Source organism: Chiloscyllium plagiosum, unplaced genomic scaffold, assembly GCF_037043375.1.
Source record: "Chiloscyllium plagiosum isolate Xiang-an unplaced genomic scaffold, Cpla_swu_hap1 HiC_scaffold_45, whole genome shotgun sequence".
Taxonomy (NCBI): Eukaryota; Metazoa; Chordata; class Chondrichthyes; order Orectolobiformes; family Hemiscylliidae; genus Chiloscyllium; species Chiloscyllium plagiosum.
This window is the reverse complement of record NW_028270183.1, coordinates 10,441,850-10,563,745: the sequence shown is the minus strand read 5'-3', so window position 1 is coordinate 10,563,745 and position 121,896 is coordinate 10,441,850. Positions and strand designations below refer to the sequence as shown.

At 42.6% G+C, this 121,896-nt stretch overlaps 3 protein-coding genes across 3 annotated transcripts; 2 read left to right on the top strand and 1 right to left on the bottom strand.

Moving 5' to 3' along the window:
* Window positions 1-871: 871 nt before the first annotated feature.
* Window positions 872-84,216, bottom strand: LOC122552236 (uncharacterized). The gene is made up of 24 exons (XM_087983505.1): window positions 84,132-84,216; window positions 74,216-74,861; window positions 67,044-69,134; window positions 61,107-61,318; window positions 59,505-59,593; window positions 58,355-58,494; window positions 56,532-56,725; window positions 56,260-56,308; window positions 54,673-54,854; window positions 53,471-53,625; window positions 50,932-51,209; window positions 46,147-46,254; window positions 43,128-43,322; window positions 40,940-41,068; window positions 37,060-37,197; window positions 34,143-34,267; window positions 29,643-29,868; window positions 27,521-27,668; window positions 24,036-24,205; window positions 22,906-23,086; window positions 13,993-14,101; window positions 10,428-10,548; window positions 7,677-7,764; window positions 872-4,234 (listed from the first exon to the last, which is right to left on the bottom strand). The coding sequence occupies exons 3-24, from the start codon at window positions 67,224-67,226 to the stop codon at window positions 3,840-3,842; spliced, it is 3,615 nt and encodes a 1,204-aa protein (XP_087839631.1). The 5' UTR covers window positions 67,227-69,134; window positions 74,216-74,861; window positions 84,132-84,216; the 3' UTR covers window positions 872-3,839.
* On the top strand, window positions 73,045-79,824 carry LOC122552238 (cyclin-dependent kinase 4 inhibitor D-like). Its single transcript, XM_043694895.2, has 2 exons — window positions 73,045-73,357; window positions 76,024-79,824. Exons 1-2 carry the CDS (start codon window positions 73,220-73,222, stop codon window positions 76,396-76,398), a joined length of 513 nt encoding a protein of 170 aa, XP_043550830.1. The 5' UTR covers window positions 73,045-73,219; the 3' UTR covers window positions 76,399-79,824.
* Window positions 84,217-84,245: 29 nt separating the features above from the next.
* Window positions 84,246-116,876, top strand: kri1 (KRI1 homolog). Its single transcript, XM_043694892.2, has 19 exons — window positions 84,246-84,389; window positions 85,024-85,097; window positions 88,119-88,224; window positions 89,314-89,410; window positions 90,760-90,811; window positions 91,684-91,733; window positions 92,746-92,845; window positions 93,959-94,036; window positions 97,560-97,672; window positions 104,805-104,937; window positions 106,698-106,793; window positions 107,283-107,453; window positions 107,563-107,638; window positions 109,970-110,085; window positions 110,292-110,433; window positions 111,858-111,988; window positions 114,678-114,742; window positions 115,243-115,338; window positions 116,306-116,876. Exons 1-19 carry the CDS (start codon window positions 84,293-84,295, stop codon window positions 116,811-116,813), a joined length of 2,301 nt encoding a protein of 766 aa, XP_043550827.2. The 5' UTR covers window positions 84,246-84,292; the 3' UTR covers window positions 116,814-116,876.
* The last annotated feature ends 5,020 nt before the right edge of the window (window positions 116,877-121,896 follow it).

Below are 121,896 nucleotides of genomic sequence, written 5' to 3'. Positions count from 1 at the left end.
GAGTTTCTCCAGCGTTCTCTGTATTTTGCCTTTATTCACTTATGAATTGTCTACTTCTCTTCTGGGGTTTATGGTCATAGGGAATAGAATCGTTACAGCGCAGAAAGTAGCCGCTGGACCCTTTGTGCTGATTAAGAAACAATTCATGTACTGCCGCTACTCATCACTCCTCTTAAAATAGATATTTTCAGTAACCTGTTCAGGGATGTTCGGGCGCTCCTCTAGAGCAGCAAAGAGTTGAACCCACTAATTCACTGCTAGCATTATACCCCTCGACTAACAAGCAGGCAAAAGGAGCTGATTGGTCTCAACATCGAGTTGTTTCATTAAAAATTTGCAAAGCACAATTTTATTTCAAAAATGCAGTTACACGAATTCGTTAGACGGTGATAGCCGAGAAATGCTCACTTTAGTTTTACAGGTGGAGAGTGGGAGCTGGCCTTGAGCACGTTTAACATCTCCTGAGACTTACTCGTCTGTCGGTGAAGGTGGATGGGTGACTGTCTCATCATTCTCACACACCGAGTTCTGATGCACAAACTGGTTCATGGATTTGTCTTGCTGCACTTGGGCTGAGAATGAATCTGGGAGTATCTCTGAGTTGGGGAAATAACATTTTGGAATTTGGAATTCACTGTAACTTAATCTGTACCAAAATGTTGAGTGTTATAGATACTTTTTGTTCATCTTGTTCGGAGATTGACAGTGGCAGACACTATAAACGTCGTCTTCAATCCATAAAAATTGTCCCCTATGATATATACGAGTAATTCTATACAAATTAATATGTCCATCACTTGTTCATTTGTTCCATTGGGTCTCGGGCATCCCTTCAGACCATTTTAGAAAATAACAGGTTGTACTGCAATGGGCCGTTTCCTTGACATTGAGGAGATACAAAAACTTACAGATCTTTCCTCCTCCTGAATGGTTGTTTTTAAGTGTGCAAGGGGCTTTGGAAAGTCTTTATTACTCAAGTGAGTGTAACAGACTGAAACAATGTCTCTCAGTCCTGCAGACCCTGTCCCAAACTCTGACAGGGGGAGGGAAAATTGCTGCATACTCCTCCATTGCCCCCTGCCGTGCTCCAAAGTAATAGATGTGTGTGTGTGTGTGCGCGCGCCTATGTGAGAGTGTGTATGCATGAAAATATTGTGCTTCTATCCATATGAATCATTTACATGTGGTCACTTAGGTCCAGTACTGAGGAGAAACTGATGCTTAACGAGCCGTATCCCAGCAAACAGGTTAGCGGAAACATCGAATTATGTGCATCCCTCTTTAAATACAAAATGTTAAGAAAAAGCAAAACGTGCCAGTCATTTCCTGCTGGTTATTTCCTGCTGGGTTCAGAGAAATTCTTGTGGTGGCAGTCAATCCACTCAGTCTCCTTTTATCCTGGAAATGTATCCTATAGCCTAATCATCTTCCAAAATGTCTATTTCTAGCAGTCTGATACTGTGGCGAAAAGAAGGTTCCCCCCAAATTGCACTTAAGGCACCCTTTAAGCTTTAGAATGTTGCATTGTGTTAACTAATACAACATTCCTCTCACTATAGGTTTGGGTTGAGCTGTAGTTCAGTTGGTTGTGTTCAGGTCCCACACTTGGGACTGAGGGAAGTGCTGCACTGTCCAAGGTGCCACCTTTGAGAAGAAATCTTAAAACAAGAGCCCCCAACTGGTCTCTCAGCTCGATGTAAAGGATCCCTGTTTTTGAAGAACTGCTGGGGAGTGCTCTCAGGACCCTTGTCGAGTAGTTACTCTTCAATTTATATAACTACAAAAACTGACAATGTGATTGTTACTGCATTGCTGTTTGTGGGAGCTTGCTGCTTGTAGAATTTCCTGTGTTATCATTACATCCTTTTCTAATGAGGTGACCAGAGCAGTGAAAAGTGCATAGTGCTCAGACTGAGGCCTAATTAATGATTTATGGAGTGTCAACATAACACCCCTGTTCTTATATTCTATATTTCGGCTAAAACTATATGCCTTTCTAACCACTATATCAACCCGTCATGCTACTTTCAGGGATCTGTGGTGATTCACTTCAAGATTCCTAACTTCCTCCTCAACTATCTGTATTCTGTATCTAATTGTGTATGCTTTTGCCTTGTTTAACTTCCCCAAATGCAGCACCATACAGTTCTCCAAGTTGGATTCCATTTGTCACCTCTCTACCGACCTGACCAATCCAATGAAATTTTTTTAAACCTTTTATTAGTTCGTGGGATATGGGTGTCACTGGCTGCACCACTAATTATTGCCTGTCTCTAGTTACCCTTGAGAAAGTGGCGGTGAGCTGCGTTCTTGAACTGCCAGTCTGTTTGCTGTAGGTTGACCCACAATGCTGTTAGGGAGGGAATTCCAGGGTTTTGAGCTAGTGACAGTAAGGAAATGGCGATATATTTCCAAGTCAAGATGGTGAGTGGTTTGGAGGGGAATTTGCAGCTGGTGGTGTTCCCATGTATCTGCTCTACTTCCTACAGTCCACAGCTATCTTCCTCACTATCAACCTCATGTTTTGTGTGTCATCTGCAAACTTCTGGATCATGCTGTGTTATATTTACTTCCAAATCCACCACACAAAAAAATGGGGGCTGGTACTGAACACTGTGGAACCCCACTGGAAACAGCCTCCCAGTGGCAAAAACACCCACCAACCATTACTGTTTTCTCCTAACACCCAAGCCTGCTCTGTATCCAGCTTCTGCGTTCCCCTCTGTTCTTTTGTCTGCCGCAAAGGACATTGTCAAAAAACCCAATCATTATTGAAATATATTTTTTCGAGAGCCTGCAGTTTGTAGGCTTCAGGCTATTGACTAAGATGCAATTCTTTGGACAAAGGTGAACAGGATATTACAAAGATCATCCTTTGCAAGATTTTGGAATTCCTGTTGACCGTTCATAAAGAAGTTTCAGATACTTTATTAAGAAGCATCAGTTTAGACATGATCCATTAGTTGATTCGACACAAATAAGTATAGGAGCCATGACAAGTGAAGTTGCTTCACTGGTAACAGATAGGGGTCCAGTCAGTTGGCATGGAATGCGTTGTTTTTATAAAGTCGTGAAGAAATCACCCTCCAGCCAGTGTTAGGGAACCCACACCTGGAACTTAGCTCCTCTTTTGGTCCGTCATCCCCCTGAAGAAGATCATGCTTAGTAAACACTCCTCCCCTCCCGCCCCCGGATGAGGGCATTGCTGGCTAGGCCTGCATTTACTGCCCATCCCAGAAGACATTTAAGAGTCAGCCACGTTGCTGTGGGTCTGGAATCACATGTAGGCCAGACCAGGTAAGGGAGGCGATTTCCTTCCCTCAATGGCATTAGTGAACCAGATAGGTATTTCTGACAATCAATTCATGGTCATTAATTTTCTTTGAGATCAGATTTTTAAAAAGTTGAATTCAAATTCCACCATTTGTCGAGCTGGGTTTCATACCCAGGTCCCCAGAACATTACCTGGGTCTCTGGATAAACAACAATTCACCTAACCTGCACATCTTTGTGGGAGGAAACCCACACAGACACTGGGAGAATGTGCAAACTCCACACAGACAATTGCCTGAGGCAGGAATTGAACCCAAGTCTCTGGCGCTGTGAGGGAGCAGTGCTAACCACTGTACCAGATATATTTGGATGTGTAGAGGCTCAAAGTTGTCCAAGCTAAGTTCACTAAAATGTTCAAACTTGGCTCAAGAAAAATAGGAAAAGGAAGGCCCAATTTTCTACCCCTCTATGGACTCAGTTCAGTGGTGCTACAGAGGAATTCAAGACAGAAATTCCTGGCATCGATGCTCCTTTAAGAAATGTTACACCATGTGCATTTTCAATTGTCACCAGCCTTCTAGAGCTTTCTTGTTAGTAATGGCACCTGTTGCAGATTCATTGCTTGCCCAGGTTTCTGGTGTTGCTGAACCGTGTGCTATCCCTGACCTCAGTGGAGCTGGTGAAGTGACGGGCACTGACAACGTCCAGGCCTGCTTGTCCAGTGACCGGAGCAGCTGTTCCATATCCGGGCACAAAGCGTGAAGCTCCCACATGACAACATCAGACACAGCCTGACACATCACGGCAACCTCTTTCAGCAGGTTGCAGCCACTGACGCTGTTTCTGACATTGACCATCCGGATCCTGGTAAGAGCGATCTCTGACAGGTTATGGGGTGCCGGGCAGCTTTGGCTTTTGAGTGTAACTTGTAGCAGTGTCTGATACCTCAGCAGTGCCTCCTCTGTAATGAAAAAGAACCAAGGCTTCAGCAAAGGACAGAAATTGCTTTTGCTTTTCCTCAGTCTTTACAGACCCCGACAGCTAACCTGCAATTGTCCTTTGGCTTAAATTTTAGCAGCTGAATATGGATCAACAACAGTTGAAAGTCAAGAAAAAAATACTCTTCACACTAATATTCTTTAATCAAAGTTTGGGCAGCATGGTGGCTCAGTGGTTAGCACTGCTGCCTCAGAGTTCCAAGAACCCAGGTTCGATTCCAGCCTCGGGCGACTGTCTGTGTGGAGTTTACACATTCTCCATGTGTTTGCGTGGGTTCCCTCTGGGTGCTCCAGCTTCCTCCCATAATCCAAAGATGTGCAGGTTAGGTGAATTGGTCATGCTAAATTGCCTATAGTGTTCAGAAATGTGTAGGTTAGGGGCATTAGTCAGGGGTAAAGGTAGTGTAGTAGGGGAGTAGGGGAATGGGTCTGGGTGGGTTACTCTTTGGAGGGTCGGTGTGGACTTGTTGGGCTGAAGGGCCTGTTTCCACACTGTAGGGATTCTATGAAAGTAAGGTTATGGGGTGATAGTCAAATCCTGTCAGAGATTCAGTAGGATGGGCCTATATCTCCTGGAGATTATAAGGCCAAGATGTGATCTTAGGATCAAATTACAGCAGATGCTGGAATCTGTACTGAAAACAAAAAAACACTGGAGATCATAGCGGCTCAGGCAGCATCCATGGAGAGAGAGAGAGCAAGCTAATATTTCAATGACTCTTCATTAAGATGTAACTTTATTGAAGTGTGTAATATTTCTGAAGGGCTTGACAGGGTAAGTGCTAAGAGATGTTTCCCTGGTTGGACAGAATAGGGGGGGAAACTCCAAGGGAAGGGGATCACCAGTCAGGTCGAAGATAAGAAATTTTTCAATCAGAGATCTATGAATTTTTGGAATTCTAGTGCATTGAGTGTAGAGGTTAGGAGGTCATATTGCAGCTGTACAGGAAATTGCTTAGGCCCCTCCCAGCCTCATTCCTGATGACGGGCTCCTGCCCGAAACGTCAATTTTCCTGCTCCTCAGATGCTGCCTGGCCTGCTGTGCTTTTCCAGCACCACTCTAATCTTGACTCTGATCTCCAGCATCTACAGTCCTCACTTTCGCCTAGTTGATTATAACATTTAAAAGGCATCTGGATGGACATATGAATAGGAATAATTTAGATGGATATGGGCCAAGTACTGGCAAATGGGACTAGATTAATTTAGGATATCTAGTTGGCTGGTTGGCCTGGATGAGTTGGACCGAATGGTCTGTTTCCGTGCTGTATATCTCTATGATTCTCTGTAGGCAATTAATCATTGCATATTTATAAGGTGGAGGTTTTGACATTAAGAGATATAGAAACAGGGTGGAAATGTGAAGTTAATTTAAAAATAAGCTTACAAATAGTAGAGAAGACTTGAGTTTTATATTTCCTTTCCTCAATTTCAAGATATGTGCAACTAGGGGTGATACAGTAGAGGAAAAGAAATAGCATTTTGTAAGAGTGTGACATATATCTGTTTTAAAATTTGTGAATGTAAGGATTGTTAATAATACAAAGTATTTCCTTTTCAAAAGAAAGCAGACATGAGAAACTGGCTGTGCCACATGGTGTATTGCAGTGTACAATAACTCAGGAAAGCTGACTGCAAAGAAACACCAAATATTCACGACAATTACTGTTGAACACAAGCATAGAGCCACTACTAGTGATGGACATGGGCCAGCCTCAGCCTGGGGCAGAGTTCTTTGCATTATATTGTTGAATCAACCTGTTCAGAGATGTTAGTCCACACCTTTGAAGCAGGTGGGACCTGAATCAAGCCTCCTAGTTCAGAGGAAGGGACACTACAAGTGCACCACAACAGCCCCCAGCTCTACTGTATTGTTATTTTCTTTACCTTTTATTTTATCCAGAAATGTCATCATACACAATTGAATGTTTATTTTTCCCCGGCATCAAATCACCCTGGTACTTTCTTCAGTCTAGTAACCATCACCAGTGAATCACCCATGTTTCCAACCCAATAATTTACATGCAAAGCTCATTAAGGCCAAAGATGAGGGGGAGAGCAGAGTAGGGAGAGATGGAAGGAACTAAATCAAAATATAGTCAGAGGGGGAAATAAGGCACTGTATCTCCTGTCACTCCCACCTCTCTCTAATAGCATGGAGAGTATTGATGGTTACTGCATGCTCTCTTCCCAATGACACCTGGGCACAAATGTAAGAGAGGCAGGCGGAGATGGCAGAGATGACCCCTGCCACATGGACTTGTTTATAATGAACCTGGCCAGGTCTAGGAGCAGACCCACGAGGAGGTCCTCCGAGCTGCCCACCCCTCTCCGCACCAGCTGCCCAAAGAACAGCATTGGTCTGCTTCCATTTTTTTTCTTTTTATTCAACTCAGAAGTGTTGTCACACACAACTGAGTGACTTTCCCATCACCGAAATCCCTGTGACCTTTTTTTTGTGTTTTCTTTAAACAACTAACCACCAGCAGTTAAAACAGTTGTGTAGCTGCCTTCATATTTAAATGCAAAGCCCATTATGAGTATGGCAAATCATGAGTCTGCTTTACAAAGGGCGTAGGTGGTGAGTTCCAGGTGGAAGGCCATTGCCTGTTACCAAGGGGACACATTCTCAATGAGCCTCATAAGGAGATTAATTAGTGATTTCCTCATGGGCTTAACCATCAACATTATTTAAATAGATTTCCTGCTTGTGGGACCTCCATCTGTGCTGAGAAGCTGCTGTGATTTCTTCTTTGCAGCATTAGTACATTTGCAAAGAAACGCACTGAGGAAAGGTACTATATAAATGTAAACCATTCCATTAAAGTCGATGATAAGTAAATGGGGTTGCTCTCGTGCTTATCTTGCTGATCAGGATATCAGGACTGAGAGAGTGGGTTTGCAAAGTAGGTCAACTCTCAGCCCTCCTGGTCAGGGTTACAATTAGGAATTATTTATTGCTACGTATATCTTGAAGGATACAGAGAAAAGTGCCACAATCCAGTGCCATTTTGAGTTTCAGAGTAGAAAATGACATGAAAAAAGTTCATCTTCTGTACGAGAAGTCTTCAAACACAGCTCCAGGGCTTCTGCAAGGTCTCTGCAAGGTACCCTGGGCCTGAAGGAGTCCCTGTGCTTCAGGCCTACCACAGCCAGGCGTCTCAGCTCTGGGCACTACCTCCCCCACAGCCGACGATCCGCCGAGTCAACCCTTCAGCTTCCTCATAATGTCAGAAGATGAAGAAAAGTAAAAAGAGAAAGCAAAAGGCAAGAGAAGAGAAGGATGCGGCTTGTCTGGAGTGGACGGGCTCAGGAGGCCGAACACTGCTTAAAGTGTCAACATTGCCATCTTGGAGAAAAAGCAGGGTGCAGACAACACATTAACAGAATGAGGAAAATACCTACCTGAAAGGTTGGGCTGTGAGGAATTGAGCATGTCAGCAGACACCTTCCTTGATTTAATGCCATTCCTTGCTTCAAGTGATAGGAGTTCCTGAACGTAAAATAAAAATCCTGTTAATCAGACAACTCATCTCTCAATGGAATTCAAAATAGAATTGCTGACTCATATGGCATTCCCATCTTCACTAAATATTTGCTTCAACATTTGTCAGTAAGTACCACAATTAACACAAATAAATAGAGTCATAGAGATGTACAGCATGGAAACAGACCCTTCGGTCCAACCCGTCCATGCCAACCAGATATCCTAACCCAATCTAGTCCCACCTGCCAGCACCCGGCCCATATCCCTCCAAACCCTTCCTATTCATATACCCATCCAAATGCCTCTTAAATGTTGCAATTGATTGAGCCTCCATCACTTCCTCTGGCAGCTCATTCCATACATGTACCAACCTCTGTATATCTTTCCCCTCTCACCCTAACCCTATGCCCTCTAGTTCTGGAGTCCCTATCCCAGGGAAAAGACTTTATCTATTTATCCTATTAATCCCCCTCATGATTTTATAAACTTGTCCTGCAAAGTATCCCATGGAACTATTTGATGATGAACTCTCCTACGACTTTACTGTTGACAAAACATTACCTTTAAGCCAAGTTTATTTTATCACAATTTATTACTTTGCTTTATTAAAAACATTATTGTTCCAAACTTGATTTGAAGATTCTGAACTTTCATCTGACCCTCTTTGGTCACCATTTTTAACCAGGAGGACACTCAGTTTTACATGAGGAACAAATAGTTCCCTGCCCGCAGAGATTTTACAATGATCATGTCTAGACTTTCAAGAGTCATAGAGTGACTCAGCATGGAAACAGACCCTTCGGTCCATCCAGTCCATGTTGAACATAATCTCAAACTAAACTAGTCTCACCTGCCTGCTCCTGGCCCACATACCTCCAAAACCTTCCTATTCATGAACTTATCTCAGTGCCTTTAAAATGTTGTAACTCTGCCCACATCCACCACTTACTCAGGAAGGCCATTCCACACAGTGTAAATAATTTGCACCTTATGCCTTTTTAAAATCTCTCTCCTCTCACCTTAAAAACATGCCCCCTAATCTTGAAATCCCCCATCCTAGGGAAAAGGCACTTATCTTATCTGGGCCCTTCATGATTTTATAAACCTCTATCAGGTGACCTCTCAATCTCCTTCATTCCAGTGAAAAAATGTCCCAGCCTATCTAGCCTTTCTAGGATCCAGGCTCAGTCTGGTATATCTGAGAGTATCTTTTGGAACTAAGCACAAACTTGGGCTGCGATCTGAAGGTTAATTACCCAACAGCAATTTGCAATGATTGATTGGTGCCCTGCTGAGCCCTAAAGAACAGGAAGCCGAGTCACATTGATCAAAGTCCCCCTGTAGATTTGGAAGATCTGAGACTCAACCCTGATGTGTACTGGCTCACCCTGTACGTGCTGATCTCAGGATACTCCAGTCGGCCTTCTGCCTGTGGGCTGGGGAGTTGGAAGGTTGATCCAGGATTCCCGTTGCCAGGCAGAGTCCAGTTAATTTTGCAGGAAGTGTGTGAATAACCACGGGGATGGTCAGTTTTACATGTACCAAATGTCCAGAGCACACCGTTCACACTTACACTTGCTAGGGTACCTCATAAGCAGGGGCTGAAGAGCTAAAATTGTTGATGATATTCGATAGCAGTATGAGTCTGGTGAACATTCCTGTATGTGCGGCAGAATCTGTGCTTGTTTTTTCTGTACTTGCTGTTTGTTACACTGTGTAAGGCCAAGGGTTTTATCCCAAATTGTTGGAGTTCACCTCGTCCCGGGATCGCGAACGGTGTCTGGAACAAACCTCAGCCTCCAGACCAACCGTCAATCGAGGGGTCCCTGACATGCAGGAGGGTTTGAGGCTCATTGCTTTCTTTTCCTTCCTTTCTCACCTTCATTTATTACTTAATAAATGTTCACAGTTCAGTGTTTCATTTTTCCTTCCTTTATTATATTCAATAAATGTTCATATTTAAGCAAATTGCTGTTGTTGTAACTGCATTTAACTGAATCCGACAGGAACTACTTGGATACATCCTGTGATCCAAGGCAGTACGTTTGTCTTCAGCTCAGTCTGGTGGGTCTGGTTAATAGAGGTCGGATGCTGCCCTGGTGGAGGAGGCCTGTTGATACTAGAACATAGAACAGTACAGCACAGTACAGGCCCTTCAGCCCCCGATGTTATGCCAGCCTTTTATCCTACTCTAAGATCGCAATAACCTACATACCCTTCATTGTACTATCTTCCATGTGCCTACCCAAGAGTTGCTTAAATGTCCCTAACGTATCTGAATCTCCTTCCACGGCTGGCAGTGCATTCCACACACCCACCACTCTCTGTGTAACGAACCTACCTGACACGTTCCCTAAACCTTCCTCCAATTACCTTAAAGTTATGCCCCCTCATGATAGACATTTCCGCCCTGGGAAATGGTCTCTGGCTATCCACTCCAACTATGCCTCACAACATCTTGTACACCTCTATCAATTATACAGAATGACTACTTGGTTTTGGCACAACATGCTCCAGTATCACAACCACAGTCATCTTCAGGAAACTGGGCAAACCAATCGAAAGGAATTAACTCATTTGTCAAATGTAAGATTATACGCTTGTCAATGCCTTTGGATCTCCCTTGCAGAAAAAGAAAGGTTGCTTCTCAGGGAGGGAACAAGGCTGACCTGAATGGTTTCGTTGAGTCTATTGAGATGCTGAAGTTGAGCTGCTACACTGTGCATCATACGCCAGCATGCTGGGATAGTGTCCAAGCGCTGAGCAATCAGACCCTTCACCGCTGCTAACCTAAGCAAACAAAAAAGTTTATTATTGACCTGCACAGGTACAGTAACAGAGAATTAAATCCTATAAAAATGTGTGTGGAAGTTTCAGAAATGGACTGATAGTATTGAGTAACAACATTTCAATACATTGGCCAACATGGACTGAAATGGAGAGAGACCCTGGTAAAATCTCCAGTCTAAGGAGAAAGAGCAGTGTAAGTGAACTGATTGGATAGCTCTACCAAAGAGCTAGCAGAGCTGTGGTGGGCTGAATAGCCTCCCGTACTGTAAGATTCAGTGACTCTATGAAATGCTGGCGTTGCTATGTCCTGAGCATGAATTCTAAAAAGTGACTAGCAATGCTGTTTACCCAAATTATGTGGGAAAAACAAGACGCTGTATGCTTTGCAAGTAAAAGCAGGGACATGGTATTTTTGATGAAACAGTTCACTCAGAGACAAACTCACACTTTAAATTCAGGCTGTAGTTACTGATAATGATGGCAGGGTAGCAAAACGGGAATGGTACATCAGGGGCCAAAACACCATCGTGTACCTGGATCAAGGGTGAGACCACTATGTTCAGGCCGGGTGACCAGACCAGGGCCCATGATTTTTGTCCCTGCCCCATCCATGGTAGAGGCTCCCATGTTCTCCCCATCACACGGTTAGCCAGGAATCTCTCCTGCTCTTACCAAGTGCCCATTCGCATGTTTTGGAAAGATTTACAGGTTGACACATAACCTGTTTCACCCTATTAAAAATGTACCTTCCTTGGCCATCAAGTTCTAGGATGGGACTCGAACCCAGAGCTTCTGGCTCAGAGTCAGGGACACTGCTGTTGATCCACAGGACCTCCTGCTTAGAGTAACTAGGAGAAACTGATCCACTTGCCAGAAAGGTTGGAACTGGAGGACACTGCAGCACAGATGCTTACTGATTAGCATTGCTGCCTCACAGCATCAGGGACCTGGGTTCAATTCCAGCCTTGCACGCCTGTCCATGTGGAGTTTGCACATTCTCCCCGTGTGTGCGTGGGTTCCCACTAAATGCTCTGGTTTGCTTCCACAGCCCAAGGCCGTGCAGGTTAGGGGGACTGGCCTGTAAATTACCCTGTAGTGTGCAGGCTAGGTGGGATTATGGGGATGGCATGGTCTTCTGAGGGCCGGTGCAGTCTTAATGGGCCCAATGGCCTCTATCTGCACTGTAGGGATTTGATGACACTAATTTAAGACAACTGACATAAGAAGCAGGGGTGACACGAGGAAAAATAGTTTTGTGTAACAAATGGCCAGGATCTGGAATGCACTGCCTGGGATTATGGTGGAGGCAATTCAGTTTTGGCTTTTCAAAGAGGGAACTGGATTGGTATCTGAGGAGCAAAAAAAGTCCAGAGCTGCAGTGAAGTCTGGGAATGGACCAGCTAAGCAGCTGTGATATAATGCCAGTATGCACATGGCAGGCTGAATGGCCACTTTCCATGCTGTTACCGTTTCATGTAAAGAAATCTTTGCTCACTTCCTACAAGACAAATATAAGGTGTTTGTACAGAACCTTGTGCAGATGTAAACTTGGTTAATGACTGATATACACATGACTGAAGCAAATAGAAATGTCATTCGTTTGCTTAAAGTATTAAAAGAACACAATTTAAATTACTAGCTTTCAACATGACTGTGACATCTTAGTTAATACAATGTCCAATCCAATTTTCCAACTCATTTGTAAATATTCTTCCATTTTGAATGTGTAATTTTAGAAGCATTAACATGGCGTCAACATTATAAACGCTTAATGTTAAATTAATTATTTCATATTCCATCTACAGTTCTGTTTTTATCATGTGTGTAAAGTTATTGAAATATACAAGTTGCACAGGGAGCTCACCAACATGCTTTATAATTGGGGCTTGTAATTGTAGGAGGGACTCTAAACTCTGAAGGTTTCTGCTTAAACTGATTCCATCATGGCTGAGTGTGGTTCTGAAGAAGAGTCTAGATTAGAGTGGTGCTGGAAATGCACAGCAGGTCAGACAGCATCCGAGGAGTAGGAAAATCAATGTTTTGGGCAAAAGCCCTTCAGCAGGACTGAAGGCGGGGAGGCTCCAGGGTGGAGAGATAAATGGGAGGGGGGTGGGGCTGGGGAGAAGGTGGCTAATAGTACAATAGGTGGATAGAGATGGGCATGAAGGTGATAGGTCAGAGAGGAAGGGTGGAGCGGATAAGTGGGGAGGAAGATTGGCAGGTAGGACAGGTCATGAGGATGGTACTGAGCTGGAAGGATGGAACTGGGGTAAGGTAGGGAGGGGGAAATGAGGAAACTGGTGAAGTCCACATTGATGCCCTGGGGTTGAAGTGTTCCGAGGCGGAAGATGAGGCGTTCTTCCTACAGGCGTCGGGTGAGGGAGCGGCGGTTGATGAGGCTCAGGACCTGCATGTCCTCAGCTGAGTGGGAGGGGGAGTTGAAATGTTGGGCCACAGCGCAGTGTGGTTGATTGGTTCGAGTGTCCCGGAGACGTTCCCTAAAGCGCTCTGCGAGGAGGCATCCAGTCTCCCCAATGTAGAGGAAACCGCCTTGGGAGCAATGGATACAATAAATGACATTGGTGGATGTGCAGGTCAAACCTTAATGGATGTGGAAGACTCCTTTGGGGCCTTGGATGGAGGTGAGGGAGGAGGTGTGGGTGGAGGTTTTGCAATTACTGCGGTGGCAGGGGAAGGTGCCAGGAGGGGAGAGTGGGTTGTTGGGGAACATGGACCTGACCAGGTAGTCACGGAGGGAACAGTCTTTGCAGAAAGCAGAAAGGGGAGGGGAGGAGAAGGAAATATATCCCTGGTGGTGGGGTCGTTTGGAGGTGGCGGAAAATGTGGTTTATGTGAAGGTTGGTAGGGTAAAAGGTGAGGACCGGGGGGTTCTGTCCTTGTTACGGTTGGAGGGGTGGGGTTTGAGGGCGGAGGTTGGAGGGCATCTTCAACCACGTGAGAGGGGAAATTGCAGTCTTTAAAGAAGAAGGCTATCTGGTGTGTTCTGTGGTGGAACTGCTCCTCCTGGGAGCAGATACGGCGGAGGCAGAAGAATTGCGAATACGGGATGGCATTTTTGCAGGAGGTAGGGTGGGAAGAGGTGTAATCCAGGTAGCTGTGGGAATTGGTTTGTAAAAAATGTCGGTGTCAATTCAGTCGGCGCACTCTTGGACAGAATTCAACTGCCTCACATCCTCCTAGAATCTAAAGGCAACCAAAGCTCTGATCCTCCTAGAATCTAAAGGCAACCAGACTCCAAACGCTAGCTTGCTCTCTCTCCATGGATGCTGACTGACTTGCTGGGATTTCCAGCAGTTTTGTTTTCTGTACGGTTTCCAGCAATTTGCTCCTACAGGGCTACATTTAGCTGCCCGGTTGAACCAATGAACCAACTGTCCGCTGCCCACCTCTTACCAGGAAAGGCACAAGGGAGATGATACAGACCTATAGGTCATTAGAAGATCTTCTTTCACGAAACTCATGTGAATTTGAGGATCCAATCCTGCCATCACTTCTTGCTGGTTAGTAGTGTTGAAAGGATCTCCAACTGGGCCTAGGATATAGCAAATTCTGAGCTAGTAAATTCATTGAAGAAAATATTTTGTCTCGATGGGGTTTCATGAATACGTAGCTGAGCCTGAGGTCACTGTGACCTCCATAGTCATGTGTTAGTATTCCACTAAGACAATAGACCCTGTCCAGTTCAGAGTATCTCTAGCCTTACCATCATGTCCAGTGAACATCAAACAACAGTTTAACACTTATTAAAAAATCTGGCCTGAGACTGTATCAAGACCCTAAGAACTCAATTATCTGCAAATGAAATCTACCAAAGATATTTTAAGGTCATTCAGCCCATTGTATCTATGCTGATTCATGGGAAGATCTCTTCATTTCATTCCAAGCCTCTTGACCCATGGACTTCAAGGTACTGCTTTGTCAAATATTTCAATTCTTCCCTGTTTCTAGCTGGGCCTTTTTACGTGCTGGTATCCTTCTGCTTGGAAAATCACTCCTTATTTCAACTTAAGATAATACTGTAGCCCATTTATCTGCAGCTCTACGGTCTTCCCATTCAAAGATCTAGTTGCTTCATAAAATAGGTCCCAGTAACCTGACCTCAAATATCCTCTTTATATTACACTCCTACTCAGTCTAGCATTTGGGTGAGTGCATAATTTTCCAAATATTATTCTCACTCAGCATGACATGTCACACAAAAGTGATTGGATAATCATGGGTAAAGTTAATTTTGCCTCTTCTTCCAATATCATAGATATCGTAGAAACTCTACAGTGTAGAAACAGAACATTTGGCCCAACAAATCCATACTGACTCTCCGAAGAGTAACCAAAGAAGATTGATGAGGGCAGAGCAGTAGATGTGATCTATATGGACTTCTGTAAGGCGTTCGACAAGGTTCCCCATGGGAGACTGATCTCATGGAATACAGGGAGAACTAGACATTTGGATACAGAACTGGCTCAAAGGTAGAAGACAGAGGGTGGTGGTGGAGTGTTGTTTTTCAGACTGGAGGCCTGTGACCAGTGTAGTGCCACAAGGATTTTTGTCATTTACATAAATGATTTGGATGCGAGCATAAGGGATACAGTTAGTAAGTTTGCAGATGACACCAAAATTGGAGGTGTAGTGGACAGCGAAGAGGGTTACCTCAGATTACAACAGGATCTGGACCAGATGGGCCAATGGGCTGAGAAGTGGTAGATGGAGTTTAATTCAGATAAATGCGAGGTGCTGCATTTTGGGAAAGTAAATCTTAGCAGGACTTATACATTTAATGGTAAGGTCCTAGGGAGTGTTGCTGAACAAAGAGACCTTGGAATGCAAGTTCATGTCTCCTTGAAAGTGGAGTTGCAGGTAGATAGGATAGTGAATGCGGCGTTTAGTATGCTTTCCTTTATTGGTCAGAGTATTGAGTACAGGAGTTGGGAGGTCATGTTGCAGCTGTACAGGACAGTGGTTAGGCCACTGTTGGAATATTGCGTGCAATTCTGGTCTCCTTCCTATTGGAAAGATGTTGTGAAACTTGAAAGGGTTCAGAAAAGATTTACAAGGATGTTGCCAGGGTTGGAGGATCTGAGCTACAGGGAGAGGCTGACCAGGCTGGGGCTGTTTTCCCTGGAGCGTTAGAGGCTGAGGGGTGACTTTATAGAGGTTTACAAAATTATGAGGGGCATGGATAGGATAAATAGGCAAAGTATTTTCCCTGGGGTCGGGGAGTCCAGAACTAGAGGGCATAGGTTTAGGGTGAGAGGGAAAAGATATAAAAGAGACCGAAGGGGCAACTATTTCATGCAGAGGGTGGTACGTGTATGGAATGAGCTGCCAGAGGATGTGGTGGAGGCTGATACAATTACAACATTTAAAAGGCATTTGGATGGGTATATGAATAGGAAGGGTTTGGAGGGATATGGGCCAGGTGCTGGCAGGTGGGACTAGATTGGGTTGGGATATCTGGTCAGCATGGACGGGTTGGACCGAAGGGTCTGTTTCCATGCTGTACATCTCTATGACTCTATGACACCCAGACCCATTCCCCTACTCTATTGCTCTAGATTTACCTATAGAAGGGAAGATGTACCTCACCTATACAATGTTGCCATTTGTTAATTGTTTTAATCCTGGTTGTTAGGGTTTGCATATCGTTCTGTACTCCAGACTTTCTTCACATGACATCTGTGCACAAGGAAGTTGAAAAAGTTGGGACAGAGCATCAAAAGTCTTAGAAGTTTTGATTGTTAGTCTGAGTTGCATGTCAGTTGGAGTGTTAATGTCAGGTTAATCACCCTAACAAACTTTTAACAGTGTTGCCGTTACGGTTAAGAGACACAATTGATGTTACTTGTCTTTGAGCACACATTGCACTGTGGAAATCAACAACTGCTCTCCACAAAGGAAAAGCTTGTGTCTTGATCTGTATCTCCCTGACCAGCTTGGCCTGTATTAACAAGGAGAAAATGCAACTAGGATTAGCATTTCAGGGCACCTAAGGGGAAGGATAACTCCATTAGAGTTCCCTTGATTGCTACTGGATAAAACTTGGTGGAAAAGACTAGCTGTGCAAGTGACAGGATTAGACTTGGCAATAGAGCCAAGTCTTTTCCATGCTCAACTGACCAGTGGAAACCTGGAGTGTAAAACTGGAGGAAGATCCAGCATCGCTAAATCTTTGAGAGAGTTAAAAACTGAAAGAGCCCTGCGTAGGCTGTCCTGAGGAAGGGTCACCAGACCTGAAACATTAACTCTGACGTCTCTTCACAGATGCTGCCAGATCTGCTGAGGTTTTGTTTTCGAGAGAGTTAATTTGGCACTTGCAGGAGGGAGAGAGAAAATAGAGACAAGAGACACACAGCCCTTTTCTCTCACTTTACTAGATAAGTTGGATCACTTAGTAATCTGTTGAACAGCAGTTGGTCATTCAGGTAAAGGAATTGCACATTTTAAAGCTGTGAAAATCGTTCATCATTCAAAAGGAGTTAGGAAAACTGGCTTGAGGTGGCAGTATTAACATTGGTCGAGTGTCTTTCTTTATGCATCTTGAAAAAGCTTATCGACAGGATTCATTATGGAAGATAGCCCTTCTGCATTCTTGCTCAATTCTCTCCAACTTGATGGCGATATCACTCGGTACCTCAGGGATGGCCAGGCGAACAAACTTCTGCATACCCAAGAAGCCGTGCTCTATTGCCACAGCGAGTAAGAAATAGTGGAGGTCGGGGAGGTCAGAAAATAATTGCCTGAATTCTGGTGACAGGCTTATGAGTCCGCAGTTGGTTATGATCGCCAGTGTGGTGAGATACTCAAATGCCATCTGCCAGGCCCCTATATTAGCAGACGGGACTGGGAACTGCCTCTGTAAAACCTTGCTAAACTTCATGCTTTCCAACTTAATTCCCAAGACATTGTTCAGGAAGCTGAAGGAGCCAGCGAGTGGGTAGGCACTGGAAAAGAGGGTGACGTAGCCAAACTTTATGAAGAGCTCCAGGTATTCCTCCAGCAGGCCATCTGATGAATCCCTGAGGTTGGCTTCCTTTTCAATCAACTGGAGACCAACATTAGCCGCAGACGAAAGCATTTTGTCCACTTTTATTAACTTGAGCTGGGTCAACCAGTATGGGACGATGGTGTCGAAAAACTGCCCCATGATCTGGTGAACCAGCAGCTGAGCAGAAAGGGTGTCTGCTAATCGCTTCATATCTCTCAGGTAGAAGGCGAAGTAATAGTGAATGGCAAAGTTGTTGATTAGGTAGAAGATAAGGACCTTGGCCAACAAGTAGCTTTCATGGGTGGAAGCTAAGCGATGGTTCTCCCTTTCTGTCAAGGCTTTGGCTAAAATAAGGTACACCTTGTTTAACGCCTCCACAATGGCACTGTATGCAAGTATAGGGACGTAGCTCAACAGCAAGCTCTGGACTGATTGCTCCTGCAGGTCATGTTCTTGAGCCTTTCGGTCCATGTCTAGGTATGTTGTTATGAGTAAGGAAGTGATGGTCAAGCAGCCAATTAAGAATGGCATCGACTTGATCAATATGTTCATGTTGCGTTGCTGACTGAGTATCGAAGTTTCCTTGACAACAGTGGCCTGGTGCAGGCCTAGCTTCTCCTCGAAGCCAGCCCTGACCTGCTCGAAGCCTTCCATCTGCCGGAGGGTCCCCCACTTAAACGTCAGCTCTGCACTACGACGTTTCCATCCCTCGAGGAACACGGTGGACCAAATGATATTGTAGAGGGCACAAATAACACACCCACCAGACTCCTTCAGGTTGGTCACATAGAAGAAGAGCTCCAAAAGAGTCCGAAACGCGAGGCCCCACGTGAAGTAGCCGAGGAAACCAAAGTACAAGGCGACCGATTCGCCAAAGTAGTTTCTCAGAGCTTGAACCGGCTGGCTGATGAGGTAAGAATGCTTCTTCCACTGTTCTTTCAGGTTCTCCAGTTCTTCTCGATTGTGCATTGGGTACATTTTGGTGAGAATTTTGGCACCCCACAGCTCCGGGATGATGGGTTTACCGGGGGAGAGTTTGGTGTTGGGCTGGCCAGGTACGTACTGCTCGTCATTTGTCCGCAGGTTGTCCAGCATGAACTTGATGATGTACAGCATCTCTGCTGTGGTGAGCAGCTGGGCCTCTGGTTCCCGGAAGTTCTGCCTGTCGCTGTACTTGAACGGCTTGAAGTTCCCGTCGCCGTAGACCTTCATCAACGCTGCCTCCTCTGCTCCACGCAGCAGCCTGTCCAAGGTGGCTCCAATCAGCAAGACCACACCTTTGCTATCCGACTGATCGACCATCTTGACCTTCAGCTCGGCCCCACCTGTCGATTTTAGCCCCTCGATACGAGACATCAGCCATTCGACAGTCTCCTTCTTTACCCATGGGGCAAGATCCAGAACAACCAGGGCCAGTGGAAAAGGATCATTGCTTTTTGAAGCATTCTCCATCAATTGACTTGATTATCACCGTTATTGACCCAATCGCTATCACTAAGTACTCGGACGTCTCTTTTTTTCCCCAAAATGAAAAATCACCTCTGTGCAAAAAAGCAAGCTACATTATTCTATACGTTTAGTGGAGTAGGAAAGTTTTTATACCTAGCTTTAGTGTACATTGCAGTTCAGTTGAATTGCATCTTGTTTAAGTTTGAGGTTATTGAAAGGGAGGGCTGTGCAAACACAGCTTTGTGATGTCACGAGCTATGTCACGGGGTGACAGGAGAGTTGCTTTCCATCTGAAGCAACTTTGATGTAAATACAGCAATATCTCCACAACCCTCACTGTCCACCTTATCTTCACTGGGCTATTTGCTTTATCTGTGACAGGATGGGGATGAGACAGAGATTGGGCAGACGGAATGGTACAGAAAAGAGGTCTCCACCAAACAGTTTAAATGGCTGCCTTAAATGGTGGCATGATGGCTCAGTGGTTAGCACTGCTGCCTCATAGCGCCAGGGACCCAGGTTCGAATCCAGCCTTGGGCGACTGTCTGTGTGGAGTTTGCACATTCTCCCCGGGTCTGCGTGGGTTTCCTCCAGGTGCTCCAGTTTTCCTCCCACAGTCCAAAGATGTGCAGGCTAGCTGAATTGGCCATGCTAAATTGTTTCGGGATGTGTAGGCAGGTACATTAGTTAGGGAAAATGTAGAGTAATAGGGTAGGGGAATGGAGACCCTCTTCAGAGGGTCAGTGTGGATTTGTTGGGCCAAATGGCCTGTTTCCACACTGCAGGGATTCTATGATCTAAATCTAAGATGGTCTACGTGTCGCCATTGCTTCTTTTGATAATGACCTGAAATCGGTGCCTCCTGCAGCTGGGAGCAGTTGTTTTCCTATCTAGTCTGCCCAGACCCCTTTTTGAATAGCTCTAAAAAAAACTTCTCTCAGCCTTCACCTCTCCCAGGAAAAACAGACCTAACTCCTCCGATACACCTTCTCAACTGAAGCTCCCCGTCCCTGGAACAACTCTCGTGAACCTTTTCTGCAGCCTCCCACCTCCAACCAAAAGGTTCTTTACCCAGGGACTGGTTAGAATGTAGAACTCCCTGCTGCAGGCACCAGATGAAGTGAACAGCATAGACACAAGTAAGGAGAATATAGGGAAAATAATAAAGTGTCCTTCAGGTAGGGTGAGGAAGGAGAAGGCTTGTGTGGGACAGTCACACAGATAGAGAATAGTTGAGCCAAATAGCTTGTTTCTGTGCTGCACACATCATGTGAAATTGCAGAACTTATATCTATATATAATAATAATTGTACCTATATGTAAATCCATCGATGAGCAAAATTGTGTCTGTACCAGGGTGGCATGTCAGTGACTCTGGGGATACCACAAAGCTCCTTCACTTTTATCTTCCAGTTCTGGACAAATTTACCTTTAATTTGTTTGAAAATAGAACTTAAATGCTGCAGACAGAATAGATGTTTTCCTTAGTTTAATCTTTTACGGGATGTAGATGTTACTGGCAAGGCCACCAAAATGTTGCCCATCCCTAATTGCCCTTGAACTGAGTGACTTGTTCAACTATTTTGTTTTTATTCACTCACAGGACATGGACATCTCTGGCTGGTCAGAACATAGAAACTTACAGCGCAGTACAGGCCCTTTGGCCCTCGATGTTGCGCCGACCTGTGGAACCAATCTGAAGCCCATCTAACCGCCACTATTCCATTCTCATCCATATGCGTATCCAATGACCTTAAAATTGGCGAGTCTATTACTGTTGCAGGCAGTGCGTTTCACATCCCTGCTACTCTTGAGTAAAGAAACTACCTCTGGTATCTCTCCTATATCTATCACCCCTCAATTTAAAGCTATGTCCCCTCGTGGTAGCCATTGCCATTCAAGGAAATAGACTCTCACAGTCCAATCTATCTAACTCTCTGATTATCTTATACATCTCAATTAAGTCACCTCTCAACCTTCTTCTCTCTAACAGAAACAGCATAAAGTCCCTCAACCTTTCCTCATAAGATCTTCCCTCCATACCAGGCAACATCCTAGTAAATCCCCTCTGAACTATTTCCAAAGCTTCCAAATCCTTCCTATAATGCAGTGACCAGAACTGTACGCAATACTCCAAATGTGGCCGCACCAGAGATTTTTACAGCTGCAGCATGATCTCATGGTTCTGAAACTCAATCCCTCTACCATTGCCCGTCCCCAGCTGCCCTTGAACCAAGTGGCTTGCTGGCCATTTCAGAGAGCAGCTGAGACTCAACCATGTTGCTGTGAGTCTGGAGTCACATGTGGGCTAGACCAGGTAAGGATGGCGGTTTTAAGTGAATCATATGGGTCTTACTAACAACTGGCAATGGTTTCATAGTCATCAGTAGATTCCTAATTTCAGATTTTCTTCTTTTGAATTCAAATTCCACCATCTGCTATGGCGGGATTTGAATCCAGGTCCCCAGAACATTAGCTGCGTTTCTGGATAATAACCTAACGATAATACCACTAAGCCATCACTTCCTTACAAGGGGTGGTTGAGAGCCACCACATTGTTGTAGCTGTGGAGTCACCTGTAGGCCAGATTGGGTAGGGATAGCAGATTTCCATCCCTAAAGGACACGAGTGAGCCTTGAGATCTTTAACAAGGAGATGACTTAGATTTACAAGATTTTTCCCATGTGTAGACACACTTGAGACAGATAAAGCACATGCTTAATTCTGTTTCCATGGCTGGTTTCTCCTGGAACACAGTCTGAAACTTCAGGGTATAGCATTAGGGGTGCGACTCCACACCAAAAGTGTGGGTGACCATGTGATTCTCACAGTGTGGTGCTGAAAACGCACAGCAGGTCAGGCAGCATCCAAGGGGCAGAAGAATCGATGTTTCGGGCTTAAGCCCCTCATCAGGAATGATGATGAAAGGCTTATGCCCGAAACGTTGATTCTCCTGCCTGACCTGCTGTGCTTTTACAGCACCACACTCTCAACTCTGATCTCCAGCATTTGCAGTCCTAACTTTCTCCTATGGGATTCTCTCACTCTTACCACCTGCTGCTGGTGTGTGTTGGAAAGATTTGCAAATTGGACGTCAATACGTTTGGTCATGTTATGAATATTCTTTCTGTGTCCAATAAGAGCAACACCCCAAAATCAGACCTTCCGAACTCTGAGGTAAGGACGCCATTCCCTTTGCCTCAAGACCTCCTGCGTGGGACCTCAGTTTAATATTTCATCCCAGGACAGCACCTCCACAAGTGCAGCACACCAGCACTGCTGGGAAGTATCAGATTGGATTTCTTTGTTCAATAAATGTTGCAGAATTTGAGCTACAGGGAGAGGCTGAACAGGCTGGGGCTGTTTTCCCTGGAGCGTCGGAGGCTGAGGGGTGACCTTATAGAGGTTTACAAAATTATGAGGGGCATGGATAGGGTAAATAGGCAAAGTCTTTTCCCTGGGGTCAAGGAGTCCAGAACTAGAGGGCATAGGTTTAGGGTGAGAAGGGAAAGATATAAAAGAGACCTAAGGGGCAACTATTTCACACAGAGGGTGGTGCGTGTATGGAATGAGCTGCCAGAGGCTGGTACAATTGCAATATTTAAGAGGCATTTGGATGAGTATATGAATAGGAAGGGTTTGGAGGGATATGGGCCGGGTGCTGGCAGGTGCGACTAGATTAGGTTGGGATATCTGGTCGGCATGGATGGGTTGGACTCAAGGGTCTGTTTCCATGCTGTACATCTCTATGACTCTAAGCCCTGGAACGGGGCTTGAACTCAGGATCTTGTGACGCAGAGCAAAGTGCGCTGTCAACCCAAGCTACAGTTCACACTTACTTAATTCTCTGCTTTTCTCAGCCTTAGTGAGAGACAGGTTAGTGGCTTTTCCCAGTGACTCACCGACTCTCTGGCAGTGAAATGCTGCAGCATCCCTGGAAAGGAAAACGTTTTGGTAAATGGCAACAGGCTCGTGCTGGGGATAAGACCTCCAGCTTTCCTCTTGATCCTCAAAATAGTACAGCACAAAATATTTCACGATGGGGAGGTAACACCACGATAAGCCAGCAGTGGACAGAAGCACCTTCAAAAGGAAACAAAAAGGAATGACAATACCATACAAGCCAAGGCCTCACTTGCTTAGAGTGAGACTCACCTCACTTCTTCCTTTTGACCCACTTCACCAATGAGCGTTCCCAGCACAGACATGGGAAGGTGCATCTCAAGAGTTCAGGAGCAAAAATCAGTCACCCCCACAAATCCTCATTAAAATTAACAGACGGAGAAATGGGCAGGCCATTCTGATCTCTGCACCAAAGATGAGGTGGAATACACAAAGGTACTTAAATGTAAAATATTTTCATTCCTATAGCACCATTCACGACTTTAGGTGATCCCAGAGCATTTTGCAGGCAATTAAATACATCTCATTGAATTATATAGTATTAATGAGGCCCTTCGGCCCATCGAGCCTACATGGCCAAAAACTATGCTAAGTCTACACTTGTTCCCCTTTCCAGCACTTGGCCCACAGCCCTGAATGTTAGGGCATTTTAAGCACTCATCCAAGTATTTTTCTAAAGGTTGTGAGGTTTCCTGCCTCAATGACCCTCCCAGGCAGCTTCCTTAAAGGAAATTTCCTCAAATCCCCTTGTAACCTCCTGCTTTTCATCCTAAAATTATGCCTCCTTGTTACTGACTAAGGGGGACAGTTGGTTCCTATGCACCCTGTCCATGCTCCTCATCATCTTATACACTTTAAGCAGGTCCCCTCTCAGCCTTCACTGCTTTAAAGAATACAGTGTGAGCCTATCTAGTCTCTCTTCATCGCTAAACTGCTCCAACCCAGACAAACGGCTGGTGAATCTCCTCTGCACACCCTCCCTAGCAATCACATTCTTCCTATTGCGTGGTAACCAGAACTGCACATATTTGAAATGTAGCACTTGTTGTAAAAGCAACAGCCAATTTAAGTCCTTTTTCTTATCTTCTGGAAGAAGCCTGTGTTACTCAGCCCGTTTTTACCCGTTTACCTTCAAGTACGTTGGGCGCCCATTCTCGGCACTTCCCACAAAAGCCTCTATGAATGCTGATGGGTAGGTCAGGATGTCCGAAGCACTCCAGCTCTGACTCTCTGAAAGCCACATTGTAAACGTCAGTGCTCCCTTCAACTGCTGCTGCAATTCCTCCAGGTGACTCTGCACTGGGAATAAATGGTGACATCAAGCCAAATTCAAGGAATCTCCGAACACTAGTGATGGTGATCACCACATCCTGGACTTCCCACCGTGGGCTGGGGGGGAGGGGAGGGGGGGGGGGGGAATCTCCTCCATAGCTTCCATGGAAGATTAATAGAAATTCACAAAGAATTAATTGGGAAAAGTTTCAGCTGCAGCAAGATCTGGGATACCCAGTGAGAAATAAAACCCATTAAAAATTTAAATCAGGGCTTGGCTGAACATCTTTCTTTGCCGCCAGTCATGATTTGGAGATGCCGGAATTGGACTGGGGTCTACAAAGTTAAAAATCACACAACACCAGGTTATGATTTACATATGAAAGAACTGAATCCAACACGGTCATTCGAACAGATGAGAGACTTAACAAACAGTCAAGGTATCTTTCAATACATAGTTTCAGTTACATGACATTGTAAACTTTTGCTATAAATTCTGTGTCTTACAATCTTATACTCCACAACTACCTGATGAAGGAGCAGTCCTCAGAAAGCTAGTGCTTCCAATTAAACCTGTTGGACTACCACCTGGTGTTGTGTGATTTTTAACTTTGCTGCCAGAGTGTGACTTCTATGAAACTGAAAAATAAACATGTTGTGGAACCCATTTTCAGTTTACACTTTTTATTATCGAAATTCATAGAGGGATTCACTAATGATTGTCAGAGCTGGTGATTATCATTGTATCATATGACTAGAATTTCCAAATCAATTTTCCATGGCATTGTTGGAAATATGTCATAAAATACTATGTTTTATAAGGAGAAAGCTTTGCAAAATTGGGCAGGTAATAAAATGAAGGTGAATGCCATCAATCCTAATTGTATTGAAGTAGATATTGTTTATTAAGGTCATGTGGGTACCCTTCCTGTTTCTAGGCCAATATGTTCAGGTTCAAGGTCTACTCCACAATTTGGAGGTTTACAAAATTATGAGGGGCATAGATAGGATAAATAGACAAAGTCTTCTCCCTGGGATGGGGGAGTCCAGAACTAGAGGGCATAGGTTTAGGGTGAGAGGGAAAAGGTATAAAAGAGACTGAAGGGGCAACTTTTTCACACAGAGGGCGGGACGTGTATGGGATGAGCTGCCAGAGGAAGTGGTGGAGGCTGGTACAATTGCAACATTTAAGAGGCATTTGGATGGGTATATGAATAGGAAGGGTTTGGAGGGATATGGGCTGGGTGCTGGCAGGTGGGACTAGATTGGGTTGGGATATCTGGTCGGCATGGACGGGTTGGACTGAAGGGTCTGTTTCCATGCTGTACGTCTCTATGACTCTAAGTAAGGTGTTCATAACCTGGTAACCAGGCTGAAGTGTTAACTTGTAAATCTGTCCAGCACACACCAATGACAGATATTGAGAGCAAGAGTGATTTTAGGCTAACCTTCAGACCATAAGGGATAGGAACAGGAGTGGGCCTTTGAGCCCCTCGAGCCTCCTTCGCTATTCAATAGGATCACGGCTGATCCAACATTCCTTACATCCACTTTCCTGACCTTTCCCCATAGCCAGTGATTGACTAAGAATCTATCTATAGTTCATGTGTAATCCTTCATCAGGACCTGAAGAAACATCGACTTCTCCACCTCCTGATGCTGCCTGGCTTGCTGTGTTCTTCCAGCCTCCTGCCTGTCTACCTCGGATTTCAGCATCTGCAGTTTTTTTGTTTTTAAGAATCTATCTTTGTCAGCCTCAAATATACACAAGGCCTCCGACCCCTACAGCTCTCTATGACAAGGAGTTCCAAAGACTCACAACCCTCTGAGAGAAGAAATTCATCCTCATCTCAGTCTTGAGATGGCATTAATGTTGGAGCCTCTACCAAAACTTTCCAAAGCTCCAGACTACAAATGCAGTTAAAAATGCATGTTGCCACATTTTTTGGACTCTTAGTGTATCGTAACACACCACCCCAGGCCACTGGTCAGTTCGTAGGATGTGACTGGAACGTTTATGGGTGACTAGTGATTTCCATTTACTTCTTCATTCTTTCAGAAGCCTTGAGAGTGTCAGTTGAAATGTGATAGACAGAAATAAAGTGATGAATGGGAAATGCATCCTGGGTATACAGTTTTTGTAAAGTGTGATTAGAGGATAGCAGCTGCTGTTAATAATCTCATTGTAAGGCAAGCTTACAAAATTTTACTCCCTGCTATTTTAAGTGAGGAAGCGGGGGCTGTTACACAGAATTAACTTTGTTAAAATGGTTGAGAGAAACTTGATTCAAATCCTGGTACAGTTACGTTGTCTATAATCATTTCTCTTTATTTCAGCATCGAGGGGTGTAAGGTAAAATCACCATTGTCCTACCAGACCATAGTATGCTCTCTTATTAGAGAGAAGTGATTGGTGGAGGTTTAACATGAGGATCACCAGACCTGTGGTGAAGGGAGAGATTGAGAAAGAAACCTTTTCATGGTAACCTTGGCTGATGCGGGAATTGAACCCACACCATTGGTGTCACTCTGCATTGCAAACTGGCAGGAGAAAGTGAGGACTGCAGATGCTGGAGATCAGAGCTGAAAATGTGTTGCTGGAAAAGCGCAGCAGGTCAGGCAGCAGCCAAAGAGCAGGAGAATCGACGTTTCGGGCATGAGCCCTTCTTCAGGAATGAGGAAGGTGTGCCAAGCAGGCTAAGATAAAAGGTAGGGAGGAGGGACTTGGAGGAGGGGCATTGGAAAGGAGGTGAAAGGAGGTAAAGGTGAGGGTGATAGGCCGGAGTGGGGGTGGGGACGGAGAGGTCAGGAAGAAGGTTGCGGGTTAGGAAGGTGGTGCTGAGTTCGAGGGTGGGACTGAGACAAAGTGGGGGGAGGGGAAATGAGGAAACTGGAGACTGGCAGCCAGGCTAACTGAGTGAACTGATCCTGCATCATGAGATTTACATGGATAAGGAAGGCCATTCAACTCTTCTTGAATTGTGTCTCCCATCACAGTATTCAATCCTTAAAGGACTGTGAGTTGTAACCTGCTCTTTAACGAGGTGCCTGTTATATAATTCAAGTCACTATAGTCCCAAGGGACCATGGAACTGTCCTCTCATTACAGAGAGATGACTGGTAGTGAAAGCCACCATATCTCAGGTGAGAGGTGAGATCCAGAAAGTAGGACCTTCATGGTAACCTCAGTTGGTCCTTGCCCATGGATACTTAAGGACACTATTATCAATGCTACAGCACAGATGATGTATGACCATCATGGTCTAACACATAAATGGGACATTCGTCTGCTAAATCATCAGATGGCCATCAAGTTCTCATCTGTCAGTGTAAGTTCCTTACCTATTTTAGCACACGCCTGAAGTGCTTCTCTGTCACAGCCTGTAGGACCTTTTAAGTAGTAGAATTCAGTCAGTTCCAAAATGTCAAGGAATGGACTTAATGACCCAAACCAGGTTGCTGAAGAGTTCACCCCTAGGCTGGCTGCTACCTGGGAGATTGGACATAAGGAAGCTTCAGTAAAGGACAAATTATAGCAAAATACGACAATGCGGGAAATATGAAACAAAATTTTGAATTCCATAACACAAGAGCCCAACCTCATGATGTAAGTCCCCCATTTTTCTTACATTCCCCACTCCATAATGGCCTTCTCTCTTTTCTAGGTCTTTTGTTTTCGCTCTCTGCAGAGGGAATCCATTTTCTCCCTTTCATATTGTAATTGGCATCCATTTTACATCTCTATTTCTGTTTCACTGCAATTAACAATGGCTTTGACTTTTGAAACAAAAGCAGAAATTGCTGGAGAAACTCTGCAGGTCTGGCAACATCTGTGGAGAGAGAAAAACGCTTCGAGTCCAGTGACCCTTCATCAGAACTTCTTCAGTTGCCTCCAGATTGCAATTTTTTTTTGTTTCAGAATTCTAGCATCCAGCAGTTATTAATTTTATTTTAGATTTTGCCTTTTGCTCTGGGCCTCCATACCATTTGTACCCCTCACTCTTCTTTCAACTCTTCTTCAGAACTTTGTCAGTTGCTTCCAGACCTGCTGAGTTCCTCCAGCAATTTCTGTTTTGGTTTCAGTCTTCCAGCATCCGCAGTTATTTGTTTTATTTTAAACTTTGCCTTTTGCACTGGGCCTCCACACCACCTGTTCCCCTCACACCTCCTCTGAAAACCACCATTTTCTAACCTTCTTCAGTTCCGAAGAAGAAACATTTTGAATTTGAAATGTTAACTCTGTTTCTCTTGCCACAGATGCTGCCAGACCTACTGAGTTTCCTCAGTATTTTCTGTATTTGTATCAGTAAAGCGCAGAAGGACTTTTTGGATGATCAGATGCCATAGAAAAATTCAAGTTGTCTCACAGGCCTTAGCAGCTTATTCACAGCTAAGGTTAAGAGCAACGATGCCACATCATGTTGCCCAGAGGAGGTTTGCTTTAGTTCATCAGCAAACTTTGTCAATGCGCTATCAACGTCAACAAAGCTTGCATTTATGTAATACCTTCAACATGAGAAAATGGCCTAAGACACTTCATGGGACTGTTATCAAACTATATTTCACATCGAGACACATAAGGAGATATGAAGATGAGATATTAAGATAGATGACCAAAAGTATGGTTGATATATTTAGGGAGCATCTTAAAGGAGGTCAGCAAGATGAGTTGGTTTACGTACAGTGGTAGAACAGGAGAAAAATACTCAGGTCCATACAGGTTAGGTGGACTGGCTATGGGTAAATTGCCCATAGTGTCCAGGAATGTGCAGGCTCGGTGGATTAGCCATGGGTAGTGCAGGGTTGCAGCCATGGGGGGTGGGTGGGTCTGGGTGGGAAGATCTTCAGAGGGGTGGTGTGTATCAATGGGCCAAATGTCCTTGTTGTAGGGATTGTATGATTTGACAATCCAATGAGTCCACAAAATTGCAATGCCGAGTGAACAGCAATATATAGATATCAGATCCAACCCCAAAACCATGTGGTCAACCAGATGAGGTGAATAAACTGAATAAAACCCAAGTTGATTAAAGGAGACACAAATCTGGGGGAAAAAAAACTACTGCAGTTCATGTAACTGTGTTTGCAGAAACCACCTAGCCATGGCGCAAGAAAAGATGTATTGTTCTGATTCTTCAGATAATTGGAAGTGAAGTGTGAGATTCTCTGGGATTACTTCATTGAAGGTTTAAGGAAGTCAGTTTAGCTGATTTGAAAGCACATATACCTTTGGGTTCAAGGCCCAATGCACTAACATTTGACTCATCAATTTGAGACTATATTCTCTGGAGTTTGGGAAAAGGAAACGTATATGATTCTGAAGAGGTTTTATAGCGTATAAGCTAACAGGATGTTTCTGCTGGTTAAGGAATCTGAAACATGGATTCACAGTGTCAGGAGAAGAAGCCAATCATTTAGGAGTACAATAAAGAGAGGTTTCTCCTTCTGATGGAATAACTTGTACCTTGAAGCTTTGATACTGATGCGGGATGTCCTTATTTCCCATCAAAGTAATGAGCCCGAGCACAGTCTCAAATGTGTTTGGATTTAATGGGCATAGAGCACTTTTCAAACCAAACACTTCTAAACCTGGGACCTGAAAGATGTAGTTTCCACAATCAATAAATTTAGACGTTAACTGAAGTGTCTGATGGATAATTTCCTCATCTTTCTTTTGCCAGAGGTCCATCCTGTTAGGAGAAGAGTTGATAATAAAGTGTTAGAAAAATAAACAATACTGTGGCTTCTCTTTTATTCACAGGATCTTTGCATCATTGGTTGGTTCAGCATTTATGAATCATTTGGTGGCACAGTGGTTAACACTGCTGCCTCACAGCACCAAGGACTTGGGTTACTATCGGAGTTTGCATGTTCTCCCTGTGTCTGCGGGGGTTTCCTCTGGGTGCTCCGGTTTCCTCCCAACGCCCAGAAGTGTGCAGGTTAGATGGATTGGCCATGCTAAATTGTCCATAGTGTCCAGGGATGTGCAGACTAAGTGGACTAGGGTTACAGGGATAGGGTAAGGGGTTATGTCTGGGTGGGATGGTCTTTGGATGGTCTGAATGGGCTGAATGGCCTGCTTCCACACTGTAGGGATTCTAAGATTCCTAATTGCCCTGGAATTGAGTGACTTCCAGGGCCATTGCAGAGGACAGTTGAAAGCTAACCACATTAATGTGGTCTGAAGTCACATGTAGGCCAGCCCAGGTAAGGATGACAAATTCTCTTCTCTACAAGTCATGAGTGAACCAGATAGAATTTACTTTTAGTGGCAGTTGGTACAGTTGCCATTAAGCTCACTTTCACAGTTCCCAATTTTTACTGAGTTCAAATTGCACCATCAAATTTCACTAGGGGATTTAAATCCCTACCCCCCATAACATTAATCTGGTTCTCTAGATTACAACTCACATTACCACTACATAACTGTCTCCTCTCAAAAATGTTTGGAAAATCTTCAGTTATAAATTCTTCACTATAAATTTGTTTAGAAATTTTGGATCAGTCATGTTTCTGAGGGTGCACTGTACTGTCTTCAGAATGAAACTCTAAACCAAGATCTGTTGCCTCTCAAGTCTATGTAAGGGTCCTGTGGAAAGATACAGAGGCTTTGGAGAGGGTGCAAAGAAGGTTTGCCAGGATGCTGCCTGGACTGGAGGGCTTGCCTTATGAAGAAAGGTTGAATAAGTTTGGACTTTTCTCTCTGGAGAGAAGGAGGAAGAGAGAAGACCTGATTGAGGTGTACAAAATAATGAGAGGAATAAATAGAGTTAATAGCCAGAGACTTTTCCCCAGGGCAGGACTGACTGGTACGAGAAGTCATAGTTTGAAGATATAAGGAGAAAGGTATAAAGGAAACGTCAGAGGTAGGTTCTTTACACAGAGAGTTGTGAATGCATGAATGCGTTGCCAGCTGTGGTGGTAGAAGCAGAGTCACTGGGGACATTTAAGCGACTGCTGGACATGCACATGGATAGCAGTGAGTTGAGGAGTGTGTAGGTTCAGTTACTATATTTTACATTAGGATTAAATCTTGGCACAGCATCGTGGGCCAAAGGGCCTGTTCTGTGCTGTACTTTTCTATGTTCTATGTTTTCAATGGAGAGGAGAAGGCTCAGGGAAGACTTGATCACAGATTTTAAGATCATGAGACCTTGAGGCAAAGTAGACTGTTCCCATCCTAAAGAGGGTGAGAACCAGACAGCATCATTTTAAGGTGTTTTGCAATAGAAGAAAGTGTGAGGTGAGAGAAAGCTTTTCCACACAGAAAGTGTTTTTGCATTGAAATGGACTTGCCTGGAAATATGATGGATGTAAGTTGAGTCGATGCATTGAAGTTGGAAATGGATGTTTATTTAGATGGGACCATCATGCAGGGTTATAGAGAAAGGCAGGAGCACAAAGTTAAAATGCTCGGAGAATTGGTTTAGGCGCGATGAGTCGAACCGCCTCCTTCGGCATCTTAACAATTGAATGATTTCAGGGCTGTTAAGTCCTAGGGAGTCTTGGAACTGGACTGTAGTGGTTGACACTCACATTATCAGTGACCCTTAGAAATGGAACAGGGGAGACCCGACTGGATTTCAACACTAGGTAACAGGTTAAAAAGTACTGAGCCATGACAGAGTTATTCCAAACACCAAACTTTTCACACATGCCATAAGTGACCTAAAATTAGAAAAGTAAATTCTACTGTTTTTCCCGCTCTTTATAATGCCTGATGTACCTCCTTAATTTTAACATGCTAATGTTTAATTTCTACAGGGCATCCAAATGGGTTTCTTCAAGAATTTTGCCAGCCGAAAATTAAATACACAGAATTAAACGCATGTGTAAAGGTTGCCCATCAGGTTCCTTTTAAATCTTTCCCCTCTCACCTTAAAACATATGCCCCTTAGTTTTGAACTCCCCTACCCTAGGGAAAAGACCTTTGCTATTCATCTTATCCATGCCCCTCATGATTTTATAAACCTCTCCAAGGTTATCAACCTCTTATGCACATGTGATAAAAGGCCCAGCCTATCTAGCCTCTCCTTATAAGTCAAACTCTCCAGTCCTGGTCACATTCTGGTAAATGTTTCTGAACTCTCTCCAATTTAACAATATCCTTCCTATAGAAGGGCGACCAGAACTGTACACGGTACTCCAAAAGTGGCCTCACTAACATCATGTACAACTTCAACATGACATCCCAAATCCTATAGGAGAAAGTGATGACTGCAGATGCTGGGGATCAGAGTCGAGAGTGTGGTGTTGGAGAAGCACAGCAGGTCAGGCAGCGTCTGAGGAGCAGGACAATTGATGTTTCGGGCATAAGCCCTTCATCAGGAATGGGGCTAGTGGGCCGGGGGGGGGGGGGGGGGGGGGGGCTGAGAGATATATGGGAGGGGGTGTGGGACTGGGGGAGAAGGTAGCTGGGAATGTGATAGGTAAATGAAGGGTAGGGTTGAAAGGGTCCCGAGGCGTTGGGTGATTAGAGTTTGGCGATGGAGGAGGCCCAGGACCTGCATGTCCTTGGTGGAGTGGGAGGAGGAGTTCAAGTGTTCCCCTACCCCCACCTTATCCCAGTCCCAAGCCTCCAACACGGCGCTGCCCTCATGACCTGTCCTACCTGTCCATCTTCCTTCCCACCTATCTGCTCCACCCTCCTTTCCACCCTATCACTTCCACCCCCACCTTCCTGAAAGTCTCATTCCTGATAAAGGGCTTGTGCCGAAATGTAGATTCTTCTGCTCCTTGGATTACAACTCCTATACTCAATGGTCTGAGAATGAAGACAAACGTGCTAAATGCCTTCTTAACAATCCTGTCTATCTGTGATGCACCTTTCAAAGAACTATGTATCTGAAACGAAGAGAAAGTGAGAATTGCAGATGCTGGCGATCAGAGTCCAAAGGTGTGGTGCTGGAAAAGCTCAGCTGGTCAGGCCCCATCCAAGGAGCAGGAGAGTCGACGTTTCGAGGATAAGCATTTTTGATGAAGAGCTTTTCCTCAAAATGTCGACTGTCCTGCTCCTCAGATACTGCCTGACCGGCTGTGCTTTTCCAGCACCACATTTCTTTTTACTCTGTATCTGAAACCACAGGTCTCTCTGTTCAACAACTCTCCCCAGGTCCAATCATTAACTGTGTAAGTCCTAAACTTGCTTGTTTTACCGAAATGCAATATCTTGCATTTATCCAAATTAAACTCCATCTGCCACTTTTCTTTTAGATTACATTACAGTGTGGAAACAGGCCCTTCGGCCCAACAAGTCCACACCGACCCGCCGAAGCGAAACCCACCCATACCCCTACATTTACCCCTTACCTAACACTACGGGCAATTTAGCATGGCCAATTCACCTGGCCCTGCACATCTTTGGACTGTGGGAGGAAACCGGAGAACCCGGAGGAAACCCACGCAGTCACGGGGAGAACGTGCAAACTCCAGTTAGTCGCCTGAGGCGGGAAGTGAACCCGGGTCTCAGGCGCTGTAAGGCAGCAGTGCTAACCACTGTGCCACCGTGCCGCCCACTTCTCAGCCCAATGGCCCAACGATCAGGATCCCTTTGTAATCTTAGATAACCTTCTTCACTGTCAACTATACCACCAATTCTGGTGTCGTCTGCAAATTTACTAACCATGCCTCCTAAATTCTCATCCAAATCGTTTATATAAATCACAAACAAAAGTGGACCTAGTACTGATCCCTGTAGAACACAACTGATCATAGGCTTCCAGACCAAAAAACAACCCTCCACAACTCTCTGTCTCCTCCCTTCAAGCTAATTTTGTATCCAATAGGCAAGCTCTCCCTGCACCCCCTGTGACCTAAATTTGCTAATTAGTCTGTCATGCGGAACTTTGTCAAAAGTTTTACTGAAGTCCATATGAACAACATCTTTGGTTCTGCCCTCATCATTCTATTTGGATATGTCCTCAAAAAGAGAAGTTCCAGCTTTTGTTTCCAGTTCATGTCTTACCTTAGGGAAGCCTTTATGAATTCGGAAGCTACTACTGGATAAGGATTTGGGGGGAGAGTTGATTCTGACAAGATTCCTTGTAAACACTGCTCCCAGTGCCAGTCCAGCCGGCAGTCAACACAGTACTGCAAAGAACAGGGAAGATAGCTCATGGTGTAATATGTTTCTCTGTATCTTACACACACACTAAATAACGAAACAGTACACAGGCTTCAAATTGAGAAGTTGGCTCTTCTCCTCTGCCTTCCATCGCAGCTCAGTGATCTAACTCAGAGTGTTGTATTGAGTTCGAAATCCACTTTGGAAACATGAAATCTAAGAAGAAACCAGCGCAGTGCTGGTGGAGTGCTGCAATGTCAGGGGATCCCCACATTCCTTCTCGTGTTAAAGATCACACGGCAGTATATCAAAGAAAAGCTGGAGCATTCTCTTGTGTCCTGGCCAGCCTTCATCTTTCAACCAAAATCATCATAAAGGAATATCTGTTTGCTATATGTGTGTGTGGGAGCTTGCTGTGCAGAAAATAACTGCAATGTTTGCTACATTACTACGGTATCTTTTTTATTCATTCATAGAATGTGGATGTCACTAGCTAGGCCAGCATTTATTGCTCATAGGGCAGTTAAGAGTCAACCGCATTGCTGTGGGTCTGGAGTCACATGTAGGCCAGACCAGGTAAGGATGGCAGATTTCTTTCCCTAAACCAGATAGGTTTCATGGGTAGACTATAGTCCCCTGATTGTTATTGAATTCAAATTCCACCATCCGCTGTAGCATGATTTGAATCCAGGTCCCCAGATATCACCTGGGTCTCTGCTTGAACAGTCTAGCAATAATACCAAGAGGCCATTGCCTCCAACTACATACAGTCATACAGCATGGAAACAGACCTTTGGTCCCAACAGTCCACGCTGAACACAATCCCAAACTAAACCAGTCCCATCTGCCTGCTCCTGGCACAATCCCTCCAATTCCTTTCCTATTTGTGCACTTATCCAAATGTCTTTTAAACATTGTAATTGTGCCTACACCCACCACTTCCTCAGGAAGTTGATTCTACACATGAACCACCCTCTGTGGAAAAGATCTGCCCCTCTTCATTTGTTGTAAAGTGATTTGAGATTTTAACTCTATAAGGTTGCAGTTGTGAAATTTACTTTATTAGTGCATGATTCTTTTCTCCCCACTGTGCGACTGATTTTGGCTTTCCCATGGTGAGTTAGAAAAACCATAAACATTTCTACCTATCTGACATAGGAAAGGATGTAACTATTAACGTTCCCAAACCAATGCAAAATTCGGAATTTCTTGTGTTTTTTAAAGGTTGCCGAAGTGCCCAGGGACCATAGGGCTGCTCTCTCATTAGAGAGAGATGACTATGGTAACTTACCCTGAGGGTCACAGTTCCTCAGAAGTGAGTCATTTAGAAGGAGAGTCAAGATAACCTCAGAAGCTGTGTGTGTGTATGTGCGGGTGTGATGTGTGTCTGTGTGTGTGAGGGTGTGTTTGTATGGGTGTAATGTGTGTGAGTTTGTGGGTATGATGTGTTTGTGTGATATGTGTGTGATGTGTGTATGTGTTTGTGTGTGCGTGTGTTTGTGTGGGTGTGATGTGTGTGTGATTGTGGGTGTGTTTGTGTGTGTGTGAGGGTGTGTTTGTTTGTGTGTGTGGGTGTGATGTGTGTGTGTTTGTGGGTTTGGGTGTGTGTGTGGGTGTTTGTGGGTGTGATGTGGGTGTGTGTGTGGGTGTGTGTGTTTGTGTGTGTGTGTGTGTGTGTGTAATGTGTGGTGTGTGGGTGTTGTTTGTGTGTGAGGGTGTGTTTGTGTGGGTGTGATGTGTGTGTGTTTGTGGGTGTGTGTTTGTGTGTGTGAGGGTGTGTTTGTGTGGGTGTGTGATGTGTGTGTGTTTGTGTGTGTGAGGGTGTGTTTGTGTGGGTGTGATGTGTGTGTGTATTTATGGGTGTGTTTGTGTGTGTGTGTGTGTGTGTGTGAGGGTGTGTTTGTGTGCATGTGTGGGTGTGGTGTGTGTGATGTGTGTGAGGGTGTGTTTGTGTGGGTGTGATATGTGTATGTGTTTGTGTGTTTGTATGTGCGCATGTGTGATGTGTGTGTGGGGGCGTGTTGTGTGTGTTTGTGGGTGTGTTGTGTGTGTGTTTGTGGGAGTGTGCGTGTGTGATGTGTGTGTGCATGTATATGCATGTGTGCGTGTTGCATATTATCGATTCAATTTGTGCATGTTCTTAAACTTGTGGGAGCTTTCAAAATTGGAGGAATCCCCATTTGGACCCGTTGGCTTTTCTAGTAGATCATGTCTAGTGGGTATCTCAACCGTATTTCTCAGCGTTTGTTCCATATCCTGTGCTATGCTTTCTTGACCAAAAGAAAATCTTAGTCTTAAAAGCCTAATTTAACTCAGCCACAGCCACAGGTGATAATTTAGGGTTTGACTTGCCTCTGATTTCTACCCCCAATGAGAATTTGTTGTCAGGTTCACCCAGTGTTTTAAGCAACTGTTGCTGCAGTGCCGCAAGACTGGGGTTAATGGGGCTGTCTTTTCCATAGAGTGGGAGGTTTCATGACTAGGGAGCATATTTTTAAAGTGAGAGGAGGGAGATTTAAAAAAGACATGAGGGGAAAATTGTTTTACACAGAGGGTGGTTCGTGTTTGGAATGAACTTCCTGAGGAAGTGGTGAAAGGGACACACTTACAAGGTTTAAAAGACTTTTGGATAAGTACATGAATAGGAAAAGGTTGGAGGGACATGGGCTAGGAGCAGGCAGGTGGGGCTAGTTTCATTTGGGATTCTATTTGGCATGGACTGGTTGGGCCGAAGGGTCTGTTTCTGTGCTATATGACTCTGACTCTGGCAGGTGCATCATTGAAACATCTTGTAAACAGCGCTGGAGGGGTCACCTACCTTTGTGAGGACAGCATCCAGATGACTGAGTCCAGGAGCTTTTACATTCGAAGCACTTTCAGACACATTAATGTAGCAGTCTTTATTGTATAGAAGCCCCGCTGTGTCATGGGGAGAATATTTACTGTTGCCAGTCACCTGCAGTTTAAAACAGAAAGGACCAGTCTTGCTGTAGTGGTCATAATAGTGCTATAAAATAGCTATCAGCACTGGAAAAACAGGAGGAGTTATGGCTAACTTTATATGAACATTTAACAAGCGAAGTAGAATGTATACAAGCATAGGAGTAGGCCATTCAGCCCCTTGAATTAGCTCTGCTACTCTAGATCATGGCTGACCATCTACATCAAAGCCATATTCCTTAATGTTATTAGTATCTACAAATCTGTCTTGGAAATACTGAATGAATAGGTTTCCAAGACCCTCTGTGGTAGAGAATTTCAAATTTTACCACCCTCTAAGAGAAGAAATTCCTCCTCAACTCTGCTGTAAATAGTCTGAGACCTTGCCTCCTAGCTCTTGAGAAATATCCTTTCTGCATTGAAGTTTCTTCAATGTATCCTCAAAAGTCAGTCTATCTAACCCCAGGATTAGTCTGGTGAAGCTCCATCATACCTGCACCATGCGCAGATATCCTTTCTCAGATAAAAGAACAAAAACTTCAGGAATTCTTCAGGAGCAAGATTGAAGCATCACATCTTCACTCCTGAACTCAAATCCTCTGGTGATAGAGGTTAATGTACCATTTGCCTTCCTAATTGGTGCCAGGGCAACTGGAGGCTGGGTGCCAGTGTGTTCTGGGTTGGAAGACCTGCTGTTCTGGACTTTTATTTCTGCAACGCTGGACATTTTATTTCTCTATTTTTTTAAGATCTTGTAACTAAAGAAGCTGTGCTTAAGTTGGTGTTGTAAATTGTGATGTATAAACTTTTCATTCAGTGTATGTGACAATAAAGCTAATTCAATTCAATAATTGTCTTAATTGCTTCCTGTTCCTGTGTTAGCTTTCAGTGACTTATATACAAGGACGCACCTGTCTGTCTGCACTTAAATACTTCCCAATCTCTCACAATTAAGAAATACTGTCTACCTCCATTCTTCTGATCAACGTGGATAATCTCACACTTATCCACATTATATTCTGTTTGCCTTGTTCTTGCCCACTCAGTCAGCTTGTCTAAACCCCTTTGAAGCCAGTTTGCAGACTCCTCACAACTCACATCACTACCTAGTCTTATATTCCTGGCAAACTTGGAAATATTACATTTGGTCTTCATATCCAAAACATTGATATATGGCCCTTTTACAGACCCCTGCTGGTCACAGCCTGCCAATCTGGGATTGACTATTTATTCCTGCACTGTTTCCTTTCTGTTAACTATTCTCTAATCCCAGCCTCCCTTGTATTTTAACTTTGTTTACAGACCTCCTCTAAGTGACCTAATAGAAAGCCACTTGAAAGTCCAAATACACCACAAACATTATTTTCACTTTACCTACTCTGTAAGAATAACATGAAGCAACATCTTCAAAACAAAACTCCTACATTTTTGTAAAATGTGATTTCCCCTTCATGAATCATGTTGACTTTGCCTAATCAGACCATTATTTCCTGCTATCCAGTTTCACATCCTTTCTAATAGACTGTGGTACTTTCTCTACTACTGTTGGCAGGCTCACAGATCTCGAGCTCCCATATTGTTCTTTGAAACAAAGGGGTTACATTTACAATGCTTCAATCTGCAGACAATGTTCCAGAATCTACAGACTTTTGAAAAATGATTACCAGTGCACCCACTATCTCTATTGGCACCACTCTCAACAAAATGGGCAGTAAATCATCTGGGAAATTGTCCATTTTCACATGAGTCCCTTGTACAATTTTTTAATATTCTCAGGATGCAGTGTTGGTGACTGGGCCAACATTTATTCCCATCCCTAATTTCCCTTGGGAAGATGATAGTGAGCTGCCTTCTTGAACTACCGCAGCCCATGCGAGTAGACACTCCCACTTTGGTGTTGGAAAGGAAGGTCTAGGATTTTAACCCAGCAACAATGAGGGAATGGCAATAAATTGGATTTGGGATGGTCAGTATGGCTTTGTGTGAGGAAAATCATGTCTCACAAACTTGATTGAATTTTTTAATGAAGCAATCAAAAAGATTGATAAGGGCAGAGCAGTAGACGTTGTTTGATTGGACTTTTGTAAAGCTTTGGCAAGTTCTGCAGGCTAGACTAATTAGTAAAGTTAGATCACATGGGTGAGCTTGTCATTTGGATACAAAATTGACTTTATGGTAGGAGAGTGATGGTGGAGGGTTGTTTTTCGGACTGGAGGCCTAGTCCAGCAGTATTCCACAGGGATCGGTATTGGGTCCACTTTCATTTGTCATTTATATAAATGATTTGAATGAGGCATGGTTAGTAATTTGTAGATAGCACTAAAACTGGTGATGTAGAGGACAGTGAAAAAGGCTATCTAACATTACAAAAAAATCTTAATCAATTGGGTCAATGAGGTGAAGAGTGGCAGATGGCATTTAATTTGGATAAATGTGAGGTATTATATTTTGGTAAAACAAACAAGGGCAGGACTTAAACAGTCAATGGTAGGGGAGTAGTTTTGTAGAACAGAGAGACCTAGGAGTCCAGTTGCATAGTTCTTTGAAATTTGCATCACAGGTAGACAGGGTGGTTAAGAAGGTGTTTGGCATGCTTGCCTTCATTACTCAGATATTTGAGTAGAGGAGTTGGGACATCATGTTGAGGTTGTGCAGGATGTTGGTGAGGCTTCTTCTGGAGTACTGTGTGCAGTTCTGGTCACCCAGTCATAGGAAGGATATTATTAAACTGGAGAGAGTTCAGAAAAGATTTACCAGGATGTTGCCAGGAATGTATGGTTTTAGATATAAAAATAGCCTGGAAGGACTGGGACTCTTTTCACTGGAGAATGGGAGGTTGAGGGGTGATCTTGAGGTTTACAAAATCATGAGGGGCATAGATAAGGTGAATGACAAGGGTCTTTTCCCGAGAGTGGGGGAGTTCAAAACTAGGGGGCGTAATTTTTAAGCTCAGAAAGGTAAGATTTTAAAAGGACATGAGGGGCAACTTTTTCACATAGAGACTAATTCGTGTGTGGAATGAACTTCCAGAGAAAGTGGTGAATGCAAGTACAGTTACAATATTTAAAAGACATTTGGATAGCTTCATGAATAGGAGAAGTTTGGAAGGGATGTGGGCTAAGTGGAGGCAGGTGGGGACTAGTTCAGATTGGGGACATGATTAACGTGGACTGGTTGGACTGAATGATCTGTTTCCATGTTATATGATTCTACATTTCTAAACCAGGATGGTGTGTAGCTTGGAGGGGAATGTGCAAGTGGTCTGTTGCCACTCTGTCCTTGTCCCTCTAGGTAGTGGAGATTGTAGTTTTTAAGCTACTATTGAAGGACGCTTGGTGGGTTGTTACAATGCATTTTGTACATGGTACACACACTGTGCCACTGTGCCACATGGGCTTCCAAACCAACTGGGCTACTTTGTCCTGGATGATATGAAACCTCTTCCATTCCCTCATTTTTCTGACTTGTGCCGTGTAGATACTGGACAGCTTTGAGGAGTCAAGAAGTGAGTCAATTTCCGCAGAATTTGTTGCTTCTGGCCTACTAACTTAGCCACAGAATTTATATGGCTAGTCCAGGTCAGTTCCTGGTCAATGGTAACCCCCAGGATGTTGATAAAGAGGGTTTCAGTAATGGTAATGCCATTCAATGTCATGGAGTGATGGTTAGATACTTTCTTGTTGGAGATGTCATTGCCTGACGCTTGTGGTATGAATGTTACTTGTCACCTATCAGAAGTTAGCTCAATCCTTCCTTACCTGATTGTTCTCTGGGCTTGTTGTCGGGAAGGTAGTATCTGCTTGTCTCTTCATATCAGTTAGCACTGGAACCCAGGGTAGTGAGTCCTCCACTGATTGAATTAGTGACACCATTCCATACCACAACACCTGAAAGGGAGACATGTGAGAAGACTTTTTTTTTAAAACAGAACACATTTTCATGCATGCAACTTGAACAGAATTCACCCTCACAAAGGCTCAGCTTGACAAAGTACCAGCACAAGTGGTAGCGACGGGATTCAAAACCACACCTCCATATAGACTTGAGCCCCAATCCAGCACCTTAGACTGCCAGGTTACCTGGGCTGAGAAACAATCATACAGAAGGAGAAATCCTGAGAGGTTGCCAATTGCTCCCTACTGCACACATTTACTACTACAAAATGTTGCCAACAAGTATGCAGGGCATATTCTGAATTGCAGAAGTTCAGCATGGCAAGAGACCATTCAGTTCACTGCATAGATGCCGCAGGTAGCTCTTCAACCAGATCTGACTGTGTTAATTCCATTTTCTCATGTCTTTGATATATGCTCACTTCTCAAGCACTTATCCAATTCTCCTCTAAGTGGAAGTGTCTCACTCAATAGCCAGTTGTGGTGAAGGGTTTCCTGTCCAAATAACTCATTGCGCACAAACTTCCCCATTTGTTCTACTGAATAACTTGACACTATTACTGATTCTTTAACCAGTGGAAACAGCTTCTCACCACTTACCCTCACTATTTATCATTATGCAAAGTCTCTCTATTCAGACAACGCCGGGCCTTTTCTTTTCCACCAGGGGAAACAATCCACAAATCCAGTTTTGGGATTGCTCACGTTTTATTCCGTGCCTCACAACACACATACTGACCAAAGTATTTCAATATTCACTCTTAAGCTAGATACAGGAAGTCAGAGTATTGCCATTTTAATGGCATATCAAAGAGACAACAGCTTTGACAATGTGGCACTCCCTCAGTACTTCAGTGAAATGCCAACCTGCAGCCAGAGTTATTTTGTGAGCAGTTTGGGGGAGATGGTGGTCTTCATGTGTTGGACTAGTCACCCAGAGGCTCTGCTGAATGCTTTGGAGACATAGGTTAAAATTCAACTACTGTAGCTAATGGACTTCAAATCAATTACAGTAATAAAATATGCAATTGAAAACTAGTCTTACTAATGGTGACCATGAACCTATCATCGATCCTTGTAAAAGCTCATTTTGTTCCTTCGTGGAAGGAGACCCGGCATCCTCACCCAGTCTGGCCTAGACGTGACTCCAGATCCACTGTAACATGGTTGACTTGGCTTGGGAAACTGTCAGTTTAAGAGCAATTAGGGATGGTAAACAAATGCCAGTCTTACTAATGGTGCCCATGCCCCATTAAAGAATAATGTCAATCTTGGTTTATGGACTCCTATTTTAAAGTGGACCTGAAGTGCCTGACAGAGGCATGATGGGCCTAACAGTCTCATGTGCTGTCCCACTTTACAAGATTGATTAGAGAAAGGAAGACTGGATTGATGTGAACCAAATTACAAGAATGTAAGATTTTATTTAGTTTCCATTACAGGCTGTGAGGCTGGGCCAGTATTTATTACCTATCCCTAATTGTCCAGAGGGCATTTAAGAGTCAGCCACATTGCTGTAGGCCAGACCAGGTAAATACTGCAGATTGCCCTCCCTAAAGGACATTCGTGAACCAGATATTTTATTAAATGACAATTGATAGTGTATATATTATAACCATTGTGTTAGCTTTTTTTTATTGTTAAATTCAAATGTCACCATCTGCCATGGTGGGATTGTGAACATTAACTTAACTACCAGCACTGTGATATTATCAATACACCACTCTCCTTGCCAGCTGTAACTTTCAGGAAGTCCCCACTAAACATATAACAGAGATGTCTGTTTTTTGCTTCTCATGATGAACAGTAATACCCTCACAGCAAATAAAAACTCCCATGGTTGCTCACATATGAACATCTGATTAAAGATGCTTGAAGACATGCCTATGCCTGAAGTCAGTGAATATTTTAAATCAGAGAGCGATGAAATTGCATATAGAAGCCTCCGTGCTTAATATTATTTATAAGGGGCCTATGGTAATGACAAGCGGTTGATGTCCTGTGGCCTGAGTTGAACTGCCATCATAGACAAGAATTGTTTAGCACTGCCTACCATTTTGAAGCTGTCCAGCAGTTTGCTGTGGGGTGTTTCAGATAAACTGTCCAAAGCTGACTCCAATCCCTTCTTCAAAGCTTTACTGAGAATTTTGAAATTGGACGAGACACTTCTGTAATCAAATCTCAGAAAGTCCAAGAGCAGTTTTCTAATTTTCCCTGCCAAGCTTGAGTAGATCTTCCCACGTTTGACCTGGAACAGTGCAAAGGGTGGATTACACACTGTGTTTGGAAAAGATGCTTAAAGCAGTATCAAGCTACGATAAGGCAGTTTTGTCTGCCATGAAATTAATTGTGTTTTCTGTCTCTCAACACAGACCATTTGCGCATGTATAATGTCCTTAACACAATAAAACATCCCAAGGTGATTCACAGGAGCAATGCAAGAGAAACATCAACACTGACCCACATAAAAAGATATTAGAACAGGTGACCCTGTGTTTGGTCAATGAGATAGGTTTATGAAAACCTCTTAAAGAAGGAATGAGTGGGAAAGAGAGGGAGAGGTTTAGGGAGAGAATTCCAGAGCTTAAGGACCAAGTTTCTGAAGGCATAGCTGCAAATGTTAAAATGATGAAAATTGGGAATGCCTGAGAACTGGAGGAATACAGACATCATGGAGGGCTAGAGGAGGTAGGGAGGGACTGTGTAATGGAGGCGTTTGAAAACAAGGGCAAGAATTTTTAAATCAAAATGCTTGTTCAGTGATTGCAGGAATAACGAGTGAAAGAGATTTGGTGTGAGTTAGGATACAGTTTGCAGAATTCAGATGAGACCAACTCTATTGAAATCCATGGTGGGAAGCCAGCCAGGAGAATTCTACACTCTGTTTTTAGAATATTCAGCCTAAGTCACCTTTTCAACTGATACTTAAGGATTTAATGAGTTAATTCATTCTTTTCTTGTTCTAATTTTCTCCCTGACTTCTGAGGCATTGGCTGCAGCACAGTTCTGCAGAACTGTGGGTGGATTTCTGGTAAAAATGAGCCATAATTGACGCTTGATGTGCCCTTGTACTTGGCAACACCCAATGTCAAAGTTCCAAATGGAAATATGAGTGAAATAGTAAACACACTCTTATGGATACTGAAAGGATGTTTCGCCTTGTGGGGGAGACCAGAACTAAGAGACAGAATTTTAAAATATAGGGTCTCCTATTCAAGATGAAATGAAGAGAATATTTTTCTCTTGGAGGGTCCTGAGTTTGCGGAACCCTTTTCCTTAGAGAGTGGTGGAGGATGGATCACTGAATATTTTTAAGGCTGTAATGTTAGGAAGACATAGCTATTTTATGGATAATGGTGAAAACTTTAAGATATTGAACTATTTGGATACTTTATTGATTAAAAAGATGCGTTAACCAAGGTTTTAATGGAAACCAATTAATCTCTTGAAAATGTGGGCTGTGATTCACCTAGGTGAAAGTGAGGACTGCAGACGCTGGAGATTAGAGTCGAGAGCGTGGTGCTGGAAAAGCACATCAGGTCAGGCAGCATCTGAGGAGCAGGAAAATTGACGTTTCGGGCAAAAGCCCTTCATCAGGAATGAGCTGCTGACTACAGGGAGTCAAGTGACTTTGCAGAAAAAGCCAAATAAAGCTTTTGGGGAGATAAGATATGGGGGTAATAAGCATTAATTGCTGGAAAACCTGGCTTTGAAAGGGGGAGGGAGAGTGTTGTGCTAATGGTTGCCTAGTAACCTTTCTGAACTTGGTTTTTGGTTTATGAACCTGGAGGGTTTTAGCAGAAGAGGGAAAATAAACTTCTAAAGCAGCAGTACTGCTGCAAGACTATCTCTCTCTCTTTCTTGGTTGAAGTATTTGGGAACCTGATAAAGTTTCCAAACCTCAGTAGCTTGACTACTTAATAAACTCTGAAAAGCTGAAATGTGACTACAATCCAAAAGACTTTGATCTAGCTTGCTTTGCATTTAAACTGAAACCTTGTTTTAAAGATCTCCCATTGGTCTACAGCTGTCAGCAATTCGACTTTGTCTGCAAGAAACCCGGTGCACTGTGATAGCGTCTCAAATTCTATCCTTTGTTTTCAGACCACTGGCCGACCACTGCTTATCTTTTGTCCTTTGTAAAATACGATCTCTGTAGAGTTTATGTTGTCTTTTGAGTCATGACAGTGTGTCTGTTTTGGGATTAAAAGAGAATAAGGTTCTATTTACTGATTATGGTTTAGATGCTATCCAGTCTTAGCATAATGAGAAAGTAGCTTGGCCTGGCATGAAATTAATTCTGTTTTCTGTTCTCTGAACACTGACCACATGCACATATATAATGTCCTTAACACAATAAAACATACCAAGGTGATTCTCAGGAGCAATGCCAGAGAAACATCAACACTGAACCCCTTGAAGAGATATTAGAACAGATGACCAAATGCTTAGTCAAAGAGGTAAGTTTTTGAAAAGCTTCTTAAGGAAAGAGTGAGCGGGAAAGAGGTGGAGATAGCATGGAAATTAATTTTATTTCAAAATAAACAGATTATTTTTGAATTAGGAAAAGAAGCCTGGTGAAAGTCTCTTTTATTCTGGATAGCAGTGGAAGCTGGAAACAATTGGCCATTTTAGAGATGGAATCAAACCATTGACACCAATAGTGCAATAGTGGGGCTTGATTACTATAACATCCGCCCCCACCGCATCATAGTCATTATAAAAGATAAAGTCTTGACTAATAATTTAGTCAATGGGTATCAAGGACAGGTGAGAAAGTGGAGTTGAGGCTGCAATCAGAACAGCTATAGTCTTCTTGAATGCTGAAGTAGAACCGAAGGGTGAGTTGGTATGTTTCTGTTCCTAATTCATATGTTTGCATTTTCTGAAGCGCAGGCAGGGAGTTGTCAGGCATTCAGCAACTGCAACACAGCAACAACCAATGCTTTAAAGGGGAGAAGTCTGAGGAGGAGCCAAAACCAATTGCATTACACCAATTCCATCAGTGCAAATGTACATTTTTTGTTATGTTTCCTGAAGTTCTGTTAAAGGAATATTTAAAGTGCCTTTACCTCCACATTGTCCGATTCCAGTAGAATGCAGATTGTCTGGATTAGGTTCAGGATGGTCCACATTTGAGAGGCTGAACCATGTAAGAACCTGTCAAGCTGTATCAATGCCTGGAGAATATAGGAAAGGTGATATCCTCATTAACTGGTTCAATCTGGTGTCTAACTCTTTACAGTAAAAATGCAAGGCTTTTTTTGCTATTTCTTTTGGAGGGGGTGGATGTTGGAGGAAGCTTAAAAAGTTAATTAGACCAGACAGTATATGTCCCTATCATACTCCCAGAGCAAATAAAGCACAGGGTTACATACAGAGTAGAGCTCCCTCTATTCCCTTAAACTGAAATCAAAGCTTCCTCTACTCTTTGAAACTGAAAGTAGAGCTCCATCTTCTCTTTTGAACTTGAATTAATGGTCCCTCCACACTATGCCATAGAGGACTCCCAGGAATAGCATAGAGTTGGATCAGTAAAGATTTACAAGGATGTTGCCAGGGTTGGAGGATTTGAGCTGTAGGGAGAGACTGAACAGGCTAGGGCTGTTTTCCCTGGAACGTCGGAGGCTGAGGGGTGACCTTAATGAGATTTACAAAACTATGAGGGGCATGGATAGCGTAAATAGGCAAAGTCTTTTCCCTGGGGTCAGGAGTTCAGAACTAGAGGGCATAGGTTTAGGGTGAGAGGGGAAAGATATAAAAGATACCTACGGGGCAACTTTTTCACACAGAGGGTGGTATGTTTATGGAATGAGCTGCCAGAGGAAGTGGTGGAGGCTGGTACAATTGCAACATTTAAGAGGCATTTGGATGGGTATATGAATAGGAAGGGTTTGGAGGGATATGGGTCGGGTGCTGGCAGGTGGGACTAGATTGGGTTGGGACATCTGGTTGGCATGGACGGGTTGGACTGAAGAGTCTGTTTCAATGCTGTACATCTCTCTGACTCTAAATCTCCTTCTACTCTTCTAAACTGAACGTAAAACTCTCTCTACTCTTTTAACCAGAAAATAAAACTCCCTCTACTTGTTTAAATTGAAAGTAAAACTCTCACTGCACTATTGCTATCATATACTCACAGGGCAGGTACAACTTGCTGACAGATACAAAACAAAGATTCCTCTCCTATGAACTGAAAGTAACACTTCCTTTGAAAATAAAGTAAAGCTTTTCTATTCTTTTAAACAGAAAGTATATGTCCTCAACACTGTCACTATCAGAGTCAAAAGGTGTGGTGCTGGAAAAAGCACAGTCAGTCGGGCAGCATCCAAGGAGCAGGAGGGTCGACATTTCGAGCATAAGCTCTCCATCAGGTACTACTAAGACAGGAACAACATTGGTTAGATGCAGAATCAAGCTCTCTCTGGGCTTTTGAACTGAGAGTAAAGTCTCCTTGATACTGTACTTATCAAATACTTCAAGGATAGGGTCACCAAGGGGTGAGACACAGAGTAAAAGTCCCCTCACTCGTTTAAACTAAAAGTAAAGCTCCTTCGACACTGTACCCATCAAAAACTCCCAGGACATGTACAACACTGTGTTAGATATAGAGTAATGCTTCCAAAAAGTGTGGCGCTGGATCGATCCTGATCTCCAGCATCTGCAGTCCTCACTTTCTCATAGAGTATTGCTTTCTCTACACTGTCCCCATCAAACATTCCCATGACAGGTAATTAATACTTGGAAAGATAGGAATTGATCAGGGATATTCAGCATGGATTTTTTTTGGGGGGGGGGGAGATTCTGACTGAGGAATTCAACTGAGTTTTTTTTTGAAAGGTAATTAAGTATATTGAGGATGATAGTGCAGTTGATGTGGTTTATATGCACTTCAGTAAATCTTTTGACAAGGTCCTACATGGAAGCCTGGTCCAAAAAGTAATGAACACATGGGATCCAAGGAAGGTTGGCAAATTGGATCCAAAACTGCCTTACAAATAGGAGGCAAAGGGTGATGGTGGAGTGCTGTTTTTGTGATTGAAAGTCTGTGACCAGCAGTATATCACAGGGATCGATGCTGGGACCCTTGCTGTTCATGCATATTAATGACTTTGACGTGACTGTAGGAGGTATAATTAGTAAGTTTGAGAATGACACAAAAATTAGTGATGTTGTTAATAGTGAAGAGGATGGTCTCAGGCTACAGTCTGATACTGATCAGCTGATAAATTGGGCAGAGCAGTGGCAGATGGAATTTAATCCTGATAAGTGTGAGGTGATGCATTTTGGGAAGTCTAATAATGGAAGAACATGTGCAATGAATGGTAAGCCCCTCGGGAGTACTGAGGAACAAAGGGACGTGGGTGTACAAGTCCATAGACCCCGAGGTGTCAATACAGGTAGACACAGTGGTAAAGAAGGCATACAGGATGCTTTTGTTAGTCAGGGCGTAGAACATTAGAGCAAGAAAGACTTGTTACAACTATATAAAATATTGATTAGGCTACAGTTGGATATGGCAGAAGTGGGTACTGCAGATGCCAAAGATTAGAGTCAAGATTAGAGTGGTGCTGGAAAAGCACAGCAGATCAGACAGCATACGAGGAGCAGGATGATGGGCTTTTGCCTGAAACGTTGCCTGAAGGGCTTTTGCCTGAAACGTTGATTTTCCTGCTCCTCAGCACCACTCTAATCTTGACTCTACAGTTGGACATGATTGTCCGCAATTCAACCGACCCAAAGTTCCTCACAATCATTCTCTACATTTTCTCCATAGTCCTTGGTTCCCCTACTGTTCGAGAGTCTATCTCAGCCTCAAATATACACAGAGACTCTGCTCCCACAGCTCTCTGTGGCAAGGAGTTCCAAATACTTTCAATCCTCTGAGAAGAAATCACTTCTTATCTCAATCTTAAATTGGCACCTTTTTATCCTGAGACAATGCCGTCTGGTGCTAGACTCTCCCATGAGGGAAATATTGTCTCAGCACTTACCCTGTTAAGCTCCTTAAGAATCTGATATCTTTCAATGAGATTACCTCTCATTCTTCTAAACTCCAGTGAGTAGAGTCCCAAACCATTTAGCCTTTGCTCATAAGACAATCTTTCTATACTAGGGGTCAGCCCATTGAACTTTTCCTGAACTGCCTTGAATGAAATGATATCTTTTCTCAAATAAGGGGAACAAAACTGCTCACAGTGCTCCAGATGTGGTCTCTCCAGCATCTTGTACTGTTGCAGTAAGAATTCCCTCCTCTTATCATGCAACCCCCTTGAAATAAGGGCCAATATTCCATTAACCTTCCTGATGACCAACTGCACTTATGTGCTACATTTCTGCGTTTCATGTACAAATACCCTCGAGTCCCTTGCATTGCAGCTTTCTGCAGTTTTCTCCTTTTAAATAGCGTTGTTTTTTATGTCCTCCCTTCCAAAATGAGCAACTTAGTATTTTCCCACTTTATATTCCATTTTCCAACTTCTTGCCCACTCATTTAACCTATCAATATCTCTCTATAAACTGTTTGTATCTGTCTCATAATTCGGCTTTCCACATATTTTTGTGTCATCTGCAAAACTGGCTATAGGACATTCACTTCCTTCCTCCAAGTCATTAATATATATATATATATGTATATTGTATACAGTTGTGATCCCAACACTGATCCACGTGGAATCCCACCAGTCATAGGTCACCAAGCTGAAACAGAACTCCTTAGCACCTCTTGCTGTTTCCTGCCTATGCGCCAATTCTCTATCCATGCCAATATACTATCTCCAACATCATGGGCTCTTATCTCATGAATTAACCTTCTGTGAGGAACCTTGTTGAATGATTTTTGAAATCCAAAAGTCTATCCATTCTGGTTGAGACTTCATATGCGGAATGAACTGCCAGGGGAAGTGGTGGATGCAGGTACAGTTACAACATTTAGAAGATATTTGGACAGGTACATGAAAAGGAAAGTTTAAGAGGAATGTGGGCCGAGTACAGACAAGTGGGACTAGTTTAGTTTGGTAAACTTGCTTGGCAGAGATGAGTTGGACCGAAGGGTCTGTTTCTGTGCTGTATGACTCTATGACTCATATCAGAGATAACGCAGAAAGAATCTGACTCTTCCCTTCCAAAGTGACCCTGGCTACAATAACACAAAGGTTTGCATCTTTTGCAGCAGTCAACCTCACACCTCTCCAGTTCATTGTCAAGCGAATGTGACCATTTTAGAAATCATTCTTAATTTGCGAAAGATCTCATGGTACTGCAAGAAGTAAAGGGCATTGTCACCTGTGATAGAACACAGAACATAGAAAAGTACAGCACAGAACAGGCCCTTTGGCCCACGATGTTGTGCCGAGGTTTAATCCTAATGTAAAATATAATAACTTAACCTACGCACCCCTCAACTCACTGCCATCCATATGCATGTCCAACAGTCGCTTAAATGTTCCTAAAGCCTTTGCTTCCACCAACACAGCTGGTAATGCATTCCATGCAATCACAACTCTCTGCGTAAAGAACCTACCTCTGACGTCTCCTCTATACCTTTCTCCTAATATCTTACAACTATGACACCTCGTGCCAGTCAATCCTGCCCTGGGGAAAAGTCTCTGGCTATTGACTCTATCTATTCCACTCATATCTATGTGGCCAAACATCACCTAAAAAAATGATCTGCTGCCTTTGTATGTGCAAAATTGGCTGTCCATGTTCTTCGTTTAAAACAATTTCCACAATTCAAAAAATACTTAATTTTTAAATGAAATATCTTTGGTATGTTCTGAAACCAGGAAGAGTATTATATAAAGTTTTTAAAAATTATATATAAATACATGGAAGAGTCACAGTCTACATCTTACCTCCTGCAGACCTTGATCCTTGTCTGTCATCTGAGGTCCATGTTCCTGATTTCCAACATTCCCCAATTCCATGAGAATGATCAGTATGGAGAGGTGAGCAATGTCGAAGGCTCCTGTGATCATAGGAGTGGAGGCAATTCTCTGCATCATACTCTTTCTGATAGGTTCCAGGATGCTGCTGGAGTCTGATTCGTGTGTGTACTGAAACCCATGAAGTGGCACCTTGGAAGGGGTTGAAATGCGATTCAGGGCAGGCTTTGCCCGTTCATCACCTGGAGCTGTTAGTGCACGAAACACAACAAACAAAGTGGATACTGACACTGCTGTTTCAGTCAACGTGCTTGGTTTCCCCAGGGTTGGATTGAAGGGGAAGTGACCACACAGCCCTAGTCGGATTTTCAACTATAACATGAAATAGTTGACAAAGTACAAAAGCAAAGAATGAGAATGATCCCTAGTGTAAGAAATAATAGGAATTTGCCGCACCATTCACAGTGGATCATCTCCTTAACCCTCTACCCTTTCCATATATCCCTAGATATCTGTTATTGTCTAAATAAAATCTATTGATCTCAGTCTTGATTCATTTTAACATTTTCCTGTGCATCCACATCTTTCTGGGATAGAGAATTCCAAAGATTCATAATCCTCCGAAATAAAATGCTTATTCTGAAACTACGACCCCAATTCTAGGTTCTCCTGGAAGGGAAACAACCCTTTCAGCCAATAAGGATTGCATCCATTTCAATTAGATCACTCCTTCTTATAGGGCAAGGAGAAAATATAGAACCACTCTACTCAATGATAGAACACCCTTGTATCCCAGGAATCAATCCTGTGAAATGTTGTTGCCTTGCCCCCAAAGCAAGTATGTCCTTCCTTAGTACAATGTTCCAGGTGTAGTCTTCCTGTACAATTGCAGCAAGACTTCCTTACTGTTGAATTCAAACTGAATAAAAGCGAATGTACTATTTGTTTTCCTAACTTCTTCTTATACATTTCCTGTGAATTTTCTGCGTTTCCTGTAAAAGGGTGTCCAAATCTCCCAAATGTTGATGAAACCCTCTGGGGTTAAGAATTCAAAAGATTCAGAACTCTCCACAATGAATAGAAATTTCTTTTGTCACAGACTTGGAATTCTCTACCACAGATAACTGTAGCTGTTCAGTCGCTGAGAATAAAAGATTTAGGAAACTGTGAATAGTGCAAGCAAGCAAGCAGAGTTGAGGTAGATCTTAATAAATGGTGGAGCAGGCTTGAAGGATGGCTTCTATTTCTCATGCACATGACTTCTATTGAGATCATAGAGCCATCCAGCACAGAAACCCTTCGGTCCAACCAGTCCATGCTGATCATAATCCCAAAATAAACTAGTCCCACCTGCCTGCGCTTGGCCCATATTCCTCCAAATCTTTCCTATACATGTACTTATCCAAATATATTTTAAACATTGTAACTGTATCCACATCCACTTCCTCTGGAAATTCATTCCACACACGAACCACTCTCTATGTTTAAAAAAAAGCCCTTCATGTCTTTTTTAAAATCTTTCTCCTCTCGCCTTAAAAATATGCCTCTTGATTTGAAATACCTTACTGTTGGGAAAAGACACCTGTCATCCACCTTATTTATACCCCTTATGACTGTATAAACCTCTAGAAGGTCACCCCTTAAACTCCTAAACTCCAGTGAAAAAGGTCCCAGCCTATCCAGCCTCTCCTTATAACTCAAACCCTCCATTCCTGGAAACATCCCAGTAAATGTTTTCTGAACCCTCTTCAATTTCATAATATCTTTCCCATAACAGGGAGACCAGAACTGGACACAGTACTCCAGAAGAGACCTCACTATGGTCATGTACAATCTCAACATGACTTCCCAACTTCTATACTCAAAGGTCTGAGCAATGAAGGCATGCATGCTAAATGCCTTTTTAACTACCCTGTCTATATTTGATGCAAACTACAAAGAATTACATACCTGAACCCCTAGGTCTCTCTGTTCTACAACACTATCCAAGGCCTTACTTTCAATTGTGTAAATCCTACCTTTATTCGTTTTCAAAGAAGTCCACACCAACCCAAGAGTAACCCACCCAGACCCATTCCCCTATATTTACCTCTGACTAATGCACCCAACTGAGTAATTTAGCATGGCCAATTCACCTAACCCGCACATTGTTGGATTGTGGCAGGAAACTGGAGCACCCAGAGGAAACTCACACAGACACGGGGAGAATGTGCAAACTCCACACAGACAGTCACCCGAGGCTGGAATTGAACCAGGGTCCCTGGCACTGTGCGGCAGCAGTGCTAACCCCTGAGCCACCCAATATGCAATTTCAATGTCATCTGGATACATTAAGATTGTTGTATCCCAATACTGCCAACAGTAGCTTCCAGATATCAAGAACTGAAAGTATTCAATGGTATGGGAAGTAGGGATTAGATCAAATAGCATTGGCAGAGAGCTAGGTTTAGCACAGAGTGTGGGGAGATTTATACGATAGAAAGCTGTTTTCATCCTGCATAATACTCACTCTTATATGAAGCTTTAGTCTGTGGTTGTTGCAAGTCTTTATCTGTCGCCTGTTCTCTCAGGACAAATAACCCATGATAGGCTTCAGCATGGGTCCGTTGGAGGAAGACACTGGTGTACATGTGGATGAGAGGTTGCTCCGAGAAATCAAAACTCCTGTAGAAGATGGAAAAGGAATGAGAATGTGGTATTTTGTTAGTGGGGAGGATATTACTGTATACAATTGCATAAATTTCCATTTGCCTTTGATTCAAAAGGTTTTCACTTATTTTACTTCACAGCTCGGTTTGCATGAAGCTGTCTCGACTGTGTTGAGGGATTTGCAGATTTAATCTTCCTGGGGTTGACACTATTTGGAGTTGCCATTTTCCAATTGGTGACCAGGTCTTTCCTGCAAGAGGCAGGAGTCTCATACATCCCACGGTATTCATAGCCCAGTGGGTGTTACCCTCCCTTCCGAGTCAACATGTGTCCACCTCCAGGGACATTAAGCTGAAAGTCCAGGTTGACAGTCCCGAAGCAGAGACTGAGGGACTGCTTAATTGATAGAGATGCTGTTTTTTGAATAAGATGTCAAATAGAGGCACCTTTTCCCGTCTCAGACGGATGTGAAAAAATCCTATAGCTCATTTACCGGGGGGCTGTGTGAGTCTGAGGTTTAGTTTGTACTGTAGCTTTATTTTCTGTTCATTCAGAGGAAGCTGGTTAAGTCAGTAATTATTGTCCATCCTAACTGGCCTTGAGGGGATAGTGGTGACCTGCATTGTCAATATCTCATCAGTAGGGCTAGTACAGTGAGATTCTGCGACCCTGGGGTTGTGGAAGATTTGACCAAGGATTTTCCTTGTGATCAAATGTGATCAGATAGGGTCATTACCGAATGGCCTGCTAACCTACACATTGATTTTTATTGCAGGTGTAATGCTGTAGAGAAAATGGTCCCCAGCCAGGGGCAAATTAAACCATATTGTAGCATGTATAACATATCATGTAGATAAACATTATTGTGGCTTTCAAAGGGGAGAAATATGGAGATGAAGGTAATTGGAGTGGAAAGGGGTGGTTGAGCTTTAGTTTTAAGAGTCCACTAATTGACCAATCAAAAGCACATCCACTTCTTCAAGTTGACCTTTCCATCTCCTTGGTCACAGCTCTGTGGTTTGCTCCTAAATCCTCTGCTGCAGCCCATGCCTTGCCCAGTACCTCTCATTTCCAAGCACCTCAGAGGACTGAACCACACTCAGGCCGTAGAGTTTCAAACCCCTGTGAAAGTCATCGCCAGTGGCATTCAGTTGCCAGAGACACTCGAGTCGGATGAGCTGCTTTTCTGAGACAGCAGCCAGGACGCTGGTATAGAAAGTCTCATTATGGTTCAATAACTCATCCTGGAAAGAGAAATGGTTCAAAGGAATGAGTAAACCCTGAAAGAAACTGAGCCAAAGCTACCCTATCGGTGTTGCAGTGCAAGGTAGCATTTCTTGGGCTTGGCAGACTTCTTGTGTCTGGAGACAGAGGCAGACAAAGCATGTGCTTACTTCTGCTTTCCTTAGTTTATTTTTCCTGGAACAAGTCACAAGCTTGAAGCCGGATGCTATAACTTGAAGGGGTGCCATTTCACATCAAACACCGCTGATCAGGAGACTCTCCAGCTCTTACCAGCTGCCATAGTGTGCTGGAAAGATTTGCAGGTTGATGCTCCATCTGTTTGGAGTCTTATTTATTATGGACACACCTCCATTGGCCAGAACTGGAGTGGGACTCAATCATTGAGTCATTCAGCATGCAAACATAGTCTTTGGTCCAACTTGTCCATGTCGACCAGATATTCGAAGTCAATCTAGTCCCATTTATCAGCACTTGGCCCATATTCCTCTAAACCCTTCCTATTCATATACCCATCCAGATGTCTTTTAAATGTTGCAATTGTATCACTTCTTCTGGAAGCTCATTCCATACAAGCACCACCCTCTGCGTGAAAAAGTTGCCCCTTTGGTCCCTTTTAAATATTTCCCCTCTCACCTTAAACCCAAGCCTTCTAGATTTTGGACTCCCATACCCTGGGAAAAAGACCTTGGCTATTCACCCTATCCATGCCCTTCATAAGTCCTTGTGCTTCCGGAATGGAGGCAAAGACACAACCAGCTGCATCACAAGAGCTCTAATATTTATTGCCAGTCCATTATCGAGGGGAAAAAAAGGAAAGACTTGCAACAATATAGGACCACTCATCCGGACACCCCAAAGCATTTCACCCCAAAGCTGCTTTAACAGTGTAGAAAGTGAAATCTGTGCACAGCAAACAGCAATGTGATAATGTTCCTTCTTTTTCAGTAATGTTAATTAACAAGGATAAATACAGGCCAGGACACTGGGAAATGATCTTGGCATCTCTTATGCCTACCTTAGATGGCAGATGGGACCCTGCTTTATTAGAGATGCAAGTTACATCTCTAATACTCCTTCAGAGCAGCACTGTCAGAGTTAATCAGGATTTTATACTCAGTTGTCTGTCGTGAGACTCGCAGCTTTCAAAGCAGAGATAGGAGTGTCCCTCACCAGAGCTACTGTTGTCATCTTGAGAAGGTAATGTCAAAGTTACTGACTGCAAGTCTATGAGGTGGCAATTCAGTTCTCCCATTCCGGATAGGGAACTTGACTGCTCTCTGGTCAGCACCAGTCAGCTCTTGCAAAGGCACAGATTGCAAATCAATTTGAGAGTCGAATCTAACCCACCCAGTGACACTGATTCTACAGGCAAATTGTTATATAACTGACATATATGTTACTTACTTTGGAGAAGTCTTTACTTTGTCCATTTTTGTCAATTGGAACAATTAACCTGAAAAAGAAGAATTCCAGGCCTTATGTTTAGGGCATACATTGTAAGGAGAAGTCTATTCAAAGCATCTACTTTCTATAATTCCTGTATCCCTATAGACTCCACTTGATAGAAGAAAGACAGAATGATAGAGATCATTGAAATGTACTTTTGACTTTATAATCAACTCCTACACTCCCTCGCAAACTCCAAACCCCTCTTATTACCTTTTCTGGGACGTTACCTGAAGACAACGTGCTTCTGCTCTTGGACCATCCTGATGATATCATTCCGGAGGCACTCTGCATAGAGGGATATGGCCTTCTGGTAGCTTGGACCAATGACAACAAAAATTATGAGGATATCGACAGAAGGGGGGAGGTCATAGAAAGTTCCTGTAAATATGCTCGATCCTGTGAGTGCACACAGCACCTGGACCTAAGAATGACACAGCAAAAGTATCAAAAACAGCTTTGTTTACATTTTAAAATATTTAGCAATCTTAATAGTCTGCAAAATGGGCCTAAAACCCAGATGACATTCTATATGGTATGATTCTAAGTTTAACATTAAGGTAATGATAGCCAGAGATGGATCAGAGATGGGACTACACTGTGGCCTACCCTCCCTGAACGTATAGCATGCGATGTTGGTTGGCTCTGAACTGTCCTCTGAAATGGCCTAACAAGCGTCTCACTAAAGGAGCAATAAGAACTAGGCAATAAACGGTGACTTAACCAATGACAGCTGCATTCCATGAACAGATGTTTTAAAATAAAACTTATTGCCTTTTAAAATTATTGATCTTTGCATCTGATCTTTTTTGGCAGACCCCCTGGGATGTTCCCAGGAGAAAGAATATAAATGTTTAACAAAAGTGTCTCCAAGTTCACCTGTCAATCTTTCCCCAAGGTTCCGGGACTCCTGCGGCACAGTGGTACTGTTCCAACCTCAGAGCCAGAAGGCCTAGGTGCAAGTCTCACCTTGCTCCAGTGAATAGGTTGATTGAAATGAAGATCCATCAGAGTTCCCTTCCTGGTGTTTGAACCCCTCCATGACCTTGTGTGCCAGTCCCTCCTCCCTTCTGCATCAACTTCTGTGTAACTTTCTCCAGCCTTGCACATCTCCCAGATCACTTCTCATTCTAGCCTCTTGCATGTCTCTGACTTCCATCACCCCACCCATTGGCAGTTGGGTATAAGGTCTGAAAATCCCTCCTCCTTGATTTTTACCACTGTGCCTCTCTCTTCCCCCAGCTCATAGTCCTGCTTATTGACCAAGCTTTTTAGTCACCTTCTCCAGAGCGATTAGGAATGGTCAGGAAATACTGGCCTCACCCCGTCAGTGAGTAAGAAACAATGACCTGTCCAAATGTGGCCATCTTTGACTCATTGTCAGTTTCTGTCACCGCATTTCTGCCAATGTCCTTGGGACATCTTACTACATTAAATAAAACAACGTTTAGTAGGCATCTGGATGGGTGTATGAATAGAAACAGTTGAGAGAGAATATAGCCAAATGCTTACAAATGGGACTATATTAATTTAGGATATCTGGTCAGCATAGATGTGTTGGACTGAAGAATCTGTTTCTGTACTGTACATCTCTATGACTCTAAATATGAAAGATGTGACCGCCTAGTGGCACTATCACTAGACTATTACTCAAGAGACCCAGGTAATCTCCAGGAACCTAGCTTTGAATCCCACCATTGACAGATGGTGGAATTTTAATTCAATACAAATTTAGAAATAAGAGCGACTAACGATGACCATGAAATGATTGTTGGGCAAAACACATTTGGTTCACTATTGTCCAAACCAAATCACTGTTTTCTTTATCCGTTTGATTTGGATTTCCAGAGTTAGTTGACTTTTGATTTTTAATTTGATTTGTTTCAAGTTATGCTCAGCAGCTGACATATCACAAAGTGAACGGTTCTTATGCAGCATTTCTGCATCTACCATCTAACACATGGTATGTTACCGTCTGTTAAAATTCTACGTTAAAAGCTGTGAATTTTGTTGGAATTAAGCCGTATAGCTATTTAAGAAATAAAAGACTCACGGTGCAAGTACTTGTATGATGCAGGGTAGCCAGGGGAGGTGTAACATCATCCACTAACCAGCTGTACTGTTTAATATGAGCTGGAGAGACACAGCGTAACAAGCTGGGCAGGCCCCATACATGGGTAGAATTCCTGGAACCTCCAGCATAAAATGAGAAGAAAAAAAACTATTCTTAGTAACTTAGCCTGTCTATTGTGACCAGAGGTACAATATTAACATAGGAAGCTGGAAGAACCATCCTGACATGGAACTATCATAGTTCCCCCACCAACAGAGACCTAGAATCATCTTAGCTAAGCTCTGATGATCCAAACAGGCAATATTGAATTAACTGATTTAGGACTGAATTGAGAAGGAACGTATTCACCCCAAGGGTTGTAAATCTATGGAATTCCTTGCCCAGTGATGTAGTTGATGCTACTTCAACAAACATTTTAAAGTTAAGGTAGTTTTTTTTTACAATAATGGAACTAAGGGTTATGGTGAGGGGGTGGGTAAGTGGAGCTGAGTCCATGAAAAGATCAGCCATGATCTTATTGAATGGCGGAGCAGGCTCAAAGAGCCAGACAGCCTACTTCTGCTCCTGGTTCTTACACACCACTACACACCAACCACTGTATTCCATTATATGGACATCAATAGAGGAGGAAATCTAGTGAGTGTTTTTAATTCTTTCATTGGATGTGGGCATTATTGGCAAGGCCAACCTTCATTGACTGTCCCTTATAGCCCTTGCTTATCCTTTAAGAGTCAACCACACTGCTGTGTATCTACCTGGTTGCAGAATGAAAGCACGGTGGATTTCCATCCATGGAGGACATTAGTGAACCAGGTGGACTTTTACAACAGCCTACAGCCAATGTGGCCCAGGGTTGCCACGACTGAGAGTAGTTTTATATTCTGGGATTATTCATTGCTTTAGAATTCCAACAAGTCGGATTTAAACTCTTGGCCCCAGAATGAGTCTCAGGATCACTCGTCCATTGACAATGCCATTACTTCATGGTTAACAGAAACCTCTGCTATCTTGCCTGAGTGTCCACTGCAGTCTATCTGTGTGAGGTTAGCTAGTGGAGTTTATGTCAGCTGTTCATACGTGTCACAGTGAACACAATCCCATCAGGGTTAGCAATTTCTGGTCACTGTACCTGATATGTATCCAATGGCTGTGGAAAATGTTGGGAAGTTCAAATCAGAAAGGATTCTTTCAATTGGCAAGGTGTTGTTTAAGCGAAATCTAAGGAACACAAGTACACCATGTAACAGCATAGATAGGAGCAATTACTGCAGATGTTGGAATTTGTACTGAAAACAAAAAAATGCTGGAAATCACAACAGGTCAGGCAGCATCCATGGAGAAAAAGCCAAGCTAACATTTTGAAACTAGATGACTCTGAATCAGAGCTGATGTGAAGTGCAGAGGGGACCACCATGTAACACTCGTTTATGGTAGCAAAGTTGTTATTATATAAGAGTCTAGATGAGAGTGGTGCTGGAAAAGCACAGCAGGTCAGGGAGCATCCAAGGAGCAGGAAAATCGACATTTCGGGCAAAAGCCCTTCATCAGGAATTCCTGATGAAGGGCTTTTGCCCAAAACGTAGATTTTCCTGCTCCTCGGATGCTCCCCGACCTGATGTGCTTTTCCAGCACCACTCTCATCTCGACTCTGATTTGCAGCATCTGCAGTCCTCAATTTTGCCTTGTTACTATATCAGTCTAATAACCTGGAAGCCATGGACATGAGTAAAACAATTGAGTTTTTACAAGATTCTGGTATACAGCAGACTTTAAAGTACCCATCAACAAAAGGTCAAATTCAACTCCATGATATGCCGTGGTAGTCTTTGCTTGTACAAATTCGAAAAAGTGTGGCACTGGAAAAGGCACAGCAGGTCAGGCAGCAGCTGAGGAGCAAGGGCAGGAACTTCTTTCAGGATTGGAGAGGGGAAGAGGTCTTATTTCGTAGGCCCCTTCTCCCTCCCTGGTCCTGATGAAGGGTTATGCCCGAAATGTCGACTGTCTTGCTCCTCAGATGCTGCCTGACCTGCTGTGCCTTTTCCAGCGCCAGACTTTATTGACCCATGAATACTGTACCGAGGTGCCCCATTTATAGTCAATGGGAGTCATTAAAACTCAGTTGGCTGGATGTGTGGTTTGCCATGAAGAGTGATGCCAACAGCACAGATTCAATATCCACACCAGCTGACATTACCATGAAGGTCCAGCCTTCTCAACCTCATCCTTCACCTGAAGCGCAGTGACCCGATCGCAGGTTAAACTCACTGCTAGTTGTCTCTCTCCAATGAAAGAGCAGCCCTCTGGGACTATGGTGACTTTACTTTATAGTCAATAAGCCTGTTCACTGCAGTGAAAATCCAGCTATACCTCAATTTTAAGATCTTCCTCCTTATTTTGAAATCATTTCATGGCTATACCTCTCTCTATTGCTCCAGTCCTTTAAACCTCAGGAATCTCTGAATTCCTCCAGTTTGGGTTTTTGACACATGCCCAATTTTATCACTTCAGCTGACCAGACCCCAGCCTTGGAAGTCTGCCTCTAAGCCCCTCCTCTTTCCTCTCTCTTCTCCTTTCCAACACCATTTAAAACTGGTCTCTTTTACCAAGCATTTGGCGGTCAATCTGAATGCCTCCTTATGTGGTTTGGTGTCAAATTTTGTGTCCTAAACTGCTCCTGTGAATGCCCTGCATCACAGCTGATGTATAAATGCAAATTGTTGTTGTCACTTACCGTTCTGCCTGCTGGTGCAGTCGATGGACAAACCCCAGATATGGGTTGCATGGCAGCTCTGCCCTGTTCAGCAGCTGGGCACACAGGTCCTCCATGCTTTTCTGAAGTCCTGTTGCATCAATGTATTTCCAAAGCTTGTTTAGTCTTCGAGCTAAATTCAAGTCACTGGACTGAGGGGCTTTGGGCCTCATGAGCATTTGTTCTGACATTTCCTATGATGAAACATTTAAAAAAGAACATATTTTCAGCACCTCTTTTATCAATTTTGCTTGCCTGTGTAAAATAAAAACATATTTTTGCTGGGATACCATCCTACAATCATTAGATAGTCTCCATATTACAGGTACAGGCCATCTTTCAATTTACAGTTGCAGAATTATCACAGAGGACTGGTTAAAAACAGAAAGGCTTCTTTAAATGAATAAAAGAATCTCGTGAAAATATAGTTTGCCAGGATCTGTCGGAGATGCACCAAGTGCTGTCTAATATACCTTACACCAAAAATCGTTCATTTCACATTTATTGTCAGCATATTTTGAAGTGTTCATCATTTCAAACAGCTGTTTTGGTGTCCTCCCAATAACTCTTAATTCTGGCAACCCAGGACTTGGACCTGTCTGGTGTTGATTCACTCTCTCAGCTTTTCTGTCTTCAATAGAACAAAAGTCTGATATTCATTTGTGAACTAGGTACTCATTGGAGCTCTCTGTCTAGTCTGTGGCCCTCATGCTATGCTACTCCCTGTTTCAACGGCATTTCGCTCTCAGGAATTTAGTATTGCATTTCATCATGCAGTGGACTTCTCCACTGTGTTGGACATTTGATTGTATTTATTTGCTGATAACAAGAGTTTCCTAAACACCTATTTACATTGTTTTAAACTCATTTCTATTCTCCACTCCTCCTCACCACTCCTTTCAACCCATAAACTTCACTCCCCCATTGCCAGTCATTCCGTTCAGTAAACATAAGTCCAAAAAATTATTGATGTTTCCACTTGTGGGAGAGTCCAACATTACAGCAAGGCTGGGGTGATGTATTACAGGTGCCTTAACAAAATTGTAATGCATGTCATTGATGTGGCTCTGATCTTTAGGTTGTGCCCCTTCGTGCAGGACTCCCCTACCCTCTGCTTATCATCTTGATTTCTTCCATCACCTTCAGGAGAGGAGGAGACAAAAATGCAGTCAAAATTAATGCAGACAGCTCCATTAAATATTTCAGTGCGTTAAAATATACTTTCTCAGGCTGAAAAGGCATTCCCCATGGATTGTAGAAAATAGATTGAGGATCTTTGAATAGCAATAATAAGCCCCTTTAACCTACATTGTGTTCCCACTGTAATGTCCTGGGTATGGCAGTCTTGTCAAAGGTGCTTGCAAGTATCTCAAAGAAAGCCACCCACAATGATCTGATGATCTCTGAGCTTCGCTTTCCCGATGACAATTTAAAACTGGTACAAAGTCAAGGGTGCGGCTTGCTGCGACAGCAAGTGGGTAAAGGGCCAATCATTTACAGCAAACTATGACTTAATGGCACTTAGTATCCTTCACTTTAAGTTTAAATTTTGCTTTGCTTGCAATTTAAATTTTCAGGAAATCATGTAGACAATTGTGAGTGGCAGACCTGTACGTTTTAAAAAGTGCACATTTGCTTTTATTATTACAAAGACGCTTAACAATCCACAAATATAGGAGTGGCTTTTCAGACCAGTGAGTGTGTTCGGCAGTAATTCTGGAACTTTGAGCACTGTCATAGACCCAGTTACACCTTGTTCAACAAAGTGTAGCCTTTTTTTTTAGGTTAAATCAGAAAATGCTTGAAATTCTCAGCAAGTCAGACGGTATCTGCAAGCAAGAAACGGTATCTGCAAGCAAGAAACAGAACTTTTTAAAGATGATTTGGAGATGCCGGTGTTGGACTGGGATGTACAAAGTTAAAAATCACACAACACCAGGTTATAACCCAATAAATTTAATCGGAAGCACTAGCCTTTGGAGCGCTGCTCCTTCATCAGGTGGTTGTGGAGTTGATGAAGGAGCGGGGTTCCGAAAGCTAGTGCTTCCAATTAAACATATTGGACTATAACCTGGTGGTGTGTGATTTTCAAGTTTTAAAAGGTTTATTTCACAGCAAGACCTCCTTATGGAGAGGGATACTTTCGTTCATTGATTGCAGGGGAGATAGCAACCATTTAAACCTCTACTTTGTAACCTATGAAAAGCCTAGACACATTGATAGTCACTTCTGATTTTGAAACTTTTCTGCATATGAGTCCGGAAGTAACTGTCAGTTTCAAAGTAGTAACCAATAGCTCAGGCGAAAAGTCACAGACCCGCAACAATTAATTCTGTTTCTCTCTATACTCAGATACCCGCCTGACCGGTTCAGCATTTCCTGCATTCATCACGCACTCAGCATTAATAAATCGGTTACAAAAATCGAAGATGCTGGAAAAGCTCTGCAGGTCTGGCAGCACCTGTGCAGAGGAATCAAAGTTAAAGTCTCGGGTCCGGTGACTCTTCCTCAGAACTTAATAAATCTGTACTGTATTTAGACTGCAAAATAAATGAATGCAGGTGAAGTTAAGAACAGAGACTCTAGGTGGTGCTGTTCCCAGTGTCTTCATAATTATAGCACTGCAATGTTAAGGATTGAATCCACAAACATAGGAATATTCTGCTCTACAAGTCATAGTTTGACTTAGAAGTAATCACAGAATTATCATGGGAGAGAAAGAGGCCATTTGACCCATCGTGCCTACACTAGTTCTCTTACTTAGTGCCAATCGCTGCACACAGTTACTATCCAAATAGTCATCCAATACCCTCGTGAATGCCACAATTGAACCTTCCTCCACTACATTGCCAGGCAGTGCATTTCATACCCTAACATTCATTCATAAAATGTTTTTCCTGACATCACCCTTGCTTCATTTGCACATCACTTTAAATCTATGCCCTCTCTCTTCTATCTTACAAACAGGTTCTTCCTATCTACTCTATCCATCCTGCTCATGATTTTGAAAACCTCTGTCAGACCTCCTCTCAGCCTGCTTCTCTCCAAGGAGAACAGTCCCAACTTCTTCAATTTATCTTCACAACTGGAGTATCTCATTCCTGGAACCATTCTTGTAAATCACTTCTGCACTGTCTTCAATGCATTCATAGCTTTCCTGTAATGTGTTGCCCACAAGGGACACAATATTACAACTGAAGTCTAATAAGTGCCTTTTTACAAGTTCAATATCATCTTGCTCCTGTACTCTGTACCCTATTAAAAAATTTGAGAACAGTGTATGTCTTCTTAACTGGTCTCTTCATCTGTCCTGCCACCTTTAATGATCTGTGCATATATACACCCAGGTTCTTCTGTTTCTACACCACTTTAGTTTTTTAACCATCCATTTTATGTTGTTTTTCAATCTTCTTCCAACCGAAGTGCATCACCTCATATTTCTCTGCACGGAACTTCATCAGCCACCCACCTTTCCGCTCTACCAAACTGTCAAGTGTCTTCTTAAGTTCCATACTGTCTTCCTCACAGCTGACAATTGTCCAAATTTAGAGACATCTGCAAACTTTGAAACCGTCCCCTGCACACCAGGATCCTAATCATTAATACATATCGGATAGAGCAAAGGCCCAGTACTGACCTGTGGGGAACTCCAGTGCAAACTTTCCCCCAGCCTTAAAAATATCCATTGATCATTACTGTCTGCTTCCTATTTAGCCAATTTTGTACCCAGATTTCTATTATTGTTGCAACAAATTGACTATATGAGAAGTGGGTCAGTTTTGTTTTGAAAGCACAATTTTCCATTCCTGCAGAAAAATACTGGGCTGTATATTCCTGTTGTCTTCAATCTCATAATACAGTTAGTCACCTCCATGTTAGGCATTGGCTGGTGTGACTCAGGAGCCCCAATCTGCAGAGGAAGATAATGGGCTGAGAAGGTGCATGATTCTCTGGACTCTGTTTTCGTTGGACTCTCTTCTCAGCCAGCTGCGATTTCTGTTTCTGCTCACCACTTCCAATGACCTTCCAAACAGTCAGCCTCCAGAGATCGCTGCTCTCAGTGACTGTCCTCCAGCTGTCACCCACAATCTTTATATCTCTCTTGTGGGTATCCTGGTAGAGGAAGTGTCCAGTGCTCTCCATAGATCTCTGATACACAGCTGTGTATCCAACAAATTGCTGTGATGCCTGTAGTGTGTGGGTGAAGGGGTTTAATACACTTTCTATTTTTGTACAATACCCTACTTCCCAAAAGATAGCCCAATGCCAAAGTCTCTCCCTATTGGTACGCAGCCTCTCCCATTGAACTATACATAAGCCTAGAACAACTTTCCAAGTCTGTGTTGGATTGGTTACCTGTAGCTTTTAAGATCTCAGTCATACTGAGTTTCACTGTCAAAGGTAAGACAGACTGTGTTCACAACTGGAAAAGTGCACAAAATTATGAGAGGCATAGATGGAGATAAACAATTCCGCTTCGAAGAGGGGTAAATAACCAGGGGCATAGCTTGTAGGTTAGGACTATAAGGTTTAGAGGCAATTTTAGGACTTCATTTGTACCCAGTGGGTGGTGGGTATTTGGAACTCAGTGCATAAAAGCCTCAAAACATTTAAGAACTGTTTAGATGAGAACTTGAATTTCCATTGCATACAAGAGAATAATTAGTTGATGACTGTCACAGCCACAAAAACTTAAGTGCCCTGCTCTGTGCTGTAAAACCTCTATGACTCTTCTTGCAATTTTATATATCCATAATGCACCTTGCACAATTCCAGAATGTCTTAATGAGTCTCATTCAGCCATCAGAGTTTTTGTCCAGTGTAATCACTGTTGTAACTTAAGAAACAATGTGTACAGCAAGCTCCCACAATTAGTGATGAAACTACTTCATCATTTTCCTGTCTTACACTCCAGACCACATTTGACACTTTGAGCAGAAAAACATCATGAAATATCAGATAAACCAGTCATCGACCACACTGGAGTTTGCAGAAACAGGTCCCGCCAACGCAGTGAGAATTACTTTTCAGTGTGAGCATGCAAAGGGAGAGTTTCCGTGGTTTGTGGAGGTGTTTTTTTTGGCTGAATATTAATATTATTAGGTCAGCAGAAGCTAGTCAATGCTGTTGTGCTAATGTTCTGTCAGTGTAACGGGGTGCATGCTATAGTTGGAATGTAAATGCAGCTTAATAATTCTATCGCATGCCCAATGCTGCTCTTGATCCAGTCCTATCCTTACAAGACGGGGGTCACACATACAGGGGTCATTGGATGTTAACTGGGAATACCCTGCAAACTGCAGCAATACTGATCATGAGACTTCCCATCTGGGTCATTGATTTTCTTTAAGGAAATCTGTCCCCCCTTGCCCACAGATGACTCCAGACCCACAACAAAGTGGTTGACTCTGAAATAGCCCAGCAGCCTATTTAATGACCCTCAACACCTTCTCAAGGGCAATTACCGATGGGTCATCCTGTGAAAAAAAAATTAATAAATCTCAGCACCCCTGACGCTACTGTTTCTACTGTAAGTTTCGGGACAGAAATGAGGCTCTGATTTATAGCGCTCTGAATGGGACCAACACATTTGGATGAATTTGAACTCATTTGGCGGCACGGTGGCTCAAGTGGTTAATACTGCTGCCTCACAGGGGCAGGGACCCAGGTTCGATTCCGGCCTCGGGCGGCTATTAGTGTGGAGTTTGCACATTCTCCCCATGTCTGCGTGGGTGCTCCGCTTTCCTCCCACAGTCCAAAGATGTGCAGGCAGGTGATTTGACTAAGCTAAATTGCCCATAGTGCTAGGTGCATTAGTCAGAGGGAAATCGGTTTGGGTGGGTTACTCTTCGGAGGCTTGGTATGGACTTGTTGGGCCAAGGGCCTGTTTCCATTGTAGGTAATCGAATCTAATTTTACCTCTGTGGGATTTGGAGTAGCTGTAGAAATACTCTGTGCTGATATCCGTTTTAACCTGGAATTCTGAATAGCTGCCTTTTGCATGGGGTTTTCCGGGAACAGATTGGAAACTAATCTGGGAAGAAATGAGATTGTGCTGTTTAAACAGAATTTCATTGTCACTACGTGGATTACATTGCACATTGTACTTACTCGGAAGGCCGACTCGCTTGTGATTAAATGCAATGAGAAGTATGATTTTTTTTACAAAAATTAAACGACCGCCGAGATGGTTCACCGGGTTGAGAAGCGTCCGTAGCAACAATAACAGGAAGAGGAGGAGGTGCAGAAAAAGCCTTAAAAACTGAATGGCAAACCAGACAACGCCATTCATAAAGGAGCTGACACCACATCCTGGTATAAGCAAGCTTTGCTAATATAGTTTGCACTCATAAATCGGTGTGCTTAAAGGTGGATTCAATTGAGCAAAGTGGCTCCAAACAGTATGGAATTAGTCCAACAAAGTTTACCTCATAAGTTTCAGAGTAATTTTTTTGTTACACGTTTCCAGTTTGTTTATTTTTAAAAGCCTCCATAATTACAATTGCATTTGTAAAGTGCGTTTTTTTCTCACATCTCACCTTCACACACACAATTAATTTTGAAAATATGTGAGGTAAATAATCATTGTGGGTTTGGTAAATAGGGCGCTGACCACAAAGAGGTCATGCCACAGGTGGAAAGAAACCGTGATGATGTTGAATATTGCGAAGCGCCGAGTTTATCGAAAGGGAACTTTGTATCTTTAGGTTTCCACAACAAACAATGTCTGGAAACGCAGGAACCATGGATTTTGCAAGGACCCATATAGAACACATAAGCAGTTGGACAATTCTAAGCGCATGAGCGGGAAGGACTGAATAAGTTGATGGAAATGGGGCAAGGGCGGTGAAGTTGGAGGGTGTTCCAGACATTGGGACATTGTTGGCTGAGAGCACAAATGAAAACAGAAATTGCTGGAAAAGCTCAGCATCTGTGGAGAGAAATCAGTGTTCTGAGGAAGGGCCGCTCGACCCTTAACGTTAACTCCGACTTCTCTCCACAGGTGATCTTTTTTCAGCAATTTCTGTTTTTGTTTTCGAATTACAGCATCCGCGGTTCTTTCGGTTTTTATTGACAAAGTACAACTCGCCGTTTACTAGAAAAGAGCCACGGATGTGCCGCGTCTGATTTGAAGAGGGAATCGGGATTGACCCACTCGGGAAAACAGAGAATAGATATGATAGAGCGTTTTTAAAAATATGTATTGGTTCATTGGATGTGAAAAGGCCATCCTGTGTTGACAATCCTTAACTGCCCACAAACTGAGGAGCCCATTTCAGAGGGAGGTTAAGAATGAGACTGGAGTCGCATGTAGGCCACCCCAGGGATAGTTGGCAGATTTCCTCCCTTAATCAAACCAGGTAGGTTTTTAATACATGGTAATTTCATGATCACCTGACGAAGGCTAATTTTCAAATTCCGGTTGCCAATTCACTAATTTCAAAGTCCACCAGCCGAACCCACATCCCCAGAGCATTAACCCCAGACCTCTCGATTCCTTATCTAATCTATTACTGCCATCTTCTCAAATTGAAATATTTGGAATAATAATGAAGGGAGATCTCGTTCCCCCGGACTGGCTGGGGAAAGGAATGGCGGCAGAGAGAGAGAGAGGTGAAGTAATGGGCGAATAAAGCAGGAGAGACTAGAGTACTCGTTTTGCACAGCGCGGGCAGTTGAATCTGCAAGTTACTGCAAGGGAGCAACTGTCGTCTTTGAAGGGAGTCGTGGTGAGGAGGTGGGATATTTGGAGCCACGGGAAAGATGCATTTGTTTCATTTTAGATTGCTGCAGCGATCGGCCAGCACACAGACAGGGCGGGCTGAATGGCCTCAGTCCGTACGGTAAACATTAGCGGCTGCGCTGCGGTCACCCTGTGCTTCTTAGCTTGTAAACAGTCATGAAATGAATCAGCAGTTCGTGCATCTCCAGTCCTGTGGGTTTAAGCGGGATGTAGTCAAGACAACAAACTTCTTTGTTGAATTCTAGGCGAACAGTCATCAGATGGGACTGAGATTTAAAATAAAAATCAAAATCATAAAAAAAACGAGAACTTCCAAATAATATCACACTTCTTGAGAACAAGATTGCGCGCCTATGATCAATCTCCAACTTCCTCCCTCGGCTTCTTTGGAAATCCCTCCCTTCTGTAAATTACCTTGAGACGATTTTGACATTGTAGGCGCTATGACACAGTTATAATCAATGCTGGCGAGCCACTCAGTATCTTTGTTTTGGGCTCAAGCCTTGGCTGGGTGGAGTTTGAGTACACATCTTCATGAAAAGCTGAAAGTTTGAAGCCTGAAACTCCACATTTCGAAAGAATTGAACCTGCAACCCAGAGCTTAAAGTGAGGAGATATTCCTTTATATTGTGACCGAATGATGTCCGTTTGCAATTATGTAGGTACATCACAAACTGCAGCGTAAAGCTCTTTTAGTCATCCTATGGTCTTGGATAAGTTCAGATGAATTCTGCAGTTTGGTGGACTTGGTAACAGAGCGTACCAGAGACACCACAGAGCACTGGACATTATTTCAGAGTTATCTGGGAGTCTGAACACCCGGGTTACACCATATAAATTTAACCGTGTGCGTGAGAGAGAAACGAAAGGCGCTCCTTTTGACACAACTTTCCCGAAGTCGGCAAGGGTATAGACCCCCTGTTTATGTAACCAAAACCCCGGGGATGCTCGAGGTCTGAAACACAGACAAGAAGTCCTGGAGAAACTCAGCAGGGCTGGCAGCTGCTTCGACAGAAGTGATGCGGAACCAGAAACACACTGTTTTTCTCGCTCTCCCCACAAACGCTGCCAAACTTGCCGAGTTTCTTCAGCAAATCCTGTTTATCCTCCAAACCATTACGGGTTGTTATTCCAATTAACACACTGCGTCTGGAAAACCTTGCAGTTATTTCAACGATTGAGGCTCAGGGATATAAAAATAAAATTTTAAAACTCAGGTTACATTACATTAACATCCGAACGTGACAAGATGCTGGTCGGACGAAGAGGCAGTGCCAGTCACTATAACCATTGTTAAAACTGGCGAATTCAACACAAGGGGACGAGTGTGAATAACAGAATAGGCAAGACCACTTTTTTCTTATTTACTCGTGGGAGCAGCATTTACTGCCTGTTCTCAGTTGTCCTTGAGAAAGTGGTGGTCAGCTGCCTTATTGAACAGCTGCAGTCCATGTTCTGTTCGTTTCTTATTTTGAGATTTCCTAACGATTGATACAATTGAGTGTCGTGCTGGTCATTTGAGAAGGCAGGTGAGAACCAACCACATTGCTATGGGCGTGGATAAGCCTGGGCCAACCAGAGTCACAGAGATGTACAGCACAGAAACAGACCCTTAGGTCCATCTCCTTCATGCCTACCAGCTATCCTAAATTAATCTAGTCCCATTTGCGACCAGTTGACCCAAATCCCTCTAAACCCTTCCTCTTCATATAACCATCCAAATGCCTTTTAAATTTTGTAAATTGTACCAGCCCCTACCATGTCCTCTGGCAGCTCATTCCAACACCCTCTGTGTAAAAACGTTGCCTCTTAGATCCCTTTTAAATCTTTCCCCTCTGACGTTATACCTATACCCTCTAGTTTTGGACTCCCATTCCCTGGGAAAAAAGACTTTAGGCTATTCATGCTATCCAGTCCCTTATGATTTTATATACCTCTATAAGGTCACCCCTCAGCTTCCGACATTCCAGGGAAAGAAGCCATAGCCTATTCAGCCTCTCCCGAAAGTTGAAAGCCTCCTGGTAACATTCTTGTAAATCTTTTCTGAATCCTTTCAAGTTTCATAACATCTATCTTGTAGCAAGGTGACCACAGTATTCTAATATGGCCGAATCAATGTCCTGTACAGCTGCAACATGACAATCCAACTCCTATACGCAATGCACTTCCCAATACAAGTAAGCATACCAAATGCCTTCTTTACTACATGGTCCACCTGTGATTCCACTTTCAAGGAACAATGAACCTGCACTCTCAGGTCTCTGTGTTTGGCAACACTTCCCGGGAACCTACCATTAAGTGTATAAGTTCTGCCCTGATTTGTCTTTCCAAAATGCAACACCTCATATGTAATTAAATTCCATCTACCATTCCTCAGCCAATCTCAACAAGGTCCTGTACACAATCAGGTCCCAGACTTTCCTGTGGCTTGACACTTCAACACACAATCCTGCTCCCATGGCCACATGTCTGTCCTTGGCCTGCTGCAATGTTCCAGTGAAGCTCAACGCATCTCATCTTCCGACTGGGCACGTTATAGCCTGCCGGTCTCAACACTGAATTCAACAACTTCAGATAATTTTATTTCATTTATCTTTTTAAAAATTTTTTTCCACTGTTCTGTACCTCTTATTTCTTGATTGTCTCTCTTTTTCTCGCTCCCCACTCTTTCATCACCTTTTTCTCTCCTCTTCCCCCTTTGCTACCCTTCTCCCGTTTCACTCAGAGGGTGAGACATGTATGGAATGAGTTGCCAGAGGAAGGGGTGAAGGCTGGTAGAATGCAACATTTAAGAGGCATTTGGATGGGTATATGAATAGGAAGTATTTGGAGGGATATGGGCCGGGTGCTGGCAGGTGGGACCAGATTGGGTTCGGATATCTGGTCAGCATGGACGGGTTGGACCGAAGGGTCTGCTTCCATGCTGTACATCTCTATGACTCAATCCTTGTGACACAACACTGTTCACAGGCCTCCAGGCTTTCTTGAATTTCCTGTGAAAATTCAAGACTAAAAATGGACTAAAGGATCTTATAGAACAGTAGTAGAGTCCCTACCTCACGGCCTGGATTTAAATCTCACTTGCCCAAGATATGTATGAACAGATTTGACTTTTTAAAAAAAGGAAAAGGATGGAATTATTGGCAGGTTGGCTAAATGCTTAGTGACTGTGGGACCAGACTCTTCTTGTGCTGTCTGAACTGAGAAAATTAGATATTAGATTAGATTAGATTACAGTGTGGAAACAGGCCCTTCGGCCCAACAAGTCCACACCGACCCGCCGAAGCGAAACCCATCCATACCCCTACATTTACCCCTTATCTAACACTACAGGCAATTTAGTATGGCCAATTCACCTGACCCTGCACATCTTTGAACTGTGGGAGGAAACCGGAGCACCCGGAGGAAACCCACGCAGACACGGGGAGAACATGCAAACTCCACACAGTCAGTCGCCTGAGGCGAGAATTGAACCTGGGTCTCTGGCGCTGTGAGGCACTGTGCCACCGTGCTGCCCACATATAATCAACCTGTAAAGAAATGTTTTATGGCATGCCCCTGAAGGACAGACTTAAATATGGGGCCTCCTGCCTCAGAGGCAAAGACATTACCACTGTGCCACATGAGCCCAAATGAGATTTAAAAATAAAACAGAAATTGCTTGAGAAACTCAGCTGCTCTGGCAGCATCTGTGGAGAGATAAACAGATTCAACGTTTCGAGTCCAGTGACTCTTCCTGAGGTTCCGTTTTAGCTGGAAAGGGGGTAATGTAAGGTAAAAACAATGACTGCAGATGCTGGAAACCAGATTCTGGATCAATGGTGCTGGAAGTGCACAGCAATTCAGGCAGCGTCGAGGAGCTTCAGCAAAATCGACGTTTCGGGCAAAAGCCCTTCATCAGGAAATGTAAGTCTAGCCGCTGCTTCGGCCACTCAGTGCAACACAAAGTTGCAACGATTGTCGCCCCGGGGGAGCTGTCAGCTCCTCTGGAGCCGCGCGTGCGTCCACAGTGTGAAAGTAACAAAACAGATAACGTCACAAAGACACAACGACAGGATGTTATTGCACCTTTCGGGCCATCTCGTCCCTGATTGGTCGGCTAGCCCGGCCTCCGAACGTTGAGTCGCGATTCAGAATGTTGCCGGGGCGGCGGCACACACCGCCACTCTGATTGGCGGCTGCGTCAGTCAATCATATCCTGCTTCACTCCTCCCTCGAGTGGGGGCGAACTCACTTGCCCGGTAAGCAGAGAGACGATAGCAGCAACAACAGTAGGCTTTTGCATTCGCCTCCAGTCTCGGAGGGCTTAAAGCAAAGCAAATATTTAACGTTGGGAATCACACACATAAATATGGGCAAAACCATACTGGACGGGGATAAGTTGTCGCAGGCTGCCGTACGGGGAGACTGGCAAGAGGTGAAGCGTCTGCTGACCGATGAAAAGGTGAACGCCAACGCGGTGAATAAATTCGGACAAACCGCACTGCAGGTTGGTAATAGCTCTCGACTCGAAATAGTGATAAAGACAGCAGCAGCATATTGTTTTTAAACCCCCTCCCCTCCCAGTTAAAGTCACACTCGTTTGAGCCGGCAGAAACCCTTTTCAGGATTACATTCACCTCCTTCAGTAACAAAAATTCTGCAAAAATTTGGAAGTCCTAGCGGAATCTGCATTACTGTCGAACGCAGCAGATTCATAGTTGGGGATTTGCGTGACATTCGGATTTGTAAATGACTGTTGCGATGCCGCTTGTGACGGAGATGTCAGCCGGTTAAACCTGCTGCGGAAGATTAACCCGTTCCCAGACTGCGCCCAGAGATGTAATGAAACGCAAAATAAAATGTTCAGGCGCAGTTTGGGGTTGTGAGCTACTGGGGTCGTCACAATTTATGAATGAAGCCAAGGGGCTCCCTCCCCCGCCTTCCCGTCCCCTTCCCCTTCGGCTGACGTTGAAAAGCCGATTTGAAATAATTTGACATCTGACTCCAAACTCTATCCGATAACTATTTTTTGCCTGCAGTTGGCGGGATGGAATTCTGGAGAGATGGAAACGGAGCTAAAATAATCCGATTGTTGACTTAATTTAGAAAAAGCCGTGAAAGGAACAATCTTTGACAAATATGTCAGTAACTCTTACGTTACTTTACTACGAAGGGCGGAGTCTTACAGTGGGGAATGTGTACAACAGGGCGGTTTCAGTCCGCGTTGTCGATCGCTGTTCTAAATTTACACTGTTCCTGCTCTGCAAATTAAAATCGAAAGCGGTAAAGATGCGTTTCATATTTAAAAGCACTTTAAATATGGGTGGGGTTAGAATAATTATTGCAGGTTGTGTATATTACCTACCAGGCTGTTCACAAGATGTTGCTAGACATTCGTGTTAAGTAATATTTAACAGTGGACTCTGTCTCACCCGCAGCCCTCACCAACGGCATAAGGTAGCAGTGTGAACCAAAATTAGACCACACGCGACCGCCCTAAATTCACTGGAATTGTAGATCTACGACTGTCTGGGTATCTCCATATTTCTGTCTTTGTCCAGTATCCTTAGTACCTTTAGTTTGCAAAAAAACAATCCTTTGACCTCAGCTTTATAATGATTAATCGACTGCGCAATTATCACTTCCAACCTTCTATCACTCTTGGCATGGCATTATTCCCCAATTTCATTCCTGGAAAGGTCAAACTTTAGATTTGTAATGCCCTGTGCCCAAATCTCCTCCTCTTTCCTCTGACCAAAAATCCTTGGTTGAGGTTAGTACGTTGTCATGTGGAAGGATGACTGAATGTTGCAAGGCGTTGGACTCTGAAAATCCATCACTGCTGCTAAAAGAGACTGCTTTCATCTTCTGCAGAGGTTTTTCTGACACCATAATGTCGGAGTTCCCATGGTAGACTTCACACCAGCCCTGCGCCCCGGGGCTGTTACAGAGACAAATTCATAACAATCACAGGGGAAGGTAGTAATTGCGATGTCTACATCTTCTTGCAGCTGTGGGAGAGTCGGAGAGATACATGATTAGAATGTTTACATTGTTCTGCAGCTGTGAGACAGAAAGGGAGACAGACACAGATCGCCGGGCACACACAAACATGCCCAGAAACTGATTGCAAACAAAATCAAATTCGACATGTGCAAGGTGCCTTACAAAGTAACAAACCCGGGTTGCTAAAGTGCACCACTAACATGCCCACCCCACTTTATTTTCCTAAAACCTTGCACCCCTCTTTATTTTCCCCTCTCACCATTAATTTCAATAGGAACCAAGCATGATCTGTTACTGCCTGTTTTCCACACTGCTGCCTGAATTACTCGGGCAAGATTCCACCAATGATCTAAACCATAATTGTGTCTAATTGCAGGTTCCTTCTCTACAAGCAGCAATATCAAAAATAAACCCTATGCTATTGTTGCTCCTCTCCAAAACCCAAGAATCATCTCTCCAATATTACCAAAGCCCACAGTTACCCCCAAAAATACAGTTCGGCCTAATTTCCATTCCCCAGAGCCATTAAGTAGGAAATATGTACAACTGGAGAATCCTTGTTGTTTGCCATCTTGCTGCAGTACAGCTGAACCGTAACTGAATAGTTGGGCCGAAGGGCCTGTTTCTACACTGTAGGGGATCTAAACATGCTTGAGAGGCTGAATTACCTATTCCAATTCTTCAGTGTGTATACTTTGCTCACTCAAATGGCAAGGGATTCAATACATGGTAAATTATAATTTATACAGAAAAATGGAGAATGTTGTGGAGTTCAGTCCCAAAAATTTCAGCCATAAATCCCCAAAATGCTATTCAATACAAACATTAATTTTGATGTATTGATCTTTGGGATTTGGACATTCTCAATTACAGTTAGAGATGAGCAATGAAGGCAGCGTTCACTTGTGAGGATAAGAATTTCGATCCAATAAGAATGAAAGTGCAGGTGTACAGTGCTCCATGTACAAGTTGGGATGGTATGTGTGCATCTGCTACTCTTCCTTCTGGGAGTTGCAGATCAGAAGCTTGGGAGGTAATACTGAAGAAGCCTTGGTGAATTGTTTCAGTGCCTCCTATACATAGACTGATTTAATTGGCACACCACAAAGGGCTCGCTCCTTTGGTTACACTCAGAGCCTAAATCTGTTTTTGTGCTTCTCTTTCCAGGTGATGATGCTGGGCAGTACAATGGTCGCAGAGGAACTGTTGAAGAACGGGGCACAGCCAAATGTCCAGGATAGATGGGGCTTTACTCCGGCACACGATGTGGCCCGGAGTGGTTTCTTGGATACCATGAAGGTCCTGATAAAATACAAGGCAAACGTGAACATCAAGGATGCTGCATGGTGCCTGCCAATACACTTGGCTGCCCAAGAGGGCTACTTGGACCTTGTCCAGTACCTGACTCCAAGATCAAGCATTTTGCAGAAGAACATCAGTGGACAAACACCATTGGATCTCGCAAGGGCCTCCAATAGAACTGAAGTAGTTGCCTGGTTAGAGCAACAGTTGCAAGCTATGCAGACACAAACTCAACACTGATTCAGAGCCTATTAAGAAATGCTGACATTACTTATACTTTACCTCTCTCACTGTGTGGTCTTGACTACGCTGTGAATCCTTCCTTTCCACCATATTGGACTCCTACTTTGCACTGCTAATTGTGGACCCATTGTATATGTTCCTTGTTTATTGTTGTTAATTTGAATCACCCCCCCCCCCCCCATAAGATTTTGAGCTGTTGTGGCAACTCCTCCAGAAACACGTGCTGGCCATCTTGCAAAAAAGGTTGGCAAAAAATACCTTCAAAATAATGCCACTCATTTACTGTTTACATCTCCCAATCATTGAACATTTTAAAAAGAGGTGCATGGAATCAGACAGTATCAATTGAGTCACGTGTTGTGCATACTTTGCCTCAAAAGCCCAAAGCATTGTACAGTGTGCTGTACAAGAAAGCTCCAAGACACACACATCAATGCATTTCCAGAAACTACTGCATTTTGTGAGGAAGTCTAAGGGATCATCCTCTTAACAGAAGAGCTATAGCTAGGACACTCAGGAGCCGTCAACTGAATGGGAAGGTCTGCACTGATCGTCTCCGAAGTAGAACGGAGGCTGATCTTCTGCCTAGGAGCCCCTCACAGAAAACAGCATCTACAAATGGGAGAAATCTTGTGAACTATGGAGTTGAAAACCTGGGTCTTTTTATTTTAAAAGCTGTGTGTTTACAATGATTTTAAAGTACTGTAAAAAAAGCAAAGCAAAATGAGTTGTATGTACACATCAAAGTGGCTTTGTATTTTCTCTCTACTTTTACAAGGAAACAGACAGCAGCTAATGTAGCAGTGAATTTGAATCATTGGTGCTTTAATAATTATGTATATATGTAAGGAATGCATTATCAAGCTTATTTATATTTGAAAATTAATTATCCTTTATCCTGAAAGCATGGCTTTAAAGTGATTTTTTTTACAAAATGGGAACACACTTAATTTTTTTTAATGTGAAATACTTTAAGTTCTCAATTTGAATGTTCAATTGTAAGACCACTGGTTTGCAGTTCTTGTGGGATAAGCAAACACAACTGTAGACCACAATGTACAGAACACAAATTCCTGAATCCCAGTGAATGAAATTGAATTTTACCACAAAGGCAGCATAAAGAGGCAACCCTGTTTGTGTTAAACAGGTGCTGATGGTAATGCCCTACCCAACAATACACTGCCATAATGACATTGTTATAGTAAATGTTCTATTGAGTGAGCAACAGTCCTATGAACATGAGGGGCCTTTTGTTTCTCAGCAGCTGTGAGTTGGTTATAGACTACTCTGTGCATTAGAGGATTGAACAAGATTTTTTAACATTGAGTCAGTACATTTGTGTTAGTGTCACTTAGGTGTGGTTGCTGAATGCAAATAAATGGATAAAATAGTTCAGCCAGCGAATGCTTTGGTGAAAGTTTGGCATTTCAACTTCTTTTTGATTTGAAAACTGACGAGCAGTCACATATCTACAACTACTGATTTCCACCTTTGTAGTACCACTCAATTCTGTCCCTCCCAGATCTTGCTTTACTGAATACCTTCCTCATACTTTATTCCCTCTACAGTTGGTTATTCTAGTACAGTTCTAATTAGCTTCTGCTGCCCATTTCACTCAAACAAGGTCCAGTCCACTCACCAAACTATGCTTTCACAATGACTCCAGGTCAAGCAACACTGATATTAAAATGCTCACCCTAACTTTCAAATCCCTCCATGACTATGTCCCTCCCTAAGTTCTGACAGCCCGAAGTTGCTCTGTCATCTGCACTGTCCCAATTCTAGCTTTTTCAGCATTCCTGATTTTAATTGCTCTGCCAATGGTAGTCTGCATTCAGTTGGAATTCATAAACCACATTATTTCGCTTTCTTCCTTTAAGATACTCCTTGCTCTTTGAGCAAGCTTTTGGCCATCTTCCCTAATATCGTTTTTTATGGCTCAACATCAAATTTTGTTTCATAATGCTCCTATGAAGCACTTTGGGACATTTATGTTCCTTTTACATAATGCAAAATTGTAATTAAGTTTCCTTCAAGAGCTATTAAATTAAGTGATAACAAAAATTGCTGGAAATACTCAGATGGTCAGGCAGTGCCTGTGAGGAGAAAAACAGAGTTAACATTTTAAGTTTATGATCTTTTGTTTGAAGTGGTGCTACAGATATAGGATTTTATAGCTTATGAAGCTTTACCTAAATGGTAGAAATGTGTCTTTTGCACAGACTCCAACATGATGCATGGGAAGTACAAAAGTTGATTTAACAGATTTTTCTTTTAAAAAAAGTTACTTCTCTTTTCAGCTCTTGCACACAGGATGACTTGCCAACCAGCAGCAACTTGCTGATTGTACATGCTGCCTTTAGTTGGATTTTGGTATTACAGGAATGATATAGACCTAGAACCATTTGTTTTTAGTTTTAAGTCCAGGTCACTCAGAATCATTACAGCACAGGAGGAGACTACTCAACCCATCATGTGATCTCAGCCAAGTTCGGTGATAAGGCAATCATTACAAATTGTCTCACTGTCCCTTGGTTGGAGACAGAAGTTAAATGGGTCCGGTATAGGTCCCTCTGGAATGAGACACGTTATGGAATAACAAAAAAAGTATGTATATTTATTCTTGCTTTCAGTCTCAAATATTTAATTTCAATTTGATATTTTTCCTTTTCTCACAGTGATGCTATAGTAGAGAGACCAGATAATAGGAGACTGCAAATTCTGATCCATTTCTCTTTTCCTGATCCCATTCTTGATTGTTCTTTGCCCTTTCCAAACTTCTCACCATGAGAACCATATTGTTCAACCTCAAATACCTTCTCACTTGCTCACTTGAATCTTCAGCGTATTGTACCCTCTCCTTTCAGTCCACTATCAGCAGGGCAGGCTAGAAATCACCCCAACCTTGTCCTTCAGACCTCTGTGTCTTCACACCTCTCTTTCTCTTAAGCTTTCCTTAAAGTCTGTCTTCAAACTAGTCTAACTTTACCCATCCTAATCTTTCCCTTTCTGTCTCAACAGACATTTACATTTGTGCCCATTTTGTGATGCGCAGAGAATTGTTTTTACATTAAAAGTGCCACTTAGATGCATGTTATTGTTGAGAGAGTTTGCTGTTTTAAACTGTTTGGGGTTTGCAAAAAAAAGGCCATTACATCAAGAATGGTCACTGGGGCATGGTACTGGCTGACAAATTTGGAAGTCTCTCCCAGTTGGATTCAGGGCCTCGGGGTAAGTGAAAGTAAGTTGAGGACAAAACACAACTTTGGGAAGGGGGGGAGGGGGATGTTTGAAGACTTTATAGGTTGCTGTATTGTAAATTGGTTCATGTTGCACATAATTATATTTATAATGTTGAATTTGTTTGGTGGATGTTATACTTTTTTAAAAATCTGCAAATAAATTATATCACTTTTTCGGAAAGTTTTACTGTGGACGATGGTGTGATTTTATTTATTTGTTCTACATGGGGTACACAGATGATGTCCAAGGTTTACTGTGTGATCTAAGGTGAGGGAACATATTGGGATTGGCTGTGAGTGCTACAATTATGGTCTCGTCACTGAGTTGAGGATGGGGATGGGTGGTAAAGTTAGAGAAGAAAATATCATCAGCCACTGTTCTTAATGTTTACCACATCTTACTGCAACGGTGTGGCCTACCTCAGTGAGAATAGAGTTTGACTTAGTTGTGATGCCTTTTGTAGTTGGGTAGCTTGCCAGCATCTACTACATTGGCTCACACATGATGAGCAGCCATTCAGGGCTAATTCTCAGATGGTGTGGATTGTTGGGAGGCATAGTAGATAATGCAAGCAGACCCAGCATGTATAAGAACCACTCTCTCTGAGAAGAGCTGGAGACAGCGAGACAACAAACAACGAAGAAGAAAATTAAAGAATTTTCACAAATCTTTACAAAAAAAAGCCGCCACTTAGGTTCCTTTTAAATCTTTACCCTCTCACCTTAAACCTATGCCCTCTGGTTTTGGACTCCACCACCTGGGGAAAAGACTTGATCTATTTACCCTATCCATGCCAGTCATGATTTTATAAATCCCTACAAGGTCACCCCCTCAGCCTCTGATACTTGAGGGAAAATAGCCCCAATCTATTCAGCTTATCCTTTTGGTTCAAACCCTCCAACCCTGGCAACATCCTTGTAAATCTTTTCTGAACCCTTTCAAGTTTCACAACATCCTAAAGCAAGGAGACCAGAGTTGCAAGCTGTATTCCAATAGTGGCCTAACCAATGTCCTATTCAGCTGCAACGTGACCTCCCAACTCTTAACTCAATCCACTGACCAATAAAGGCAAGCATACCAAACACCTTCTTCATTATCCTAACTACCTAAGAGTCCACTCTCAAGGAACAATAAACCTGCATTCTGAGGTCTCTTTGTTCAGCAACACTCCTCAGGACCTTATCGTTAAGTATACAAGTCTTGCCCTGATTTGCGTTCCCAAAATGCAACATCTCACATTTATCTAAATTAAACTCCATCTGCCACTGTTTGGCCCATTTGGTCAAGATCTTTGTTGTACTCTGATGTAACCTTCTTGGCCGTCCACTACACCTCCAATTTTGGTGTCATCTACAAACATATTAACCATAATGCTTATGTTCATATCCAAATCATTTATTTACATGACAAAAAACAGTAAATCCAGGACCAACCATATTGGCACACCGCTGGTCACTGGCCTCTAGTCTGAAAAGCAACCTCTACCTTTGAGCCAGCTCTGTATCCAAATAGCTAGTTCTTCCTCTATTCCATATACTCTAACCTTGCTAACCAGTCTACCATGAGAAACCTTATCAAACTCCTCACTGATGTCCATATGGATCATAGCCACTGCTGTGCCCTCATCAATCCTCTTCATTACTTCTTCAAAAAACTCAATCTAGTGAGACATGGGTGAAGAATAAAAAAAATGCAATGGATTCCTTGATGTCAATGGGGCTCAAGGCCCTCAGCAGAAACAGGGCACCATCTCCACAGACAATACTGAGGTAAGTCACTTCTCTGCTTTCTGGTGGGTTATTATAGAACCTTCAATTGAGGATTCAAACAAGGAATGGCTATAACAACAGGAAGCATTCAGTGATTATGTTCCCAATATTTTGTTGTTGGGCAAGGAATGTGGTTTCATGACACAGCCAAACATTTGAATAACAATTTTTAAATCCGTCCAACACACATCAATGGCAAGGAGTAAGAATAAGAGAGACTACTGGTCAGCCTTGTGACGGAATGAGCATTGGAGTCTCAACCATCATTATTTATAGCTCCAGACTACAACATGCATGTAAATGTATACGTTGCCAAAGCAATTCGGACGGAGTGAACTACATTACACCAGCACCGACATATACTCCAAGCAGGAATGCTTATTTTCAAAGTTGAGCCTAACATTAAAACAGAGTGGTGTTCTTAAATAAAAACTGAAAAAGTCTTACTCCACTTTGAGCTATTAAGTTTAACTTTGATTAAAACAAAACACAGATTGAATCTACTCATTCCCTGCTTGCAGTTCAATTTCTGTTGGTCAACTTATTGTGTAAATAAGCTTGTTCAATCATAAATTTTCACCTTTACATGTTCTTATGAACAGAAGTTGCGTGAGCTCCCGCTTTTCACATTGGAGAGAAGAAGGAAGAGAGGTGACTTGATTGAGGTGTACAAGGTAATGAGAGGAATAGATATATCAGATAGCTAGAGACTTTCCCCCAGGGCAGAAATGGCTATCATGAGGGGTCATAATTTTAAGGTGATTGGAGGAAGGTATAGGGGAGATGTCAGAGGTAGGTTCTTTACACAGAGAGTGGTGGGTGTATGGAATGCACTGCCAGCGGTGGTGGTAGAGTCAGAGACATTAGGAACATTTAAGCGACTGCTAGACATCATGTACACGGCAGTAAATTGAGGGGTGTGTAGGTTAGGTTGATTTTAGATTAAGATAAATGCTCAGCACAGCATCATGGGCTGAAGGGCATGTACTGTGCTGTACTGTTCTATGTTCATTTATAATCAAATGATCCATCTTTTGAATGCTATTAATCTGAAATGATACTTGCTCTCACAGGAGGATGCAAAACATCCCATGGTTCTATTTCAAAGGAGAGCAGAAGACTTCCCACTAACCTGGTTGATATTTATCTCACAACCAATATCACTAAAAACAAATTATCCAGCTGTTACTGCATTGCTGTTTTTATGAGCTTATTGTATACACATTAGCTGCTATGATTTCTACATTTTAACAGTATCTACTCTTTGAAAATCTGCCATAATGAATGGCAGAGTAGGCTCAAAGGTTGAATGTCCCACTGCTCCTCCTGTTTTCTATGTATTTCAATGGCTGTAAGGCACTGAGACATTTGGTAGTCGTGAAAAGCATTACCTACATGCAAGACTTTCTTTTTCTATGTTATGCAATGATTGCACGCTATCATTGAAGAGGGACTACAACACCTCAATGTCACATTTTAACTGCCCTCTGAAGTGGTCCAATATGTTATTACAAACGAGAACAAGTATTGCATAAATATCATTAGCTGTCACATGTTCTACATCACAACAGGCCAACTCTTTAAAAACAATTAATTGGCCATAAAGTGGTTTGGGGCATCTGATGATTATGCAAGCGACTATATAAATGCAAGTCTACTGTCTGATCTTGTCTGATTGCGAAAGTTGAGCACATTCAGGACCAGTTAGTACTTGGATGGGACACTGCCTGCAAACAGTAGGCTTTGTGCAATTGGTCAGCGCGTTTGACCTAAGCTCATTTCGGATAAAACCTCTGGTACTTAGAGGGCTCTTGCAGTGCATTGGTATGACCCTACCTTTAAGTCAGATGGTCTGGCTTCAATTCCCTCCTGCCTCAGAGGAGAGCCACAACATGTCTGATAAGGCTATCTAAAAATATCAATAATGTATGCCTTTTACTTATATATACCATTCACAATATAACATTAACATATGTAATATTAATAATACAGACATTATTTGTCAGCAACACATATCCCAAGAATGAATAAAAAGTCAATAGGACCATAAATGCAAGGTACTAGTTGCTTGTGGCAGGAAAACTTAAGGATGAACATGATTTTAAAGAATAACCAACCCTTTCAGAGATGGCATTACTCTCTGGAGCAGGTGGAACTTGAACCAGGTCTCTAGGCTCAAAGATAAGGACACTACCACTGCACCACAAGAACCTTCTGAATCAACATTTTTAAAATAATCAAATTCAAACATGTTAAGATACACAGCTGAAGCAAGTAGAGCTTGAATTCAGGCCTTTAAAGGTCAGAGGCAGGGCACTACCACTATACCACTGTGCCACAAGAGCCCTGAAGGATATTTTCAAATCACATCTCTGTCGTTACACATTTCTGAGCAGTGCAGAGACTTGAATCCAGGCTTCCTGGTCCAAAGGTAAGGGCACTGCCACTGTATCACAAAAGCCCGAAGAGTGAACATCTCGATATTGTCTGTATCAAACTGCAACAAAGATGGTCCCACAGTACATACTTTGTGCAGCAGGTGGGACCTGAACCCCAGACCTCCTGGCTCAGAGGAAGGGACACCACCACATGAATCCTTGGGATGGAACATCTTAGAGGGGGTAAAAAGATATGGCATCATTTTGCAAAGCCAAGCTTTACATGGGTAAAGTAAAATTTAAGAACTTAGCCGAGAATTTATGTTCTGAACTAACTTACCTTTGCTATGTACACAGTGAAGAACTGGGTCTATTCTTGTCGTTGAGGGAGGAGAAGGGGGGGCTCAGTCACGTGACCTCTCCGGCCGGTGATTGGTGGGAGACTGAGCATAGCCTCTGACCTTTGACCGGTTATGCCCGGCAGGGGTCGGCCGGTTGTGCATGGCAACGGTGATGGAGGACGGCTCGCAGCTACAAATCAACCGGCGTTTCGCCGGCAAGTATGAGAAGTACCGACAGAAGGAAGAGCTGCAACGGCGTGAGTACACCAAAGGGCGAGAGAGGAAGCGGCTTGATTTGATTTGATCTGATCTGTGTGCGCATGTTTGCCTTTTATTTAGAGGCTGGTGGCAGCATGAAGCCTGTTGGACTGGGCCTCACCCATTAATCATTGAAAATGTTCAACATCATGCCGTAAAATATCGATGAAAATAATAAAACTAAGTGTGTGGCCTATCTCTGTAGTCGAGCTAAATTAGCAGTGAGAATGTTAGATATGGTTTTTTTTTTGCCTACTTATTTTACCCACGCGTGCAAAAAATTGGGTTTATATAAAACTAATCTTGATAATAGACATAAATAAATAATTATGTAATAGTAGAAATATATCTGTCAAATACTTAGAAAATAATTTATAATATTTTACTAAGATGCTTTGATGCAGATTCAAAATGCATTTATGTGTATTTAGAATATATTTTATACTTGTATGTTAATTATATTTTGAGTTCATATGAATATATTTCTTTCTCTTTTGTATGTGCTTATGATTTATACCTTGGTAATGCTGAGAGTAAAGGAGTAGGATAAGTGGAAGGTATTTTATGCTATCAGAATTTTAGTCCTGGTCATTGCAAAAACAAAATGTCTTGGAACTTTTCTTTGATTTTCAGTGAAGGATCGCTACGGAGATAGGGCAGATGAAGAAGAGAGTTCCAGTTCTGAATCTGATGATGACAGTGAAGTGGTGAGTATGCTACACTTTCACTGAGGTAGGGTTGCATCAAAGATGATGGCTATCCTAATCATACCATTTGGTGCTGTATATTGCTCTCATATCAAACCTAAAAATGAGCCTAAAGCTGTCACCTACAGTTCATCTCCGATTACCTTGCAAAAATAAATTTGAGCAACATGGAATTCAAGGTGAGCTTGCCAATTGGATACAAAATTGACTGAACAACAGGAGACAAAGAATGATGGAGGGTTGTTTATTTGGACTGGAGACCAGAGGCCTGCGGTATTCCACAGGAATCGTGCTGGGTCCACAATTGTTTGTCATTTATATAAATGATTTAGATGTGAATATAGAAAGCATGGTTAGTAAGTTTGCTGATGACATTAGGATTAGTGGTATAGTGGATAGTGAAGAAGTTATCCAAGATTGCAAAGAGATCTTGATCAATTGGGTTAATGAGTTGAAGATGGCAAATGGAATTTAATTTGAATGAATGTGAGATATTACATTTTGGTAAAACAAACAAAGACAAGACTTATACATTTAAAAGTGAGGCCTTGGGCAGTGTTGTAGAATAGAGAGATCAAGGGTTTAGTACATAATTCTTTGAAGTATGCATCACGCATAGGTAAGGTGGTTAAGAAGGCATTTAGCTTGCCTCCATTGTTCAGACCTTTGACTATCGGAGTTGAGATGTTATGTTGAGGTTGTACAGGATGCTGGAGAGATGTCTTCTGGAGTACTATGTCCAGTTCTGGTCACCTTGTTATAAGATGATATTATTAAGCCGGAGAGGTTTCAGAAGAGATTCAGCAGGATGTTGCTGGGACTGAAGAGTTTGAGTTATAAGGAGAGACTGGATAGTCATAGAGATGTACAACATGAAAACAGACCCTTCGGTCCAACTCGCCCATGCCAACCAGATATCCCAACCCATTCTAGTCCCACCAATAAGTGGGATCTCTTTTCACTGGAGCATAGAAGGTTGAGAGGTGATGTTATAGAGTTTTATAAAATCATGAGCAGTATAAATAGATTGAATGAATGGCAAGTGTCTTTTCCCTAGATTGGGGGATTTGAAAACTAGGGGGCATATTTTTAAGGTGAGAGGAGAGAGATTTTTAAAAGGCATGCAAGTCAATTTTTTTAAAGAGTGGTTTGAACTTCCAGCGGAGCTGGTGGATGTGACTGCAGTTAGAACATTTAAAAAGCGTTTAAGGTAAGTACATGAATAGTAAATGTTGGAGAGATATAGGCCAAGCATGGGTAGGTGGGACTAGTTTAATTTGTGATTATGGTTTGGACTGAAGCGTCTGTTTCGATGCTGTGTGACTCTGACTCTCTAACAGGTGAAACTAGCTGTTTTACACTGCCACTATGCAGTAGCAACACAAATAGTGTTAACAATTAACAGAATTTTGCTGCCAAGCCAAAAAAAAATTACCTCTCACATAAGTAATGTGGTTTATGAAATTCCATGTCAGTGTAATGATAGAGATGGAACTGTATGTCCCAGAGACTGACGGATTATATCAAACAGCATTTTCCTTTTTCTATTTTCAACCAGTGAGGTACTGATTGTATCCAACCAGCCTGCATTTGCAAAACTCCCAACACAGTGTTTAACAATAGACATGATTTGGCAGCTAGACTGCATTTGCTAAATATTCCAGTGTGTGAGATAAATTACGCTGACAACCAATTTAGAATTGGCGGGAGTTGTTATGAGATGAGGGAAAGGAAATTGCCTGGTCATCATCAGTTAGTACCATGGAATGCTTTAGTATCTGTCAGGACAGACAAAGACATGGCATCGAATCCTGATCACGTATCACCTCTGTGCTTGCAGATGGGCATTGACCTCCAGTCTGACAGTTTGATTTAAAAATTCTCACCTTTCTTTTCAAATCTCCCATTGATATTAGCTGTCGCTATTTCTAACTTTCTCTGGTCCTACAACTCTCTCTGAGCTCTGTCTTTCTCCAATTCTGCCCTGTTGCTTAGCCATACTTTTCATTATTCCCTTATTGGTAGTTGTCTTCTTTCTGCCAACCCTTTCTGCCTCTCTACTCCTCTCATTCCTTTAAGACATTCCTTAAAACCTATCTTTTTGACCAGGTGTTTAATTATCCACCAAATCACATACTTGTATGGCTGAATGTCAAATATTTTTTATTTACTCATGAGATGTGGGTGTCTCTGGCTAAGCCAACATTTATTGCCCATTCTTAATTGCCCAGGGAGTAGTTATGAGTCAACCACATTGCTATGGGTCTGAGGTGATATGAAGGCCTGACCAGGGAAGGACCAGATGGGTTTTTTTTTGACAATTGGCAATGGTTTCATTAGACTCTTAATTCCAGATTCTTGTTTGCCGATGCTCCAATGAAACATCTTGGGATGTTTTACAATATTAAATACCAAATATAAATGTGAGTTTTTGTTTTCTCTTCTAAATCACATTCGCCATTAAACAAAAGGGTGTCAGAACTGTAAATAATCTTTGTAAATTCAAGTGGTGATGGATCTGTCAGGTAGCTTTGAGGTAACTATCCACGAAAGGGTAAACAAGAGGTAAATATCTAACCTTATTTTTGGCGATTGAACAAGTTGGCTAGTCAGAATAACTATGCTGGCTGTAGATAGCACAAAACTTCAAAATTTCCTTATACCTTAGCTTTGCAAAACTAGCAGATTATGTGCCAATTGTCAGTTTCCAATTCAGTTCATTCCACAGGGCCTTTCCCAGAAAGGGCTCATCTTGCTGTCTAAAATTAGGCATGAAAGAGAAAAGGTTGGAAAGTAACTAAAATTGGGAGAGTTTTGTTTTTGCCAAATAAATGACCTACAAACAAAATAATTCTCAAATTGCCAGTTTCTAATCCATGTTGTTCTACCAGCAGGATTTCTTTCCACATCTGTGAAGCGATTTACTGATTTTGGAAGCCAGGTCAAATCAATGTGTCAGACCACTGATTTTCTTTCCTCATACATCATTGATACTTAGATTTCTTTGTGTTTCTTTAAAAGGAAACTGACCCCAAATTGGACATGGAATTCTACAAGACGTTATCTTTATTGAAGCAGAAGGATCCCAAAATCTATCAAAGAGATGCTCAGTTTTACTCAGTGGAAGGTATGAGTTAGTGTGATTTGACTAGTACCGGGATGGCTATTTGTGTTGGACAGCCTTGAGTGCCATAATGGTGGTGAATATCGGATTGTTTGGTGGTAGCAATATTTTCTAACCCTTGCCTCCCTTGTCCGCTGATGAGTTTAAGTCAATTTATGGCACAGCTCTTTACCTGCTGTTGTACTATTGCACTTGTGCACCCTAATGTACATTGGTTTCCAGGCAAATTGGAACATTAATTTTTATGTATTAATCATGCTGTGGCTTTTTCCTTCCTATTTTTGTTATTTCCTCCTGTCTCGCAATCCTCTAAAGATCCTTGAGTCCGAGTCTCTCTGCATCCTTTGTTCCACCATTTTTGGCTATCCTTTAAGCTGTGTCAGCATCATAGTGCTGAGGATGTAAACCTTTCATTTATGGGTTCTTTCATTCATTTGAGATTGGGCCTTGGAGTAACCTCTCATCCAAAAGATGACAGTTTTGCCCATTGAGCACTCCTTCAGCACAATACAGCAGTGTCAACTCTGATTATGTGCTCAAATCCTGGAGTGGGACTTGAGCCCATGACTCTCTGAGAGAGTGCTAACACTGCACCAAATCTGACTAAACCTATGGAACCTATAAAAATGATGGTTTTCCAGTCGCTTGAATATCAATTTAAGAATCAGTAACATGTTTTCACTGCACTTGCATGTGGTTCCCAAAATAATGAAGTATCGCTGGCAACCAAGTGCCAAGAATTTGGTTGAGCTATGCACCTGGGCACCTGGTTGCATTTATCTAACAATGGAAAGTGCCACAGGCATTAAACAGGTTTGTGTACATCTAAAACAGAGTGGTAAGTGTGCTTCCAGCGACATGAGATGCTTTGTTCTGATAACATCTCACCCCAAATTATTACCCTGTCTCTCTTTTTAACCATAGGCAAACTGGTTGTGCATGTCAGATATTGTTTTTCCACTTTAGATTTCCGGTATGGTTTCATTTTAGGAATATTTGGTATCAATTGGGTCAGAAGTAGGTGAAGACGAGGGAAAACTGGACAAGGATGTACAACTACTAAAGGAAGCCTCTCAAATCTTCTATTAACAGAATCCAGCCAAAACGATGATGAGAGTGCTGCAAAGAAAAAGGAGAAACCGATGTACCTGAAGGATTATGAAAGGAAGGTCATTCTTGAGAAGGAGGGGTATGTAATATTTGGTGAACATGTCAAGAAATGTAGGATCTATAACAGGATTTTCTGTATTAAAGCCGGCTTTATTCTAGCTGCAATCTTGCAGCTATTTCATTCAAAGCCATGGCTGATGCTTGAGTCCATTTGTTGGGGGTGGAGTGTCCTTCCTTTACATGGACATTACGAAATGTTTTTAAAAATGTTGCAAACACTTGCATTCCTGTCAGTTTAAGGGAAAGAAACAGGTGGTTCTCTTGTTTTTATGTTATTTGTGGAATTTCATCCACCTTTTGTCCATCTGCTGTTTTACTTCCTTGTTCATTCTCTTGTGGGATGATGACGTCGATGGCGAAGTCAAACACTGTATTTAACTGGCTTGCTGGGCCATTTAAGAGGGTAGTTAAACATGTCAACTAAACTACTGTTGGTCTGGAGTCACCGATATGCCATACTAAGTAAGGATGGCAGATTTCTTTCCCTAAAAATCATTTGTGAACAGGATGGAATTTTTTTTAGATTAGATTAGATTACCTACAGATTAGATTACCTACAGTGTGGAAACAGGCCCTTCGGCCCAACAAGTCCACACCGACCCGCCGAAGCGCAACTCACCCATACATACCCCTTCACCTAACACTACGGGCAATTTTGCATGGCCAATTCACCTGACCTGCACATCTTTGGACTGTGGGAGGAAACCGGAGCACCAGGAGGAAACCCACGCAGACACGGGGAGAATGTGCAAACTCCACACACAGTCACCCGAGGCGGGATTTGAACCCGGGTCTCTAGCGCTGTGAGGCAGCAGTGCTAACCACTGTGCCACCGTCCCGCCCACAGTTTTACAACAGTTTATTATGGTTTCACCTCACTGTCATTGATGGCTAGCTTTTTTAAATTTCAGATTTTTAAAATATTTATCCTCATCTCGAACCAAAGTGGCACTCCCCTTATTTTTAAAATATACCCCTGGTTCTAGGCTCTCCCAACCAGGGGGAATATTAGATTGCATCAACCCCGTCTATCCCTTTTTAATATTTTCTAAGTTTCAATGAGATCGTCTTTCACTCTTTGAAACTCTAGAAAGTACAAATCAAGTTTGCCCAATCTATTTTCATAGGACAGTCCCACAATCTCAGGAACAAGGTCTGGTGAAGCATTCCTGTGTCATTACCATTACATCACCCCCTCTCTGGTTATGGTATTCAAACCTGAGACGAATTGCTTCATTGAAGGAGGATTGAAAGTTCAGTTCACACAGGTTTCAGTGGATGTCAGGTTTCAACATTATATTTGAGTAAGACATGGATAACAAGCACATTCCTTTCTCTTCTCTAAATTGATTTATCTTTATTACAAAGGAAATATGAAGATGAAGAGAGTGATGAAGAGGGGTTAAGCGTTAAAATTGAGGTAGGAATATCATAAGTTATTATATTGCGATGTGTAATTGAGTCAAATTACTGTTTGTAGGAGTGGTCTGAGCTTTGAGAGGCAGGAGATAGTGTGCATTCTTTTTACGGGTTGTTTTTGTACATTCCTTTCACCATTATGGTTAGTTTACCCCTCTGATATGGTGTGACCATGGTGGAAGGATGAGAGATGCTGGCTACCAGTTTGATATTATCAGTGACTTTCAAAGAGTTAATAACACTGTATATATAATTAGCTGGGATAGTTATCCAGGAGTGAGAATCCTAGTTGAGCCGGTAAATCTGTCCGATATTTCCATGACTCTGTCAAGCAGTTGCATATCACACTGTGCAGAAAGGAGTCCACTGGCAATACCACAATACCTTTGCTCATATAACTGCTTGCTTTTCATCTGTTCATAAATAGAGGGTGATCCAGGCTGAACAAGATCTTATTTTCATAAATTGCCTGTACATGTATTCTTTTTCAGCAAGATTTGCTGGTTGGTAGAAATGAGAGACTCTATCTGATTTATTTTTCTGTTATGCAGTCAAAGTCACTTGCATTTTTCCCACTGAAGTCAATTAATTAAGCACAGACTGACTTGCATCCAAGCCTATGTTCACTTAGTCACTACCATTTTACATAGTTATACCTTTACCCTCCAGGCCAACATGGAAGCTGATTAGTTTGGTAAAGCAAATTCTAATATCTTGTAAAGCTGGAATATGTTCCAGTGAGCATGCCAGTAATGTTTCCCTCAGTCTTCATTGTTCCAGGCATCTGAAGGAGTCTCTGAGAACCATTATTCTAAAGATGTCTGCAAATAAGACTTCTTGGAAAGTAACAGGAGTTGTTTGGTCTTGTTTCAGAGAGTGACATCCCCTACTTATATGGAGGAACAGAAACGACTGAGAGAAAAGTAAGTTTATGGGATCTGGTTCTTGGGATAAGCACTGCTTTTTAATTCGGTATTGAATTTTTCTAGTTCAAACAGTCATATAACACAGAAACAAATCCTTTGGTCCAACTCCTCCGTGTCCACCAATTGCATTTTCCAGTCCAAGTACCTACTTTTATCCCTAATTGTTGGTCTGACCATCGTCCCGTCCATGTGGCTACATAACTCTTAATTCCAAGTATCAAATGCCATTTTCCTGAAAGAAGTCATCTGTTTGATACTTTATTGGATACTTATATAAGCACAATTTGGTGACCTCTGTGATATTTCTTCAAACTATTATGTAAAGTTAGTCAAGACCACTTTAGAAATCTGGCCATGATTATCCCCTGTTTTCCCCAAACATCAAATAATTCTATCCCATGTGGTAGACTTGAGGAAGTTAACTAACTGTTGATGTATGACTGATTTTCCCATAACTTCTTCCCTAGCACGTCATCTCTTGTTGTCGACAGGAGTTACATCTGCCACTGCCGAGAACTTTGGCATCAATTTTGAGAAGTTATGTTCTGAACCTGCATTGTTTCTGCCTCAGTTTCAGCTGTGGCTCAATTGATAGCATTTTCATGTCATGAGTCAGAAAGTTGTGGATTCAAGCCCCATTATAGAAGCTTGACCCCAAAACTCTAGAATGACACTCAGTGCAGTGCTGGAGGACTATTAACACTGACAAAGTTGTTGACTTTCAGATGAGATGTTAAACTGAGTCTGCTGACTGTACAATACTCTAGGGGCTGTTGAACTACAGCAGAGAAAGCTGATTGACTCCTTAAGAGTGATGTGGAAAGGGAGTTGATCTGACCCAGTTATGACTCTTTGAGATGCCAGGGACTATAACCCTTCCAGCAGCATTTTGGAAGAGATCAGAGAGAAAAGATTGTGTGGCACCTTGTCATGTCACTCATTTACCTTGAAATTACACTTGTTTTCTCTTTTGCCAAGCTTTTTCTTGACTGTACTGTACTTTCTCTAGTTTTCGTAAGTTTGTTGAAGACAGCGATGAAGATGGTGACAGTGGAAGTGATGGTGGCTTTGGTTTGTTGAAACCACGAGTAAAATCTGAAGAGGAGAAGGTGACTTTAACATTTTTATTCTCCTTTCCTGGTGTCTGTGCAGGATCCATCGTATCGGAACGATGATAAGTTTGGGTGATGCATGTCATCGCACGAGTAGATCTTTTTGTATGGCAAGAAACTGACTTTATTGCTCAGTTCCACATTTTATTATAAAAGCACCATACTGTGTATGCTCAAAATTTGAGACAAAAACAAAAAGCATTATATGTACTCAGCAAGTCTGGTGGCATCTGTAGGGAGAGAAACAAAATTAACATTTTGAGTCCAATATGAAGGAGAAATGTCAAAAGTGTGACTTTCCTTCATGTTGGATTCAAAACATTAACTCTGTTTCTGTCTCCACAAATGCTGCCTGACCTGCTGAGTATTTCTAGCACCTTTCTGAATTTTTTATTGTTGCAGTATCCCTACAAATCCCTACAGGTCAGGTGAATTGGCCATGCTAAATTGCCCGTAGTGTTAGGTAAGGGGTAAATGTAGAAGTATGGGTGGGTTGCGCTTTGGCGGGGCGGTGTGGACTTGTTGGGCCGAAGGGCCTGTTTCCGCGCTGTAATATCTAATCTAATCTAATCTAATCTAAATTGCAATGATTCCACATTTTTGCATGTATTATGTCAAAATACGTGAGATACATTATCATTACATATTGTCCATGTAACATTGCAACAAAAGGAGAAACACTGAAATGAGTAGAAACCCAACAATCTTTTCTGTTTGTAAATGTTTCCGTGCTGTATGACTCTATAATACTCTCAACTTTGACTACAAAACCCATGCGATTTGAATATTCATTATTAACATTGGTTACTTAGCAACATGGACTGTTTCCAACCATGCTTTTAAAAATCAGGCTTTCTCAATTTATAAGATACAACTGATGATGGGCCAGGTGACAAACTTTTCAAGAGAGAAAACGCACCTTCTGTTACTTAAAGCTCAATATTAGTTGGGTCTATTGCTTCAGAAACATCGCAAGCTCCAGCTCCCTTGTTTAATTTCATCCTCTCCACATTTTCATTTCCTTTTCATGGCAATGCAGTTGGAAAGTTTGTGAACTGTGACTATTAATGTAGCCAATGATTAAGATCTATCGCTCTTCTGTTCTCAAAGGAAAAAGAGGAGGAGTCCTACATTAACTGGCTGAAAGGGCAAAATGATTTACAAGTAAAGGAGGAATTGCAAGATATAGTAAGTACCTTCTATTCAGTTACCATCAACTTGGTGTAAGTAGACTTGAGACTGCTATGCATGTATATAATTTGACTTATTTACATTACATTTTACAATATTTAAACTGGTTTGGCGGAATGCATAGTTGTCTCAGTGCTCACTTATGTCTTTACATTTTGAGAGAGTTAAGAGATTATTTATCTGATGCAGACTACCCAGCCTCTGATCCATTCTTGAAACCACAGTGTTCATGTGTCTGGTTCAGTTAAGTTTGTAGACAATGTTTACCACCAGATGTTCAAGCTGGGGTTGATGGTTTCAGAGCTGAAAATGTGTTGCTGGAAAAGCGCAGCAGGTCAGGCAGTATCCAAGGAGCAGGAGAATTGACGTTTCGGGCATGAGCCCTTCTTCAGGAATGGTTTCATGATTATGTTTGCCATTGAATGTAAGAAGAGCTGGTTAGGTTCTTTTTTCCTTGGGGGATAGTCATTACCTGGCGCTTTAGTGGTATGACTGTTTCAACGAACAAACACATTAACTGGTGTAACGCATAACCAAGCAAATATTTCAAATTTAGTGCCTTGTTAGGTGATGGTGACTGAGACAGTGTTTAACGAATCATAGTATCTTAGCTGTAACTGGGGAAGAAAGCAGCCAGCATACCATGTTGTCTGATTTGGCCATGCTAAATTGCCCATGGTGTCCAGGAATATGCAGGCAAGGTGGATGAGCCATGGGAAATGCAAGGATATTGGGATAAAGCAGTGGGATGGCTCTGGATGGGCCGCTCTGTGGGGGGGTCCATGTGGACTTAATGGCCAACTGGCCTGCTTCCACACTGCACAGATTCTATGATACCAGTTTTGGTTCAATATCAGTGACCCTGCTATAAAGTGAGCACATGTAAGTATCTGATATGGATTTTCATGCAAAGAAAGACACTATTGAGTACTAGCAGTCACAATGGCCAAAGTCGAGGCTTCTAGGAATGGAGGAAGTTGGTATTGAAAATTTCAGTTTTTAATGTAGCAATACCTCAACATTTTGCATGAAGTTGTGCGTAGCTAGTCATAGCCCAAAGCTCTCTGAAATTACTCTGTATAAATCAGAAATAATATCAGTGAGTTTTTCCACAATTTGCAGGGCTTCAGATGCTTTGCATGGAAGTTTTAGTCTCATGAGTGTTCCATTTCTTGACTCTGCATTTGCTAACATTGCCAGAGTTTGCATTTCCTTATGCTTTAATGACTGGTTAGATTGGCTGTTATTCAGAAACAATAGATTTCTTGATGTCAGCAAGTATTATTGGCTTACCACATCTGAGCATATTACCAGCTGATGGAGGGCTTTGTCAATGCTCAGGCCAAATGTTAAGCTTGTAATGAGGTTCCGATATAATTCTGTCTGAAAACGAGTGATCCTCAGAATTAACTAATTTTAAAAATAAGCCATTTCCATTTGAATATTTCTTCACTGGGTGATATAGAAGAGTAGGAATTTTTTTTAAGGTTTTTGATGAAACAACTAACTTTTTTATAAAATAGTAATGGCACAAAGTGTAGGCCATGGACCACATGAAACCTTTGAGTGAACAGCTTACTTTACGTGAACTAATATTGAGCTCCAAAAATAGAAATTGCTGGAAAAGCACAGTGGGTTTGAAAGATAGGGCATTTGGGGGGGTGGTGGGGGGGGGAAGAGGAGGTGGGAGAGAGAGGATAAGGATAGAGCCCAAAGAGAGAGAACAGTTGGACAGACAAAGCAGTGGATAATGATCTAGCTAGGAGGGTGAATAGCTATTAATGGGAACTGTTAATGGCTAACAGTGGTTGGTGTGTAAAAGCAGACTATGTGATAACAAGGCCAGATTTGTGGGGATTAGGGTAAGGATATGGGAGAGCTCAAGCCCTAAAGTTGTTGAACTCCATATTGAATCCAGAAGGCTGCAGGGTCCCCAAGTGGAAAATGAGGTGCTGTTCTTCCAGCTTGTGCTGAGCTTCAGTGGAGCACTGCAGCAAGCCTGAGACACAGATGTTGGCCAGGGAGCAGGGTGGGGTGGTGAAGCGGCAGACAACTGGAAGCTCAGGGTCTTTTTTTTTTGTGGACAGAACGCAAGCATTCTGTACAGTGGTCACCCAGTCTACGCTTCATTTCCCCAATTTAGAGGAGACCACATTGTGAGCAGCAAATGCAATAGACTAGATTGTGTGAAGTGCAGGTAAAATGCTGGTGTTACACCTTCTGTGTTGCAACGGCAAGTGCTGTGAGGCTGTGGGGGCGTGTTGGGAGTGAAGGAAGAGTGGACCAGGTGGCCCGGAGGGAACAGTCCCTGAGGAAAGCGGACAGGGAAGGGTAGGGGGATATTGTCTGGTGGTGGCATCTCACTGGATGTGCTGGAAATAGTGCCTAATGATCCTCTGGATGTGGATGCTGTTGGGATGGTAGTCTTGAGCTCCACTGACCTATCAGGTAGTCCAAAATAATTCCTTAGCTCTTATGTCTGACAAGCAGCTTGGGATATTTTTCTACATTAAAAGCACTATAAAATGTATGAATCAGCATATGGTGACTACTATCAGTAATATTTGTAATGTATTTCCTCATTTTAATTTAATGTAAACTATTTTATAATTTATAAAAACAAAGTCCTTGTAAATTGGCTAGATCAGAAATATAAAGCAATCTGTCTCTTGAGTTTTCTCTATTAAGCACATAATAGCACATGAGGCACCAGGAAAGGTGCTACCTTGATCCAATTGAAAACCACATTTGTGAACCTTTTAATGCCAGGCTATAGTACTTGAATAGCCTATCACACTGCACACGATGTAATTAATGTGCAGACATTCAGGATTGATTGTAAATGTTGCACCACGTATTATTCTGCAGACTTGGATTCAGTGAAGTGATTTCTTTGCCTTTCACTTAATGTATTCCTTAACTCCAATGTGCTCTGTTGCATAAGTTCTGAATGAAGTTTTATGTCTCCAGTGTGGGTTTGGAGTCTTCTCTAATCACCCTCTCATTAACTAGTAACCTGTTCTTTGAGTTACCTTAACCTAAGTCCATGGCTAGTGCACCATGGCTGTTGAGGAGATATATACTTTTAAAATATCTTTCCTTCATTTAAAAAGAATCACTTTCAACTATAAGCACATTTGATTTTTAAGAGTCTATCACCAAAAATAGTACCTTGAGACGGAATTCTGCATTTTTTCTAGGCAGCGCCAGGTTGTGTTCAGATAGTTATAGGCCTGTTGGTCACTGAATGATAAGGCTGCTGAAATGCAATACTGTGATGTGAGAATTTAATGGCCTGTAGTAAGAATTGTGCAACAACTTTCCTGACATTTTCATACCTTTTTTGAGAGAGGTGTCCTGTCTTCCCTTTCCCTAACCCATATAGCATAGATTAGGAATCCAGAGTGATGATATTTTGAATCTATTTCCTAGCTCTGGCACTCCTATTATATATTTTTAACTGTTTGAGTGCTGCTTGTTGATATTTCCATCACTGATTATCGTTTTTTTTGTGATGCAGCAATATCTGCGGGATTATTGGAATGATCCTCAGTTGGACGAAGGGGAGAGGTTTCTCCGGGACTATATTCTCAATAAAAGATATCTTGAGGAAGAGGAGGAGGACGAGGAGAGGTAAGATACATTTTTAAGTAGCCATGTTCAAATAATTGTTGTTATTCAAACATGGGATGTGAGCTTCACCGTCTGTACCAGCATCTATTGCCTATCAATCTGCCTTAATTATTTAATTGGATTTCTTTTATTACTATAAAAATGAAAAGGTTCCTCCTCTTGATGCCCTGACCCCCAATGGGGGTATAATTGTGCCAAGTAGCAATAGTGCGTGACTGTGTTTATGTTCCAGCCAAGGTGTTTATTGGAAAGATTTAATGGCTTCCTTAGTGTAGCTTAAAAGAAGAACTTTGGACGCAATCAACTGTTTTTATCGCACTATCCTATTTCAGTCCATTTAAAATTGAATATCAGCAGTAACCGTTTTTGTTACTGTATGTTATACAGTGTTTGCAAAGTAAAACTCAAGAATGCTTATTTGGGGGTTGCTTTGACCAAAAAGGTGATGGGTGAAGTTCGAAATTTGGCAAAGGTTACTTGTAATGCTTCAAAAACGAACCTTGCATTTGTATAATAACTTGTATTTATGTAGCACCTTTTTAGATTAGATTAAATTCCTGACAGTGTGGAATCAGGCCCTTCGGCCCAACAAGTCCACACTGACCCTCCGAAGAGTAACCCACCCAGACCTGTTTCCCTCTGACAAATGCATCTAACACTATGGGCAATTTAGCACGGCCAATTCATCTTATCTGCTCATCTTTGGATTGTGGGAGGAAACCAGAGCACCCGAAGGAAATCCACGCAGACACAGGGAGAATGTGTAAACTCCACACAAACAGTCGCCTGAGGCTAGAATTGAACCTGGGTGCCTGATGCTGTGAGGCAACAGTGCTAACCACTGAGCCAGCGTGCCGCCCCAAAGCACAATGAACTGTTTTAAGCCATTTCATAGGAATGTTATAAAACAAATTTGAGACATCTAGACATTGGGTCAGATGACTCGAAGTCTGGTCCAAGCGATAGATTTTAAGAAGAGTCTTATAGTTGGAAAATGAGTTGGAAAAAGATGCAGAGAAGGGAAGTCTAGAGTTTGGAGCCAAGGCAACTGAAAGCTTGGCCTCCAATGGTGATTAAAATTGGAAATGCAAAAGAAGTCCCAATTGCAGGAGCTGAGGCTGAGGAATTGAGTCCTGCAGTGGTCTCTAATGTTTTTACAATGCATATCAATAACTTGGATAATGCGCAAAAACTTAGTAGCTAAATTTGCAGACGGCACAAATTAAGGCATGCAAGTATTGTTATGAAGAGGACAAAAAGGGAATGAAGGCATATAAAGGTAGGTTGAGTGAGTGTCGAGAGTGTGGTGCTGGAAAAGCGCAGCAGGTCAGGCAGCATCCATGGAGCAGGAGAATCGACGTTTTGGGCATAAGCCCTTCATGAATGAGTGGGCAAAGTTCAGGCACATGGAATGTAATGTAATAAAATGTGAAGTTGGCAGCAAGACTAAAAAAGAAGCATTTTTACTTAAATGGTGAAAGTCTGCAGAATTCTGAGATGCAAAGGGATCTAGATGCTCTTTTTCATGAGTCACAAAAAGTTGCTGTGCAGGTACATCAAGTAATTAATGAAGCTAATGGAATGCTATATTTTAATATGAACATAAAAATAAGGATGTTATGTGTTAGGTATGCAGGACATTACTGAGACCACACTTCAAGTACTGTATGCAGTTTTGGACTCCTTATTTCAGGAAATGTGTAAATGTGTTTGATGCGATTCTAAGGGATTTATTAGACTTCTGCCTAGAATGAGGAGGGTGTCTCATGATGAAAGTTTGGACAGGCTAGGCTTGCTTCCATTGAAGTTTAGAAGAGTGAGGGGTGACTTGATTGAAGTATATAAGATCCTGAATGGTCTTGACAATGGGGATGAGCTAAGTGTCATGACCCACTTTAGTAACGTATTCTCATAGTTGAGCCTCAGTACTCCCTGGGTTGTCACAAAAGATAAAGATTTAATTGAAATAGTCAAAGTCCCCAGTTTACCTGCCTCATGGGCTCTGGTTAACGAAAAATACTGACCGGGTTTCTGCACTTGAGAAGGATTTTTCATTAATAATTCAAACTTAACCTCAGGAAAAGAAAAATATGAATTATAAACTCTTCTACACAAGCAAACAAAGCGTGTTATGGATAGAGGAAAAGATACTGAAGAAATACTGTTCAGTAGCCCCAGTCCACAGGAGTTGATGAGCTATTCTATTTGCCCCCCACAAGGCTTTCTGTTGTCAGACGTTCTTCCTTCTAGATTTCTTTCCAGAGGGCTCGAGGCAATTTGTACTCCAATTCTAAAGTATTTCATTTACTGATTAGGAGCAACAACTTACAATAACTGGGTAGAAGAGAATATCTTTATTTCTTGTAGGCTTTGGTTTCTTCATTACATAGAGAGAAAAGAGACCTTGTTTTTCCTGCAGTGTGGAGGCTTCACACTTCATAATGTAAGCTCAAGCATAGATTCATTTTTTTAAAAAAAGTTACTGAAATATGTGTACACAAAAGGCCATCACTCTAATCATACTTTCAATAGTCTGGTGAGGTGACAGCTAAATGGTTGCATGTTTGTCTCTAACGGAGTGATTGATCTTTAGTGACTCTCAACATATGAAATGCTTTTAGGCATGATGAGACATAATAAAGCTTTATGAAATAAAAGTGGCCAGTATTAAATTATGTTTGTAGTGTATGTGACAGCGATTGTAGGAGGTGTTCTCAGGGAGGGAAGTGAGTGAGTATAGGATACTCTGGGAGTGTCTGCATGTGACTTGGGGGTCTCCGTATGCATGTGATTGTGGGGTGTCCTGGGAGCACATAAATATTCATATGTGCTTCTCTGTGATTGAAATATTTTTATAACTTTCAAGTGATCTTGTGAAGAAATGTTACAGTAAAATTGAACTCTGGGTCGGGGAGGCTAAACCTGCTAGCCACGGTTCCTGCTGTCAGTCACTATGTACAAAACCCCTTCACCGAAATGTTGTGGCAAGAATGCTTGTCTGTGAACTTGATGCCTCTAACAGCTGAATAGCAAGTTGAAATTCACAGGCCTTGTACATGAGAATGGCCATTTGTTTGAAGTACTACCCTTGCAACTGGGCCAGTAATATTTGACGTTAGGGGAGACGGGGGGGGAGTTGAAAAGGAGGAAGTAGACTTTATTTTTATTTGAATAATTCCCAATGCATTTCCTGTATTGCCACAATTTCCTCACTTTTTTTCATTCCCCCTGTACAAAGAAAACCTGCCTTTTGCTCCTCACCTTTACAAGCTAAAATGTAAGCATGATTTAAAATGGAAAATCAAGAGGAAAAGCCTTGAATTTTGAGCTTGTCCATTCAGGGATGATGCCCAGGGTGCATCAAGTCTGGAAGAAATCTGTACATCTCCCTCAGAAAGCTGTGGAGGATGGGAATCCAATGAAAATTTTCAAAATTGAATTAGATAGGTATTTGTTAGGCCAGTGGCATTGAGGGTTGTGCAAGCAAGGTTGGGTGGATTAATTTCAGATACATAGTTCACTCAAATTGGAGGGAAATGGTCGAGTGGCTGCCTCCCTGTCACCATGGTTGTAACTTACAAATCGGATTCCTGCAGCTCTGAGTGTAACTCTGGGTGAACTGTTATATGTCAAGGTCAGGGCACTGGTGGGTCAGCCATCTGCTGGTAAGTGATGTGTTTAACCCCGATACAGTGTTGCCTGACAGACTAACGACCGTTTAATGATCCCAGCTCTCAACTTTCTTTTCAAGCATTGATTGGCTGCTCTGACTTGTGTTATAATAAGTTGCCGTTGCTGTTGAAACCTGATTGGCGAATTCCTCAGGTAGAATGTCAATTGTCTCCGCCAATTAAGTGCAACTGAAGAATGAGCAGGAATTATGAAACCAGTTGTCTTTTTTTTTGTGAAAATATTAACTAAATAGCTTTTTTCCCCTCAAAGTGTCGCCTTGTTGCCCCAGGTCAGGGGAGGGTTAGAAAACTATTCTGCTGTGAGCTGATTGGCCATTTCCAAGGATTTGTCTTTATAAGTTTTGACCAATGAAATGTGAGCTAATGACAAGCAGGAATTTTGAAACAGTTGTTCTAAAAATTAAAATATTACAATTTCCCTCAAAAAGCAGAATTCCCTTAATTCCCTTAACCCAGGGCAAGGGGAGGGTCTGGACACAAGGCTGCTGGTGTAAAAATTCCAGTCATGTATGTCATGAGAACATGACCTATAAAATGGCAATGAAGTGTAATTATGATGTTATATATATATATATATATATATATATATATATGAAAAACTTTTTTTCACCCCTCCAGGCTGCCTCTAGATTGGGTCTAAAACATCCTGTGCAAACTTCTTTCGATGTCCCTCCCACATTCTCTGCTCCTGCAGGTGAATGGCATTGGTCTTGCACTTCTCTAATCCTCCAGTTTTAGCCTGATGCGCTCTCCCAGTTTTTACCACTCCATCATTGGTGGCCATGTCTTCACCTGCTAAACGTCTCTCGCCTTTTGATAATCTTCAACTTGAACTTTTGGTTAACCATCCTAATGTGAGTCTGTGTCAGATTTCATCTGATAAATACCCTTGTGAAATGCCTGTATTAAAGGTGCTATACAAATGTAGGTTATCAACACCAATCCACCAAGCCAATGTATAAATCTTCGGTTTGATCGATACGTTCACTACCTGTTATGTTACTCCCTGCATAGACTAACAGCGTTCCTCATTCAGTTCATTATATGTTGTTCATATTGTATCTTCACACACCTTTTTCCCCTTTGGGGATCAGTGGGGAGGTGGTGGAAGGATCACATGCTGGCTATTGGCTCACCTAACTCGTTCGTAAATGCTTCTCCTGTGGCCAGTGAGTTCTGGTGGAGACTGAAACCTGGAACATCTGGCCCAGAGCTGGGTACGCTATCCACTGCACCCCACAATGAGTTAGCTAATCTTATTTGGGCAGTATTCAAGACAGAACAATCTGCGTCCATTTGATTTGCAGAGGAAATGACCTGTTAAGCTTCCAGTTCTTGACTATCTCAAAATGGAAGCTTTTGATAACTGACAATTTCAAGATATGTTAGTGCTGTTCATTTAAATGTTACATGGGGTGATTATGCCAAATATAAACAGTTTATTTACGTCCAGCCTATCCATGATTTACTCTATGCTCCACTCAGGCGTTTTCCTGATCTTTGCTTATCTGTCAGTATACCCTCCTATTCCCTTCTCCCTCATGAGTATCCAGCCTCCCCTTAAATGTGTATGTACTATTTGCCGCAGTCACTTCTGGGTGGTAGTGAATTCCACATTCTTGCCATGCTCTGATTATTCCCAAAGTCCCTGTCCGATTTCCTGGTGACTGTACTTTATTGATGGTCTCCAGTTTTTATTTTTCCCCTCACTTTTTTATTTTCCTTCCCTTGCATCAACAAGATTTATAGATTTATTTTTTGATAGCAGAGACCTGAATTGGGCATCTTCAGGTCATGTCTCCTTATCTTAAGTCGAGAACAGCTCAAGGAAACTTTTTTGAGGTAAAATATAATTTTATTTTTGCGTGGAATTTTCACGATTTCTGTTCATTGCCACCTCATAAACTGACAGTGAGAACAAGGCTGGACTTGACATGTGTCCTCCAGGATTCAGTAGTCACTTATTTGCCCAACACTCCTGTAGTCATTTGGATGAGTTACCAGTTGATTGTCAGTGCAGTTAAAAGTAGGTGTGTTCAAGACAGATGCAGAAAAATTAAATTTAAAAAGAAAGTATAGTAATATTTTACCTACTGAGTCAAGTCTGAGTTGTCTTCGGTTTGAGTGAGATTAGAGGAATGGGATAATTGGAAAAAGCCATGGTAATATTTTTTGGTCTCCTTGTTAAGTCATATTCATTGGGAGTTCTGTAAATGCCTCACAAAGCAATCAGGCAGCTTGCCAATAAACAAAGCTAGGTCTACAACAGAGGATGATTGCACATGTACAGTTGTATCCCAACAAAGAGGCATCAGCTTTGAGAATGGAGAAATTGTCAAACAAACAACTCTCTGCATTGAATTAGTATTGACAATTAAAACAAGGAGAAAATTCTAACTACTCATTGGCGATTGAGCGACATTGACATATTATATTCAATGAGGAATTGCATTGAGGCTGTCCAAGCTCACTTCATCTAGAATGCTTATGACAACGGAGGGAAAGGGTCAACTCATCCACCTGGTATAGGTTTCAACCCACAGTGTTTGTGTAATCTGCCACTGCAAATATTTGCTCTCTCTTCCTCCCCTTCCTAGCTGTGTGCACTGCTAGGGTCCACTGCAGTGCAATTGGGAGGCAGTGGCCTAGGGGTATTATCGCTGGACTGTTGATCCAGAAACAAAATGTGTGGTGCTGGAAAAGCACAGCAGGTCAGGCAGCATCCATGGAGCAGGAGAGTTGACATTTTGGGCATAAGCCCTTCATTAGGAATCATGATGGGCTTATACCCGAAACGTCGACTCTCCTGTTCCTCAGATGCTGCCTGACCTTTCCTTCTCCAGCTCCACACTTTTCATCTCTGACTCTGCAGCAGCTGCAGTCGTCACTTTCTCTGTGTTGATCCAGAAACCCAGATAAAGTTCTGGGTTTGAATCCTGTCATGGCAGATGGCGGAATTTGAATTCAGTAACAAAGAATCTGGAATTAAATATCTGATGGTGACCATGAATCCATTGTCGATTGTCAGAAAAACTCATCTAGTTCATTAATGTCCTTTTAGAGAAGGAAACTGAGACCCTTACCTGGTCTGGCCTACATGTGACTCCAGACCCACAGCAATGTGGTTGATTCTGAAATTAAGGATGGGTAATAAATGCTGACCAGCCAGCAGTGCCCTCATTCCATGGATGAGTTTTTTAAACAAAAAAGTGCAGCTCGTGTTTTTTTTTTGCCTTAACCATTGCTAGCATGCATGAAGGAGGGGAAGAGTAAGATGCCCTTGCTTGTTTGCTGATATGATTGCACATGGCATTCGTGCATGTAATAATTGGATTTCTGTCGTCGTAATCCTACAGACATTTGTAGACATTCCTTGCCATTTTAGACACGTTGATGCAAGCTCATAACTGCTTTATTGTTTCCTTGTCATGGTCCTGAAGAATTCCAACTTATGATGAGATTGTCGAGGATGAAGTGGATGACTCCGAAGATGATGGGGAACTATTTCTGAGGAAACAGGAAGACTTTGAAAGAAAATATAACTTCAGATTTGAAGAACCTGATGCAGAATTTGTGAGCATATTACTGTTGTCTAAAGATAGCATTTTGTCTTTCGACTCATTAGTCTTGGTTATGAACAGCTGTTCTTTTATTAATAGATTAAAGCCCCACCTTCACACATGGTTCTGCTGAGCTCACTGTTTAAACCCAAATCACTCCCAGGGAGTGGAAGGGGCTACAAAGTTGGGTTTAGCACCCTCTTGTAGAGGGGGACGATGGGGACATACTAGGAGGGAGGATTGACAAGGGTCCTGTCTCTGCTTACTGTCCAGTCACTCCACCCAAGAGCAATGTTTGGTCAGGACAGGTTCAGGTTTAGCATTTGAATTATCAGCCAGCATACAACACCCTCAGCTATCCAGAGATCACAGGCCAGATGCCTTCTGACATGTTACACACTTGGAATGTTTGAATGCCTTCAGGAAATCACTGGCAGGTGGGGGTGGGGAGTGGGACAAAATACCTAAATTTATATATGTGACCCGCAGAAAAAATTCAGAGTGCCACTGTCAGACAATGGAGATTGGGTGCTATGTTTGTCGTTGTGATATTACATGACTGGGGCGGGGGGGGGGGGAGAGGAGGGGGAAAAAGGGGAAAGGAGCAGTGGCAAGGGGGGGGGGTGCAGAGTAGTCATAAATATCAATGTTAGATTTGAAAATAGAGCGGGAATGTAGATAATTCAAAAATATAAATAGATTTCTGAAGCTTGCACCGCAGAACTTCCTGTTGAAAAGAACCTGAAGCCCCAATGATCAAATCATAGAATGATTCAGCCCAAAAATAACACATCGAGTCCACAAAAAGCAGGAATAATCCAACCAGTCAGTATGAAACATATTGTGAAAAGTTCTATAAATGTCTTGCTCACCAGTAACTGCTCACTGTCACTCACTCTGGATTCCATTGGGCTAGTGAGCTCCTGACGTCATTACAGCTATGGTCCAAACATGGACAAAAGAGCTGAACTCCAGAGATGAGGTGAGAGTGACTGCCCTTGATATCATGGCAGCATTTAACGGTATGTAGCAACTCATCCAGGGTGCTTTGATAGCACCTTCCAAACACATGACCTCTACCACTTGAAGGACACTGAATGCATGAAAACATCATCACCTGCACGTACCTCTCCAAGTCACCAACCATCTAGACTTGAAACTATATTCTTGCTCCTCCTCTGTTGCTGGGTCAAAATCCTGGAACTCACTCCATTTAAAGCACTGTGCTTGTACCTGCACTCCACAGAATGCAGCATTTCAAGAATGTAACTCAGCACAACCTTCTCAAGGGGAATTGGGAATGGGAATAAATGCTGGTCTCGCCACCAATGCCTGTATCCAGAGAATGAAAATTTACCCCATATTTTGCAACTGTTGATACAAAAATGTTGATGTTTCCCTTTGACACATCAATTAATAGTAATAAGCATGGGTATGTTAATTGTTCTATATATTTTACAATAAAGACCCAGATTTGAAGCAAAATTGTGAATTTCCTTTAACTTTATTGGTTATTTGTAAGAGCTCTGCTTTTAATTAGTGGTGTCATCTTCCTGTTAAGTGATGTTGAGGGTAAAAATCTAACCAGTAAGTTTACTGATCCCTGCTTGCACAGACATGCGGCAAAGCAGTAGTGAAAAGATATTGTTGTGTATGCATGTATCTAGCTGCATTCCTTGAAGTAACTAAAGGATCTTTTTGATGTTTTTGTTTGTTTTATAATCATTGGCTTTTGGGGCCTTCCAAAACATTGTACCGTTTTCTCTTTTAAAGATAAAATCATACCCGAGAACGATTGCGACCTCAGTCAGAGCAAAAGATGATAGAAGAAAGCGCAAAAGAGAAGAAATTAAGGAAAGGAAGCGAAAAGTAAGTTTCAGTTATTTTCATTTGATTAAAAATTACCATTAAAGCTGAACAGCACCTGTGTAAAGTTTTGGAATATTTCTCTGTTGATTGTTTACTGATTGATTGATTGTATCAGACAGGCTTCCTCCAGTTTTTCCTCAATTTATGTACAGTGCACATGAACACAGGAGTGGTATTGGCCTCTCTACACAACATAAAATGCAGTCAGCAGCCATCCACCACCCCATGTAAATAAATCAGTCCTGCACACTGTCAGCACAAAGCACAGTCCTATGCTGCCAGTGCTTGGTTAGACTAGCACTTTGCACCATAGAGAGCTGAACGGTCTGTGCACTGAGTTCCCCAGTTACGCTGTGCCTCAGAAATCTCCCAAGTACCATTCAAGCACTTCCTGTGGGTGGAGGGAAATTTCAAAGCTTTGGTCAGCCAAGCAAAGCTCCTTAATAACCTTCTTACTTTTGTTTCAATCTTTATGAATGGTTCCTTTAGGAGAAGGAAAAGAAGCAGGAAGAGATAAAACAGCTTAAGAAGCTGAAGAGGATGGAGATTATCAACAAGCTGAACCGGTTAAAGGAGATAACTGGGAATGAAACTGTTGGCTTCGATGAGCAACATCTGGAGGAGGACTTTGATCCAGTCAAGCATGACCAGTTGATGCAGGTTTGATGCGAGAGGCAAAATAAGCAGAGCCAGTTTTAATACTTTACAAAACGAAAGCAAGCTTTCCTGACCAGGAAACTTTTTTTTTTCTTTATTATTCTCCCTGCAGCAATTCTTTAACGATGACTATTATGGAGTGGGAGATGAGCACAAACCACAGTTTGAGGACGACGAGGAACTTGGTGGTAACATCACTTTTGGAAATATACTTGAGAGAAATGAGTTAAATACAGCCGCAGTAACATCTCACGCTCTCTGAACTTCTGGGGGCTGAACCACATATTCATAATGTCACCCAATGTGTATGCCTAATGGTTTCAGTAGGACAGGTGGCGAGTCTGTGATCTGGAAATGGAATGCTAACCAGACCTAATGCTAATCATTGTTATATGACTGGGACAAATGCCACGTAATATGTTAAATAATTGCATTCAGAAGAAATGTGCTTGATTTGCCTGGATACTTGATCAAGTTCTCAGTATACATTGAAGCCAGGTTTTTCCTCTTTGCTGCCATAATAACTTGATGCATTACCCAGTATGAGTGTGTTTCATTTTAAATTTTTGCGTGCGTGTAAAGGGTGTAATGTCAAATCGTCAAAAGTTTAACTTTGAAAATGCCCCCTTACAGTAAGATTTTCTTGCTTGTGACTGTAACCTTGACCTTCTTTGCATTATGCTATGAACATTTTCACTTGTGCATTTTCTGATTGAAGACTGCAATTGGTGTGACTACTGTAATGCTCCCAACGTATTGTGACATGGAAATGGCAGGACCCCACAGTAAGAACATTCCCTTGTTCCTTATGACGAGGCAAATCTCTTTACACAGGCAAGAGATTCCCTGGATTGACCTCTGCCCTCTTCTGAGTTCTGCTGATCTCAAATTGGGCAGCAATGTGGCAAAGATTCCCATTCCTGATCATTGTTGAGTATCTACTACTGGATAAGTGTGAGTGCATGCCCATCATGGGGAGATACAGTGAAGTGACAATGGTAGTGGACTAGTAATTCAGACACTTGACTGATGCTTTGGAAAGGTGAAAGTGAGGTGTGCAGATGCTGGAGATCAGAGCCCACTTTCCGCACCTCCACCTTTGAGCCCCATCCCACTGCAACAGTGACAGACCCCCCCCCCCCCACCGGTCCTCACCTGCCACCCCACCAACCTCTGAATAAATTGCAACATCCTCCGACATTTCTGCCACCTACAAACAGACCCACCACCAGAGACATATTTCCCTGCCCACCCCTATCCGCTTTCTGTAAAGACCATTCCTTCTGTGACTGCCTGGTCAGGTCCATGCTGCCACCGTGTGCGTATGCACGCACACACACACACACACACACCTGCCCTGCCACCGCATGAATTGCAAAACCTGCGTCCACACCTCCCCCCTCACCCCCATCCAAGGACACAAAGGAGCCTTCTACATCCATCAAAGCTTCACCTGCACTTCCACACATGTCATTTACTGTATTCGTTGCTCCAGTTGCAGTCTCCTTTACACTGGGGAGACAGGACCCCTACTCGCAGAGCGCTTCAGACATCTCCAGGACACCTGCACCAACCAACCCCACCGCCCTGTGGCCAAACACTTCAACTCCCCCTCTCACTCCGCCAAGGACATGCAGGTCCTGGTCCTCCTCCATCGCCACTCCCTAACCACCCGACGCCTGAAAGGAGGACTGCTCATCTTCCGCGTTGGCACCCTCCAACCCCATGGCATCAATGTGGAATTCACCAGTTTCCTCATTTCCCCTCCCCCCACCTTATCCCAGTTCCAACTCGGCACCGTCCTCATGACCTGTCCGACCTGTCCATCTTCCTTCCCACCTATCCACTCCAACCTCCTCTCTGATCTATCGCCATAATCCCCACTTCCATCTACCCTATCGCAATTGCAGCTACCTTTTCTCCCTCCCCCACACACACACACACACCCTCCCTTTTATCTCTCCACCCCCTCAGCTCACAAGCCTAATTCCTGATGAAGGGTTTTTGCCCGGAACATTGATTTTCTGTTGTTCGGATGCTGCCTGACCTGCTGTGCTTTTCCAGCACCATCTCGACTCTGATGGTTTGGAATGTGCAGGGTGACATCCTACCTTGAGTTAGTGAAACTTGATTTCAATTCATTAAATCTGAAATGGTGACCATGAAACTATCCAGTCCTTACAGGAAGAAAATCTGCCAACCTTTCCTGGTCTCACCAGAAAATGATTGGGGATCCACAGTGTAGTACTTTACTTTTACCTGCCCTCGAACAAGTGAATCTGTTCAAAGGCGATTGTGGTTATGCAACAAAGACTGGCCTTGCTAGTGACAAGCACATGCCATGAAATAAGAAAAAGAATGGGCTAATTAGTTACCAAATCCCAAAAGCCAGTGTTTAATCAATCTTGTTGACAAAAGATGGCACGTAAGGTGGGACTTCAACACCAAAAGCATTATTTGTACCCTTTTTAGAAAGGATAACTGGATTTAGTTGCAATTCCTATTTACGTTTATACCAGATGAATGGAACTGGGACACGTGGACAGGAGCAGAAGATGGCTGTGCTGAGGGAGAGGAAGAAGAACAGTCGCAGCGAGAGAGTTTTGAGCCACACTGTGAGGATCCTGATTTTATTGTAAGCTGCACTTTATTTTAATTACTATATGTTTGATCAATGCTGCTGTAAAATTGAGTTTATTTTGTAGGAATTTCTCTTTAAGGGAGAGGCTTGGAAGACTCTGGGAGACAGGGTGCTGTCAAGTTTAATTTTTCCTCTCCTGCACAAGAACTCTGCAATCTGACCATTAAATAACACTGAAATATCAATATTTCTCTTAACAGATGGATGCAGATTATGATCCCAGCCAACAAGTAATCTCCTCTAAGAAGAAAAAGAAACAAAATGCTCCTTTCATGGGCAAGAAAAGGCAGAAGTCTAAATTTGCTGAGGCAGTTAGCAAGGCAAAGCCAGCATTTGATCCCAGTAAGTGTCCTATCAGTCCTGTCAGCTTTTGAATTGGGTATGTCCACCCACCCACTTGTTATGGTAGCTGATCTCTCCTGCATCATAAAATTGAGTAGATAGTTTAAACCCTATACTCGCTGGGTAAAGTTTGAGGCAGAAACATTTTACTCCTAATTGTTGGACTCACTAATGGAATTCACAAAATGGTTTGCGTGTGTGGTTCTGGATTGATGGAAGAAGGCACTCCTCACCTAGAGGTGGTGACCATTGCTCATGATGGTATAGCATGGGATAGAATTTTGGGAGGGAATTTCTGGCTTTGCCACACCTCAGCTAGGAGTACTTCATGCTGACTCGAGTGTCTGAAATGGATCAAGTTCTGTTTCTCAGCTTTCCATTCCCTTGCTTGATGCGATGTCAACAACCAAGCATACTTTTATCCAAGATTTTATTTATGCTACATGAATCTCACAGGTGAACAATTAAGCCAATCCCATACCGCGCTGAGAGCTGAGCTGCACGGTTGATTTTCCTACTCCTCTCCATGTATGTGTATCTTTTTTTAATGTCAATGTGTTGTCAGAAATCTGCGCAGGTGGCACCAGATTTTGTGAGCAAATTTTTAGGTAGATTTCCTGCCACCAGATTTCTTACAGTAGAAGTCTACAAGGCTCACTGGTATTAAGTGATAAAGGTGTAACCAATGGAGTCGTCATCGGAAGAGGATCCCACTTGTTCATATGAAACACACATGAAAGAACAACATTTAAAGCCCAAACATTGATCCCAGCACTTAGGTTGTGTGGCCTCTCCCAGTAGTTTATTACATATGTGTAAGAAAGCCTGTTTCTTAGCTTTAGACTGGTTAACCAAGGGAGATCTGAGAAGTAACTAGATTTATGCTACATCTGTAGACTGCAGAATTAACCAAAATCTAACAACAAATGGACAAGCAATTGCAAGAGACAGTCTTTGGTATCTTAGTGGTTGGAACTATTTCAAAGCTTCAGAGTTAACCCATTCCTGCCAATTCTGTTCTTCAGCACACGTCTGTTGCAAGCTTACATTTCTTTGCCCATAGTGTCCCATAAGTTGGAGCATATTTCTCCACAGTCTTTTTAATTAAATAGAACTCCGTTCCATGTGAAGTGTTCAGACTCAACAGATTTCATGTATATATGAGGAAAAAGGGAGCAGAGCAATATAGGGCAGGATAGGAAACAGTGACCACTGGGAAGAGACCACACAATGTAAGCTCTGGGATCAACTATTTGGACTTTATAAGTTTTTTTTTGTGTGTGTTTCACATGACCAATCTGGTTGAAGGGGAGGAGATATGTTGTGCATTTTCACTTGGCTCATTTCAAAAGTTTTTTGATGACCAGTCACATTGAGCCTTTTATCTAATCGAATGCTTTCAACCTTACGTTTTTATATTACAGAGGACAAGACCTTTGAACAGTACTTGGATGAGTACTACAAGTTGGATTACGAAGATATCATTGATGACTTGCCCTGTAGGTTCAGGTACAGGCAGGTGTTGCCTAATGACTTTGGGCTCAGCACAGAAGAGGTATGTTTGTACTTGCAGATAAACCTGTAGCCCCCTGGATACTGCACATGCTCTAAACTGTTTACACCACAAGCCTGGGTGGCAGTAAAACTTTAGTCATGTAGTCTGGGGTTTGTATGGGGTTAGTGATCGAGGCAGTTAAGAATATACGCATCTTGAAAGACATCAAAAGCACAAGTGGGAGGATGGAAATGAAATAAAATTTGGGGAGTCATAGAGATGTACAGCATGGAAATAGACCCTTCAGTCCAACCTGTCCACGCCGACCAGATATCCCAACCCAATCTAGTCCCACCTGCCAGCACCCGGCCCATATCCCTCCAAACCCTTCCTATTCATATACCCATCCAAATGCCTCTTAAATGTTGCAATTGTACCAGCCTCCACTACTTCCTCTGGCAGCTCATTCCATACACGCACCACCCTCTGTGTGAAAAAGTTGCCCCTTAGGTCTCTTTTATATCTTTCCCCTCTCACCCTAAACCTATGTCTTCTAGTTCTGGACTCCCCGATCCCAGGGAAAAGACTTTGTCTATTTATCCTATCCATGCCCCTCATAATTTTGTAAACCTCTATAAGGTCACCCTTCAGCCTCCAATGCTCCAGGGAAAACAGCCCCAGCCTGTTCAGCCTCTCTCGATAGCTCAAATCCTCCAACCCTGCCAACATCCTTGTAAATCTTTTCTGAATCCTTTCAAGTTTCATAACATTTTTCTGATAGGAAGGAGACCAGAATTGCACACAATATTCCAACAGTGGCTAACCAATGTCCTGTACAGCTGCAACATGACCTCCCAACTCCTGTACTCAGTATTTTGACCAATAAAGGAAAGTATACCAAACGCCTTCTTCACTATCCTATCTACCTGCGACTCCACTTTCAAGGAGGTATGAACCTGCACTCCAAGGTCTCTTTGTTCAGCAACATTCCCTCGGACCTTACCATTAATTATAAGTCCTGCTAAGATTTGCTTTCCCAAAATGCAGCACCTCACATTTATCTGAATTAAACTCCATCTGCCACTTCTCAGCCCATTGGCCCATCTGGTCCAGATTCTGTTGTAATCTGAAGTAACACTCTTCGCTGTCCACTACACCTCCAATTTTGGTGTCATCTGCAAACTTACTAACTGTACCTCTTATCCTCGCATCCAAATCATTTATGGAAATGACAAAAATGAGGAGTGCCAATCCTCGTGGCACTCCACTGGTCACAGGCCTCCAGTCTGAAAAACAACTCTCCACCACAACCGTCTGTCTTCTACCTTTGAGCCAGTTCTGTATCCAAATGGCTAGTTCTCCGTTTATTCCATGAGATCTAACCTAGCTAATCAGTCTCCCATGGGGAACTTTGTCAAACGCCTTACTGAAGTCCATATAGATCACATCTACTGTTCTGCCATCATCAATCTTCTTTGTTACTTCTTCAGAAAACTCAATCAAGTTTGTGAGACAAGATTTCCCATGCACAAAGCCATGTTGACTATCCCTAATCAGTCCTGTCCTTTCCAAATACATGTACATCCTGTCCCTCAGGATTCCCTCCAACAACTTGTCCACCACTGAGGTCAGGCTCAGCGGTCTATGGTTCCCTGGCTTGTCTTTACCACCCTTCTTAAACAGTGGCACCATGCTTGGAGGCAGATGAGAATTATTTCATTAAAAAAAACAAGTATATTGACTGAAAATAAGTCCAAGTGATAGTGAATTGGTAGGATGGCATTTTACAGGTTAACTTTGCCCCTTCGTTAAAAGCCATACCTCCAGCAATCCAGGCCTAATCGTTTGAAGTTTCCTCTCCAATCACCACCACCTCTGACTTTTAAAGCTCCTTAAAGCCCAGCCCTGACCAAACTACCTTTGTATATCTTTATACGGCTCAAGTGTCATATTTTGTCGGTGAATGTCCCTGTGGGCATTGTACGATATTGAAGGCTCCATGTAATTGAAAGTTGGTTGTAGTGTCTGTGAGCAAGAAATTGATTATAGGGAAACACTAGTGAAGACCTCGGAACTGTGTCTGTTTTCTTCTCTGCAATGGGTAGTGTGGAACACAACACTGAGATGGTCTTCACATTCACATGCGTAAGCTTTAAGTTAGATTGATCCAGTGATTGGATTAAGGTTGAACTGTTTATTTTGTGTAAGAGTCCATTTTTAAGCTTGCTTGAACTAATGCGATTAGATTGGAGTGTCAATGCTACTGCTCTAGAAATTGAGCGAGATATAACTCACAAAATTGTGAAACCATTTCAAACTCTCGTGTTCGTTGGTTTTTAAGGAACAATTATCATGAAAATTGCTGGACTGTAAGGGGACGTGTCACCTTTTCTGGTTTGACTGTGTATGATTCCAGTCCTGCATTATGATTGATATTTAATACATTCTAAGGGCAGGCTAACTACTCAATTGTGCAACCATTGCTATGAGGCAAGTACCAGCCCTCAGTCAGCTGCCAAGAAATGGGTTCCTGTAAGTGGCACCCAGATTGCAAGAACAAGTGACCAGGTGTCTGCAGTTGCTATGTTTGTTGACATATTTGGGAAGACTTCCTCAAGAGAACCTGTCATGGTTTCAACTCTCAATTCAGTATGTTCACAAGCAGATCTGCAATGAACTTTGTGCTCAGTTGTGTCTTTAGCTTGATATCCCAGAGGTGAATTGATAACATTTTTGCAATTGTTTGCAGATTTTGGCAGCAGACGATAAAGAACTTAATGCTTGGTGTTCACTAAAGAAAACCTGCCAGTTCAGGTCAGTGAGTAAAACTGAAACCAGGACCTGTGACACACGTACTCAGAACTTGCAGATTGTGAAATATACGAAAGGGCAGGCTTGGATTCAAATGAAATAATGCCAAGTCCATAGTCTCAAGTCTGCAGAGCTTTAAAACCTTATCACTCCCAAGTATATTCCTTTGCAAGATATAAATTCCCAAAAGTGACCTTTATATTCTAGTCATGGACTCATTTATAGGAGCATCCATAATTGTTGTAATTAAGATTTTGAAAGTTACTGGAGTTGCGGGGAGGGGGGTTGTGTGCAGGACAAGATGATCTAAACTTTGACCCCTTTGTGTCGCTCAGTTAACTGATCTATGTATATGCTGACCTATACAAATAATGACTATTAAAAGTATTTAAGGACTCATAAAATTAGTGTGGATGAGTCAGTGTGTGTAATGTAACTGCATAAATGTGTATTTGTGAAGATGCGCAAGGAACGTATTTTCTTTCAAAACATTGCTTTAACAGGACTGAAAAGGAAGAACTTCATGACCTGAAGATTTACAAGCAGAAAGCTCAGAATCAGTGGAAAAAGCAGCAGATCTTTAAGTCTTTTGCTTTGCAGTAAGTATAATCTGCTGACTCTACCAAATATTGTCTGTATTCTTCATAATTGCAGCAACTTGATCATAGGAAGGAAGTGGTGGCTTTAACAAGTGTAATGTAATGACTAAGTATATGTGTGGTATTTACTGTATTTTGACAACAACTCTGCACATCATTTAGAACAAAAAACAGAATGTACCTAATATTGCATTTTGTACTTCCATAGAAGTGCATTTTGTTAACTCGCAATTTGGTATATGGAATACCTTTGCTGTATTAAACTGCTAATTGGAATGGACAACCACTTATAATAGACTAATGGTCAACATTATTAGAATCATCAAATCCTAGTGAGGTTTGAGAAACTTTGTAGCTCAGGTTGAGGTTTTGGATGTAGGTTTGCTCGCTGAGCTGGAAGGTTCACTTCCAGACGTTTCGTCACCCTACAAGGTAACATCTTCAGTGGGCCTCAGGCGAAGCACTGCTGACAATTCCTGCTTTCTATTTGTGTTTGGGTTTCTTTGGGTTAATGTCATTTCTTGAGAGAGGGTCATGTCTTTTTGTGGAAGCAGGCTATTCGGCTCATCGAGTTCACATTGACCCTCCGAAGACAATCTCATCCAGACCCTTCTTGTCCTCGTCCTCATCCTCCCTCCGACGGGTGGTGTTGTTCCCTGTCCCAAATGACCCTTAGACTCAGTGGGTTGCTATGGCATGTTAGAGGGCAGTTAAGAGTCAAATCTTTTGGATTCATGTAGGTTAGGATAACAATTTTTTTTCCCTAAAGGGCATGAATGAAACAGATAGGTTTCTGCAACACTTGCTGTTAGTTTCATAGTCACCAATACAGAGATTAACTTTATGTTTTAAGTTCAGGCTTTGATAATTTTTAAATTCCAGTACCGTTGAGATTTTTTCTGTAGGTATTTGAGTAAAGATTAATTGTTTATCTGTAGTAACCGAAATAAACATTGCTGTTTTATAGGGAAGATGAATCACAGAGTAATGAGGCAACTGCCAAAACAAAGCTTGGGAAGAAGAGAAGGGATAAGCTGAGAAAGTCGCAGTTGCTGGAAGGGGAAGGAGTTGAAGAGGCAGCTGCCGAACTAAGTGCAAAGAAAATTAGGTTGTCCGCTGAGAACGAACAAGTCTTTGGCCTGGATAGCGATGAAGATGAAGATATCTTGGTTCCCAAGTCAAAGGAGAATATGAATGCGGCAACCCCAGAGGAAGTGGATCCCAGCAGAGAAAAGGATGAAGAAAAATCTCCAGGCCCTCCCATTGCACATCAAAAACAATCCAAGGGTACAGTCAAGAAAAGGAAGAAAGTTACAAAGAAAAACATGCTCCTCACTTCTCAAGTGCAGTTCGGTGGGCATTTGTTCAGTGACCAGAGACTACAAGCCTATGGGATAAACACACGTAAACTGAAATTTAAACAAATATTCAGAGAAAAGAAGAAGAAAGAGAAAAATAAACCGACCAGAGATTGATTTTTCTACTGAGTAAGATTATTTTTTATGGTGTTGTGAAAAATAAACATATTTGCTATCACAGATGGTCCATTAATTATCTCCTAGAATTGAAATGTTTACTTATGTATTTGGGTAACAGGGAAGGAATCAGGAAACGGGACCCACTGAATTCCAACTTTCATGATGGACACTTTGTTTGATGCAAACATATACAACATAGAAAGAGCTGAAAATGTGTTGCTGGAAAAGCGCAGCAGGTCAGGCAGCATCCAGGGAACAGGAGAATCGACGTTTCGGGCATAAGCCCTTCTTCAGGAATGAGGAAAGTGTGTCCAGCAGGCTAAGATAAAAGGTAGGGAGGAGGGACTTGGGGGAGGGACGTCGGAAATGCGATAGGTGGAAAGAGGTCAAGGTGAGGGTGATGGGTCAGACTGGGGTGGGGGTGGAGAGGTCAGGAAGAAGATTGCAGGTTAGGAAGGCGGTGCTGAGTTCGATGGATTTGACTGAGACAAGGTGGGGGGAGGGGAAATGAGGAAACTGGTGAAATCCGAGTTCATCCCTTGTGGTTGGAGGGTTCCTAGGCGGAAGATGAGGCGCTCTTCCTCCAAACGTCGTGTTGTTGTGGTCTGGCGATGGAGGAGTCCAAAGACCTGCATATCCTTGGTGGAGTGGGAGGGGGAGTTGAAGTGTTGAGCCACAGGGTGGTTGGGTTGGTTGGTCCGGGTGTCCCAGAGGTGTTCTCTGAAACGCTCCGCAAGTAGCCGGCCTGTCTCCCCAATATAGAGGAGGCCACATCAGGTGCAGAGGATGCAATAGATTATGTGTGTGGAGGTGCAGGTGAATTTGTGGTGGATATGGAAGTTTCTTTGGAGCCTTGGAGGGAGGTGAGGGGGGAGGTGTGGGCGCAAGTCTTGCACCTCCTGCGGTTGCAGGGGAAGGTGCCGGGAGTGGAGGTTGGGTTGGTGAGGGGTGTGGATCTGACGAGGGAGTCACGGAGGGAGTGGTCTTTACGGAATGCTGATAGTGGAGGGGAGGGAAATATATCCTTGGTGGTGGGGTCCGTTTGGAGGTGGCGGAAATGACGCCGGATGATGCGCTGTACATGGTGATTGGTGGGGTGGTAGGTGAGGACCAGTGGGGTTCTGTCCTGGTGGCGGTTGGAGGGGCGGGGCTCAAGGGCGGAGGAGCGGGAAGTGGAAGAGATGCGGTGGAGGGCATCGTCGACCACGTCGGGGGGAAATTGCGGTCCTTGAAGAAGGAGGCCATCTGGGTTGTACATTTTTGGAACTGGTCCTCCTGGGAGCAGATGCGGCGGACACGAAGGAATTGGGAGAATGGGATGGCGTTTTTACAGGGGGCAGGGTGGGAGGAGGTGTCGTCCAGGTAGCTGTGGGAGTCGGTCGGTTTGTAGTAGATGTCCGTGTTGATTCGGTCGCCTGAGATAGAAATAGAAAGGTCGAGGAAGGGGAGGGAGGAATCTGAGACTGTCCAGGTGAATTTGATGTCGGGGTGGAAGGTGTTGGTGAAGTGGATGAACTGTTCAACCTCCTCGTGGGAGCACGAGGCGGCGCCGATACAGTCATCGATGTAGCGGAGGAAAAGGTGGGGAGTGGGGCCAGTGTAGTTGCGGAAGATGGACTGTTCCACATAGATTAGATTAGATTACATTACAGTGTGGAAACAGGCCCTTCGGCCCAACAAGTCCACACCGCCCCGCCGAAGCGCAACCCACCCATACCCCTACATTTACCCCTTACCTAACACTACGGGCAATTTAGCATGGCCAATTCACCTGACCTGCACATCTTTGGACTGTGGGAGGAAACCGGAACACCCGGAGGAAACCCACGCAGACACGGGGAGAACGTGCAAACTCCACACATTCAGTCGCCTGAGGCGGGAAATGAACCCGGGTCTCTGGCGCTGTGAGGCAGCAGTGCTAACCACTGTGTCACCGTGCCGCCCACTAGAAAGAGGCCATTTTGCCCATTTGAGTACAAACTGACTCCCTGTGAAGCAATAAAATGGATCTCTCTTCGCATGGGCACGCTCACACACACACACACACACACATCTGTTGCCCTGTGGTTCTTGTACTAAAACCATTGGGAACATGTTTTCTTTAACCAGCTCTTCATTTATTTTGACATTGTAATCTATACATAAAAAATGGAGTGGTGCTAGAATGCTCCACTGTCTACCAGCCTCCAGTCTTAAAAATAACCATTTACCACAAGTTGTTCTGTCCTGAAGTTGACTGTTTTTATCCAAAAGTTATCCTCCTATTCCAAGAGCCTCAAATTTATTAACCGGTCAATAATGTGGAACTTGGTCAAATGCATTCTTAAAATCCATATAAGCAACATTCGTTGTTCTCTCTTCATCAGCAATCTCTGTTATTTCAAAAAGCTTCAATGTGCTAAGCTTCACTTGTGTAACTTGCTGAAATCTGGTGACTCTGCAATTCGTGGTTTGTATTCCAGGAAAAAGGTCCCTCTCTCAAAGGAACACGCCAGCTGCTGGAGAACAGTGTCGCAAAGCCACTGACAAACCAGCTTTGCTTCCTGAGAGATTTGAAGGCTGACCTTGAGAGCATAGTTGGCTGCCAGTGGAACGGAACAGAAGTCAATGTCTGCAAGTTGAGGCCAGCAAACAATCTTCCTGCTTGCCAGTGCCAGAGTGAAGCCCTTGAGCCACACCAGCAATGAATTAACCATCATGTTCTGAACCAATGTCCTATGAGGTGAAAGGCTGCCACATGTTTTGTATGTGAGAAAAGCGTGCATGTGTTCTTAATCAAGTTATCTCAAGTAAGCACATCATATAACTTCTAGCATGGATCTGGAGTAGGAACCCTGACTGATTTTACTCTTTAAGCTAATTTAAGCATGTTCTTGTGCAACATCTTTGATTTTGATGAGACATGAGAGTCTGCAGGAGAGTTGAGCTAAGACCACAATTGAATCAAATCACAATCATATGGCAGAGCTGGCTCGAATGGCTGAAACCTGTTCCTAAATCCTATGTTTCTACACTTAATTGGTGCTCTACTTGAGTGAGCTGCCTTGCTAGCCAAGGGCAGCACTAAATTAGACCAAATGGCTAATATCTGCTCCAACATGACTTCTTTGTGTAAGTGCTCTTTTTGACCAAGAACAATGGTAATGCAACTTCCTCACTGCGTAATATCCTCTACAAAGTTACACAATTTTCCAGTCCTCGGATGAATAGTTTCAGTAAGTATAATTGCCTGTGACCTAAATGTGCAATCGGTGTAGCAGCCAATTTTAACATAGCTAGGACCCACATGTGGCATATCACATAAATGATTAAAGTACTGGCTCAGTGCTTTTAATTAATTCATAAGATTTAAGTGCTGCTGGGCAGGCCAACATCCATTGCCCTTTCTTAATTGCATTTGATAAGATGCTGGTGAGCTGTCACCTTGAAATAATGCTCTCCATAGGGGAATAGGATATGTAGTGCCGTTAAAAAGAGCTCCAGTATTTGACCCACTGACCATAAAGCAACAATAAAGCAGTATAGTTCACCACAGGATGGTATGTGGTTTGTAGGGAACATGTGTGGTAGTTTGCAAACTTTATTTGCCCTTCTCTTTCTAGGTAACAGAGGTTGTGTGTTTGGGTGACATTGTTGAAGAAGATTTGAGAAGTTGCATGCAGTGGTACCATTCTTTGCAGGCAGAGTGGAGATAAGTTCTTCATCAATCTGTTTAAATGAAAGCGTACTTAAAACTCCAAAAACATCACAATTGTATGAGAAAATAACTCAATGTAACAATCCGCGATCATTCGGCTGATAAGCAGGGACTAAGCTTCAGCAAAGTCCTGTATTATGAGGACAATGGAAATTTTGAAAGCTGCTTATTCTCTCAAAGAACTTGCATAGGAAGCTAACTTCATGTTGAATGGAATAAGGGATGTCAAGCTTATTGGTAGGCATGTACTTTGGTCAGCACTTCATCCAAAATTTGGCTTTGATTGCAGGATTTGGATTCAATGCATCCTCACAACAGAAGTCTTGATTAAAGGGAATAGTCAATGAATGTCACTGTTTGAATTTGATTCTTGTGATAGCTTTACTGTAGTTAGGTAGGACATATCTTGGCATTATCTGGAAGTATATTAAATGGTATTTCAGGCAGGGACCATCTTCAGGTATCTTGTCACTCTTTTTGTTCTGCATTTTGAAACAATGCAGTATTACAAATTACTTTTGAAATTAATGCTTCATAATTTCGCAGTTAAAGTATTGCACAATTAATTCTATCTTTCTCTTGCCCTCATGTGCATTGCTATTATAAGGTTACTGTTTCTTTGAACTTTCATTCCATTCACTGAAACTGTTGTTTTTTTAAAAAAAACACAGTTCCGTGTTCTTTCTACTCGTATCCTCACTCTGTGCAACCTGAGACTCATTGTAAGATGGTACAATGTAGAGATCCTCAGAAGAAAGAATATAAACTACATAATTTATTATTCCCTGAGTCATCAGTTTCAAATGTCTTCAAATCTAATTATTAATTGACAAGATTATTAAGAGTGGTGTAACTGATGGACTGGATGAAGCCAAGGTGCTGCTCAGGTAGTTTAACTGCATCACTGGTATAATTCCTTTTCAATTCTCAGAATTTCCATGCACTAAATTTTATAGAAAATTTATTGCATGTATATTCACAACATGGGCAATTATAGAATGATTGATTCAGCACAGGAGGAGGAGGAGGCCATTCAGCCTGTTCCACCTCTTTTATAGTATTTACCTCTTAATTGCATGGAACAGCTGCCAATCCCACATACCTACAACCATTATCACTCCCTTTTGTGATACCTGTGATCATCTAATCTCCCTTGCCGTCTAAACTTTCATTTTAATTATACCTGCTCCTTCCCAATTTTTATTAGAGTATGAAGATTATCATGTCTTCATAGGATTTGAAACAGCAACTCTTTTTCTCTCGCTACAGGTGCTGCCAGACCTAATGTGTTTCTCCAACCCTTCCTGTTTTTTTTAACTTCAGATTTCCAGCATTCAAAGTATTTACTTTCCCTATTCCATTGCTCCTTCCATTTACCACTGT

Excerpts from the sequence above, each read along its gene's own strand:
- LOC122552236 (XM_087983505.1), bottom strand. The coding sequence starts at position 67,226 with ATGTGCAATGTAATCCACGTAGTGACAATGAAATTCTGTTTAAACAGC. Across the intron at positions 27,669-29,642 it reads ATCAGTATCAAAGCTTCAAG|GTAGCAGCCAGCCTAGGGGT; the intron begins GTACAAGTTATT and ends CCAATCTCCCAG. Across the intron at positions 24,206-27,520 it reads TCAGGCGTGTGCTAAAATAG|TGCAGAGTCACCTGGAGGAA; the intron begins GTAAGGAACTTA and ends ATTTATTCCCAG.
- LOC122552238 (XM_043694895.2), top strand. The coding sequence starts at position 73,220 with ATGGGCAAAACCATACTGGACGGGGATAAGTTGTCGCAGGCTGCCGTA. Across the intron at positions 73,358-76,023 it reads TCGGACAAACCGCACTGCAG|GTGATGATGCTGGGCAGTAC; the intron begins GTTGGTAATAGC and ends TTCTCTTTCCAG.
- kri1 (XM_043694892.2), top strand. The coding sequence starts at position 84,293 with ATGGCAACGGTGATGGAGGACGGCTCGCAGCTACAAATCAACCGGCGT. Across the intron at positions 104,938-106,697 it reads AAGAACCTGATGCAGAATTT|ATAAAATCATACCCGAGAAC; the intron begins GTGAGCATATTA and ends TCTCTTTTAAAG. Across the intron at positions 107,639-109,969 it reads GGACGACGAGGAACTTGGTG|ATGAATGGAACTGGGACACG; the intron begins GTAACATCACTT and ends CGTTTATACCAG.